The 144,179-nt window shown below is 38.2% G+C and overlaps 2 protein-coding genes, 1 long non-coding RNA gene and 1 pseudogene across 6 annotated transcripts; 1 reads left to right on the top strand and 3 right to left on the bottom strand.

The window, feature by feature from the left end:
- Window positions 1-4,799, bottom strand: part of LOC100031824 (deoxyhypusine synthase-like) — a 9,509-nt pseudogene extending 4,710 nt beyond the window's left edge.
- A 16,733-nt stretch (window positions 4,800-21,532) lies between these two features.
- Window positions 21,533-53,144, top strand: LOC100027666 (arylamine N-acetyltransferase 1-like). Of its 4 annotated transcripts, XM_056813301.1 has the most exons (3): window positions 21,533-24,471; window positions 27,445-27,642; window positions 28,125-53,144. In XM_056813301.1, exon 3 carries the CDS (start codon window positions 43,880-43,882, stop codon window positions 44,825-44,827), a length of 948 nt encoding a protein of 315 aa, XP_056669279.1. In that variant the 5' UTR covers window positions 21,533-24,471; window positions 27,445-27,642; window positions 28,125-43,879; the 3' UTR covers window positions 44,828-53,144. The 4 variants fall into 4 exon arrangements, with proteins under 4 accessions (XP_056669279.1, XP_056669278.1, XP_056669280.1 ...); XM_056813300.1 differs by having other exon boundaries at window positions 27,445-53,144; XM_056813302.1 differs by having other exon boundaries at window positions 24,001-24,535; window positions 27,445-29,405.
- On the bottom strand, window positions 52,864-64,364 carry MPHOSPH6 (M-phase phosphoprotein 6). The gene is made up of 5 exons (XM_001380959.5): window positions 64,194-64,364; window positions 59,918-60,030; window positions 59,495-59,585; window positions 54,051-54,145; window positions 52,864-53,614 (listed from the first exon to the last, which is right to left on the bottom strand). The coding sequence occupies exons 1-5, from the start codon at window positions 64,347-64,349 to the stop codon at window positions 53,482-53,484; spliced, it is 588 nt and encodes a 195-aa protein (XP_001380996.3). The 5' UTR covers window positions 64,350-64,364; the 3' UTR covers window positions 52,864-53,481.
- Window positions 64,365-121,513: 57,149 nt separating this feature from the next.
- On the bottom strand, window positions 121,514-123,617 carry LOC103099005 (uncharacterized). Its single transcript, XR_458729.2, has 2 exons — window positions 123,324-123,617; window positions 121,514-122,501 (listed from the first exon to the last, which is right to left on the bottom strand). It is a non-coding gene; the product is annotated as an uncharacterized LOC103099005 (long non-coding RNA).
- Between the last annotated feature and the right edge of the window lie 20,562 nt (window positions 123,618-144,179).

Here is a 144,179-nt window from a genome sequence, read left to right on the forward strand (position 1 = left end):
GTCATAATGAAGGAATGAAATAAACATTTATATAAAACAGTGCCAGACACTGTACCAAGTGATTTTAAAATATTAAATAATTTTATTCTCACAACAACCTTAAGAAGTATTCCCATTTTACCGCTGAGGAAATTTTGGCAGGTGGAAGGTAAGTGATTTGTCCAGGGTCACACAACTAATAAATGTCTGAGGTTGTTTTTGAACTCAGATCTTCCTTGTCTTCAGATCTGATACTGTATCCGTTGTGTTACCTCACTGAATAAGATCAGGACTATGTTCTCTTAGTGGAAGAGGGCACCTTTGCTTCATGGGCCTGCTGCTTTTTACTTATGTAATGACTATGTATATTTGTATATTATCTCTCTACTACACTATAGGCTCTATAAGGGCAGAAACCAACTCATATTTAAATTTTATATTTCCCCCTGGAAGAGCCTACCACTCTACATACAGTAGGTGTTTAAGAATTTTGTTGAATGAATCCTGTTTGATAATGGAAGAAAGTCGGTTCAATTTTAGAGACATACTTTCCAGGGTTTAGATATAAACTTAGAAATGATAATGGGAAAAAAGGAGAATGTCACCCTTTCTCCTGATTAGAATAAATTTTAATCAAAGGATAGTAGAGTTAAATCTGAAAAAAACTCTTGGAATTAGGTTTCCTAAAAACACCAGGATGTCCAAAATTTTTTTAAGTTAAAAAATGTATCATTAAAACTATCTTTTAAAAACTTTCCTATGAGGGTCTAAGAGAGAAACGTGACCATCAGTTCCTCTTTGCTGACTCTCAATCATGGAAACAATCTGGTCCAAACCCATTTAAAATGGAAATCCCTACTCTGGTCTTCTTGAAGGAAGCTCAGCCAGGTCTTCCCAGTGTTCCATAAAGAAATTAGTGCCTGGTCATATGGTCCTCATAAATGAGTCTCTACAGACCTCATTCTGTTCTGTTTAAACATTCTTGAAAATTGTCTGATCTGGAAGGGCCTGTTCAATCTGTTTTGAGACCCTTTCTCCACCTGGCTCCCTCTAGGGCTTCTGGATTCAAAGGTCTTGGAAAACCTGGGAGCAGAGCTGCTGGGCCCAGATTCATGCATAGAGACCTGGGAACTAGTGAGCACAGTGTTGGGGGAATGCCCCGGGCTTTGAGGAGGAATCTGGGTATTTAAGAATCTTAACCATCCTCGCTAGTACAACTTCCTCTCAGCTGGAGGAAGATAGAATGCTCAAAACTCTATTATAAAAATAACAAGCCAGATTTCTTTAGAGCTTAAGGATTTATAGAACACTTTCCCTACAACATTTTATAAGTGAGGAAATGAGGGTCTGATTTGTATTATGTCTCAAAGCCTGGGAGGCTTGTTGCTGGACACAGATAAATAATAAAAGCAAGAATGTGGGCCAGGAAGAAGATAGTAATTTTGCCCTCTTTGCTTAGCTTTCATGCTAGCTCATATTTATTTGCATAGCAAGACCCAAAGGATTTGGAGAAGGTGGGGAAGTGGAGTGGAAAACTACAGTGCTTTAGACCCAGACAATCCTTTTTAGTTTGCAGGAAGGTTGTTCCTAAAATGTTTGAGAGAGAATGCAGCCTGGCAGTCTGGAGCTCATGGGAGCTAAAGGGGACTTTCTGACCTTAACTCAAATACAGAACTGGTATCAGTGCAGATATTGACCCTGTAAGGACAATGAAATGAATGAAAAAACAACTCCCCGACTCTAAGTAGCTGGTTGACTATTATGTGCTCCAAAAAATGTTGGCCTTTGGTGGCAAAGATAGGAAGAATTGATAGATGCAATTATTTATATAGAGACAACAGTACAATGTCATCACCAGAAGACCTTGGGGTCCCCTATAACATCCGAATGAGCCATTTTCCCCGTGTGTCCTAGCCTCAAGTAGCCCTATCATGAATGCTTCTTTATACATGTGGCTTGGCCAGATATTCCCTATATTACTCTTTATGGATGATTTGTATGTGAATTTATTTTTTCTATTGATGATATATGTATTTGTGGGAAATACACTAGATTTGGTGAGAGGTGGGTGTGAGTATTGTAGTAAGTGAAGAAACTAACCTATTGCTATTTTCTTACTAAGCAACTTTATAAATGTCTTTGCTTTGAACTACTTTTGTCCTTAGGCTGACTAGCAAAAAAATGTTGGTGGGGGCTCCTGAGCTATATAATTTAGAGTGAATAACTCATAGAATATCTCAAATCTACAGCAGCTCTTCAAGGCTTTTCCATGAAGGAAGAATGATGCATAGAGGTTAAACAAGTTGCCCAAAGTCATATCTAACAATCAGTAGAGCCAAGATTTGAACCCAGGTCTTCTGACTCTAACTCAAATACTTATGCAACAGTCTCTATTATCTCTATGCAACAATTTTGTGTTTGTGAAACAGAAATGCAAGGAAGGTAGATTTAGAAAAGGTCTGTGGAAAAAGATATTGGTTATTTAATGCCCCTTCTTCCCTCCTGTTTAATCCTTCTTTCCCTGTCTCCCCCTTAGATTGGAACAAGGAAGTTGTAAGGCAAGGAAAGAGAAGGAAGATAGATTGACTGGCTACAGTGATGTAGGAAAATATATATCTGGCCTGGGGCAAGTGAAGTGACTTGTTCAAAATAAAGTAAGTTGGTGGTAGAATTAGGAGTAGAAAGTAGGCTGCCTGACCCAGTCTACAGAGGCAGTCTGGTATTGGGAAGGGGAGTGGGTATTGTGCTTAGAGGAAAGAAAGCCTGAGTTTAAATTCTTCCTCTAGTAGTTTCTAACCACATGACTGATTACTTAACATTCCAACCCTTTTCTTTACCTATAAAATGGGGACCTTAACCATGAGGCTCAAAGGAGAAAATGTACAGAATAAATATGTTCAACCCCCTTCAGTTCAGTCAATTACAAACCAAAGTTCTGGATCTTCTGGTGCAGTGAAGTTTCTTTGGCACTTCTCTGAACAGTTCATTTTTCTTGATTCAAGGAGCTAGCAAGCTTCTTTTCCTGAAAATTTTCTCAGAAAAAAATGTTGTCTTGGATTTTATGAAAATTATACAATTATTTTTCCTATTTGTTTCCATCTTATGGGAGTCTTATGACATTAAATTTTAGTATGATTGAGACTAGCCTTCAGGATTAAGGCCATCCTGTAGTGTGATAGCCTTCTGCCAAAGTTCTGTTTGCAGGAAAATAAGCAAAGGTAATCAGAGTGATACATAGCCCCTTTACCCTGGGAAATTCAAGGAAGTCTATTAATGGATAACATAAGGTGGCAGTTTCACTACACTATTTTTACAGTTTATTCGTTACATATTGTTTATTTAAACTTGAAGACTTTTGTCTCTTATAGTAAAGATAGCCTTTTTTATTGTATGTTTTTCCAGATTGCATACAGAAATGATTTTTAATATTTGTTTTCTGACATTTATTATCCAAATTCTCTCCATCCCTCCCTCTTGACTCTCTACCAGGTAGCAAGCAATATGTTATACATTTGCTATCATGTAATACGTTTTTCCATGTTTGAATGACAACCACTTAGAAAAGGCAGCCTTTTTTAGTGCTTGAAAATAGTAGAAGGTTCAACTGGCCTGCCTTTAAAATTAGGAACTTTGGGAGCAGCTGGTTTGCTCAGAGGATTGAGAGCAAGGTCTAGAGATGGGAGGTCCTAGGTTCAAATTTAGCTGTAGACACTTCCCAGCTGTGTGACTCTGGGCAAGTCACTTAACCCCCTGGCCTAGCCCTTACCATTCTTCTGCCTTGGAACCAATACATAGTATAGATTCCAAGACAGAAAGTAACAATTAAAAAAATAAATTAAAATAAAATAAATAAAATTAGGAACCTTATTCCAAAAGCAGCAGAAACTCACTAGAATAGTTGGCAGTAGTAGAATGCTCCTTGAATCAAGAAAAATGAACTGTTCAGAGAAGTGCCAAAGAAACTTCACTGCACCAGAAGATCCAGAACTTTGGTTTGTAATTGACTGAACTGAAGGGGGTTGAACCTATTTATTCTGAATGTAAACTCTTATGCCAAAGAGGACTGCCCCCAATTGACTTTTTGTCAGTGCCCCTAGCAAACATTGGTTTTGCTCTCTCTCTTCTGTTTCCCTCTTATCTCTAACTATTGTAGTTTTCTCTTAGAGGTGCAATATTGTATGCACCTTAGCTAGAAGATCTTTAGAGATATAAGCTGGTTCTGTTAAATGATTCATTGGGGAGATTAGTCTCCCAAAGAGACTAGGAGGGGGATCTTGAAAAGTGAATCAAACTTTCTTTGTCTATCAATCAGCAATTTTTAAGTTAATCAACCAAAATCTTAAATGTCCCTACTTAACACTAAGTAAGAGAATTTGCAAGTCACTTACTAAAGTGGATAACAACTCCAGAGGCCACTAACTACCACCTGGGCAGTGCAAAGTAAGTTGAAAGACTGAAATTGGTTCCCCTAAAGTGGAGGAAGGGACAGGAAGTGATGTGGAAAAAGGACTATAAAATGTCCTGAACTTCCTGTCCAAGGAGCTTCTCCTGGTGAGTTGGCATTTGGAAGTGGCTTGGACCTTGACTTTTGCTCTTGGACTGCTTCTTGGAGGACTGCTCCTGGATCTTCTCCTTTGGATTTCATCTTGGGTGAGTGAGCAGCTGGCTTTCCTTTTCTGGCTTCTGGAGAGATTAGTTCAGAGAGACCTTACTTTCCTGGGGGAGGCTGTGTTGGTGGAACCCTTGCATAAGCCACACTGGGTCCTCTGGCTGAGGGTTACTGAGCCCTCCTGGGGCTGAGTTGGATACCAGAGCAACATTTAGTATGATAAGCTAGACATTTTCTCTGCCCTCTTCTTACATTTCTCTACTTTCACTCTTTCCACCTCTTTGTAAATAAAAACTACTAAAAGTTATTTTGACTTGGGTTATAATATTTTAAATTGGTCACCATAATATTACTTTAGAATTATCATATCTAGTCAAACCCTAAATTTAATTTCTTACATAGCCACCATTACCACATTAAACCTCAAGATACTTTTGTAGACCTAACTGGCTTTTGGAAAGAAGGCTTCCGGGAAGTTAACAACAGAATGGTCATTTGAACCTAGAACTTTTGGTGGGTAAATCATATGATATTCTATTGTGCTATGGAGTTTTAAGGACTGTGAATTTTAGTTTTACTCCACCCTGCTTAGTCTTTAGAATTCTAGCAACCAGGAATGTATATACCCCCACGTAAGGATTGGGTATGGTAGAGGAAGGCCTATGCCTGGCATGTGCTAAGAAGTGACAAATCAGAAACAGCTGACTGACCCCCTGGGCTGTCCTAAGACAAACTTAAGCCAGCATTGGTACATGTAAGACACAGGAAGTGATGTCAAAAACTGCCTTTATATTTTGCATCACTTCCTGTGAGAGGGCCTTGGCAGACGAGGCCCTGGAACTCGACTCTGGAGGAGCTCAGCGTGAGTCCTCAGCCAACTTTCCTTTTAGACTGTCATGTGGTGAGTGATAAGGCTGACTCCCTTTCCCTTGGCTTCTGGAGAGGCTCCTTGGCTGAGGCCTCTGAACTCCTGCATGGCTCAGCCTGGGACAGAGCAGTTCAAGTCCCCTTTCCCTCTCTCTCTCTCTATCTCTCTCTCATTCTTAATTTTTTCCTTCTATTGTAAATAAACCACCATAAATTCCATTCTGACTTGAGGATTTCATTGGGGTTTAGAATTTAAATCTCTGGGGACCAACTAAAATTATATTCAGTCTCAACCCTAAAATTTACCCTTAACAGGACTTAGATAACACTAATTATCAAATTAAAGGTAAAGATGAGGCATCATGATATATCTCTTTTTGAACTTTGTGCTCCTACTCCTCTCTATTTGACTTTTCTTTGAAGATAAAGTGAATTAAAAAAAAAATTCCTCATCTTCCATCTTAGAATAAATACTATGTATTGGTTCCAAGGCAGAAGAATGGCAAGGCTAGTCAGTGGGGGCTAGGAAGTATCTGAGGTCAGATCTGAACTTAGGACTTTCTGGCTCTCATTCCACTGAACCACCCAGCTGCCCCCTTGAAGTACATTTTTACTAGCTTCTAGATCCTTTATTTAGAACCAGACCAGCTAGAAGCTATCATGCATAGAGTACTAGGCCTGAAGTCAAAAAGACTCATCTTCCTAAGTTCAAATCTGGCTTCTAACACATATTAGTTGTGTGACCCTCAACAAGACACTTAAATCTTTTTTTTTTTTTGCATCAGTTTCTTCATCTGTAAAATGAGCTGGAGAAAGAAATGACAACTCCAGGATCTTTGCCAAGAAATCTTCAAATAGAGTCATGAAAAGTTGAACACAACTAAAACCAAACAACAACATATTTAGAACCACAGAATTTCACAGCTAGAAAGATCTATAACCCAGAGTATTCTTTTGGATATTCTCTCCCCATTTAGTTTTTGAAACACTGCTCTCTTCTCATTCTTCTCCTACCCTATTAAACACTTTGCAAGTATGATTTGACAATAAGGAGGAGAGCACTAATTGGGGGGTGGATCAAGAAAAGCATATCTCTATCATCTGTCCCCTATGGCTCTACTTGGGTCTTCTTTCTTCCTTTTTCTGGTGATCTCATCTTTTCCCAAAGGGCTAGTTATCATCTCTAAGAAATGAGTCTCAAATCTTATATATATATATATATATATATATATATATATATATATATATATATATATATATATATATATATATCATGTATATATTTCCTGGGCTCCAGTCCCATACTATCAGCTACTTGTTGGATACCTTTGATTGCATAGCATGTAGACATCACAAATTCATTATGCCTAAAATGTAACTCATTAACTTCTCTACACTTGCCTCTTCTCTAGGCTTTTCTATTTTTGTTAAGTTACTACCACCTCCTAGTTCCCTTGGTTTTTAACTTAATAGTCATTCTTTATTCTTTTTCCCACCTTGAATTCAATCAAACAATGACTCAGAACAAGTATACCTCTCCCCTTGCATGGCTAAGTCCATTGTTCAGGCATTTATCACCTATTACCTGAAATATAACACTATCATCCAAACTGGCCTATTTGGCTCATGTCTCTCCTTTCTCTAATCTATTATTCCTTCATATAACTAAAAAAAATAATCTTCCTGAGGCACATGTATAACCTTGCTATTTTTCTGTTCCAAAATGTAGTTCAGTCCAGTTCAGTTGTCTAAGTTGCGTCCACCTCTTTGTGACACCATTTGGGGTTTTCTGGCAAAGATACTGGAGCAGTTTGCCACTGAGGCAAATTGGGTTGTGACTTCCCAGGGTCACACAGGTAGGAAGTATCTGAGGACAGATTTAAGCTTAGGAAAATGGGTCATTCTGACTCCAAGTCTAGCATTCTATCCACTGTGCCACTTAGCTGTCTCCCCAAAATCTTGAGTGGATCTATTTTGCCTTTAGGATAAAATTCGGACTTCTAAGTCTGAAATTGAAAGCTTTCTATAATCATTGTATGGCTTCAATTTGCCTTTCTAAATTCCTTGGACTAGACCACTCTTTTCTCACTCTATGGTCTAACCAAACTGGAAAACTATTCTATGAATTTGGCAACTATCATCCATCTCTGTGCCTTTGTACTATGTATGTTTGTATGTATGTATGTATATATATATATACATATATCTCCAAACAATGCCTTCTCTAGTATGGGGAGGGAAGAGAGAGAGGGAGATACCAGGGAACTCTAATGTAACAAATTAATAAATGTAGTGTAAAAAAATAAAGTGGAGGGACATTTAATAAAGAACTTTCTGTTTACAGATGATTGTGCACTCAACACAGTCTCTTAGTCTGATAAGCAACAGATCATGGATTACATCTCTTCTCCTTATGCTAATCTGATAATTAAAAGGAAGGAAACAGAGGTTCTCCACTAGCCAGAAACATACCATTCATTTGTGTGACAATTAGTTACAGTAAATGGAAAAATTTTGAATGCTGTGGATAAATTTACTTATCTTGGCAGTATAGTCAACAGGGATGTCCACAAGGATAATAAGTTTGATGGATGCATTGCTAAAGCTAACTCAGTGTTTAGGAGGCACTAAAGGAAAGTGTGGTGGAAGAAAATAGGTATTGGGCTGCCTGTCAAACTGAATGCCTACAGTTCCATTGTGCTGACATTGTCGTATGCCTGTGAAACCTGAACATGCTAGTACCATGCCAGTGTGAATTTTAAAAGTCTCCATCTTGGTCTAGCACCCAAAAATTGTGCACACCCACACTACACGGGCATGTGCTAGTCAATGACAAATCAGAAATAACTAACTGCCCACCTGGGCTGTCCTAAGCCAAGCTAGAGCCAACCATTGGCACTTGTGAGACACAGGAAGTGAGGTAGGGAATAGCCTCTGAAATTTGCTCACTTCCTTTGGAGAGAGCTAGAGGGAGTTCGTGTTAGAAGCTTGGACAGGGAGGGCGCCTGCAGACAGCTTTCCTTCAGATCGGTCACGTGAGTTAAGGACTGATTCTTTCCACTTTGGGCCTAAAACTCCCTCTGCCTTGGTCAGAGGTTGAGTAGCCCCTTTCCCTTTTCTCCTCTCTCCTTCTCTCCCTCTCCTTTCCCTACTCCCATTGTGATTAAACCTCCATAAACTCCATTTTGACTTGAGTGTTTCATTTTAGGAATTTCATAAGTAAATTCCTTGGCGGCCATTGTTCAATATTACAACAATCTTAAAAAGGTGAAATTTTCACCATTACACCAGAAAACTAAGTGGTTTCTTAGAAAGATTCTGAAATCACCTGTCAAGATTAGATACCAGATACTGAAGTCCTTTCTTGAGCTGAACTGCTAAGCTTTCAAACTCTATTTGGGAGAATGTAATTCTGATGAACTAGCACCGTTATTTGATTGCTGTGTCCATTTGCCCAAAAGTCTATTTCATGGAGAACTCACACAAAGCAAGAGCTCACACAGAGGTCAGAAGAAGCAACACAAGAATATTTTCAAGGTCTCTCTGAAGAACTTTAATATTGATTATGAGACATGGGCGATACTAGCACCAGACCATCATACATGGTGTGCCCTCATCAAAGAAGGCACTTTGAGCAAAGCAGAATTGCAAGTGCTCAAAAGAAACATGAGATGTCAGACCTGTGGGAAGGGAAAGACTTTAAAACCAAGCAAGACAGAAAGAGTCACAAAATGTAAAATAAACAATTTTGATTACATCGAGTTGTAAACCTCAAATTTCCTTAGACTTATAATTGTTGAAAATTTCACCATTGGGATATTTCATACTTGGAAAATTTCTTACTGATAGTCTATTGGAATGGGAACTCCATTGGCATGGGAGGTTCCTTCTCTTCCCTTCTTATGATTACTTTAGGACAGAAACCCTTTGCTGAACAATGGAAAGGACTTTGACCTATGCTTAAGCATAGAACAGGAATTTCTTTGAGTCTTGATTGATTTAGAATTGATACAATGGAGATACTTGGAATAAATCTCCACCCTATTCAGTCCTAATAGGATTGAGTAAGGGCTGCAGCCTAGATCAAAATTTAATTATTCCAATCTCTACCATACTCAAGTTAACAGGATTTAGAAAGGGCTGTAGCAAAGGAGTATAGATTTAATCATTGGAAAATATGACCTTCAACAGACATGTGCAAAAAGCCAGAAACCTCTGGGCGGTCCTGGGTTAAGCGAGAGCCTCCATTGACAGGGAAATTGATGAAGAGTGATTGGTAGATGTGAGGACTGAGGGGAGGCAACTTGGATGGTGTCCTTAAAGATAGGAGGGTCTGGAGACTCGGGGGGAGAGGATTGAGTTTTTGGTCGGTGTGGTTCGTGGGCTCTGAGGAAGCTTGCTCTGAAGGAAGCTGAAGGTGGGGGCCTCTGAGACTGTTTCTCCATTTTGGACACGTGAGTGAAAGGGACTGATCTCTTTTCTTTGCCCCAGCTATCTAAGGGCTTGGGCCTTTTGGCCCAGCCTAAACAGAAGGGGTATTTAAGCCCTATTCCCTTCTCTCCCCTTTCTCTCTCTATATATATCTCTAATTCCTTTCTTGCTCCTATTGTAATTAAACTCCAAAAAAAGGCTGACGGCTGACTTGAGTTTTTCATTTAGGAATTACATAGCTGATTCCTTGGCGACCTTAAATTAATATATATCAGTCTTTTAAAGTGATTCCCTTGTAACAGAGTTTAAAAGTTTTTGTACAAACAAAACCAATGTAACCAAAATAAGAAGGGAAGCAACAAACTGGGAAACAATCTTCATAACAAAAACCTCTGACAAAGGTCTAATTACTCAAATTTATAAAGACCTAAATCAATTGTATAAAAAATCAAGCCATTCTCCAATTGATAAATGGGCAAAGGACATGAACAGGCAGTTTTCAGCCAAAGAAATCAAAACTATTAATAGTCACATGAAAAAGTGCTCTAAATCTCTGATAATCAGAGAAATGCAAATCAAAACAACTCTGAGGTACCACCTCACACCTAGCAGATTGGCTAGCAAAGGAAAGTAATGAATGCTGGAGGGGATGTGGCAAAGTCCGGACATTAATTCATTGCTGGTGGAGTTGTGAATTGATCCAACCATTCTGGAGGGCAATTTGGAACTATGCCCAAAGGGCACTAAACGATTGTCTGCCCTTTGATCCAGCCATAGCACTGGTGGTTTGTACCTCAAAAAGATAATAAGGAAAAAGACATGTACAAAAATATTCATAGCTGAGCTCTTTGTGGTGGCAAAAAATTGGAAAATGAGGGGATGTCCTTCAATTGGGGAATGGCTGAATAAATTGTGTTGGTGATGGAATACTATTGTGCTCAAAGGAATAATAAAGTGGAGGAATTCCATGGGAACTGGAACAACCTCCAGGAAGTGATGCAGAGTGAGTCGAGCAGAACCAGGTTTTCCTGGTTCTTTATTATTATTTTTTATTATTTATTTATTAATTATATTATTTATTATTAGTTTTATTTATTTATTTATTTTATATTTTTATTATATATATTTTTTTATATAAAATATAAATATAAAAATATTATAATATTTATTATTATACACAGAAACTGACACACTGTGGTACAATCGAATGTAATGGACTTCTTCATTAGTGGCAATGCAATGACCCAGAACAACCTGGAGGAATCTATGAGAAAAACCACTATCCACATCCAGAGGAAACACCAAAGAAAAACAACTGCTTGAATATATGGATTGAAGGCATATTGTTTGGGATGTAGACTCTAAATGAACATCCTAATGGAAACAACAACATGGAAATGGGTTCTGATCAAGGACACATGTAATACCCAATGAAATTGCATGTTGGCTATGGGAAGAATGGGTAGAGGGGAAGGAGGGAAATAATGTGATTATTGTAACCTAGGAATAGTGTTCTAAATTGACTAAATAAACTTATTCAAATGGAAAAAAAGAAACATGAGATGCACAAATTTAGATATTTCCACCCCGAATATTTATATTGGCTATTTGTGCTCAACCTCTGGTAGAGCTTTCTGAAATAGTATTGCTCTGATTAGCCACAATTGGATACATTTTAATACAATAATTGGATAAATTTAAAATTCATGCTTTTATACTAATATGAGAATTCCATGGTAATGTTGTGATTGTTGACTTAAAGATATTATAACTAAAGGTAAAATGACCTTGAGTAGTCTTATTTACAAAGAGGTGGAAAGAGTGAAAGTGGAAAAATGTAAGAAGAAAGTAGAGAATTATCTAGCCTATCACCCTAAGTGCTGCTCCAGTGTGAGGCTCAGCTCTGGCAGGGCTTCACCATGTACCTTGTCCCCACATGGATTTTCTGGTAATTCTCAGCCAGAAGTCCGGTGGTGTCTACATCAAGGGTTCTACTAATGTAGTCTCCTCCAGGAAAGGAAGACCTCTCTGGAACCAATCTCTCCAGGAGCCAGGAAAGGAAGGCTAGCTACTCACCCACCCAAGGTGAAGTCTTCTAACACCAAAGTCCAAAGGAGAAGATCCAGGAGCAGTCCTCCAAGAAGCAGTCCAAGAGCCAAAGTCCCAGCTCAAAGTGAAGCTGAAGTCCAAAGTCAAAGATCCCTTGGACAGGAAGTTCAGAACTTTTTATAGACCTTTTCCCACATCACTTCCTGTCCCTTCTCCAGTTTACAGGAACCAATCATAGTCTTTCAATGTGCCTAGCACTGCCCAGGGGAAGTGTGGCCTCTGGAGTTGTCACCCACTTTAGCAAGTGACTTGCAAACACTCTTACTTAATGTTAAGTAGGGGTGCTTAAGTTTTTGATTGATTAACTTTAAAATTGCTGATTGATAGACAAAGAAAGTTTGATTCACTCTTTATGGTACATTGATCCTGATATTTTGGTTCTCTTTGAGTATGAAGGACAATAACCAGCCAAGTAATAGCTGACAATAGATATATATAACTGGATCTATTTCATTTTTTCAAAGCCAAACATTTATTGAATATAGTCATAAAAGCTACAATTAGGAGCAGCTGGTTGCTCAGTGGATTGAAAGCCAGGTCCAGAGACAGGAAGTTCTGGTCAAATCTAGCCTTAGACACTTCCTAGACCCAATATTGGTTCCAAGATGGAAGGTGAGGATTTTTTTAAAAAGCTACAATTCATCAAATTAAACTCAAACTTAATGGAACAATTCTTAAAATTAAGCACTAAATTTTACTTTAAAATAAGGCACAAAATGCCAATTTTAGGGGAGACAAAATCTGCCCACTATCTATACACCTGTCACTCCCTATGCCTGTCAGACCAAGAAGAATAAGTCTTATCCTCCTTCTGCCTAATATGCATATTCCCTCTTCTCTCCTCATGGTACTAATTCTAAAAGGATTTGGACTCATATTGGTAGGGGAATACTTTGATAAATCACTTATTTTGCCTCATTGTTCTCATTTCTAATCAATAAGTAAGAATTTGTTAAATTAACTCAGATATAAATATTCACTTATAACCACATTAAAAGAGAAAACCAAGCAGACAATTGCATGGGATGAGAAAAAAATAATAAATAAAAATGTGTTTGTTTATTTGGAGCAGAAATGTGAATGCAAAACAAAAGAAGCATTCTTACATCCATTCCTCAAAAGAGTACCCTATGATTCCCTTTATCTTTGTACACTCTAGAAAATCTTCAGGCTTCATTTTTCAAATTGGGAAAAACAAAGCAAATAATCTATAGCCTAGGGCACTCTTGCTGGACTGTCTACCTCATAACAGATACACAGTTATGATCTAGATGATTGTGTATCTGCTATATTTACTCTTTTTTGGTCACTATATACCCACAGATAGTATTTGCTTATTATTTTGTCAGTTTTATCTCTCATATAGCCTCTACATCTTGGCAGTTTTCACAAATGCTGGCTCAGTTTCTCCATGAGGCTTGGCTGGCAGCCTGCCATCACACCTGTCCATCATGTCTTCCCTTGCCATCCCCTCACTCCCAATCTCCTTCATATTGCTCAGTTTCCAATGCTTTCCTCCTTACAGCTCCATTATGACATTTCTCATGCTTCTGGCATGAGAGTCTCATGGGAATATGAAGTCTTAACCTGGCTACAATCAGTCAGATTCTACCTCATGGAAAATACCATTCCTATTCAAATTGAATGCTTGCTGCATTTAACATTACGGAATAGATACTTGTCTTTATCTAACCACTGTCACACTCAAAAATAGTTCTCTTCTTTTTTCTAGGCTAAACCTCTTTAGTTCCTTTGATCTATCTTCATAAGGTGAAAACTTGAAGCCCTTCACTATCCTTGCCACCTGAACTAGGATATTCACCAAATGATCCATATTCCTCTTAAACTATGGTGCCCAGAACTGAACTCAACACTTCAGAAGTGGAATTACTGGGAACTGGTACCTCTCTGTCCAAGATAATGCCTCATTTAATTTAGTCTAAAATTGAATTGCTTTTCATCAGGGCTCTCATATCACACTAACTAATGATTGGCACTAGGGCTAGTATTTCCAATAAGATTGAGCCCAATAGCTAACAGTTCATAGAATTATCAACTGCTAAAGCTAGAAAGGACTATAGAATCCACATAGTCCAACTCCTTCATATTATATGTGGGGATACCTGGGTCAAGGAGATAACAACAACAACATTAAATCCATTAAGAAGCCCAGAGGAACTGCTAGGTAGTTACAGCTCCTGTGTCTCATATATGTGCAGCAAAATTAGTTGAACGTCTCTGCCTTCTGTCATCATCATCCTATCCATCCTGAGCAAAGATCCTCTTTCTTGCTTGATCCACTACATCTTTTACCCAATATATATTAAAAGTGATTTTTTTTTATTTTTTGGTAATCCTTAGCCCCTCTTGGTAAAAACCTCATTCTAAGCTTTAGTTCTCTTGAAACTTCTTATGAGACTGTACCATGTTTTTGCTCTCATTCTCTTTTACATGTCCTTGTTTTCTATCTTTCATATATACCTGTTTATAATCTAAGATGGTCAATAAATTACCTGTGTTTCCACACTGGTCTCTTTGTACGAATGCCTTTTTCCCCTCCTCATCACAACTGTCCTTTGTCTTGAAAAATTTTCACTTTTGAGAACTAATTCTCTTTCCTGGGCAGATTTCCCATGTAGAATTTTGTTCTGTAGTACCCTATCTATCCCTTTTCTGAATCATTTGAATTTTTTTCCATCCAAATCTGGGGTATATGCCATACCATACTTACCATGCCATACCATCTTTCCCTACTACAGATTCTAAGATGGAAGTCATTACCCACTAAGATTCCAACTATTTCCAACTCCCAACAACTATTTCCCCCTTGTTGGCAAGAATTAGATTCAGAATAAAAAGTTCTCCTTATTGGTTACGTCACGCTTTGAAGAACAAAATTATCATTATAGCAAATTGAGAAATTTGTAGGTGCTCTGCATTTGGTATATAGAGAACTCTACCATATAAAGATATTGTTACTCAATGTTGTGGGGGAATATCCAGGAACTCCCTGGTTATTTCCAAGGTCTTGATGTAGTATGGGGAGTGGTCTTTCTCTATCTAACAGGGGCTATGTTACCAGTACCACTACACTATTTCCCAAACCTAAAAAATATAATCCAAGCTTTTCAGTACTACCATAGCCCCAGGACTGGGGGATACCCAAATGTAATACCACAATGAATACTGTTTAAGGCTTTAATGTGTATAGTTTGATTATTTTATTTACTATTATGGTTAAAAGTCTTGAGTTTTGTGAGCAAACTCCATTGAAATACAGTGAGTACTGAAATAAGGGTATTTTTCTATTAGGATGGGGACTGAACCATAAGAAATCTAACTGGATACATTCACAAGTATTAAATTCTTAAACTAACAAGAGAAGTGTTGCAACACACAAAAGAGGCAGAGGAAAGAAAAAGAAGTGTCTAACTCTTTCTACAAGCCACAGAGAACTCGGGGTTACCCCAGAGGATCCTCTGGTATAGGGTAGAATGGACAATCCCTGGGGATGAGTGTTGACTAACAGAGCTTAGGCGGTTTTACTAATCAGAATCAAGCAATTGGGTAGAAATATCCTCTGGTGGCTAAAGACATGACCCTGATATGGGTAGCCCTTTTTACTTAGTCCAGAGAGGAACAGACCATTCATAAGCTATTACATGTCTCAAGTATTCTTCATAAAACAACTTGATAAGTATAATATTAACTTGAGATTTACTGTCCAGCATAGGAAAACATTTTGCATTTTGATTCCTTATGATCACTGATGCATGGAGTCTCATGAGTCTTGGGGAAAAGGACCCAGGAAAGGTTGATGGGGTAAGAGCTAATTTCTTAGGAGCTTGCTTCTTGATACAAGCTCTATAGGTATAGTATTCTGGAAAATTAATGCTGGATCCTTTAGTTCACCTAGGATATGAATACCTGATCATCATATCTCACTATAGCAAAATATCATTTGGCCTTTTTGGGTGTGCTCATTCACTGTTGTTCCCAAAATGAGCAGCTTTGACCTGTGAACTTAAACTTTCTTATTTCTCTGGAACAACATTTAGCAGACATTCAGCCTGACTCTGGCTTTTTGGTGAGAGCAATCTGGTTTGGTTAGCCTCTATTTTAGTTGTGGTGACTCAGAACTACGGGGATCACCTGTGGATATGTGGGTCCAGTTTTCATTATCTCCTAATATTCTGTTCATATTTTTTGTTTCTCCTTCTCCGACCAGATCGATTCTGTTCTGAATAGCTGGGAGACTAGACCTGTTGCTTATTTAGCCATAGGGACAACAGTAGGAGATCATCATGTAGAATTCCACTCTAATGTAGGTCAACTTCGTGTGGTTCCCATGCGTTAGGCATTGCTCCTTTGATTGCTCTCTTTAAAGGAATCTCTACACTTTGCACAAAATTGAAATCTTCTTTCCCTCTGCTTGGGAAGTAATTCAGGACTTCACATAGATCTTCTTTGTGCTCTTATCACCACTAATTAGCTGTTTAGTGTTCACAAATATTTGAGCACTATAAGCTCAGAGGTTTCCGTCTTTAAGATCCATGGGCCATCAAAGGCATGCTCCAATGGAGGACTCTAGTAATTATTTATATTTCTCTGCATCAGCAATCTATTCCTAGAATAACACAACAAAAGAAAAAACAACAAACTTTAGCTAGAAAATCCTAAGCAAGGGTTTTCAACCTTTGCCATGTGTAACAAAGTTTTTTTTTTTAATTTTAGCATGTAGCTATGAACTTTATTACTAGAGATATAGTTATCCTAGCACACAGAAAGGAATCCTTCCAAAAACTTTAGGGGGAAAAAATCTAAGTTTTTACTTTGTCAAGATAAACAGAACAGAGCAAGAAATATTCCTGACAATAATGTTCTAAAAGCCTATTCCATAGCAATATTTTTCTACTGTTAGTAGGGCAGAGATTGGCACAATTATAATGATAGTTCACTCCCAGAAGATTAGTTTTTGGAGATATTATCACACTTTAATTTGATTCTACTATTACCAGGCAGGTGAATCTTACCTTAGGCAAATGTATACTAAATTAGATTAAAATATCCCCAGACTGCCTTAAAGGACTCCTTTGGCAAAATGAAGAATTCATGTATAATATAAATACTATTTTCACTAATTATTTCATCCATTTATTGTCTCTTGGTTGATCATTCATTCCAGCAGGTTCTGTGAAGAACACAAGAATTATTAGACACCAATCTTGCCTTTCAGAAGGTTATAGTTGACTTTGTGAGACAAAACATACAAACATATAATATGGAGGTCTCAAAGTGGCTTGTAGAGAGTCGAGAAGAGAATTCTTTAGAATCTCTAGAATCTTCTCCAAGGGAGACTTTAATTCCCATCAGGAGAGGAAGAAAGAGGTTGGGATCAGATGTTGGCTCCTCTGTTCTCCTTAGAGATGTTTACTGGGCTAGAATTCTTAAATGTTGTTAGTCCAGAGAAAGTAATTATAAGATCTCAAGCAGCACTCTTGACTGCTATTCATTAGTGAGGAAAGAGAGGCCCCAAGCTTTATATCCAAAGCTTGACTCCCTTTCCACCAAGATATCAGTTCCACAATGACACATTAACAAATACTAAAGAATCCATTTATCTAAGTAGATAGCAAAACAGAAATCAGGGAAGCTATACATATGTACTGATTGAAGGAATTCTCTCATTGGGATTGAAATATCTCAGCTCTAAAGTCTCAAATTAGCAAGATGTGGATAGTGCCATTTCCTCTCTCCCTAGCTTCTTCCCAGAGTCTTTCTCTCTCTTAGTCAACCTGAAGAAGATTGGCATTGTGGATCTTTATTCTTTAAGCAGAAGGAACCCATTTCTCTCCTCTCTCACTTTCAACAATCTTCCTACTTCTCATGTAGGCATAGGGCTGTGGGCACAAGTTTATATGTAAAATACTAGTTGGGATATAACTAACTTCTGAGTGATATAGGCGTTTATTATGTAAACCTTGGGTTTTCTTAGCTCAGGAAAGGATAGGATGCCATTTTGGTAGAGTTGAACTTGGTATCAAGATATCAGGGTAGGGGGGCAACTAAGTGGCTCAGTGGATAGAACTCTCAGCCTGGAAATGGGAGGTCCTGGGTTCAAATGTGGCCTCAGACACTTCCTAGCTCTGTTACCCTAGTCAGCTCACTTAACCCCCATTGCCTAGCTCTTTCTGTGCTTCTGCTTTGGAGCTAATAATCAGTGTCTATTGTAGTAAGAATCATCACTTCTCTTCTGGATTTACTTTAGACATTTCCTCTGGGATCTTGGCTCATTTACTGGACTCTGTTTTGTGATGTTCTGTTGGGGGAACTTAACTTATTTAGCCTAGATAAATTAGCCATTAGGATCATATTAAGGGAATTTAGGTTTGGAGATAAGATTAAGAACTCTTCCTTCTCCTTTGTTACCATTCTTCCTCTCCCATTCCCATCAATAAGCTTAAAATATTTAGATGATTCCTTCTTGTCTCTTTCCCTTAAACAATCCCATAATAACACTATTCTTTTTTTAAAACCTTACCTTCCATCTTAGAATCAGTACTATGTATTGATCAGTGTTAAATCTAAGACAGAAGGTAAAAGTTATTAAAAATAAAAAAATGTCAGGGGAGGAGAAAAGGGAATCAAAGTACACAAAATAAGAAAGATCATGTTGAGTATTTTCTCTTCCACTAGAATGTAAGCTCCTTGAGGTTAGAAACTCTTTCAATTTCCTCCTTTAAACTTTTAATTTCTCTCCTTAATGTCTGTATTAAGTCACTATTCTCCTCATCTTTCTTTTCATGGCCATTAAATACCTAAACTTCTACTTTATTCAATTCTTCAAGGTCCATATCAACACAATTTGGATAATTGGTCTTAAAATAATCTTTGACCACTTTACAACATGACATATATCAAAGGGATGTCAGACAAATAAGGTGACAGTCTGTGAAAAACTTGTAAAGTGGTCAGAGAAAAAATAAATCAAGCAGTGGCCATAGCCTCTTTGCAAAAAAATACACAAGTCAAACAACAATGTGTTACTTCTGTGGAAAAAGGGGTCATGTAATGTTAACTGTAGAAACTGGAACCAGTTCCCCAATAATACAAACTTTAGAAATAATGGGAATTCTAGGAATAACAACTTTAGAAATAATGACAATTATAGAAATAATGACAATAGAAATATATTTAGATATACTAATCCAAATAAGGCAATGGATTTTCATTGGGATTTTGTTTGAAATTTTCAGATTTTGTACTAGGCCTATCAGAACAAGCTCTCATTGTGGTTAATAACGCCTCTTTAGACAGGCATAATCTTGTGTAATCTTGCTCATTGTTGGTGTTCCATTTTGGGTCTTGAGGAGGCTAATGAGCTGCTCTCTTTCCCAGAGCCTGATTGACAAGAGAGACGATTTTATTTTTCTTTCTTACTGTCAAAAGAACTTGGAGCAAATTTTCAGTATCAATCCATCTGGGATCATATGTGTAAAAAATTGTTCACTAGTTTTTTAATAATCACAATTGTGTCATCCCCAAAAGAAGAGGTATTTTGCTTGAATCTCTCAATATCTTTGTGTGTGGGTGAATGGTGTAGGATACCTTAGTGAAATTGCATCTCTATTTTTATTAAAGATGGGTACTTCTTTTAAGGGGAATATGCCTGTAACTGAATTATCTTATTATGGTTTCTGCTTCTTGGTTTTGTGTTTGAGTTGCCACAGAGCAGGAATGGTTGGAGGTGGGGAAATAGGTTGAGTGGGAGGTGTTTGGGTATATGCAGAGATAGTTAGAACAGGATGAGTAGTTGAGGTGGTCTGAGTTTGAGCAGAAATGCATGGAGCAGGACTGGACAGAGACTGTGTAGGCTCTAATAATGAGAGAGTGTTGAGAGATAAATCTCTTCTTATTCTGAGGATTTCTCAAGCTTTTCTCAATGCTCATCTCCATGAGATCCCCCAGACTCTCCTCCAACTTCTTTTGAAGGTCATTCAATTTATTTTCTAGTTTTTTCTTTAGGGTTTTAAGGTCAATCAAACGATTATTCTGTTTCCTCCTGAGGAGAAATAGGCAAAATACCAAGCCCCTATTGCTATAAGTATGGCTAGGAACAGTGCTATATAAACCCACTGTGTAATATTTCATTGGACAATAAGCCATTTAAGATAGACAAGAAACAGCATCACAACTTGAATTTTATTACTCAGAATCATAGTTAATCTAATTGTTAATTTTATTTGCAATTCTACTTTCTGTCAGTAGATGGAGCTGTTTAACATAAAGGATCAACAGCTGTACCAGAATTAACTTCTAGGAAGTTGACTTAATGACAGTTTCAGTTAAAAAGTAAGGAAAATAATCAGAAGGTGTGGGTTCAAAGTCCCTTTGTGGTTGCCAATTAAAATGTAAGGGTTAAAAACAGGGTTTTGACAAAATAAGAGAGCAGCTTTTAATAACTTAAGTTTTAATGAGAATATAGTAGAGTTGTAAATTAATATTATCCCTTTAAGCCAGAGAAAAGAAAACTTCTAGCAGCTCACAACCTAATACTGCTATGTATTTTGTAAATACTAAAGTGCTATATAAGTATCAGTGAGGGTAATAACAAAGCCATTCATTCTATCCTTTCTAAATAGAGCTTAAAAATCTATTTAAGGGGAATGAAACTGCCTATAAAATTAAAAGAATTTCAAGAATCCTGAGTTGTAGTAAAGAGGGAACTTTTCCCTTCATGATCTTAACCCAGAAGACAATGTATATATAAAGAACTTCCAGCACATAGGGGCAACTCAGCCAGCCTGGGAAGGTCTGTTTCAAGTACTGTTAACCACTCCAACAGCTCTAAAATTTGGAGAAAAGACTGTGGATACATTGCTCCCATGTAAAACAAGTACTTTCCATTGAAACTGATTGACTGTATCCTGTCACATGCTTTGTAGATAAAATTACAGAGACAACTGGACAATATTTTCACTGACATTGAACTCTAGAATTTTAAAATAGAATATTTGATTTTTCCTTACACTTGAACCACATGATACCAGTATCTATCTATCTATCTATCTATCTATCTATCTATCTATCTATCTATTTTGATTTTGCAATTGAATGATTTTAGATATCCATTAGTCAATGGGTAAGTGAATAATTTATATTATAGAATTTGTATTTTGCTTTAAATATGTGTACTGGAATGTATTCCATTTAGAAATTGTTATTATTATTATACTTTCATAGGACTATAGAGAAAAGTTAAAATAAGTAAATGTTAAGTGTTATAAAGTGTTATAAGTGTTGGTCAACACCTTCCTCAGGGGGGATTGATTGTATCTTTTTTAATGTATTATCTGTTAAATTTAAATGGATATTTCCAGGTTCTTATTTTCCATAGAGTATAATTTTAATAAATTCTAAGTTTTAGGATTAAATTATTTTTAATAGTAATTTGTAATTATTTGTAATTGGGAATTGTTTTTTTGTTTTTTTTTTTTTGTAAAATCCAAGATTTGAAATCTTTTGAGAGTAATTTTAGGATTTGTTAACTCCCTGAATCAAGAAAAGTGAACTGTTTTAAGAAGATGCCATAAATAAAGAAACCTACACTGCATCAGAAGATCTAAAGTGAATTGTGGGAAGTATTGATTGAACTGAAGGGGGTTGAATGATTTAATGAATTTAAATTTCTTATGCCAAAGGGGAGCCTACTAGAAGATTTTTAGAAGTATAAGTTAGTTCAGTTTAACTGCTCCATTGGGAAGACTAGCCTCTCAATGGATCACAGGAGTGATTGTAAAAAGGAATCTTTTATTTGTTTTTTAATTTAACGGGGGACCTGGAGGTCTTCTTACCATAGAGATGTGTAGGGATTAACCAGCTCACAGTGACAGGAAGGAGAAACCATAGAGACAGGAAGGAGGAATCAAAGACATAGGAAGTAAGGTAGGAGAAGATTGGAGGTTGGTTGCTGGTGGTGTGGGTTGGCATTTAGTTGCTGGAATATAAAGGCATGCTGGAGTTTACTGAGAGGGTTTTGGCTTTAGCCTTTAGAGGGCTTTTTGCCTTTTGGGTTTTTGGCCTTTGGTTTGGTCTGTTAGGGTTTTTTTCTTTTCCTGGAACTTTTTGGAAGGTGGCTAGTCTTCATTCAAAGACCTAATTGGGGTTGGATTAAACACTGATTGGGTTGGTTTTGATTGGGCTGGATTGGATTGGGACTTTTTGGGGTGGTTGTTATTAGTGGTTATTATAGTTAGTTTTAGATAGTAATTATAGGCAGTTATAGGATAACTAGTATAGACATTAGGAAATTTCTTTCTCTACCTCTTTCCTATATTTTCCTCCTTTACTATATTCTTTACTATCTCTGTTTTAATTACACTAAATTGTTAATTCTTAAAAGCTGCTAGGAGTTTTCTTTTCTCTGGATTAAAAAGATAACATTAATTTAAAACTCTACTATATTCTCATTAAAACTTAATTTATTAAACGCTGCTCTCTTATTTTGTGAAAACCCCTATTTTAACCCAGTAATCAATATGATTGTGCTATACAGTATCTATTTTTCCTTATCAGGACCCTTTACAGTAACCATTCTGTAATTTCTAGTGGTGATGACCTAATCCTGAATTACCATCATAAACCTTTACATTTCTGATATTATTGAACTATTGTGATTGCCTTGAGGTCTTCCCAGACAACATGCAAATAGGATTGACTTATGATCATAGGGATCATAGGATATAGAACCAGAAGGGACCATAGAGATCATCTAGTTCAATTCTCTTATTTTATGGAGTAGAAAATTGAGACCCAAAAGGGAAAAGTAGCTTGTCTCATGGTCACACATGTGGTAGAAGTGCCTGGATTCAATCTAGGCTCCACTGGCTCAAAATCCAGTGATCCAGATACTTTGCCACTGTCCATAAAGAGACCAAAACATGTACTGGTAGCTAAAAATAATACCCCAAAATGGAATTAGGAAGCAAATTTTTATTCTTGCAGGTGATTATAGATCAATTATACTTTCCTGAGTCCTAAAGCCTCTCATAGAAACAAGTCACAGATGTTTAGTTTTGGGCTATACTGGCTATTGGGCAGTTAGGTGGCACACTGATTACAGTGCCAGCCGTTGAGACAGGATGTCCTGGGTTCAAATTTGACCTCAGAATCTTCCTAGCTGTGTGGGCAAGTCACTTAACCTCCATTGCCCAGCCTTTACCTCTTTTCTGCCTTGGAAACAATATTTAGTATCCATTCTAAGACTGAAGACAAGTGTTTTAAGGAAACCATTAGAAGGTCAGATAGAAGTTCTCTGCTGCTATATCCTCTTAGCTACTGGGACAGCAACTCTTCAGGATCTGAAATGCGGCTAAAAAGAAGTCCACATTTGAGAAAGGGTCCATCCTGGAGAAAACAAAGGTCTAGCTATGGTTGAGGTTGGTGGGGAGAGCAGTTTTCTTTTATTTCCCTGCCATTTCCAAGCCATTCTGCTTGCACTTTGGCCTTCTGTTAGCATTAGAATTCGTGTCTTTGTGGCTCTGAGCTCTGCCTGGCAAGCTTACTTCTAATCTAGCCTGGTCCAGGCTCCATACTTTTTGGCCACCACTTTACCCCTTACATGGTACTCTCTTCTCTTCTTTCCCACTTTTCACTTTCAACTTCCACTTATGTGTGGCCTTCTAATATCATGTAAACTCCTTGAGGGCAAGAATCATCTCCTTCCTTTAGCACAAGAGCTTAATATAATGCCTCGAGTATTATATAAGTGCTTATTTCACTTTTTACTTCACTCATTACTTCGTTGTTCAGTCCAGTTCAAGTCTTCCTGATTCAGGGGACCATACTTCCCCGGGGAAAGGACTGGGATCCTGTTTTCTGCCTTTGATAGGACAGAGGAGCCTGGGAACAGGTGCTCAGCATTATTCAAGTATATTAACTTGAAGAGAAATGTAAACTCAGAGTAGGGAGCGAAACACTAAAACTACAAGTCCCAGAAACCTCAGGGTGTGGGAGGAAACTGGCCCTAGAAATCAGACAGCCTGTCATCAATAAAGAACCAAGTGTACACTGTCACTTTGGTATATACTGTGACTTTGGGCGGAAGAGCAGAGAGGTGGTGCGTCTCAATATTTCGCGCCTCCGGAGATGGGTCTGAAAGAAAGTCACAGAAGATTTGTTCTTTCAGCCCCGTCAGCATTGGCTTGGCTTGTCCGGGGTGCGTGCTGGTCCTCCCTCCTTCTCAGCTGCTTTTAGTACAGGAACTGAGAGGTACCCATCCCCCAAGCCCACAGGAAGTTCCTCATTGCAGATAAGAGTGACCTTTTCACCAGCGCTCCCTGAAATTGTTACTTTTTCTTTAATTGGCTGGACTCTCCCAGAACCTTTCCGTTTTCCTGGGTGGAGAGTAGCGAGACTGAGATGACTCAGGAAAAGTGTTGCTACTCTATTAGGCTGAGTACGCTCCTGAGGTTCCGGTGAGTTTGTTTCCCAGGAATACTTTGGGAGGCGTCCCTCATATCTCTTTCCAGATCCCACCTGGTAATTTTCCTAGTTTGTTTGTAATTCAGAGTGCCATGTAAATCAGGGATTCGGGGATTCTTACCCTTCTCTCCCCCTTCTTCCCCCCCCCCCCCCCCCTTTTATGACCTGGACCTTCTTAGCAATCTGGTGAAGCCTATGGACCACCTTTCTCAGAATGTTCTTAAGTGCATAAAATAAAATACATAGGATCACAAGAGAAACCAATTATTTTGAAATACAGTTATACCTTTTTTTTTTTTAAAAAACGGTTCATGTGTTTTTGTGTAAATTAAGAACCTCGGTGATACTTGAGTTGTCTTTCTTGCTTTCTCCTCCCTCTTTTTCTTTCTCTTTTTTCCTTCCTTTCTCTCCCTCCTTTTTCCTCCCTCCCTCCTTCGTTCCTTCGTTCCTTCCTTCGTTCCTTCCTTCCTTCCTTCCTTCCTTCCTTCCTTCCTTCCTTCCTTCCTTCCTTCCTTCCTTCCTTCCTTCCTTCCTTCCTTCCTTCCTTCCTTAAAATAAATACTGTCTTATTGATTTTAAGGCAGAAGGGTGGTAAAGGCTAGGCAACAAGGTTAAGTGACTTGCTAGGGGTCTTATAATTAGGAATTGTCCAAGTTCATATTTGAACTCAGGATCAAGTTTCTAGGTCCAGCTCTCAATCCTCTGAGCCACCTAACTGCCCCTTAGAGTTGTATTTCCAACTGGTCTCTCAGGTATTACCTCTAGTCCAGGTGTTCTTAGCTTTTATTGTGTCATAGACCTTTTCAGTAGTTTAGCAAAGTTTATGGACCCCTTTTCAGGTTCATGTTTTGTTGCCTATATTCATATTTGAAGGAAATTCTAAATTTTAGTTAGAATTTAGTAAAAATAAATATATGTTTTTTTCACCCTAAGAAAGGTCTAGATCCTATGAAATCTATCAAATTTGTGATGTGGAAGAGTAGAAAGAGTGCTGGATTTAGACCAGCCCTTGATTTGAATCCCATACCTGGACCTGGGTTTGAATCCTGGCCCTGCCTCTGTGTGACCACTAGGACTCTACACAATTATTGATAAAATGAGAGTCCACTAAGGCTAGTTTCTAAATCTGTATTCATAGGGAGTTCCACACAATTATAACTTATTTGAGAAAAGGAATATTTTTATAAATAACTTTGTAATTACTTCAATACTTGACCATATTTGAGTTTATAGCCATGTTTGTGTCCTTTGCCAAAGGAAATTGAAGTCCTTCAATGCTTTAATCACCAGTATTTAGGAGTTGCTATGGCCAAAATAAAGTGTCAGTTTATTGCTAACCTTCTGGGATTGAGAGTTATTTTGATCCTTTCCCCATATGCAAATGCCAGATCAGTTTTTCTACCTTTCATGATTAAAATTGCTGAAAAGAGGGCAGCTAGGTGGTTCAGTAAATAGAAAGCCAGGCCTGGAGATGGGAAATCCTGGGTTCAAATGTGGTCTCAGATATTTCCTAGCTGTGTGATCCTAGGCAAGTCACTTAATCCCAGTTGCCTAGCCCTGACTGCTCTTCTGCTTTGGAATCAATACTTAGTATTAATTCTCAGAAGGTAAGGTTAAAACAAAACAAAACACCTAAGAAAAGCCATCTATACTTGTAACTATTTAAGCCTAATGTCTCTCTCCTGCTCACTCTCTCCCCTTGAAATCTGGCATCCTTCCTGAACTCTGTAGCACTGGCACCGTTAACTATCCCCATATCCAATGGGATCTTCTTTCATCCTTTTGCTTAACCTCTTTTGAATCATGGACCCCTTTGGCAATCTGATGAACAAAGTAATATTTTTAATACATAAAATAAAATCCATGTGGTTGCAAAGGAAACTGATTATATTGAAATAGTTATTCATATATTTTTCCTTTCCGAGTTCATGTGCCCTCTGAGATGTAGCCACAGACTTTTGGGGATTCCATGGATTCCTAGGTATAGGACCTTTATCTTAGAGACTAAACTCTTGATTCCCCTCTTTTTAATTGCTCCTTTTCTGTCTCCTTCACTAACCTCCCAAATTCTTCCCAGACCCTTAAGGTGATTATACCCCATGCTTCTATCCTTAGTCTTCTGTCTCAACACTTGGCAATCTCATTCATTTGCACAGTTTCATCTCCTACTTTTACAGAAATACCTACTAAAGCTACATCGTCTGGCCCTATCCTTGCTCTCAAGCTCCAGATCAGCATCTCCAGTTGTTTTTTGGTCCTCTATAGTTGGATGTCTCAATGATACTTCAAAGTCAAAATGCCAAAGCTAAGCCTGCTTTTCTTTCTGACTTCACCTTTTTGTTATGTCAGCAGCATATATCTACTCTCCCATGTTTGAAATCTTATTGACCGTTTTCTCTCTCCTTATCCTCTCATGTCTAGTCAGTTACCAGTTATGTAATTCTAGCAATTCTACCTTTTCAATGTCTCTTTTATCCATCATGTCAAATGAAGTCAACTAATATCTATTAAGCATCTACTTTGTGCCAGGTAATGTTTTAAGCCTTGGAAATATGAAGGCAAAAAACAAATCTGTCCTTGCTATTCAGGAGTTCAAAGTCTAATGGAAGACAACTTGAAGACAATTATGTAAAGATAAAATATATCACAAAGGGAAAGTAGTGGCATTAAAGGAAATAACAGATCTTATTATCACCCATTTAGGCTACTGCCATAACTAAAATTGTCCCCTCCTCTCTAATCCATTTTTCAAAGTGATGCCAAACTAATATTCCTCATGAATAAATCTGATTCTCTTGCTCCTTTGCTCAAAGACTATCAATAGTTACTTATTGTCTACTGAGTAAAGCTCAGATTTCTTAACCTGGCTATCAAAACATCCACCATCTGGTGCTACCTGTCTTATTTCATACATACTACTCTCCCAGTATTTTATTATTCAGTAAAGCTCTGCTGGTTTGTTACAGGGAATATGGACATTAGAGAATACTTTGCAAGGATCGGCTATAATCGTTCCAATGAGAAGCTGGATTTAGAGACATTGACTGAAGTGATGTGGCATCATGTTCAAGCAGTGCCCTTTGAGAACCTGGACATTCACTGTGGAATACCCATAGAACTAAACTTAGAGGCCACATATGACAAGATTGTGAGGAGGAAGAGAGGTGGGTGGTGTCTAGAAGGAAATCACCTTCTCTTTTGGGTCTTGACTACAATGGGGTATGAGACCATAATTTTAGGGGGAAATGTTTATAATTCCTTAAAAAGGCAGTATAGCACTATGGTTCATCTGCTCCTAAAAGTCACAATAGGTGAGAAAGCCTATATAGTGGATGGGGCATTTGGCCGTTCTCACCAAATATGGCAGCCAATGGAACTGGTTTCTGGAAAGGATCAACCTCAGATTCCTTGCATTTTTCGTTTAAAAGAAGAGAATGGAATCTGGTACTTGGATCAAATAAGACGGAAACAATTTATTCCAAACCCAGAATTTCATAACTCTGATCTCTTAGAAAAAAATGAATTTTGTCATATCTACTCTTTCACTCTTCAGTCACATACAATAGAAGAATTTATGTCTGCAAATACCTACCTTCAGAATTCCCCCCAGTCTGTGTTTACAAGTAAGTCTTTCTGTTCTCTGCAGACAGTAGATGGAGTTTATTGTTTAGTTGGCTGGACTCTTACTCACAGAAGATTCAATTACAAGGAAAACATGGATTTGGTGGAGTTTAAGATTCTGAAGGATGAAGATATTGAGAAGACCCTGAAGGACATATTCAATATTTCCCTCGACAAAAAGCTTGTCCCAAAGCACGGTGATAGATTTTTTACTGTTTAGTAAGAGAAAATACAGTAGCACTTGGGGTGATGAAACAGATGCAACTTGACAATGAAGTTTTCAAAACATTATTTTATTGATAAATTTTGTATATTTTGAGGTAAAAAAAATGCTTTACAACAACAACAACAAAACTTTCCTCACCTTGACTTCCACAAAGAATTTCTTCAAAACAGTTAAGCAAAATTGTGTATTATTAGAGTGTAACTGAAATTTCAGAGTATATTGGAAGTATATTGGAAAAGTCTTTAGACCCTGGAATGCCAAAGCCTTTAATGATTAATTCCTGAAATTTAGATGGGCTGGAGAATCATAGGATTTGGAAGTAAAAAAAAAATCTCACTGGCCAGCTAGTCTAATCCATATACAAAAGGAATCTCCATTAGGACATACTTGAGAAGTAGTTCAGTTCTCTTGAAGACCTCCAAATTCTTTACATATTTTAGTTATGAAACCTCTACTAAGAAACTATCTATAAATTTTCCCTCAAATTTTCTGCTCTCCTTCTAATTCTGACTATATTAGTTTTGTTTGTATAAAAACCTCTTAGTGTAATGTTACCCATTTTATGTCTCACAATGCTTTCTATCTCTCTTTATTCATAAACTCTTCTCCTATCTATAGATCTGATTGGTAATATATATATATAGTCCCTGATCTTCTAATATGCTTATGATATCTTTTATGTTAGGTCATGCATCCATTTTGATCTTATCTTGGTAAATGTTTTAAGATATTGGTCTATATCTACTTTCTACTAGACTGCTTTCTAATCTTCCCAACAATTTTTACCAAAGAGTGAATTCTTATCCCCAAAGCTTGGATCTTTACTTTTATCAAACACAAGGTTAATCTTTTATGAGTGTTTGTTGTATATTTGTTCTATTCTACTGATAAACTTTTCTTTTTCTTAAGCCAGTGTCAAATAGATTTGATAATTTCTACTTCATAATACAGTTTAAAATCTGATAGTGCTAGACCTCCTTTCTTTACATTTTTCCATTAATTTCTTTGATATTCTTGACTTTTTGTTCTTCCAAATGAATTTTATTATTTTAATTCAATAAAATAATTATGTCAAATTTAGAATGCCTATTTTCCAATAGACAAATGGTCAAAAGTTATGAACAGTTTTTGGACAGAGAAATCAAAGTGATATATAACCATATGAAAAATGCCCTAAATTGTTACTAGAGAAATGCAAATCAAAAAAAACTGAGATATCATCTTATACCTCTTAGATGGACTCAAATGATCAAAGGGCAAAATGACATGCTGGAGGGGATTTGGAAAAATGGGGACACTAATATACTGTGGGTGGAACTGATCTGAGCATTTTGTAGAGCAATGTGGAATTATTCCCCAAAAGTTGTAAAAATGTATATACTTTTTGATTCAGCAATACCACTATTAGGCTTGTTTCCTAAGGTAATCAGGGAAAAAGGAAAAGAACCTACATGTTCTAAAATATTTATAGCACCTCTCTATAGCAAAGAACCAGAAACTGAGGGAATGCCCATCAATTAGGGGATGATTAAACAAGTAGTGGTATCTGATTGTGATGGAATACTATATTATATACAGCTACAATTAATATTTGAAGAATGACTTGTAAATGTCCCTCTCCAGATAAAGAAATGATAAACAGAAACATGAAGGACATAATTTATATATAGATTTTTTTGTCAAATGATACCCTTGCTAGTGCAGGAAAGGGAAGGAGGGAGAGAGATACTTGGGACTTTTAATATAACCACAAAACAGAAATAAAAACAAATGAATTTTAATAAAGATGAAAAACCTTCCCTATGTTGACTTCCATAAAAGTTTCCTCAAAACAACTGAGCAAAACTACCTATTAGAGTGGCACTGAGGTATTAAAAACCTCATTACCAAAAGTACATTGGAAAAGTTTTTAGATCCAGGAATTTCAGAGTCTCTAATGATTAATTCCTAGACCTACATGAACTGATGTGCAGTTAAATGAGCTGAACAAGGAGAACATTATATATACAGAGACTGTAACATTGTGGGAAAATCAAATGTGATTGACTTTGCTAATAATGGCAATGAATGCGATGATCCAGGACAATCCTAAGGGACTTATGAGAAAGAATGCTAAAACTGTGGGAGTAGAAATCCAGAAGAAAACATGTGATTTCTCACTTGTTTATTTGGGTATATGATTTGGGGTTTAGGTTTTAAAGGCTTGCTCTTTTACAAAAATGAATAATATGGAAATGGGTTCGAGGGATAATATCTATGTATAACCCAGTGGAATTAACTCTGGGAGGGGAGAGGGATGAGGGGAGAGAGAAAACCTTAATAATGTAATCATGAAAAAATTTTAAAAATAATAAAATAAATGATGAATTCCTGAAATTTAGATGTGCAGGAGGATCACAGAATTTAGGAGTCAGAAAAAACTTCAGTGGCCAGCTAGCCTAACTCATACATAGAAGTAACCTTCATTATCTTCATTACAACATACCTGACAAGTAGTCTAAGTCAATGCTTGAAGACCTTGAAGGATGGAGAAACTACCACCTCTTGAGGCAGCTGATTCCATTTTTGGACAACTTGAATTGTTAGGAAGTTTTCCTCCCTATATCAACCCTGAATTTTCCTCTTTATGATGTCAATACATGACTCCTGGGAATTACCTTCTGGGACAAAATGGAACAAGTTTACACGACAGGCCTTCAAATACTTGAAGGCAGCTTTCATGTCCTCATAAATCTCTTCTCCAAGTCAAATGCCCATTTCCTTCAACTGACTCATATATCATGGACTCACATCCTGATTGTCATTTTTATTCTTTGACTTATCAGTGCCCTTTATATCCCAGTGCCCCAGAAATGAACATAATATTCCAGATGAAGTTTGATGAGATCAGAACACAATGGAACTATCACTTTTCTTTTCTTTCTTTTTTTTTAAACCCTTACGTTCCATCTTGGAATCAATACTATGTATTGGTTCCAAGGCAGAAGAGTGGTAAGGGCTAAGCAATGGGGGTTAAGTGACTTGCCCAGGGTCACAGAGCTGGGAAGTATCTGAGGCCAGATTTTTGAACCTAGGACCTCCAGTCTCTAGGCCTGGCTCTCAATCCACTGAGCTACCCAGCTGCCCCCTATCACTTTTCTTCTTGGATGCTCTTCCCTTCTTAATGCAATGAAAGGGTTTTTTTTGTTTTTGTTTTTGCTTTTTTGGCTGCCACATGACACTACTGACCCATATTGTGCTTGCAGCTCACTATGACTTTCAGATATTTTTTTTTCAGAACTATTCTCTATCCATGCCTCTCCCATCTTATGCTTGTGAAGTTACATAAGTGTATTAGTTACGTAATTACAGTAAAATTAGTTTTTAGTTTTATACAACATCACATAGTTTATTCTATACTAACTATAATTGTAGTTTATAGTAAACTAAAGTCAGTGCTGCTTTAATGAACTTATAACACATTACTAATGTGGACCTGTGAGGTATATATGCTTTAACGGGCAGAAGGACCAGCTGTGGGAGTCAGAAGGATTCAGGTTCAAGACCTACCTCTGACACTTATAAACTGTGCCATCATGGGCAAGGTTCTTAAAATTAACTTTATTAGGCTTTAAGTTATAGGCAGGTTGCTGATTTGCACAAGTGGAATGAGTTTCTATGAAGAAGTTTAATTGCACTAAAGAAATCATGCATTTAGACATATAGGAGCTATTAGATATGAGTGTAATTACATATTAATGTAAGAAGAAAGAAATTGTAGTCAAAATCTAATTTTTCTCAAATTAAAAAGTAAAAGCATGCAGATTTTGTGTAGTTTCAGCACATGATATCAAAGCAAAAATCAGCTATCCAGGGTAGGGAGAGGAGCCCAGAGGAAGTCCAAGCATACAGGAAGCAATCACTACATCTAGCCAGCAGGAAGCAGTCAAGTGACAGGAAAATGAGTAGAAGAGCTGAATAAAGGGTAATTAGGACCCCACCAAAGATTTATTTTGATGTCTGATTTGGCAGATTCTCCCATCCTGGAGAGGACTAAGATGAGGTCAGAGAAGTAGATTGTCTGTTGTTAGAGAATGTGCCCAGCTATGTAGAGATAAAAGCAGTCAATAAGTATTAAGTGCCTGCTAAGTGTCAGACGCTGGGGATACAAATTCAAGCAAAAAGACAGTCCCTGCCCTCAAGGGGCTTACATTCTACTGGAAGGAATCACATAAAAGGGAGATGAAAGGTGAAGTTGAGTGTGGAGACCTGTTGGGGGGGGCAGGGTCTTGGTGGAAGATGGTATTAGGATTAATTAAGCCATAGGGCTAATGAGGACCATTTGGAGTAATTGGGATCTTAGCAGGGTAAAGAATAGTGGGTAAAGTTTCTTTGAGGCCAGACAGAATCTTAGGAAGGCTGCCTGTTGGAATTCTGGATAGCAGGAGTCAATTGTTTTCCCAACTGTGGGGTCTTTGAGAGGTTTTTTTTGTTTGTTTTGTTTGTTTGTTTGTTTTTTTCTCTTTAGGAGAAGGCTCGTGTTTCTATTCCCTGGAACACTGAAAAACCCCGTGGCAAGTGAAAAAGGAGAATAAGTTAGAATTTCTGGAATAAGTTTGTGGGGGAAATCAACAGAAAAGAGAGGCAGTTTTTCCCTCTGTGTGGCAGCTCAATTGGCCAAGCCATTTTTGAGGCCTGCTAAGACTGAAAAGCCTAGCTAGGCCTGGAAGGGCTGGCAGTTGACAGAGATAGTGAATAACTGAACTGATTTAAAGCTGAAAGAGATCTAAAGAGACAGTAAACTTACTTATATAAGAAAGAGAGGCAATTTTTTCCCCTCTGTGTGACTACAGAGTGGGCAGGGCCTTTGAGGCCTACCAAAGGCCCAGAAGCCTGACTATGTATTTTTATAAAAATCCAAGATTTAAAATTTTTGTTCAAGAAAGATCTTCAAGGAAAGAAGCTTGCTAACTCCTAAAATCCAGAGAATGAACTGTTTGCAGAAAGATGCCTGAAAACCCTATAATACATCAAGAAGATCCAGAATGAACTTTGGGTGTAGTTGATTGAACATTTATTTTGAATATATACTCTTATGCCAAAAGGGGACTGCCCCCTAATTGGTTTTTGTCAATGCGCCCAGCAAAAACATTGGTTTTGCTTCCTCTCTTTCTTCTATTCCCCTCTTATCACTATTGTAGTTTCCTCTTAGAGGGTGAAATTTTGTATGCACCTATAGTTAGAAGAGGTACAAGATGATTATGTTAAGTGATCAGTTGGGGAGACTAGTCTCCCAATCATCATGGGGGGGAGGAATTGTGAATTTTAGATTTACTCCACCCTGCTTAGTCTTTAGAATTTTAGCAACCAGGAATGTATACACCCCCACTTAAGGATTAAGTGTGGGGGAGGAAGGTCTATGACCCTCATGTGCTAGCAAGTGACAAATCAGAAACAACTGACTGACCCCCTGGGCTGTCCAAAGCCAAGTTTAAGCCACCATTGGTACATGTAAGATACAGGAAGTGATGTAAGAACTACCTTTATATTTCATGTCACTTCCTGTGAGAGGGACCTTGGCAGTGGTACTTGACTTGGAGAAGCTTGAGTGTGAGACTGCTTCCCTTAGACAATCATGTGGTGAGTTATAAGGCCGACTCCCCTTTCCTTGGCTTTTTTTCTGGAGGCACCAGCCTCTGAGGAGGCCCCTCATCTTGGAAGAGGCCTTGTGGCTAGAAGCCAAGCTAGATTTAATCCTAGAGGGCCTCAACTCCTGCCTGTTATCTCTCTCCCTTTCTCTCTTTCTTTCTTTCTTTCTTTCTTTCTTTCTTTCTTTCTTTCTTTCTTTCTTTCTTTCTTTCTTTCTTTCTTTCTTTCTTTCTTTCTTTCTTTCTTTCTTTCTTTCTTTCTTTCTTTCTTTCTTTCTTTCTTTCTTTCTTTCTTTCTTTCTTTCTTTCTTTCTTTCTTTCTTAATATCTTCTCTCTATTATAAATAAATCACCAAAATTCCATTCTGACTTGAGCATTTCATTGGGATTTAGAATTTAAATCCCTGGGGACCAACTAAAAATATCTTTTCAGTCTCAACCCTAAATTCTAGCCTTTACAACTAGACCAAGAAAGTAGTGGGAATTGGAGAAGTGATCTGAAGGGATACAAGGAGGCAGTGAATAATAATAATTATAATTATAATAAAGAGGAGGCAGTGAATAATAACAACAACAATAATATGTATTATTATGGATATGGATAATTTTAGAATAGGTTATTTAGTATAGATTCTGGGGAATTAGTTCAGTGATAAGGAGTTGTAAGTTAGGCTCAGGGAAGCCTGAGCAAGAAGCAAGTTCTTGCAAACTACGGGGAAGTGGGTAAAAGCTTAGCTCCCCTTTAAGACTAGGGAATCAATCCTAATCTCACCTTTGGTTACTTTTCCTCAAACCTTTTTCAATATTTATTAGATAGAATGTTTTTTTTTACATCTGTCTCCAGCAGTTATCCATTGCACAGGCCCAAACAATTACATGGAGTTCCCCCACTTAACATTCCTATTTTAACATTCCTGGCTGTTCTTATTTGCAACATTCTTTTAGATAAATTACAATTTATGATGGTATTGAAATCTGGAAGGTCAGAGGCAGAGTCAGAAAAGGAATGAAGGTTGGCATGTCTTGGTCCCTCTGAAAAAGAGGCCCCAGGGGGAACTTACCATTGAGGAAATGATAGGAGCATGGTGGAGAGAGAATTCAGGGGGAGAAGGCCATAGAGAAAGACGGATATTACAAGGTGAGAAGGCCCCAGTCACAGAGGGAAGTTCCAAACAGAAAGAGGAGCAGACATGAAGGAATGAAGGTGGGGATAAAACTATCAAAGTGAGGTAGTCTTTGCCCTCCTGGATCTTATATTCTATTAGGGAGATCTAGCACATAGATGTGAAAGTGACCAAGCATGGGAGTTTAGGTCTCAGGTGTAATAAGGAAGGCTGGGATATGAACTGAATACAAATCCAGTGCCATTCTATCAAGAGGCCATTGAGAACAAGAAAGAAAATACAGGGAGCCTTTCTCCGACAGAGCCTTGATCTCAATCTAAGAAGAAACTAAGACCCAAAGGGAAGAGACTTTCCCTTGATCACATATGGGTTATGGCAAAGCCAAGATAAAAACCTGGGTATTCCAAGTCCCAGTGAACCATTTATTCCATTTTATCACAGGACCCTTGTGCTGTCCTGTTAGATCATCATATTTACTCACCTTATCTAGTCCTGTCATCTTAACATGTTAAAAAAAAAAAAAGCTCTGGGCTCCAGCATTGTTCTTTCCCTGCCCCAATTAAACAGTTCATGTGGGTCAAATTGACCTAACGCAAATGATACTGAGTTGTGAATAATTAATATCCTTGAGGGAGTAGTTATTTATAGAACTTTTTAATCCAGTGGCTCTTCAATTTGTACAAGGTGTTGAGCCCACATTCGGCACCTTAGGGCTTTCTTTCCATAACTACATGTGTTCTGATAGCTAATCCTGCTAAGAATTTCAGGGAGGCCATATTGCTCAATCATCCTATAAGCTCTCTCATCCATTTTGGCAGTGACTCAGTAATAACATTAGCTGACGTAAATTGGACTTTTAGTTGGGAGGCAGCATATGATACCGTAGGTCAGGGTTTGACATCTGCCTCAGGCTCTTATTAATTATATCTACTTCCTGGCCTTAAGTTTCCTAATCTAAAACATGGAGATAATATTAACACCTACATCACAGGATTGTTGTGAGAATCAAATGAGAGTATGTGTAAAGCCCTTTGCAAACCTTAAAGCACTATAAGTTAGCTATTAACAAAGGGCTTTAATTTTACCCCAAGTTTGCAATATTGATGACCCTCAATTCCTCACCATCCCTTAGCTCACACTTCCATTTTTTTGCCAAATACTCATACCCACTTATGCATCTCTCAAATTATTCCCCTTCTCTTGTCCCACCCAGTCCCTGCTCCAAGTTAGGCCCTCATCACCTCTTACTTGGATTTTTCTAATGTCTTCTAAATGGTTTTCCTCTTTAAATTTCTCCCCACTTCAGTCTATCCTACACATAACTGCCCAAGTGCTTTCCCCCAAGCACAGTGACCACACCACTCTTCTGTTTAATAACTCTGGTTACTCCTTATTACCTCTGGGGTAATCTTAGCAGTTTGGCATTTAAAGACCTTTAGAATTTGCTTCAAACCCTACCTCTGTCCCTCACTGTTCTATGTTTATTACATACTACCCCTTTTACCTAGAACTCCAGTCTAGACAAAGGGACTTCTCATCTTTAAGCATTTTCACTGGCTGTCCCCACACCTGGAATTCTCTTCCTCCTTACCTCCATTTCCTTGTCTCTCTTGTTTCTTCCATGTGCTAGCTAAAACTCTACCTTCTACAAGAAGCCTTTCTTAATCCTTCTTGATGCTTGTGCTTCCCTCTTTGTTTTATCTTCCATTGGTTCTAAATTTCTTTTGCTTTTACAAAATTATTTGCATGTTGTCTTTCCCATTAGGCTGTGAGCTTGAGAGGAAGGACTGCTCTTTGCCTTTCTTGTATCCCCAGCATGTGGCAGTGTCTGATACATAGTAGTAGGCATTTCAACACTTGTGGATTGATTCTGTCTCCTGTCTTCATGCACTCCCAGCTTCACCTTTGGCTTTTGGGATTTCTAAGACTCAGTTAAAGTGCTTCTTCCTACATGATGTGGCAGAGGCATGAAGAAAGAGAGAACTTCATGCTTGCAAAACAAAGCTGGGGACCTGATCTGCCAATCAAGGTGAAGATTCCAAATGGAATGTTCCCAGGAAAGTCAGTTGGGGCCTGGCCAGAGAAGAGGAAGGGAGAAACTTCTTTTCTGGGGTTTGTTTTGCAGTTGCCATTCCAAAATGAACTGGTACTCTGGGAGGTCCTGGCTCAAGTGTATGTGATCCTTATGGCTGTTCTTCAAACTCTAACCCAAATGAAGAAGATCTTTAGATTTGTTGTTGTTCCCCTTAAGGCAGATAAGATATTGGCTGTTGGTAACAACCTATATATAAAGCATGATTAAGGCTGTGTTTGAGCAAATAATTAAGGAAAAGGGGCTAGATCTGGTTGTGGGCAGGGACAATGAGCAAACAGAGAATGTACCTAAGGAAAATAGAGATGAAACTGAGAACAAGCCTGACTGTGACCCTGAAAAACTCTGTCCACTAAAAGAAGTCACCAAATTATCCATAATGCTGGGGTGCCACACTCCAAAGCCCATAGACAATTCTCAACACAGGAACTTGAATCCATAAAGCGACATTTCCCAAAATTTGTAGAGAATCCTTTCAAGTCTGAAAAGGAGTTGAAACGAGCTTTCAGGATCTTTGATCCTGATTTTGAAGATGTCCAGTTCCTACTATCAGAACTGTTCAGCCCCCATGAACAGAGACAATTCTTAGAAAAGACAAGTCTGATAGCAATTTAACTAGCTGGCCAACTGTGGAACAAAGGGCAGATATGGACTTTGCTAATCCTACTTGCATATCCTACCTAAGAAAATGCAGAAAGTACTTTCTACAAGCCATAAAACAATGCTGTTCAAAACCTACTGCATGGGATAAGTTTGACAAGATCATGTAGGATAAAGGGGAACATCCTGCTACATACATAGACCATCTGTCAGAGATGGCAGATTCAATCTTAGGTCTAGAAGCCGATAGCAAGGAATTTGCTAGCCACGTTTGTAGGCAATTTCTAAGGCGTTGCACTCCTAATTTGAACATTTTTTTCAAACACTATTTCCCCAAGTATGATTCAGTCTCTCTGATTGAATTGTGTGAGGCAGCATCTTACCTACATGAGAATAATTCAGAACAAGGTAAACACGTTCAGGACTTAAAAGAAAGTTGTAAATGACAGAGAATAATCTTAAACAAAAGGAGATTGATGAAATCAAAAGACTGAACACGGTGAGGACTTACACTACATCTAGTTACAGGAAACCTAGTTATAAGGTACAACCAGTGCAGAGAGAAACTAGGGAATGTTTCTTTTGTCACAGGAAAGGCCATTTGATTAGAAATTGTTTTTTAAAGAAGAAACATGAGATTAATAACAAGAACACACAAAATACACAAAGAAGTCTACTTGTTGTTCACATTGCAAATTAAAGCCCTCACAGCAAGCTCTGGACTTGCATGAAATGCAAAATGCAATTAACTCTGGAGCAAAACCCAAGTACTCTAATATTGTTAGGAAAGAGTTGTGAAGCCAGGCCCATAGGATATTTGGTGTGACTAATGGAGATAGAAGGAATAGTGAGAATGAGGCTGCAGTTGAAAATAGCAGAAAAAAGTTGGGAAATAGTGAAAATTCAGTGCAAGAAAGTGAATCTGTGAATGATAGTACATGCAATAAAGTAAGAGAAAGGCAGAGACAGATTAAGAGACAGAAATAGAAATAAAAGGAATTCTTTCAGACATTGCAAGTGAGATAAGAGACTTTGATAAAAACTGCATACTAACCATACAGGAAAGAAGTCTTAAGGAAATAAAATCATTCCTAGAGGACTTTTTTCCAGTGTAGAGTGAATAATGGAATTGAATTGTGCAAGAGGGGAAGAGTCACAAGAACTCAAGAAAAAGTGTGTGGCAGATACAGACACATAATTTCAATTCCCTAAGGTTACTGTTGCTAAAGATGACAATGCTTTAAAAACATTCACAGATGACCTCCCACCAAACTTAGTTAATTCTGTAAATAGCTTTATAGCACAGGTACCCATAGAAAATACATCTACTTTGAATCCAGAAGCTGAAACTTTCCATTCAGTAATGAGTGATATAGATAAGGAAAAATTAACTGAAAATGGAGCTGCCATTACTTTTGAAAACACTAGTCCCATTCAAAGTAGTAGAGGTGACATGACAGTTAAATTTGAATATAGGGATGGAATGGAATTCTTTCCAACTGGAAAAACTACCATGGATTCAAAAGGCAGGCTTAAAGCCAACATTCTAAGGGGCAGAGGGATATCTGGCCAAAGCAACATCTGTGATTTAGGTTCATATTCCACTGTAGTATGGAATACAATCTCAAGTGTAGACTTCATAGGGAATGAATCAAATCAAAATGAATTAACTGGGTTACATATACAACTGGCAGAGAGTAGTAAAGACATGGACACTGATTCAGTGGTTATGAACACCTTAGCTACAAATCCAGAAACATGTTTGTGCTGTGGGACAGATTGAAGGCACACATCCTACTAATGATGATGAAGGGGGAAATATAGATGTACCAAAATTATTCCCAGAAGAAAATAAAATAGAGGGACAGATTCCTATCTCTACACAGTCAAATGAGAATATAGATAAAAATAAACCTCAGACTAGTGGTAGAGTAGGATCTATGATTATTAACAGTATAGCAGATCTGCAAGAAGAAACTAACCCCATACCATCAAGCTTACCAATTCAAAATGAAATTCTAAAGCTTAATAATAATAAACAACCAGAAGCTGGTGACATAGGCTTAGATCAAAATGCAAAGCCAGAGTTACCAACATCTGACAAAAGTTTACATGGCATTGAGAAAAATCCAAAGAACATAATGATTGGATTCAGTGAGTCAGATTCAGATACTGAATCAGAAGGAATACCAGAAGGCATGATAATAATGAATGAAGATGATTTAGAACAAATGCCTTATCAATTTTATAAGCTTTATGAAGAGGTAGACAGATGAAGAAGGGGATGTGTGGGACACAAGTGAGAAGATTGAGTACCTGGAACCAGTGCAAACTAAATCTTACCAAGACTATGATGAGGAGTTATTCTTTGGGCACAGAACAAGTTGCATACTATTAGAAGAAATTTATGCAAGCTTAGGGGTTGATAATGAAGATGATTTTATAGAGATGTTGAATTACATGGCTTATACAGATACAGATTTTGAATGGGAAGGAGAATATTAAGGAACATATTAAAGAATTGGAGGAGAGATAAATACACAATTTCACTTCTATTCTGACTTCAAACACATGACAAGTACCATTCATGCTGTACCAGTGAAACCGAGATTTGTTGGAGTTCCATAGGAGTTCCATAGTTCCATATTACAAAGAACCTTATGTTAATGAAGATTAGTCTTGGGGTAGCATAGAAAATAAGTTATTCCAGCAAAAGAAGAACAAGTAATTCAACGACAAGAATGCTCCTAACCTTTGTGATAAAGAAATGAGAGAGAAGTTTTGCAGGACTTGTGAACCAAGATGCAAAACCCATGATTGCAATGGAATGTCCCCAGGAGGGGCAGTTGGGGGTTTGCTGGCCACACTCTGAGAGGAGAAACTGGGCTGGTGGTCTTTGTCTCTGACTGGGGGTCACACACTCTTTTTCCCTTCAGGTTCTTGCTGGTCACACTTGGGGGAGGAGAAACTTGGCTTTTGGACTTTGTCTCTCTGGCTTTGAGCAGTTGGAGTTGACCAGGGGGCTTTTTGGTCTCTTGGGTTTCTGACTGGGGGACACACATTTGCTCTCTGGAGTTTGAAGTTGGCTGAGAGACTTTTGTGAAGCTGACTTGGCTTTTGGACTCTGGTGGGGCTGACTTGGTTACTTGAAGTTCTCTGACTTTGGGCAGTTGAAAATGACAAGAAGGAGAAATCTAACTGAAGAAGAAGAAAGATCTTGAAAAGCCATTGTCCTCCATCTCCCTGTCTCAGAGTCACAGTATGTGACCGGACTACTTTCTCAATTTTACCTCAATTAGACTAGGGACTTCCTTATCCCCCTTACCTCAGTTTCCCATCCTGTTATCCCAATAAACCCCTTACCTGAGAAAGAAACTTAAGAGTATTTTATAACTCACTCAGGGGGGAGGGAAAATTGGGAGGAGAAGGGTGGCAGTTGGAGCAGGGAGGAGGGAGTTATAGATCAGCCATCGTTAGGGATTAATAGGCAGATTCCCCAGAGTAGTCCCCTGTATACCAGCATCCCTGTGTGTGGCAGCATCCCCCCAGCAGCATTTCTCTGTCCTCCATTACCAATAAGCATCCTCAGGTTCCCTCAGCAGTTTTAGGTTCCTGTAGCAGCCTCTCTAGATACAGCCAGATAGAGAACAGCAGCCATTGCTGCAATAATAACTGGTTCCCCCTTAGTTCATCCTCTCCAGTTCAACAAGTAACTAGTTTCCACTAAGCTTATTTCTTTATTACACCTTGTAGCATAAAACTTCCAACTTCATAACTAGCACAGACACAAACATCTAGAATGCTAGAGAAGCATAGATTCACATTGGTTGAATTTGTTATATTGGACTTTAACATCAAGTTGTAGTTGAGAACTGGAAAAAAAAAGTTACACATATTTTTCAACCTTCACCCTTAAAACATTCTCTACCAAGAGAAGGATGAGAGAGGGTACACCATGAAGATAATACTTCAGAGTTTCAGATACCTCACTAGACACAACAATGTGATCATGTCATCAGTGAAGATACATACAAATGACTTCAGAAAAAAGAAGAAAAAAAGTCCTAGTCATGAGCAGCAACACAAGTAGCCCAAGAAAAAATCAAAAACAGTCCTTGTGAATGAAAGTCTAATGATAACAGGAAAGCATCCCTGAAGTATATAGTACAGTTCCAGTAAGAAATGCAGCCAATAACACAGAAATAAAAACTATGCCTTTAAAGACTAGCAGCCATAGGAAAAAAGTCTTTATATAATTTTTATACAAAGTCTCTGCCAGACACAGTAACTGAACAGAAAGAAACAATGTTATTGCAAATGAATGCATAATTTTCTAAATTTTATCTCTAAGAAATAAGTAGAGTAACCATATAATGAATCTCCTTGTAAAGAGTCACATAGAAAAAGACTAGAAACAATGTCAAATCACTATTCTTAACAAAATCTTGAGAACTTATGCATATTGTTCACACCCACTCATGAAATACACATGTACAGCTTACTTGCATTCACGAAGATGTACATATGCAAATCTTACCCTCATGCATGAAGAGAACACATGTAAATCTTACTTTCAGACATGAAGAATGATAAGTTCTGACAAACATTCACAAAGATTCCATCTAACTTCCATGCATTTGTAAATTTCACTCTCACATACATGCACATGTAAAAACCTGACTTGCATACATGTTCATGTGTTCTGGGTTCCTGATTATTCCAGTGGATCCTGATTTGAAGAACACATCTTCAATCAAGACTGGAAGAGAAGACTGGCATGCTGACCAGACAGACAGACCAGAGAGGAAGACAAGAGTTCTACAAGCAGCATAAAAGGACATAGAAAGACTTTGTAACTTATGATCATGAAGATATGTAAGAGTGTATCAGACGTGTTAACATCATATATGCATACACATGCTACATGGAATTACACTTTAGGAAGATATCTCATGGAATGAGTAAGTATACAACATGCATGGTTACATGACAGGGGTATATGGGGTGCTCAGGGAGGGGTAGTATCTCTGGTATGGAGGGCTTGTCGTGCCCTCTTAGGGCAGCTTTCCAGCCTCTGACCCCCACCTGACACCCAGCTCTCACTTGTGGCTCCCAGTAGCTGCTAGCATGCGGCAGCGGCCACACCCCGGGCAATGGCTTCGACAGGCCGGCTAAACCTTGTGAGGGTAGCCATCGGGTCGTTGACCCCTGGTGAACCAGGGCTTTGCTCACCCAGCATGTGGAGACTGCTTCGGCTGAACAGACGGAAGAAACCAACAAGAAGGTTCAACGGCTGAGATGGCGATGCAGCAAAGCACTGTGGAGTGCTTAGGGCATGTTGGAGCACAAAAGACAACACGGCCATCCAATGCAGCTGAGGAAGTCTCCAGGTGTAACGACTTTTCGTGCCACTGGACCCAGGCTTCCAACGCCGAGAGAGTGGGACTGTCTCTGTGCATTGACTTTTCCACTTAAATCTCCTTCACGCACTAGTATCTTTGTGCACACTCATCTATCCTAACCCCGTCCACCCTCTTCAAGACCTGCAGCGATGGGGGAGTGGCAACGCAACAGGTGGAGGTGACCACTGGCAGTTGTAGTCACGATCCTGCATGTAGGCGGTCCATGGACCAGTGGTCGCTCGGCCCTGTAGGGCAGCAGGGACGTTTGGCAGCATCCTGGGCAACTGAGCAGCCCTCTCTAGGACAGCACTGCTCACTCTAATCAAGGGAGGGGACTAGAAAAGGAGTCCCAAATATTGCCTGCCCTACAAACACCCGGTCAGCACACCGCGGCTGGCAGGTCATCCCTTTAAGCGGTCGAAATCAAAAGAAACAAAATACAAAGAAACTCCTACCAGGAGCATGGAACATCAGGACATTACTTGACAGAGAGAATACCCCAAGACCTGAGAGAAGAACAGCTCTAATCGGTAAAGAACTGGCACGATATAACATCGACATCACAGCCCTAAGAGAAACACGCTTACCAGAAGAGGGATCACTCAGCGAACCCACCACTGGATACACCTTCTTCTGGAAAGGTAGAGCCACAAGTGAAGACAGAACCCACAGTGTTGGCCTGGCCATCAAGACCAACTTGCTCAAATAGATGCCAGACTTGCCTGTGGGCATCAGCAAGAGGCTCATGAAGATCCATTTACCTCTCAGCAAAGACTGGTATGCCACAATCATCAGTGCATATATCCCAACACTGACCAGCACAGAGGAGACCATCGAGCAGTTCTACGCTGACCTGAGTGCCGTCCTGCACTCAGTGCCCACAAATGACAAGCTGTTACTACTGAGAGACTCCAATGTCCGTGTTGGCCAGGACCATGAAAGATGGAAAGGAGTGCTCAGCAAACACGGCGTGGGCAAAATGAATAACAACGGCCTACTGCCACTCAGCAAATGCTCAGAGTTCGAACTCACCATCACGAACACTGTGTTCAGAATGGCAAACAAATATAAAACAACATGGATGCACCCACGATCAAAACAGTGGCATCTCATTGACTACATCATTGTACGCCGGCGAGACATCCAGGATATACAGATCACCAGAGCCATGAGAGGAGCTGAATGCTGGACAGACCACCGATTGGTTAGAGCGACTCTTCAAATGCGCATTGCACCTCGCCATCCAAAATGCACCCAGGCAGTTCGCGCATTTTACAACGTGAGTCATCTTAGAGATCCATCTTATTTGCAAACATTCCAGTCCTGCCTGGACGACAAGCTGTCTGCCAAGGGACCACTCACTGGAAGCTCAACCGAGAAATGGAACCAGTTCAGAGACGCAGTGAAGGAAACATCAAAGGCAGTCCTAGGCCCCAAACAACGCAACCACCAGGACTGGTTTGACGAGAACAACACTGCTATTGAAGACCTATTGAGCAAAAAGAACAAAGCCTTTATGGAGTGGCAAAATAACCCAAACTCTGCTCCTAAAAAGGACAGATTCAAGTCTCTCCAAGCCACGGCGCAGTGTGAGATCAGGAAGATGCAAGACCGATGGTGGGAAAAAAAAGGCAGAAGAAATCCAGCGTTTTGCTGATACAAAAAACTACAAACAATTTTTCAGTGCCCTCAAGACTGTCTATGGGCCATTAAAACCCACCACCACTCCCTTGCTATCCTCTGATGGTGACACTCTCATAAAAGATAAAAAAGGCATCAGCAACAGGTGGAAAGAACACTTCAGTCAGCTTCTCAACCAACCCTCTTCAGTCGACCAAAGCGCCCTTGACCAGATCCCCCAAAACCACACCATTGAACAACTTGACGTCCCTCCATCAATAGAGGAAGTCCAAAAAGCCATTAAACAAATGAGTGCAGGCAAGGCACCTGGTAAAGATGGGATCCCAACAAAGGTGTACAAGGCCTTAAATGGAAAGGCACTCCAGGCATTCCACATAGTGCTGACCAGCATATGAGAAGAGGAAGACATGCCCCCAGAACTCAGAGATGCCTCCATCATAGCTCTAAACAAGAACAAAAGCGCATGAGCAGCCTGTGACAACTACAGAGGCATCTCACTACTCTCCACTGCTGGAAAGATCCTCGCCCGTGTTATACTCAACAGACTCCTGTAATCTGTTTCAGAGCAGAACCTGCCTGAATCCCAATGTGGCTTCCGACCAGATCGCAGCACTATCGACATGGTCTTCACAGTGAGGCAAATGCAGGAAAAATGCCTTGAGCAGAACCTGAGTCTCTACATTGTCTTCATAGATCTGACAAAGGCGTTCGACACAGTGAACAGGGACGCATTGTGGGTGATCCTCAGCAAGCTCGGTTGCCCGCAAAATTCGTCAAACTGATCCAGCTCTTTCATGTCAACATGACAGGGGAAGTCCTATCTGGTGGAGAGACTTCTGATTGCTTCAACATCTCCAATGGCATGAAACAAGGCTGTGTCCTCGCTCTGGTACTATTCAACCTATACTTCACCCAAGTATTACGACATGCTGTGATGGATCTAGACCTGGGCCTTGTGAGATTTAAAATGGTTGAGGTCTTAAACTGTAGTGATTAAAATAGTGGAAGATATAAATTGTGATAGATATCAGAGAGGGTGAGTAAATTTGACCTCAGAAAATATGTTTCACTACAGTGTCTTGGTTTTAAATCAAATATAAGGTGGTCGCCAGGGAAATATTCCCAATTATTCAAATACCCAAGTCAACTGGGTTTTATAGAGATTTTTAATTAATAATATAATGAGGAATTAGAGAAAGAGAGAAAGAATAGGAAAGGAATAATTATGAAGGGCCTCAAGCCAATATGGCCTAGACCTGAGTCTTAAGAGAGAGAATCAGTCAGTCAGTCTTTTAACACTCACCACAAGGTCTGCCTAAACAAGGATTCTAGTGACACCAGGCCAGCTCCATTTCAGCTGACTTCACAAGAGAGCCTTCCGGCCAGAGACTGTTCCAAAGGGCCTTTCTCCAGAGCCTCTCTCAAGAGATTCTTCCCAAGCGATCCTCATCAGAGATCCTCCAAAAGGATTTCTCCAAAAGGATATCTCTCAAGAGATTCTGCTTTTTCTTATATAGGGGTTTTTCTCCCATGTCACCTCCCCTAAGTCCCTACATCTACCAATCACTGTAGACGCTTTCCAAAGGACTGCCCATCTAAATTCCTGCTAAGTCGACCAATCTCCTCAGTAAGTCTGAATCAGAAAAAATGCTGCTGTGTAGACCAAATCTCCTCAGTAAGTCTGAAGGAGAGAAAACACAGCTGAGTCAACTAATCTCATCAAGAGAAAACTTGCCTGACCCTTTTAGGTACCTAGCATCCCATTGTATCAATTCTAAAAACAGGTTTGGCTCAAAGAACTCCTTGCCCCACCATAAGCATGGATCCAAGTACATTCTTTGTTTAGCAAGGAGTTTTTTTCCCCTAAAGCAGTCTTAAGTACGGTTGGAGTAGAGGTCCTCCCATTTCTGATCCTGGCAAGTTCTCACATCAAAATGGGGAATGTTTCTCAGTAGGGAATTTGTTCCAATTAAGAATTCCCTGGGGACTTCCGGTTAAGATGGCGGCTTAGAGAAAGCTAAAGTTCAGATCTCCGGAAAACCCTTCCCGACCGATCTCAAACTATAAGCTCCTAAGGCGCCGAAATTCAAAACGATCAACAGCACAGACCCTGGGAACCCTCCTCCTGGACCTGGACCCGGATCAAAAGGTACAGCCCCCCTCAAAAGCCAGAACCCGAGATCACTCAGACCTAAGGGGTAGGAGCGCAGAGTCCAAGGCTCCGGGAAGCCGCAGCCCCGCCCGGCTCAGAGAGCAGGGTCCTCAGAACAACAACCCTCAGGGCCTTCTATCTGAGTCCCAGTGAAAGTCATTGCCCTCGGAGCTCCCACCACAGAGAGCAGGCTTGTCTGAAACAACAGCAACCCTCAGGGCGGGCAAGACAGCCTCACGGGCTGGATCCTGCTATCCAAGTCTCAGTGAAAGTCCCTGCCCTCGGAGCTTGGGGAAGCTGCAGCCCATCCCCCCGCAGGCCGAGGAAACAGCCTCACGGCCAGTGATTCTGAAGGCAACTTCCAGAAAGCAATGTGGTCCGACCCTTCCATTCCAGTTCCAGTGAGGCATATTCAGTTTAACCCAGGGAAAGCTCATAGAACCGACAATCTGCCCAGGACTAAAGTCTCTGAACACCAGACAGAGATAAGAAAAGCTAATCCTCCACATTCAGAGATGGCAAACTCCACAGAAGCCCCAAAATACCAAGAAAAATAAGAAGAAAGGGGCAACTTTGGACACATTCTATGGAGCCAAAATACAAAATACAGAGCAGATAGAAGAAGATATACAAGAAAATGCTCCAAAATCTTCCAAAGGAAATGGAAACTCTCCACAAACCCATGAAGAATTTGAATCAGAAATGACAAAAAGATGGAAGCCTTCTGGGAGGAAAAGTGGGAAATAATGCAAAAGAAATTCACGCATCTACAAAACCAGTTTGACCAAACTGTAAAAGAAAACCAGGCTTTAAAGCAAGAACTAATAAAGCAAAGCCAAAACACCAAGAAATTAGAAGAGAACATAAAATATCTCACCGACAAGGTGATAGATCTGGAAAATAGAGGGAGAAGAGATAATTTAAGAATAATTGGACTCCCAGAAAAGCCAGAAATAAACACCAAACTGGACATGGTGATACAAGATATAATCAAAGAAAATTGCCCAGAGATTCTAGAACAAGGGGGCAATATAGCCACTGACAGAGCTCACAGAACACCTTCTACACTAAACCCCCAAAAGACAACTCCCAGGAATGTAATTGCCAAATTCCAAAGCTCTCAAACAAAAGAAAAAATCCTACAGGAAGCCAGAAAAAGACAATTTAGATATAAAGGAATGCCAATCAGGGTCACACAAGACCTTGCAAGTTCTACTCTGAATGATCGTAAGGCATGGAACATGATCTTCAGAAAGGCAGGAGAGCTGGGTCTCCAACCAAGAATCAGCTACCCAGCAAAACTGACTATATACTTCCAATTAAGAATTCCCCGATGGGGAAATTTTTAACATTCACAAGTCTGAGAGATTTCAAGATTTAGAGCGTCTACATCAAATACTGACTGGATGGCTCACTATTCGACCTTCGCTGCCTGACTGCAAAAACGAAAACAGAGAGACTGATCCTGGAAACTCTCTTTGCAGATGACTGTGCTCTCATGGCCCACCAAGAAAATCATCTTCAAACCATTGTGAACAGGTTCTCCACCGCAACAAAACTGTTTGGCCTGACTATCAGCCTCAGCAAAAAAAAAAAAAAAGGTGGTGTTCCAACCTACACCAGGGAGGTCAACTAATCCACGGCACGCAGCTTTCTAATGTCAACCCTTTCAAGTACCTGGGCAGCACCATTGCCAATGACGGGTCCCTAGACCATGAGATTAATGCCAGGATCCAAAAGGCCAGCCAGGCACTCGGGCGGCTGCGCTCCAAAGTCCTCCAACACAGAGGTGTAAGCACTGCGACGAAGCTCAAAGTGTCTAACGCAGTGGTCCTCAGCTCGCTCCTGTACGGTTGCGAGACATGGACACTGTACCGGAAGCACATGAAGCAGTTGGAGCAATGCGCTCCCTCCGGTCAATCATGAGGATCCGATGGCAGGACTGAATCACCAATCAGGAAGTCCTCGACAGAGCCAACTCCACCAGCATCGAAGTCATGGTCCTCAAAACCCAGCTATGATGGTCTGGACATGTCATCCGCATGGACCCACAGCAAATACCAAAACAGGTATTCTATGGTGAACTGTCAGCTGGACTCAGGAAACAAGGTCGACCAAAGAAAAGATTCAAGGATCAGCTAAAGTCCAACTCGAAGTGGGCTGGCATTACACCAAAGCAACTAGAACTCGCTGCCTCTGACAGAACCAGCTGGCGAACCCACATTAACACCACCTTTGAAGATGAACGACGTCGACGTCTTGCTGCTGCGCATGAACTCCGACACGAGGCTACAACTGCACCTCCTGTAACAATTGGCGTCCCATGCCCCATGTGCCACAAACTCTGCACCTCAGTCTTTGGACTTCAAAGCCACATGAGGGTACATCAATAGATGATAATGCACAAAGACAATTGTCATTCTCGGTCACCGAGAGACTACCACTATACTATACTATACTAGTTACATGACAAAAGACATTGATACAAATTTCTGTGGAAAATTCAAAGATGTTTCTTTTCTGCATGAGTTTGCACAGAAATCTAGAATGATGTACATATGTAAATTTGTATAGATCCTGTGTACACATGTACATACTAATTGACTAACAAGCTAACTTTATTAGAGTAATTTATTAATATATTCTAATGACTAATATTAGTGACAGTTTAGCAAATTTGTTCATCTTAGGAAAGTAGAGACTGAAGTATAGAAGTAGATTGCATCATAATTGTAGGTTAGCATTTGTTAGTGATAGGAAATTTTACTTAGTGAATTTATAGATAATAGGAAATAGGACAATTATATATTCTGAATGTTAGTGATATTGTTGGAATGATTTGAAAACTCATTACAGGATTTGTTATGAAATAACTATGTCATGTAAATCACTTACCTAAACCATTTTCCTATACCATTCTTAGCTTAGCATCTAGGTAGATAGAATAGCTAAGATAAGTTAGGATTTTGTTATTTTGGGGGGGGTAAGAGAATATTTAAGATGGTATAGAGTTAAGAATAGATAGATAGAGTTACATTAAAGGTAAGTATCATTAAAAAATGCAAGTGCATTTTTTTAAAGAAGAAAAGGGGGGAAATGTGGAAGAGAATGTGAAGAAAGAAAGGACTTCATGCTTGCAAAACAAAGCTGGGGACCTGATCTTCCAATCAAGGTGAAGATTCCAAATGGAATGTTCCCAGGAAAGTCAGTTGGGGCCTGGACAGAGGAGAGGAAGGGAAAAACTTCTTCTCTGGGATTACTGACCAAGGGAAAAACTTCTTTTCTGGGGTTTTCTGACCAAGGGAGTGACCTGGGTGGCTCTGACAGAGTGGTGGAGAAGAAGCTGGGATTTCTAGCTTTGAACTATTTCTCTTGGTTTTGGAGAGAGACTTCCTTGGCTTCTGGCTGAAGTGGGAAGAAGCTGAGAACTGATCCCTGTTAGCTTCTGTCCCAGGCTGAAGGACCTTTGGGGGTAAGGGGACCTCTGGAATTAATCTGAGAAGAAATTAACTTTTGGTGGTGGTTTTGTGTAATTGGAAGAAAGATTTAACAGTTGATCTTCATCTCTATGACTATCTCTGAGTCACAGTTGTGACAGGACTGACATTTTCCATAATCTTCCTAATTCTCCTTATAGATTAGGGACACCCCTATCACTCTCATCTCAATTTCCATCTTGCCTCATCTTTCCCAATAAACCTCCTCACCTGAGAAAGAGAACAAGAGTATCTTCTCTAAATCTCACAGTTTACCTTTGAGTTATGTAGAATGGTGACTAAGAACAGGGGAGGGGAAAGGGAGGCAGAAGGGCATGGGTGGAAACTGGGAGGTGAAGGGAGGAGGGGGGTTGGAAATATCTTGATCCATTAGCCATCAGCAGTGATCAATAGGCAACCACAGAGTAATCCCTTTAGTAGCATCTCTCTATATCTCTATAGTCACAGTGAAGCCAGAGTATCCCAGTTATTGTAACCAGAAATAGTCTCCACAGATTATCTTTTTAATACAATGAACTCTTTCTAATGGTAGATGTTAGTTCTCTCTCATGAAGAGTCATCTTGTATATGTCTACATATGCATGTTTTCTCCCGATAGGATGCAAGCTCCTTGAGGACAGGGACTTTTACCTTGATCCTTGTATCTTCAGTGCTTAGTAATGGGTGTTTAATAAATGCCTGATTATTGCTTTTGAGGCTTACAACAATCCTGTGAAGTTGCTAATCTACAAGTAGTATTATTTTCATTTTGCAGATAAGGGCCTAGTTGTCTGCTGGAATTAGATCACAGATCCAGACAGATGAGGAATATAAGGCTCCAAAGGATTATAGAACTTGCCCAGAGTTACAGTACTGGAGGAAGTATACTAACCAAAGTTTTCTTAAGTGCAAATTCAGTGCTCTTGCTAGCATAGTATACACCTAATACATGAAAGCAATAAATATTGGAGAGCATGTGGAAAAACTGGGACACTAATGTTCTGTTGAAGTTGTAAAGCGATCAAGTCATTCTAGAGAGCAATTTGTAATGCCCAAAGGGCTATAAAACTGCATACCCTTTGATCCAGTAATATAACTACTAAGTCTGTATCTAAAAGAGATTTAAAAAAAAAGGTAAACAGACATATTTGTGCTAGTATATTTATAGTAATTCAATTTTGTGGTGGCAAAAAGTTGTAAATTAGGGGGATGTCCATTAATTGGGAATGACTGAACAAGTTACGGTATATGATTGTAATGGAATACTATTGTGTTATAAGAAATGGTGAACAAAAATATTTGAGAAAAACTTGGATTTACATGAACTGATGCAGAATGAAGTGAGCAGAACAAGAACATTGTATACATTAACAGCAATAAAACATGATGAACAACTGTGAATGACTTAGCTACTCTTAGCAACACAATGATCCAAGACCCCCAAAAGATTCATGAAGAAAAATGCTCTCCATCTTCAGAGAAAGAAATGATGGAATCTGAATACAAATCAAACCATACCATTTTTCCTTTCATTTTCTTCATAAAAATGCATCTTCTTCCACAACATGAATATGGAAATGTTTCTGATAATGCATGTATAACCTATATCAAATTGCTTACCATATTAGAGAGTAGGGAGGAGAGGGAGAGAAATTGGAACTACTAAAAATTGTTTTTACATGTAATTAGGGAAACAAATTACTGAAGACTTTTAAAAAAATGTTTGTTTGGAGGGACTTGCCAACATATGAGGCTGCTTTAGTTAAGCAACCTTGGCACTGTCTTTGAATGGCTATTCTTAAAGGATCTACCTCCCTGTGGTATCAGTTCTACTGAAAGGAAAACAAGATTAGGAATTCCAGCTCTAAGTAATCAAAAGCAATACCCTTGCTTCCTTTAAATGTTTCCTCAGGTGTAAAATGGGAATAACACCTGCACAATCTACCTCATAAAGTTATTGTGATGAAAAATATTTTTCAAATCACAATATAAATTTGAGTTATCACTTTATATCATGCTATGTTATTTATACTATTGCCACATTATATTGGAGAGCCTTTACATATATTATCTATTTTTTTCTCATAATGGCACTATTAAGGTAGGGAGTTACAAGGAATTATTTTAAATTCCTAATTTTATATTAATTACAAAATGAAATCTAACTGCCTAAATGTATAAATTCCTTCCCAAGTGTAAGTTCTTCTCTTTAAGCCGATCTCATTTTATTTTACATCACTTATATAGTTTATTATATTTTAAACTATACTGTTTTCATGTTTACATCTTATTTCCCCTATTAGACTAAAAATGACTTGAGGGCAAGAACTTTTGTCTTAATCATTTCTGTGTTCCCCTTGATCTAGTACAGTAGACTGTACAAAGTAGGGCTTATTTGCTGACTGAAAAAAACCAATAAGCACATGAAAGGAAAAAAAATTTATTTCAGGACATATTTTTCCATCTTAAGGGAGCTGCAAACATTTATCAGGACAAATATGCAGAATACCAGAAGCAGTAATCTCACCTGACAGCAAGTAAATATTTCACAGAATGGGAGTTATCACCATTCATGTTAACATTTCCATCCTGTCCAAATGTACACATAAATGAATTCCATATAAAAGACCTGTGCTATAAAACTTCCTTATTCTCAAATAGATTTATTGGCTTGTCTTAGTTAATATTTTTAAATAAAATGTAAACATACCCAGGGCAATTTAAACAGCACTGTCACTTTATATCCAACATTTTGAAATAAATGATCAGGCAAAGGAAACAATTATTCTCTCAACTCAAATGCCTTAGGAAACAATTGCCTATCTTTGTTATGTTTCACAAATCAAGGCTAAAGATCCCATGGTCAAAGACAACCCCTTAGCCAAGGATGTATAACATCCATCATATATCTGTTTTTGGAACAGCATGTTTCAAAAGTTACAAATTTCTTTACAAATAAGTATAATAATATTACTAATAACAAACCAATTCTAATTAGAAATAGTTTCAAAATATATCAAAGAACTTCCTGCATATTTTAGTCTAATCCTGAGGCTTTAAAAATGTCTTCTTAGCTTTAACTGGTCTTATGTTACCATTTTCATCTTCATCATACTGTGCTCGATCTCTCTTTTTAGCAAACTTCTTTCCAATCGTGCCCACCAAAGTTTCATATCTATAAAGAAATTATAATAGCAAATTCAGCTTCTATTATTAGCAGTGAGAATTATGAATTGTTAATAATCCAAAGTGATATTTATAACAAGCAATTATTGAGTGTAATCAAAACCACTGCTAGGGGAAAACTCAAAATGAGCAGTGGAGACTTGAAGTCAGCAGAACTGGGCAACCCAGGGCAAAATACGTGAAATTCAATGTCAGGAAATAACTATACTACTTTTTACATTTTCCTTCTAAACTAAAGAAATCATGAAGCACTAAGAGTACCCACCTAGGGTAAGCAACAATTTTAGGCTGGGATTAGAAAAGAATGCTCATTCCAATCATGTAACCTCTTGGTTCCCTTTCCCCCAGACAGAGAAGAGCAACTGACAGAAACACCAGTGTGTTTTCGGGGTATATTTGATATCCTTTCATAAAGCTTTGGTTACCTTCTGGCCATTTCTTCATCAGACACATCAGCCTCCATTGTTACATCTTCAACTTCTTCCTCTTTGTGTTTGGCATTCATTTGGACCATTAATTTCTTAAAAAGAAACAGAGCATTAGAGCCAATGCAGCTCTGGCTTTATATAGGACTGCTTCCTTCTGGTCAAAAAAAGGAAAGTGAGAAGAGCAGGGAAAATGCAGGAGAGAAATCAAGTTTCAAAATACTGTCCTTAACTTTTAAAGGATTAGAGTAAATGTCAACTTCTAGCCCTCTGGTAACTAAAAGTATTTAGAAAATAAAAGCAATTCAAAATAAGAATGAAGGTCCTACGTATGTCATACTACTAGAAAATAATAAATGTAGGCAAGGATTTTCTTATATTTTTAAGTTATCATATGACTCTCTTAGTCCTTTTCTTATCACCAGGAATCAAGAATAAAGCAAACTGCTAAATATCACAAAACAAAACTGAACCTACCTCAAAGGAAACATTTCCAAATTATAACTTTGACATCCATACAAAACTGTAATTGGGAGGTTAGTGGTTGCTTGAGATAGGCAAAAAGAAAAAAAAGAATACAAAGATTAGGGTTTGGGGTTTGATAGGTACGGTGACCAACTTCAACTGCACAAAGCTGGTTTAGGGCCAGTTCTGAAGATAATTGTATTTATGATTGTCAAAGCATATAAAACATGTGTGTATTGGGGGCTCTATAATTCCAAATGCAGTTAAGCAACTTAATCATGATCCAGATGTTCTGTGGTCTCAGCAAGAATTCTATGTGTGCAGAAGACATTTTTAATCTACATGCTATATATACTGTGCAACTAAGTCATAAAATTGCAAATCATTAAGAATTAGAAAGAACCTTAGAGATTATGTAGTCTAATCACCTGATTTTACTAAGCAGGACTGACTTAACAGAGATCAACAAATTTAAAGACACTTGCAGTTAATGGCATAGATGGGCTCCAGAATCCAGCTATGACCTTTAGGCCAATGCCTTTTCTTTTATACCAAGAAGCTTTTTAAAAACTTATAGTCTGTAGAATTGGGAAGAGAGCTTAGTGATCACATAAATGCCTCCGCCCCTCAATCATTGCTAATATGCTAAAAAAGAAGGGTGAAATTACTTACTCAAGCCTACAGAAATAATAAATAACTTAGCTAAAAGTAGCTAAAAGCTAAAAAAAACTTTAGCTAAAAGCTAAAAAATAATTTAGCTAAAAGTGAAACCTAGATTTTCAGACTACAAATCTGTAACTCTTGTCACTTTCATACATTATTTTTTTGTATAGTCCCAAGCTGCTGGGATCCCAGGGCTGGTTCTGGACTATTGCAGGTAAGCATCTAAGTCCAAGTGAAGATACTGTCCCATAGATGTTCTGCAAATCATTACTTTAAAAATATATGCATATAACTATTAATGAATTTACCTGAGATTGCCAAGGAGAGCACAGAAGTTTAGGTTTTATTTATAAAAAGTGCTTTCTACTTTGGTCACCTGTCTAATGCTGAGATAAGAAATGACTTCTTGCTGAAAGAATTTGGTCAAAAAGTTGTTTGAAAGATGTTCTACATAGGATTCTTTGGTTTGTATTGAATAAACAAATCACTATAGGCAGTCAATTTTTTTCTCTTCAATTCATGTGATATTATTCCCAGACTAGTTTTATTGAATACATTTTAAACTTTTGGACAATAATTATTATTTATTATTATAAACAAACTTTATAGAAATATTTATATAAAATAATAAATATTATAAACAAATAATAAAATATAACTATCTGGATAACTATTATTATAATTAAGCTATTCTTTTAACTATAAACCATGTTTATCACAATCATAAATTAAAATGCTATAAACCATTAATAATATTTTTTAAATTACAAAAAATGGATAATTAAAAGCATGGCATTGTTAAGTGTTGGGCTTGGTATCAGGAAGGTCTACATTCAGATCCCACCTCAAAGTAGTTGTTTTTCAGTGGTGAGTCACTCATGTTCTAAGTACCTCAAGGTACTTAGATATGATCTATGGTGTTAGAAGTTTCCTACATAGTTTCCTACATAGAAAACATCATTTTTGTATTACTATAAAACATGGTCTAGGTCTGTACATACTGCAAATATTATAATAAGGCCATTTGATTTATCATGCTTTTTCTGTTAACTGAATTTCAAGTTTTCTTAAAATCCACAAAATATATCTACTTAGAAACTCTTCAGACTCATACTCACAACACTTTACCTAAAAGAGGCCTTAGAGATTATTCATATCATGGATGAGAAAATTTAGGTCCAAAGAAGTTAAGTGATTTGATCAAAGTCATGTAGTTTTTAACAGAGTTTGTAAAAGAGCCGAGATGACCTGGTGACTCCCGATTTCTGGTTCAGCGGTCTTTCTGCTATACTTTTAGGCTAGTATTGTGTTTGACAATGGAAACTGAACCACAAAACAAATGTAGGTTGTACTGTGGTGTTTGTAGTACAGCAGAAAGGGCCAGAGTCAAGAAGACCTGAGTTCCAATACAGCTTCAGATAATTTTTAGCTGTGAACCCTGGGCAAATCATGTAGCATCTTTGATCTTAGATTTCAGTTGCTATTCCATTGTTGTTTCATCATATATCTTGTAGTGGCATGCATTTACAGATTCTGACAATATTTGTATTGTCAGAAATTGTATTGTATTGTGTACAGGAAAGGGAACTGAAGGGAACAAGCATTTCCTAACTTCCTACTGTGACCCAGGTACTATACTAATTGCTTTACAAATATTATCTTATTTAATCCTCACAACAGCCCTGAAAAGGCATCTTTGCAAAGATGCTACATGATTTGCCCAGGGTTCACAGCTATACAGTTGTAGATGAAACAACAATGGAATAGCAACTGAAATCTAACAACTTAGGATAGCCCTTCCTTTGCAATAAGCTTCTAATGAAAACTTACATTCTGTGAAACTCTCAAACCCCACTTTATATACCTCAATTAAAAACAGTAAAGTTTTTGAGATAAAAATGACCATAGAACCTTGAGTTGTTCATTTAGTCCAAATTCCTATCCAGATCCTGAAACTTCTTTGTTCTTTGCTGTTTTTTTCTTTCCGTTTTAAAATTCTCTTTTACCTAGGATATGTCTACTAAAACAAATAAATATAACATTTACACATGAAAATCACCGTAGTTTTCAAAAGCTTTGTGATGCAGAATTTAATGGATCTGTGAACTCACTGGTGTGGGTGGTCATTCTATCAGTACTGATTATAAGCCATCAATGCCTACTCCTCATGGACCATTGTCCATGTCCTTAATTATTTGCTCAAAGCATTCATAGTCTTACAATAATATTTTTAGTATTTCTTGGACATACCAATGGACAACATCCATTAAGGTAAATTCCACTTCTGTTACATGACAATCTTTGAAATAATATCAGAATTTACTCTCATTCCACCCCCCCCTTTAAAAACCAGAACTAATAAATCTCTTTTTAGCAACTCCAATTTAGTTTTTTTAGATTAAATAAGATGAAATAGAAGAGATTTTTGTATTAGAGCAACACAGAAATATCTTTTGTATTATTTATTCAGAAGTGCCCCCAAATGTTGTCAAGATGGCACATTAAAAACTCCTTAATCAGTCCCAAGTAGATTAGTCTTATTGTTACCCAGGACACAGGAATTCTCGGTGTCCTTACATTCTCAGAAAAGTACAAGCCCTGATATTCACCTGAAATTTTGCTGGAGGACTAACTGTTGCTCAGAACACAGAAACTTATCCCAATCTGCATTTGGGCTTACATGTACAGATCCTTTCATGTGTTTGAAATTGAGACACACACAGCAAGTGGTATCAGCTCACCAAGTCTTTAATGTATTTTTATGTAATCATGCTATTGATGGCAATTTTGATATGTTATGAGTAGGTATGGCCCAGAGCCATGACAAACCCTCAAGTTAAGTAGCTCAATAGCAGAATAAGGCATAGGATTGTAACAATGTATTTCAGTAAATAGAGCACAGGGTGAAAAGACCTGGGGTAGATTTGCTTAAGAGATTTCTTAGCTCTGTGATGATGGACAAGTGATTTTATATATCTGAACCTATTTTTCTCTCTTTGGAAATTGTTGATAATTCCAGAATTGTTATGAGGAACAAAAAGAATGTACATAAGATGCTTCATAGAATTTAAAATGTTCTGTAAAGATGAACTATTTATTTTATTGATACACCTACTTTGGCCGACTGCAAAGACCATGCCATCACTCTGAAAATGGATCCTTGCCCATTTGGGTAGTGATATTTCCTAACTCACCTTGGGAAGACACTTCCAGAAACTTTGAAGGAAAGTTCTGTTAATGGGGCTTTCTGCAGGTCTGGCCTCAAAGGCCTTACGGGGCTAGTTCAAGACTCCCAACAACCTAATCATAACCTCTAAATTTTTTGGTGCCTTCTATAGACATTTACACAAGTAAAACATTTCTTAGACATATCTGATCTACTTTCCTTGTCTCTCTTTTAGGGCTGTTAGGAATACAACCACCAATTTCCATCTGGCTAGGGTTTCTGTTTTAGGGGGCTCCTACCTTGAAGATGGTTTTTACCTATACCTGAATTTCTCTCTCACTCATCTTTTCTCTTTTCCACTCAGCTCCTTTCCTTCTTTTTAACATTCTTTTATTTTTTGCCATTAGTCTGTCAAATTATAAACTTCTTGAAGACATGGAAAGTGGCCTGCCCATGACAGGAGTACATAGTAGGCAATTAATGTCTGCTGAATTAAATGAAACCATTAAAGTTCCCAAACAAAAACAAATATTTACTGCATGTTTACCTTAGCACAAACCTAATTTTTGAAAATCCAAATGAACAAAAGAGATAAACTAGGTAATGATTGTTTAAAGCATGAGTACACAGAGCACTAAATCTGAGTTAGATAATCTGGCTTCAATTCTAGCTCTGGTAATTATAAATTGTGTGACTGTAAGCAACTTAGTACACCTCTGGCCTCACTTATCTGCAAAATAAAGGGATTGGCCAAATGACCTCTAATACTTTTTTGGCAATACCACTCCATGGATTGATAAAAGAATGTGTCATAAGACTGCCTTTAAATCCTATGCATGAGAATTAAAATTTAATTTACACAATAATTTAAAGGGAAAGTTGAGGTATGCAAAAGGGAGATATATCTGTAAAGACTAGTAAGAAAAAAAAAATTCAGAACAAATGGCACCATTTGAATCAAAATCCTGATATTCTTAAAGAAGACAAGGATTACAAAGTTCCAGCTTCAAATTACAATGAGCCTAGAAGCTGCCCTATGTACTCTAAGAATTGTTATCCTCCATTAAGGATACATTATTTTCTAAAAAACCACTACTGGTAGAAGTAATTAAATTAGAAAAATCTCAAATTTGGAATAACTATTAAATACCTCGATTTCTGGATTAAACCCTCTGAATGACATTCTTCCATACAAAAGATCTTCACAAAGCATAAAGCTCTGCTCCTCTATTATGAAACTCCTAAAGGGGGAAATATATTTATATGAATATCACGTCTTTATTATTTGCAATAAAGAACAGCAAACAAAAGCCGAAAATAAAATGCAAAACTACCCAATTTTAGGTTTTTATTAGACTCAAGGGAAAAGTCAGAGATGGCTTAACTAAAGAAAAAATCAAGTTTGAATATACTATCTTATAAATTTCCCCCTTGGCAAACAGCATCAAATTGAAGAAAGCAAAAGATTAGCAAATTTTCCTAGGCAGTTCATTTGCATTTAATTTACTTTCATTTACAGGACATTTCTTCTGGATAAAAGGGACATTATAGATGCAAATTCCAATAAACTTACTCTTTTTCCTTAAGTTCAGGTAAATCCAAGTACCAGTGTTCTTCACTGATTATTTTTTTTTCTTCCTCTTCTAGTTGTTTTTTAGTTTCTGCATCCAATCCTCTTTGCATGAACTAGATTAAAAACAATGTAATCAATCAAGTAATGAGCTAAAAATAGTTTTAAACTTTCACACTTTCATGGATCCATGATTTTATTCCCTTAGTTGGTATGGAAGGAAAGTCATCTTTGTGTGATCCTTGCTCTATTCTCCAAAATTGCTTGAGTCATTGCAAAAGCCTCCTACTTTAACTTCCTGCACCAAAGTGCTTCCCCATTCAGATCTATTCTCTGCTCAGATGCCAAAGAGATTTTCCTGAAAGAAGTCTGACCCTTGTCCCTCCCTGCCCCACCAATATACATGTATTCCATAAGCTCCAGTGCCTCCCTGTTACCTCTGGCATCAAATATAAAACCCTCTCTGGCATTTAGAGCCATTTACAATCTGATGCCTTTCCATATTTTGAGTCTTTTTACATCATACTCCTCTCCACAAACTGTATGTTCCAGTTACATTGGCCTACTTGCTATTCCTCACACCTGATATTCTATCTAATGTCTCCATTTGCACTGGTCGATGTGTGAATGCCTTCATTTTTCATCTTCAACTCCTAGGTTCTGTGAGATTGGAATTCCCCTCCCTTTGTTTTAATTTAATTTTAATTTAATCAGGGACTTCGTTGGTGATGAGCCTCATTCCATTAGAATGGCAATTAGGGTATTTAACTAAACTGCTCTCTACCTCTTTCCTACATTTCCCTTTCTTTACAATCACTATTTTGATGTAGTAATGCTACAAACAGCCTCATAATTTTAATTTTAATTATTACAATTTGGTTACCTTTTAATTATTATAGTTCTCTGGACTCCTTGAAGCCTCTACTCAAATCCCATCTTCTACAGGAAGACTTTCATAGCTCACTCACTCAGTTCCCCCTTTTCCTCTGAGAACTTTTCAGTTATGATGTAGATGTCTAATATATAGTTATTTGCATCTTGTCTCCCCCATTAGAATGTGAGTTCCTGGAGGACAAGGACCCTGGTTTTGACTTTCTTTTTATCTTTAGCACAGCACATAGAATAGACTTAATAAATATTTAATGACTGACTTAAAGAGAATTTGCAAAACAATCTGGAGTTCTTCCTCTGGGCTGTCCATCTCTTATTACTACATGACTGGTTCACCTATTTTCCAATCAGATATTTCCTATATAAGATTTCTTATTCCTTTTATGTAGAGTTCATTATTAGAAATACAAGAATACGTTGAAGAAATTACGGGTGTGGTTTCAGACCACCACAATAAAGTGAGTTGCAATAATTTTTTGGTTTTCCAGTGCATATAAAAGTTATGTTTGTACTATATTATAATCAATTAAGTGGGCAATAGTATTATGCCTGAAAAAAATCCCTCAATATAAATACATTAATTTAAAAATACTTTATTGCTAAAAATTGCTAACCATTATCTAAGCCTTCAATGAGTTGTAATCTTTTCGCTCTGGACAGTCTTGCCTCAGCGTTGATGGCTGCTGACTGAGCAGGGTCATTATTGCTGAAGGCTGAAGTGGGTGTGACAGCTTCTTAATATAAGATAACAATGAAGTTTGCTTCATTGATTGACTCTTCCTTTCATCTGAATACTTAGATGCCACTGTAGATTTATTAATTGGCCAAATTTCAATATTGTTGTCTCAGGGAATAGGGAGGCCCAAGGAGAGGGAGAGAAAAGGGGAACAGTCAAAACACACACATTTATTAAGTTTGCTATCTTATATGGGCATGGTTTGTGGTGATAGATGTGAGACAGGATGTGTGCACATGCAATTGGAAATGTGGCACTGACAAACTCAATTCAAAGCCATAAAGTTTTATTTTGTAAAAAAAAAAAAGTGTCTTTTAAGTACAATAAAGCAAAATGCAACAAAATAAGGCATGCCTGAATGCTCCATTTTAATTTAATTTGTATCTCTCCACTGCCATGTGTTACCTGCAACTCTGATTCCAAGGAGAAAATATTAAAAGATTTACAAATACAGGGTTTTTGGTGGGAGAAGACTGAGGTTAAAAGATGAGTACTGCAAAATATCTTAATTCAGTCCACTCTTCTGATTCAAGAATAGGTCCAATTCATAGTCTATATATGCACTGCCTGTGTCAAAAACAAGTACTGATGTCAACAGATTGTCATCTAATTATTCACATCATTGTCTGGACAGTAGGCACATGCCATTCATTTGCATTTTCCTAAAAAATTGATAGTCCCCACCTCTTTTGATTAATCAAGAGATTCTATTGCAATTGCATGTAAATGATAATGCAATTGGCATTGCAATCAGCATGTCACCTGTAAATGGAAGCACTAGAAAAAAATCTCATCATCTATAGGGAATCTCTTCTTCTCACTGGATCATGAGCAGTGTGCCTTCCATGACAATGATGATGATATTCTTAATTGTTCACCCCATTTTGGTGAGACTTTTTTCTTTTTTTATGCCTCATTTAATTATCAGAGGGTTACTGAATAATTAATTACCTTGTGACTGCAAATACCAGAAAAAAATTGTCTGATCTTAAAATATACAGGGGAGATTCTTAAATGAAAGACAGTCTTTGCAAAGTACAATCTAGTCTTTTCTACACATTTTGGTAAACTGAGTGGTTGCAGATGTGGATTGCTATAGAAAAATGTTATAAAAAAACTATTTTCTCACATTTTCATCAAAGCTATTATCAATATATTTGTTGATTGTGATCACTGATATGACAGACATGTACACTAAGTTAAATTTAGTTGACTTGAAAATAAATATAATACAATTTTAAACATTCAGTTCCATTTTATGGCCAGATAAAGGGAGAGAACAAAAAAAGGAAGATATAAGAACAGTTAAGAGACTCAAAGAGAGTGAGAAGAGACAAACAAAAAGGTCTAGGATTCTTTTTTTCTTCTTCTGGAACCTATAAAGGCTAGAAATTGTTCCTTAGATAAAATTAAAACTGCCATGGATTTCAAAGCTAAACTACTGCTTCAGTGCTGATCCTTAAATTTCTATTTTCAAAGTTAATTTTTCTCTCTTGAGTTTCCTGACCATTTCTAAACATCTTTGGAAAATCTTTAATAGCCAGGGTGCCCTGCAAGCACCTGAAAATTTAAATACAGAATGTATTTTCAACCCCCACCATTCTCTACTTACATTGATTTCTATTTTTTACTATGGCATCTCCATTTATAACAGTCATCAGACCTCACTATTCACTGATGATAACTTCTTATCATGGCTTTAGTCCCTAAATCACTCTACTTGTCCAATCTCTCATTACCACCTCCTACTCACACTGCCACTACCCTACTTCAGCATTCATTTTTTTGTCTGTATTCTTTTTTATTTTAAATTTCCTAACAGTTTTCTCCGTCTCAGATCTCTCCATCAATTAGGTCTGAACATTCATTCACTAATCTATTCCACAGTTCAGACACTGTCCTAGGTGCTAGGGATAAAAAAGTCAAAATGAAATTTCCTCCTGCTTAATCTCAGCTTCCAGGATTTTCTGACTTCTTTATCAAGTCCCAGCTAAAATCCCACCTTCAAAAGGAAGCCGATTTCCTTTGTTTTTAGTTCTTCCTCTGACGATTACTTCCAAAGTATTCTTTACATAGTGTTTGCACATAATTGTTTGAATGTTGTTTCCCCCAGTAGACAGTGAATTTTTTGAACGCAGGGGCTGCATTTTGCCTTTTTTTTTTTTTAAATCTCTAGGTCTTTGGCTCGGTGCCTGCTTAAACACACTCTTAGTAAATGTTTTACTGACTGGCTGACAGGGGGGGTGGGGGGGGGAAGGCCCCTGCCCTAAAGAAGCTTACATTCTCCTGGTGGAAAAAATAATTCTAGACGTGTAAGTAAATACGAAATTGTGTAGAGTCATTATAAAGTGACTTGGAGAACAGGGCCCTGAGGGCAGAGGAAATGTTCATTTCTAAAATTTCTCTCTGACCACGTCAGTCGTCAGTCTTCAGCTGAAAACATTCAAGGGCTTTTTTTTTTTTCCCCCGCTGACAGAATAAAGTCCAGCATTCTGAGTCTGGCATTCCACATCCATGGTCTGGTCCCAAGTTTCCTCTGCAGCCCCAGACTGCGGCCTCCGCGACGAGTCTCGGGGCCTCGCCTCTCTCCGCTCCTGAGTCCACAGTCTCCCTTGGGGACCCCGCATTATCTTCCGCCACGACGTCTCTTACCTTCATCCGCATCAGATTCTTGGACAGCTTCGGTTTAGACGTGGCCTCCATGGCTCCTCCACCAGTCTCCCCGAAAGTACACGGGAAAACTCCGAGAGGAATGTTGTCGCTTCTTACTACGTCACTTTCTCGCGCCGCTTGGGTGCGAAGCGTCATCTTCTCTCTCCAGCAGGAGAGGCGGGGGCGGGGTGGCTCAGGATTGACTAACCCGAGGCCTTTGCAGATTCCCTTGATGCGCCTGCGCAGATTGCGGGGTTGGAAGCGAGGTTCTAGCTGTGGGTCTTGGTACACTTGTATGCCTGTAGGGAATCGGTTTGAGTGCCTTATGCGAACGTGCAGCTGGGTTCCGTTGACACCTGGTTTATTTCCCACGCTAGTGTTAGCCCGGGCTTGGACCTTCCGCAGATTATCCTTCGCTCTATCACATCATTCTCCTGCCTGATTGCTAACCTGGGAGAAGATGGCAAGAATACCCCAGCTTTAAAGGGAAGGAGGAGGAAAACTACCAGCAATTACAAAGCTTAAGCTGGAAGGGTTTTAGAAAAGGCCATCTAGCCCAACCCCCTCAATTTAACAGATGGATAAATTGAGACCCAGAGAATTAGGTGATTTCTTGGACTCAGAGTCAGTATTTCATCCCAATTCTTTGATTTCAAAGCCACCATTTCAGAGAAGTGGCTTGCCCAGGGTAATAACTGTTTAGGATCTAGTCAAAGAACTTGGGTTTGTATCTTACATCTGCTACTTGTTATCTTTGTGACCTCCAGCAAGTTGTTCCAATTCTGGACCTCAGTTTCTTCATCTAAAAAAATGAGGTATTGGACTAAATGGTCCCTTCTAGTCATGGGTCTATGAACTTAAGATAGTAAAGACAGAACTCAAATCTTGGTTCTCTGATACTTCACCTGCTGCTTCCTCAAAGCATTTGTCAGCATGTTGGAGGAAACAAAAAATGGGTTCAAATCCTGCCTCTAATATTTATGACCTTTGTGAATTTGGGCAAGTTACTAAACTTCCTTCAGACTTAGTTTTCTTGAATATAAAATTTTGGATTAGTCTAGATGATCTCTAAGGTCCTATCCAACTCTATCATCTATGATCAGATTTAGAACTGTTAGGGGCTTTAGACATTAAATTCAACTCCTTACTTTTACAGAGAAGAAGGAAGACTTAGAGAGAAGTGACTTTGATCAAGATCATACAATTTGTAAATGATTCCAATCCAGGTTCTCTGACTCCAAAGTCATTGCTTTTTCTATTGATCAGTGCTCCTTAGGGCTAATGATTCCTCTATAGGTATGTCTACCTATTATGGGTACCGCAGGAAATATCACATTGGGTCAGATGCCACAGTTCATTTAGTAGCCCAGGGTTGGGGGCAATGCTATGTGAGAGGTTGATTTTCTCCATAAAGTCAGCTTTAAAAATCAGTTGTTGGGGTAGCTAGGTGACTTAGTGAAAAAAGTGCCAGGCTTGGAGTAAGGAGATCCTGGGTTCAAATATGACCTCAGATACTTCCTAGTTTTGTGACCCTGGGCAAGTCACTTAACCCCAATTGTCTAGCCCTCATTGCTTTTTTGTCTTAGAACCTAGGACCAATTCTAAGTCAGAAAGTAAGAATTAAAAAAAAAAAGTCAGTTATATGTCCCAAGCTTTCCTTACTACCTATTTTGGTGGTGGTGTTCATCACTTTTGAATTAATTTTTCCTCTTCTTATGCCACTTCTTGGTAAAATGACATCTTTTCAACTATCTCCCTTCCTGTTATTCTCCCCACCTCCTTCTATGTGCCTTTTCTGAGGTCTTCCTTCATTTCTTTCTCTCAACTAGATATAATATGGAAATGCAATGTAAATTTTAAGTGTTTGCTTTATAAGAACAAAAAGAAATTGTATGTATGAACAAGAAGAAATATAATAGCCTTATATTTCTTGTCAAACTGAAAGCTTTTTGTTTCCTCTGATACAAGGTAAAACAATTAAAAATTTTTTAGTTTTAGTTTTAGGGGTTTTTTATATATGGGTTAGTGGGCATCAATTTGAAAATGATCCTTACCCCCCTGCTATATAGATATTTAGACATTTAAAAAATTAATGCATTTCATTGTGCTATAAGTAGTTCATTAGGAAAGACAATGATTAATTTCATGAGTCTTACAATGAACTTGAAGAGATTATAGATGTAGATTTTTGTTGGAAAGGTGAGCTAGCTTTCATAGAAACAACTCTACCTTACACCTTTGCTGAAGGGATACAAGAAACTCCTCTGAGGAGTTCCTAGTTATTTTGGCTGCCTCCAAGAGGACTGGCAACTGAAAGACAAGGAAGATAGGCTCTTGTTGAAAGAGCTATCTACTCCCTGAGGTATATGAAAGTGAACTGTGAAACAACTTCCTCTTTATTTCTTTTCTTAGGCTTTATCTCCTTTAGCTTTCTAGACCAGGGTGCAACAGGGATAGTCATGAATTATTTTCTTCTACCATCCTAAGCAGAAAAAGAAGACACAGGAAGCACATGATGCTGGGCCTGTGTTTGGTTAAGTGAGTTTGAGAGACAAGTACCTGTGTCTCCAGGTCCTGGCTTCCTTCTCTTGACCTTATGTTTTCTTGAGCAAAGATCAGAGACTAGTAATCTTATGGAGACATTTCCAACCTTGGTGATTGTGTCATGGATATTTCTGAGTTTGAGATCTACTAAGTTCTTGAGTCTTCAAGACATCTAGAGTTCCTGAATTTGAGCCTTGGTGTTAGCTTCTTAGAGGGAAAAGATTTTAGAACCCAGTATAATTTTGGAGGAGGAAAAGAATAGTACTGTTGCTGGAAGAATAAAGGCACATTCTGTGGAAGAGAGAGAGAGATACTGAAGGAAATACAAGGACTGGTTTTTACAGTGAAATCTCATGCAAGAAGGAGATAGAACTTTGGCTGCCAATAGGGGATGGGAATGGAATCTCCAGCTAAGAAAAGCAGGTGAACAGTTGGGGATATGCCTCTTTTTCCTTCTGAACTGAGGGGGAAAGGAACAAATCTCACTGATCATATCCAGCTACAAATCCCTCGTTGAACTGAGGAGATCCAGACTTACCATCTGTCTGTATAATTGGTGGATAGAGACTTTTTCCCTTTGGGAAAGGCAATAGCCTATCCATCAGAAAATTTCCTTCAAAAGCTGTATCTCTGTCTCAGGAAAATACATCATCCTGACTACACAAAGATCTTAAGGTCTTCTGGGACTTAGACCCTAGACCTGAGTTTCAAACCCTTGAAGAAAATTTAGGAGGAAAATAGATTAGGGACTTCCTGTTACCCTCTTCCCTAACCTACTATACCAGATCTATCCCCAAATAAATAGATTTTTTAACTTACTGAGGAACCAGACATCTTCTTCAATGTACTAAGGGGATCATAGATAACAATCAGCTAAAGAAGTGAATAGTAACAGAGATTGAAGGGGATTTTCTCTTACCCTTCAGCTCTGGGCATAGATTAACTCCAACTTCTCTGAGACAGCTCTGCCTGGGAGGGAAGTGGTGTTTCTCTTTATCTGTTCCCTCCCTCTCAGTTACCTGTCAAACTTTGATTACTGATCCCCCACTAGTACAGTTTTGGCACCCCAGTTTCACAAAGAATCCATCTTAGCCAACTGCAAGGGGGTTGACAGTTGGAACCCCTGAACAAGGGTAGCCATCTTTGGGGTTCAGGTGAAGAGATCAATAAAAGGAAGAAACAATATGTGGCAGTTACTATTTTGGGTTTCTGTTATCATGATTCTGGATATATATTGGACTTACTATCTAATATATAACACTGTAACATCTGTAGTAATGGATACCATTGAGCTGATTTCAACTACCACCTCTTTCATGACTATCATACCTTTCAACAACTCAGTTGTGTGGCAAACAGTAACCCAAATATATGTTATCCTCTGTAAGATAAATTTAGTGTTTTGACTTGAAATCTGAATAATTGGTCGCCAGGGAAAGTTCCCAAATAATAAAATACCCAAATCATCTTAGAATTATGGTGATTTAATTAATATAGAGAGAAATAATTAAGAGAGAGAGAGAGAGAGAAAGAAAGAGAGAGAGAGAGAGAGAGAGAGAGAGAGAGAGAGAGAGAGAGAGAGAGAGAGAATTAATTTAAACTGCTCTGGCTTAGGCTGAGCCAGGCAGTAGTTAAAGGCCCTGGCCAAAGTGGCCTCCCTGAGCCTAAGGGTAAGGGAGTCAGTCTTATCACTCACCATGAGACCCGTCTCCAAGCTGGGTTCCAGCCTTCCACTAAACTCAATCTCCTGAACTGAGTTCAGAAATAATCTCTTGAACTGACTTTTAGCCTTCTTTTAAAGAGAATTTTCTCTTATGTCACCTCCCCTAAATTTTTGCATCTACCAATCACAGTAGACATTTTTTTCCAGGACTGCCCATTCTTAGTTCTCACCACTCTTTGGTTCTCACCTTCTCTGGTTAGATTATATCTTCTGAGGTACTTCACACTTCTTTGTTAAGCTCACCCTTTTGTGAGTTACTTGATCTTTTTGTGATTAATTTAACCTTTATAGATACTTAACACCTTTTTGTATTAGATCTAAAAATAGACCTAGCTTAAGGTTCTAGCTTCACTATAAGGTATGAGTTAAGTACCTTCATTGTTCAATTAGGAGTTTATAACTTTATCTTCCCCTAAAGCATGTCTGAGTAGGGTGAAGTAATTTTAAAAATTCACAATCCCCCCTGATGATCATTGGGAGACTAGTCTCCCCATTGATCATTTAACATAATCATCTTGTAGACCTAAAGCACTTCTAACTACAGATGTATACCACATTCAGTTTTCTAAGAGGAAATTATAATAGTTAGGAAGAAGTAGAAAAGAGAGAAATCAAAACCAATGTTTTGCTAGGCGCATTGACAAAAAGCCAAATTAGGGGCAATCCCCTTGGCATAAAAGTGTACATTTACAAATTAATGTGCAATCAAACTTCAGTTCAATCAACCACACCTAAAGTTCATTCTTGATCTTCTTGATGTAGTATAGGTTTTCTGGCATCTTTCTGTAACAGTTCATTCACTGGATTTAGGAGTTATCAAGCTTCTTTCCTTGAAGATCTTTCTACCTCATGGCAGCTCTTTAGACCTTGACCTATGTAAAGACCGTAATAAAAATAATCTTGCCTAAGAAACAAGCCCAAATCTTCCTTATTGATTTTTTTGACAATTATTTTTTTTTTAATGTGGTCAATTTCGAACATTATTCTCTGGTTACAAAAATCATTTTTTATTCCTTCCTCCCCTCCCCTTTCCCCTCCCTTTCCATAGCCGATGCACAATTCCACTGTTTTTACATGTGTCTTTGATCAGAATCCATTTCCTTATTGTTGGTATTTGCACTAGGATGTTCATTCAGAGTCTACATCCCCAATCGTATCCCCCTCAACCCATGCAATCAAGCAGTTGTTTTTTCTTTGGTGTTTTTACTCCCACAGTTTTTCCTCTGAATGTGGATAGTGGTCTTTCTCATAGATTGCTCTGGGGTGTTCAGGATCACTGCATTTCCACTAATGGAGAAGTCCATTACATTCGATTGTACCACAGTGTATCAGTCTCTGTGTACAATATTCTTCTTGCTCTGTTCCTTTCGCTCCACATCACTTCCTGGAGGTTGTTCCAGTTTCCATAGAATTCCTCCACTTTATTATTCCTTTGAGCACAATAGTATTCCATCACCAACATATACCACAATTAGTTCAGCCATTCTCCAATTGAAGAGCATCCCCTCATTTTCCAATTTTTTGCGACCACAAAGAGCGCAGCTATGAATATTCTTGTACAAATCTTCCTTATTGATAACAAACTAAAAGAATTAGTTAAACAGATCTGCAAGAAATATCTAAGAACAAAGATAAGGATAGTGAGTTGGGGACTGAAGATACACAAAAAAGAAAATGTTACAAAGAAAGACAAAATGGTCAGTAATACAGATAAGGCTAAAGATTCAATTGATGATACTGTAGTTGACAATTCTAAATCAGTTAACAAGACAGAGAACACCACAACATCATAAGTCACAGGGGCACACAAAATCATGCCTCTTCGTGAAGTGGCCAGGCTGACTGATAATTCTGAGGTATTACATACTAAAATACACAAATCCTTCACTATGCAAGACCTGGAATCTCTGAAGAAGAGATTACCAAAATTCATTTCTGAACTCCACAAATGTGTTAAGGAACTGAAGAGAGCATTATTTAAAGTGTATGAACCTGACTTTGAAGATGTAGAGTTAATTATGGGGGAAGTATTCAGTTCTCATGAACAGAGACAGTTTGTAGAGAAAACTAGACAACATGACAATCTGATGGACTGGCCTACTGCACAGGAGAGGGAAGATCTTGACTTTTGTAAGACCAGCAAATTGGGAAAGGAATAAAGGCACATTCTCAGCAGGATATAAGTTTTCTGCTAATACTCTATGACATTGTTGTGAGCCACTTAGAAAGTACAGGTAGAAGTGAATGGATAACATTTGTTTCAAAGTCCAACAAAATGACCTCACTTTGGAGATGGGGAGAGAGAGGCTTTTAATGGGATTCATGAGTGTTTTATAATTTTCTATTTATTCTTGAACTCCGGTGAATTTTTAGCATCTTGTGCATTTTTTTAGTTGTTGAAACAAAGGCTGTAATTTACCAGAAACTCATATTTATGGAAGTGTATCTGCATATAGGGAAACATAGATCTTAGGCATACCTAAACTTTAAACAGATTTCTTCAGGGTTTTATTTAAGGATGAGGACAATGAGCCCCCCCCCCAAAAAAAAAGAAAAGAAAAGAAACTGAGCTCTTAGAGATAGATCCTGAATCCATATGAACCCACTGCCCTTAGTGACAATTTTGTTTGGATCTAATCACTTCATAATAGCTTCTCTTTCCCTACCTTCAATAAAGCAAGATAATGAACATAAACATTAGTAAAACTCCCTGAGAGGGCCATTGGGATTCAGAACGTATTTTCCACTTAAGAGTGTACCTTATACTTAACATAGGAGTAAAATATGTTTTAACACCAGTCCACTAGAACCAGCATCAGTAAAGACCTGAATTCTTTTACCTTTAATGGTTCCTTCATTTACATTTTTTCCCATTTCATTTATTGTTCCTAGGATTCTCCTTTCTTTGTTCTTTATTAGTCTTTCCATGTTTTGGACCCTTTCCTCTTCCTCATCTGTTCTCCCTTTCCCAAACCATATCCTAGTTAGTTGTCAAGTGATATCTGATTTTACCTCAATCAGATCTCTTAAAAAAATTTAGATCATTTATTTTTAACAGTCATCTAAAAATATTTTGAGTTCTGAATTTTCTCCCTCCTTATTACACTTCCCTCTACCCATACATAGTAAAGATGTGATATTAATTATACATGTGAAATGCTGTAAAACATATTTCCATATTAGCAATATTGCAAAAAAAGGTAAAAGCATGAAAAATAAAGAAAGTGAAAAAATTGGGCTCCAATTTGCATAACTTTCATTTCTTTTCCTCATTTTTACTCATTTGAAGGTTTGTATGTGACTGCTTTGATCTCCCTGTCCCCTACTGATCTGTGCCTGGCTCTTCTTTGTCTCCATAAAAATTTTCTGTGGTTAGGTGTTTTTTTTGCTGTTTGCTCATTTTCCCAACCTTTTTATTTTTTTAACTTTTATTTTAAAGGAATGCTCTGTCGTCATGTTAGGGTGGCATGCTCTTAAACTTTATTTTTTCCTTGCTGCTACCTTCAGCTCTAGTTCTGGTTTTCTACAAGGTTCAGTTCCTCCAAGGTGGTATGACAGCCTGTGGGATGAGAGCTCTGAAAACTACTGTTTCAGTCTCTTCTAAGGACTTCTGATGGCTTGCAGGACTCAGAACACTGTGAGCTACTTTGCCAGGGGCTAGGGGTTTCACTGTAGGCTTAAATGGGCCAAGCACCATGGATTTAGGGCCTCATTACAGGTTTATGCCAGGGCTTGGGACTTTAAGGACTATATATGGGGTGCTTTGCCATTGGCATAGACAGGGTCCCAAGGTCTTGGAAGTTGGCTTTTGCCCCAGTTTGAAACCTGTAGCAGTAGGTGGCAGAGTGGGCAGCTTGCACTACTCTGTGTGCAATTTTATTTCTGGTTCCTCCTTATTCTATGATGCCTCCTTTCTTTCTTCCTTTCTGCCTACTTTCAAGTTGTTTTTTGTAGGAGAGTGACTTCACCCTGTCCCCTTATTGGTTTGTTTTGAGGCACTATTTTAAGATTGGGTGTGACAGGATTCTCAGAGTAGTTCCTGCTTTCCTTGGTACTAAGCCATCATCCTAGCTTTGCCTCCCTCTTTTCATATACTTGCACCATTGATCAGTTGGAGGAATGACTTGTATTTTTATAAATTTGTTTTGGTTCTTCATGTAATTGAGAAATAAGGCCTTTATCATAGAAACTTGGTATTACAATTTTCTCCCAATTTCCGGCTTTCCTTCTAATTTTGGCTGCGTTGTTTTTGCTTGTGAAAAACCTTTAAAATTTAATGTAATCAAAACTATCCATTTTATATCTCATAACATTCTCTATCTCTTATTGGTCATAAATTCTTCCCTTATCCATAGTTCTGACAGGTAAATCATTCTATGCTCCCCCAATCCACTTTTGATGTCACCCTTGATGTCTAAATCATGTACCAATTTTGACCTCATCTTAGTATATAGTGTGAAATGTTGATATATGCCTAGTTTTTGCCAAACTACTTTCTAGTTTCCCAACAATTTTTGCTAAAAATGAGATTTTGTTCTAAAAGCTTGGATCTTTGGGTTTATCAAACATAATGTGGCTATTGTCTTTATTATTGGATATTATTTATCTAATCTATTCACTGAATTTTTTTAGCCAGTACCATATTGTTTTGATACAATTTGAGATCTGGTACTTCTAGGCCACCTTTCTTTGTATTTTTTTTTATTGATTCCCTTCATTTTCTTGACCTTTTGTTTTACCAGATGCATTTTATTATTTTTTCCAGCTCTATAAAATAATTTTTGCATAGTTGGGTATGGCATTGAATAAATTAATTTAGGTAGAGTTATTTTTATTATATTAGCTCAGCTTACTCATGAGCTGTTGTTTCAATTTGTCTTTGTGTGAAAGGTATTTTGTGATTGTGCTCATAGTTTCTGGGTTTGTCTTGGCAGGGAAACTCCCAAGTATCTTATCTGCAGTTATTTTAAATGAAATTCTCTTTCTACCTCTTCCTGCTGGGTTTTGTTACTATTATATAGAAATGCTGATGATTTATGTGGATTTGTTTTATATCTGGAAACTTTGCTAAAGTTGCTAATTTTTTCAACTAGTTTTTTAGTTGGCTCTCTAGGATTCTTTAAATATAGCATCATACCATAGGCAAAGAATGATAATTTTTTTTCTCATTCAGCAAATTTCTTGATTCTTTTTCTTCCTCTCTAGTTAGGTAGATTCTAAGGTTCAGGCATTCATTTCTCAGATTGGCTTTTTGATACTACCAACAGCATAATCATGAATGTTATTTTATATATTAGACTTTTCTTTCTATCATTGTCTGGGATTATAAATCCAGTTGTGGGATCCCAAGGTCAAATGCAAAGAATTCAGTAATATGAAAATAGGTATTTAGACTTGAAAGTCTATCTGTTGTAAGAAAAAGCTTGGGGTAAAAACTGTGAAAGGATGGGGGAGGATGGAGAATGCAGCAAAAGTTAAATGCTATTTAGTCAACAAAGACCAATGTTAATTAGCCCCCTGAAGAACTGCCCTAGGGGCCTTTTCTGTAATTAGAGGCTCTGGCCTCAGCTAGAATCTCAATTTGGGTATGTGGAGGGCTAGAGCTGCAGACTTGAATTCTGCAGCTAAGAATACAGAGGATTTTAGGTATATGTTTCTTTTTAACCAAAATAAAACTTTCCAATATACAGTTTTCTTATCTAAAGGAAATCTATAGCCTACAATGCCAAAGTTTGTCCTTGTTTTCAGTATAATGTTATGCAAAAAAACCAAAACTTTTTATTCATTTTTTAAAATGTAATCTGCATTATTAACATTTTCTTTTTTTTTTTAATTTTAAACATTATTTTATTTGGTCATTTCCAAACATTATTCACTGGAAACAAAGATCATTTTCTTCCCCCCCCCCCCCACCTCTCCCATAGCCGAGGCACGATTCCACTGGTTATCACATGTGTTCTTGACTCCCTGTTGTTGGTATTTGCATTAGAGTGTTCATTTAGAGTCTCTCCTCAGTCATATTCCCTCAACCCCTGTAGTCAAGCAGTTGCTTTTCATCGGTGTTTTTATTCCCACAGTTTATCCTCTGCTTGTGGATAGTATTTTTTTAGATCCCTGCAGATTGTTCAGGGACATTGTATTGACACTAATGGAGAAGTCCATCACCTTTTATTGTACCACAGTGTATCAGTCTCTGTGTACAATGTTTTCCTGGTTCTGCTCCTTTCGCTCTGCATCACTTCCTGGAGGTTGTTCCAGTCTCCATGGAATTCCTCTACTTTATTATTCCGTTGAGCACAATAGTATTCCATCACCAACATATGCCACAATTTGTTCAGCCATTCCCCAGTTGATGGGCATCCCCTCATTTTTCCTAATTTTGGCCACCACAAAGAGTGCAGCTATGAATATTCTTGTACAAGTCTTTTTCCTTATTATCTCTTTGGGGTACAAACCCAGCAGTGCTATAGCTGGATCTATTCATTTTTTTAAGATGACATGTCAATTAATGGCATTACAGTTTTTAATATTCACTTTCTGCCTTTTTGCAACCCATGTTTTCTCCTCCCCAAGAAGGCAGGTAATATGATGTAGATTGTACATATATAATCATTTAATACATATTTCCTTGTTTGTCATGTTATTTAAAAAGACAATATATGCACTTAAAAATAAATAAAAAATACAAATAAAAAATAATGATGGGTAGTCATTGTAGATTAATCTCAAGTAATTGATAAATCTCAATGATATATAACCAATTCATTGCCATACTCAGATAACTGTTAGCTAATCCCACTTTGGTACTTAATCTCCCCTTAAAATAATCCCCACTATTTTAATGAAACAGTTTTACAAAGATCTCTTATAACCATCCAATTACCAACTCTAAAAAATGGTTTCCCAAGCCACACCCCTATAGAAATCTTTGTAGGACTTGACTCAAATATCTACCCATTGCTTTTTTTTTTTTTAATTAAACCCTTACCTTCCATCTTGGAATCAATACTGTGTATTGGCTCCAAGGCAGAAGAGTGGTAAGGGCTAGGCAATGGGGTCAAGTGACTTGCCCAGGGTCACACAGCTTAGAAGTGTCTGAGGCCAGTTTGAATTCAGGACCTCCCATCTCTAGGCCTGGCTCTCAATCCACTGAACTACCCGGTAGCCCCGGACCCATTGCTTTTTGAAACTGGACTTCTGAAATTTGGTTTCAGAGGGCCTGTGTTCAAATCTTAATTCTGCCATTTACTACTTGTATTATCTGAAGCAATCCATTAACCTTTTTGAGCCTCAGTTTCCTCATGTATAAAACCAGAGAATGGACTGGGTTGCCTATGATCCCTTCGTGCTCTAGATCTATGTATAAATTGCATTTCTCTTTACAGTGTTCCCAACTAGAAATGTTTTTGTCTCATAGCTTTTGTGAAGAACACAGTGTATTGACCTTCGTCTCCAGAAAAAGGGAATGAGTTTTGGAGAGCTCTTTACTCATCAGGATCAGCATCTACTACCTTTGAGGAAATATTAATTTATGAAAAGCTTACCATGTATTAGGCATACTTGGCACTGTCCCAAGTGCTAAGGATTCATGAAAAAGCAGTATCTGCTCTCTAGAAGTTTACATTTTCTTGGGGGAGATGAGCCCTAAATAACTAGGCGTATACAAGATGCAGACAGAGCAGATGGAAGGTGCATTAGAGGAAAAAGCTGGAGCATCCATGGGGAATGTATAAAGGCCACTAGTGGAAGGTCATATTTGGTCTGAATCTTGAAGAAAGCTGGGGATGGTGAGAGCCAGGAGTTAGTATGGAAAACATTAATGCACTTGGGACCACCAATGCAATGCCACAGAGTTAGGAGATGGAGTGTCATATGCAAGGAACTCTAGTTTATCTCATGTGTTTGGACCACAGAATACATAGAGAGAAGTAAATCATAAGAAGACTGGAAAGAGAGGAAAGGGCCATGATGTTAGAAGCTTTAAATGCCAGAGGACTTCATATTTGATTCTAGAGGGAATAGGAGTTTGTGTGTGTGTGTGTGTGTGTGTGGGTGTGTGTGGGTGTGTGCGTGTATGCTATAATCAGAGTTATAATTTAGGAATCTGCTGTGATAAAATATTGAACTTGGTGTCAAGAGTGTTTGGATAAACATTTTCTAACTGTGTCACCATGAGGGAGTCATCTGATTTCTCTGATCCTCAATTTCTTTATCTGGGGAGAATAATTCTTGTGTTATCTACTCCAGAAACTAGTGAGGAATATGCCTTTTAAATCCCAAGGTGCCAATTAGTCTTACCTCACAATGATTCAGGCTCCCTAGACTATGATTTTCATAAGAGATCCAGGCATTCTACTTTGAATTTTTTCCTCTTTGTTAATCTAGACCTCTGGATTGTTTCCTTGTAGATACTAGTAGTAAAAATTATTAGAAATCCTGTATAACCTTTAGAGAGGTTGGGAGGTCCTTCTTGCAATTCCACTCAGACTATATAGTTTGGGGTCCAAGAAGGCAAATAAATCCTCTTCTTGGGGACTAAGTAAATCATAGTCTGAGTGGGTTATAGATGTTTTTCTAGTGTGATAACTCGAGTTCCATGCCATGTTGATACTAAGTATTGTTTCCAAGGCAGAGGAGTGAAAAAGGCTAGGCAACTGGAATTAAGCTACTTTCCCAGGAGTCATACAGCTAGGAAGTATCTGAGATTAAATTTGAACCTAAGACTTCCCATCTCTAGGTCCGGCCCTCTGTTGAGTGAGCTACCTAGTTGCTGGATAAATTAGCTTTTATAAAAGGATGTTTACTTAAAATATATAGCAAGAACCAAGGTACAAAAATATCTCTCTAAATGGAAGTACACCTTCCCTACTGCACCTCAGTTCTTGAAGAAAATGGGCTTAAAATCAAAGTGATAGCTATAACAAGTTCACTTCCAAATGCCACATCAAAAATGGACAGAAATCCACTCCCTTGATTGTAGGACATGGTTTTCTGGTTTGATTCACTGCTGGGCTAGATGCTGGCTAGAGCTACTGGCAAATTCTTCCGGCTCATCAAGTCTTTCAGAGCTCATGGGCCATTCCATCCACAACCATCCTTTATCTGATACTAGGAAAGAATAGACTTAACTGGGATGAAACCAGCAGAAGCCCATAGCAATTCTTGACTCCTCTCTCATTACCAGATAAGAGAAAGAACTTTTGGCTGCTTAGTGCCTTATATGTGCCCATGCAGGGCTGGCTCAGTAGCCAGTGAAAAAGCCTTTTCTTTTCCATTCAGTAAGGAGAAGGGAAAATTGTCATAGAGGACCTTACTTTCTGAAGAGGAGAGCCAGGCTTCCTTCCTTGTGGTCATCCATTTCAGTGAGTTCCTTGAGATGCCATGAGGGCTGGGAGCAGGCAGAACCTTATGCTCATTGGCCAGGTCCCTGTTACACCTAAAGAAGCTTGTGTGTCCATTTCCAAGGTTATAAGGTAGGGAGTTTGTAGCATACGAGGCATCTTAGCATCTTGGAAGTATGATTGATATATTGATACTGTATCCTGTATATTCATTTACCAGACATATGGTCAGATCACTTGATGTTCATTGTATGGAAAGGGACAGTCCAAAGGACTAGCAAAGGACACGCAAATTCCTGGACTGGGAGTTGACAGTCAGAGTCTTGGCTATATTCATTTATAAAGCGGGGGTTGGATTAATCTCCTCCTCTGTGATTCCGTCATTGTCAATGCTACCAATGTAAAAACCTATATCATGTCACGTATAGATTAATCACCTCCCACTTGACATTCCTAAGGTCCCCAGTAAAGGCTGGGGAACATGTGGGAGCCTCCTCTTCCCTTCTCTTCTCTTACACCTCTTACTGTCACAGGGTTTGCTCTCCCTCTTGCCTCTTACAATCTTGATCTTGCTGTGGCCTATTATGTTCCTTGTGTCTGACTGACTTACGCAGCGCAGCTGCCCTGCACGTCTCCCATTAATCTCTTGGCCATGTGGCTCATGGGGGATGTCCCAGAGTTCTCAGGTATTGTTACCTTAATTTCAGCACATATAAAATCATGTTTTACATTTCTGGGTCTACTCCCCAGCTACAATTTGGAAAAGCTTTTTTTCTATCTCCTAACTTCTTTATTTCCATTGATGACACCACTATTCCATGAGACACTCATGCTCAAAACCTTAAGATTCATCTGTGATTCTTCTTCATCTCTCATATCCAAGTCTTCTTTATTTTTTCTATTTCATTGATAGGAATCAGAGATTCTTCAAGTAAGAAGAAGCCCAAGAGATCAAGAGAGTTCCCCTTTGGCAAATTCTTCTTGTATCAGAGAGTTAGAAAGATCAGGAAAGAGCCAGAAGCTGAGAGTGAAGCAAGATGGGCTCTGATGCTAAATGAAAACTGAAAAACTAAACACAAACCCCAGGGATAATTTGAATAGAGTTTTATATAAGTTAATTAAGTGAAGGAAAGGAATTAAGGGCTTCTCTTGGAGGCCCTGGTTAGGGATAAAAGGAAAAAGGCTAGGAATGATAACCATTCTAGAAAAAAAAGATACCTAATTATTTTTATATTTGCTTTAAAAATTGTCCTAAAAGTATTTTATATTTAAAAATATATTTTATTGACATTTTAATTTTATATTACTAGAATTTATTCCAGTATCTCTCCTCCTCTCCCCTCCTAGAGAACAATCCTATATAACATAATATTTTTAAATAAGATAAAAAGAGAGAAGGGACAAAAAACATTAAACCAATGAATATATAAAAGAGTATGAAAAAATATGCAATGTAGTATACTCACAGACTTCATACTTCTGCAAAGAAGTGTGTGTTTTGAAATATGTCTTCTCATAGCTCTTCTTTGGAGCCCAAAGGCATCATCTTTTAAAGTTTCATTCATTTGAAATGTTAATGAAAAGATATTTCTAATATGAAAAAAAAACTCTTCTTCCTTAGTTCAATCAAAGAAACCTGTGCCTTATGCTATTTTGCTCAAGACATATGACTGCCAGATTGGTGTTTACATTCCACTTTGCATCTGCTGCCTTACCTGGTTTCAATTCCATGGACCCCCCTCCTAGGATTAGCTCATCAGACTAGCACCATACTGCTAACACAAGCCTTGACTGACAGCATCTACCTCAACCTCCTCTCCCCTCTCATTGGAAGGCTGGAGGATGGAATATCAAACTCATCCCAAAGCCTTCCTTTAAAGAGGGAAGAAACTGGACTCTCAGCTCACTCCACTTGGCATTTTCTCCTCTACCTGATTTAAATTACACCAAATTAGATGCCCCCTCACTGTGTACCCTCTGCTCTTTTCCCCACCCCCAAAGTTCCCAGCTTCTTTTGGCATGTTCTCTCTCTTTAGATTGTAAGCTTCTTCAATGCAGGGACTGTCTTTCTTTTTATTAATTATTTCATCAGTGCCTAGCACAGGGCCTGGCACATAGTTAAGCTCTTAATAAATGTTTATTGGATTGGATTGAATTATAATCTCCTGAAAGGTAAATACATCTGGGAGCTAGGTCTCAAACATTACAGCTAAAGTAGTAACAGGTTTGTCAACGATATTCTCCAATTCAGCTGCCAACCTTCCTTCATCAAAACTAGCTGCTAACTGATTGCCGTCTCTAGGCAGACCAACCTAAGAACTTTAGGACCAATTGCCACCAATAGAACTAGCAAATCAGCAAGGCATGCTAAAAAAGAGATGGGCCACAGCAATGCTAAGCAAGTTAAAACACCATTAGCACTTTAAGAACCATTTTCCATCAGAATAAAATGGATGGAGATAGCCCAGGATTCAGCAATGCCAGTAGCCAGACCATTTACCCTATTTCAGCCCAGCTCTCATTGCCATCATCTAGAGAACCAACCCTTATAGAAAGAGGACTTAGTAACTGTTTGGTCAATCCGTGACTCCTTAGTAACTAGCACAGTTGAACACCAAGAGAAGAAGCTGCTTGTTGTCAAAGGTCTCCGTAGTATTAAATGGATATCATTTTGTCAGTGGAAAGTAACACAAGATAGGATGCATTATCATCTTCTTTGACCCTGCATCCTTGAGACTACGGAGTATTTGCAACCTCCTAAATGTGTTGTTTCTCCTTATAGAAATGTGAGCTACTTGAAAGCAGAGATTTGTGTAAATAGCACTTAGCACTGTGTTTTGTGAGCAGTAAGTATTTAATAAATGATTCATTCCCTTTTTCATGATCAAACGTTTTTACCTATTTGCCCCAACAGTGTTAGGAGCCACAGGAAAAAAGATGTGGAGAGTGCAGACAGGAGTCCTTGCAGCTTCCCAGCCAACTGAATCTTGTCACAAAGACTTAATTATCCCACTGATTAGTGGTGATTGAGCTACCCTTTCCCAGAAGAAGCTGACTGAATTGACGAAAGAAAAACCTTTGGGCTCCCTCTAGGTACAGGTTCAGAGATTATACAAACCTTTGTGTTTCCTGCTAAAGAACACACACACATAGAGAAGATACACAGAAACATGTTACAAATTGACTAATTCTTGGTTTCCTTGAAAGTAACTAGGCTAGAGGGCTTCTGCTTTTTGGATTTTCTATACAGCTGCAATAATCTCAATTAAAAGAGAAAAGGAAAAACATCACTATTCATTTGTTAACTGTAAAAATGCAATTCCAGCAGTAATTGCAATGGTTTGCAATTTCCCCAGGTCAATAAATGGCTCCCATAACTTTAATAAACATTGATGCTCTGGGCTTGTTTCAGTGTGATTGAATCTTTTATAGTATCAGCTGCTTGTGTTTCTAGGAACCAAGGTTTTTTTGGAAAGGCTACACCTGATTGATTAAATTGTCATGTTTAGAGTTAGTTGCTGAATGCTGTGATTTAAGGGGACAAGTTTTTGTTATAGACATTTAGCAATGAAATTTCTAAAGAGAGGCAGATATAACCTAAACTCCTTATTCTTATTTGGTCTTTAATCATTACCGAAGTCAACCAAACCTGGCAAACCTACAAATTTACTACTAAGATTGTCAATCCTTAGGAGGAAAAAGACATTACAAGTTGAGAATTTTTTCTTTTATCTTGTTCCCAGAGATTTCCTGTCCAAATATTATGCCCCATGTAGAATGATCTCCAAAATTCATTCTTCAGAATGCTGAAAAATCAAGATCCCTTTTGGTTTAGTTCAAATTAGGAATGAGTTCTCCAGATGCTGTTGTAATTAGATACTCCTTTGCTATTGATGTTGTTAACTGCAACCTTTATTTTCCCCTTTTCCTTTAGATTTCTATGTTCTGCTTGGTTGGGTTAGGTTCATGACTTAGTCCCTCCCTTGTCATCCCTGTTCATTATACCTTCCCACCTACTTCACAGGCTCAGAAGTCAGTTATACTTTTCACTCCCCATTTCTACCTCCAAGTCCTTTTGACATTCAATACCCAATCCTATTTTCTAAGTTCATGCCATCTGACTATATTATTATCTTTGCCGCAGTCATATACCAACCTCCAAATTGTTCTTTTTTTTTCTTAAACCCTTCCTTTCTTTCTTATTAACAACTCTAAGACAGAAAGGCAAGAGCAAATGGAATTAAGTGACTTACTCAGGGTCAAACAGCCAGGAAACATTTGAAGCCAGACTTGAACGTAGGTCCTCTGAACTCCAGGCCTGATTCTCTGTCACCGGTGTTACCTAGCTGTTCCCCCCTCACCCCCCTCCGTTTTAATCTTCTGCTCTTTTCATTGACCTCAGCATTGACTGCACAATATTTTTCATCTTAATCCTTCCTCTTTGACTACTTCAACATTTATGCTGAAAATCCTCTGGGCCCCCAGTTCATAAAACTTTAAAATTTTAATGACCTTTATATTCATAACCTGGTCATCTTCTTACCATGCTGCTAGGATCAGACACCATGACCTGGAGGATTCAATCCTTTTAGGTCCGGAATTTACTTGTCCTGCCCATTCCCTTCCAGTGCCTTACATAGCCACACACACACCACACACACACACACACACACACACACACACACACACACGTTTATACATATGGGGAAGTTGGGTGACACAGTAGATAGAATAATTGGCCTGGAGTTAGGAAGACTCATCTTCTTGAGTTTAAATTGGACCTTGACACTTAATAGCTGTATGACCCTGGGCAAGTCACTAACCCCCTTTGCCTCAATTTCCTTATCTTTAAAATGAGCTAGAGAAGGAAATTGTGAACCACACCAGTATCTTTGCCAAGAACCAACCCCCCCACCCCCAAGTTGTCACGAAGAGTTGGACATAATTGAAAAATGACTGATGTAATAGAGGGCAATACTAAGATATTTGTGGTAATAGGACAGGGATAGCAGGAAGCCAGCTAAGAGGCAAGGCTGGATCTTACACTCCTCCCTTACACTACTTCCTGTCCCTTCCCCAACTGAATCTAAGGGCTCTTCTCAAGCCTCAAGGGTTTCCCCAATAATCAATCCCACAATTTAGATCTTTTAACTACAGGGGTTTATTCTTGAAGAAGAGGTCAGAAGAGGGAATGGGGAAGAGGGAAATAGGTTTCCCTAATCTCCTATGATTTCCTATTGATTGAAGATTTTTCACAAGGTATTCAACTCAGGAAACAAATTTCTCTAAAGGGGGATGTTGACAGGAAAAAGGTTTGACTAAGTACCTTCTGAGCTAGGTTTCAAAAGTCCTCTCAGTACTCAGGTGAACAAACAATGACCAAGAGAGAAATTGGCTATCCTGCTTCCTTCCAACAGGAAGCAGAAATGAAGACAAGCTGCTGGGCTTCCCAACTGCCCCCAGTCCAGATTCTGTTGGAATCTTGTCTTGATCTGGTTGATTGGTGGTTCACCAAATTCCAATCTCGCTTTTTCTTGCAAATCCATCTTGTGTTGCTAATCTCTTCCTCACACTGAAGAACAACAAATTTCCTTGTCCCATACCTGCCTGATTCATCCATATTTTATTCCATCTTCTTCCTTGGGGGAAATAATAGATGAGAGGCACGCCTTAAGGAAAATCATATGGGACATTGGCATTTTAATGGACCAAAGAGTGAGATAAAAGTGATCCTAACTCTTATAAGAAGTCAGGTTCTTTAACACTGACCCTAGCCCAAACTGCATGCAGAACAGAGTATTCCAGTCCCTTGGAGCCCAGGAGCAATTCTTTAATGTTAGCTAATCATTCCCCCATTTATCTCCTTGCTTCCATTTTCTCCTCTCTGAAATTTCCTTCACACAGTTTCCAAAATAATCTTTCCAAGATGCAAGTCCAACCATGTTATTTCGTCACACAAACTGTCAGTGTCCTTATCTATCAGGCAAGATATCCACTTCTTAGATGGACATTAAAGTCCTTCAACAATTTGACTCTAATACCTTTTAAAAATTTACTACTCCTCACGAACTCAAAGCAATAAATAAGTCCAGTATTATGATCTTTCTTCTAATCTCATCCTGTCATCTCTGGCCTCCCTACAGTTGGACCAACCATCTCTCACCATTGGAATCCACTCCTTCTTCCCTTTTATTTGATGAAATACTTCTCTACAAGATTTACCCTACGTACCTGACCACCTCCTTCAGGAAGCATTCTTTGATCCTTTCCTCCTCAAATTTCCCATTGAATCTTGTCTGAATCTTTCTTTTGCCTCTATCTCATTCTACCTATTATATCACCCCTATTTTCATATATGGCATCCTATCACTATACTGGGTTAGTATAAACTTCTCAAAGGCAGGGACTGAGTCATTTTTCATTTTTGTATTCATTTTGTATTCTTAGTGCCAAACATATGGCACTGCACTATATCTGTAGAAATAGGTACACAATACATATATACACATAGTAGTAGTAGTCTCTCGGTAACCGAGGATGACTATTGTCTTTGTGCATTTTTGTGCACAAAGACACTTGTGCATGAAGATTTAAGTGGAAAAGTTGCTGCACAGAGACAGTCCCACTCTCTCGGCATTGGAAGCCTGGGTCCAGTGGCACGAAAAGTCATTATATCTGGAGACTTCCTCAGCTGCATTGAATGGCCGTGTTGTCCTTTGTGCTCCAACACGACCTAAGCACTCTACAGTGCTTTGCTGCGTCTCCCTCTCAGCCATTGAACCTTCTTGTTGGTTTCTTCCATCTGTTCCATGGAAATAGTCTTCACATGCTGGGTGAGCAAAGCCCTAGTTCACCAGGGATCGACGAACCGATGGCTACCCTCACATATTCTCTCTCTGGGTATGTATAGACACAAATTCACATACATACACACACATATATCTAGTTGTTGTTGTTGAGTTAAATTGAAATGAGTATCTTATTAAAGTAAGAAAATTCTAGCTATGATATTGTCATTGGAGTGTATTAGTTCTGACTTGGCCAATTGGTAAATTTTTAAGGAAAATTTAAAATTAGTAAATTTTTAGTGTGTACATTTATATCTCAGAAATATCCCAAGCACTACAAATCAGGGCTTAATTTAATGCTTAGTTAATTGTCTTGACTAAAAGAAGTGATACAAAAATATTAATAAAACAGATTAAGCTTTTTTAGAGAGAGGGTTATTACACATTTACCAGGAAACCCCTGCCTGATTGTCAATCAAAACCTTTTCCATCTGACCTCATACAACATTTTGTTTGTATATTCAATGGATTTTTTTTTTATCATTTTGAATTTTATACTCCAGTTATCTGTGCATCAGAATAGATGTTAAGCTCCATGAAGGCAGGGGCTCATTCATTTTTCTGCCTCCCACAGCAAGCAGCAGAGCATTCATCAGGTAGAAGGAACACTAAAGGTTTGTTGAATATGATTTTGATTTTGATTTTCTGACTGCTGCACATTTCTCTGTATGCCTAGCCTACTTGCCAAATGAAAAGCTCCCACACAGAGGAGTTCCCCTTAATTTGTCTACTCCACAGACATATTGCGGGAAATGGTAAATGGAAAGGAATGAGACCAACCAACACATTTGTTTGGGTTCTGTTTAAAGTGATTAAAGTAAACAAACTGTTCACTATAATAAAAATGAGAATCTAGGGAATCAACTCACTTGATTTATATGCAGTATGTTTTAATCCTACTCTACCTCCTCTACCTACCACCTGGAGTAATTCTGGGCTATCAAATTCTACTACTAATTATTGCAAAAGAGCTACATATGAACTCTAGTCTTACCATTTAACCTAATCAAGAGAGGTAGTGAGGTATAGTGACCATAGAAAAGCCTAAGAGTTAGGAAGACTTGGGTTCAAGTCCTTTCTCTGACATATATATTAATTGTTAGACCATGGGCTTTTTGTGACTATTCCACTTAATCTCTCACACCCCCTAATTATATTTTTAAAACTACAAATTATAGGTGTGTTATTAATTTACATTGGTAGAAGAAGTGTCCACATTGGGCATTACCTACAAAGCTGAAATCTTAAGTTTGAATCAAGAATTCTTAGCCCACCAACCCCTCTGGAAGTTTAGTGAAGCTTATGGACTTCTTTTCAGAATAATGATTTTATGTGCATAAAATAAATTATATAAAGTTATAAATAAAAACCACTTGTATTGAAATAGTTATCAAAATATTTAAAAAAAATAAACAAGTTCATGGAACCCAAGTTAAGAATGCCTGATCTAGGCTCCCTCCTGACTCTAAATCTAAGCAAAATGTAATTAGGATGGTAGTCCCCTTGGGAATCTAAATCCTAATATATTATAATGCATTCCCAAAGAAATTGGAAATTAATTTTGAAATTTGGATTTTCAATGCCACTACTTTCTTATTATTACAGGGTAATTGAAGGTTTATCCATCTTGCAAGAGGTGAAACCATATTCTTTCCTACCTTCTGCACAGAGTTGTTATGAGGATCAAATGAAACAACACATGCAAAGTACTTTGTAAACCACAAAATGCTATATAAATGTCAGCTATTATTATATATAAATGTCAGCTGTACAAGGAGGTTAGTTGTGTATGTGGTGTGAGAGTGAGTGGGGTGGGTGTAGGCAGAGGTTGGTTGAAAGTGGGTAGAACTATACCATTGGGAAACCCATGGTGTTTAAACCCAAGTTTGTCTCTTCTTGTGTCACTATGGTGTGTGTGTGTGTGTGTGTGTGTGTGTGTGTGTGTGTGTGTGTGTGTGTATGTGTGCATGCATGTGCACCTGTGTGTGTGTATTCAGGGATTTTTGTGTGGCCTCAAAATTGAGGTTTGTGCTTCTATAGAGGCAGCACCCAGTGTAAACCTGAAATAGAAAAATAAAGAGTAAGGTTGTAGATTTGTATAGTAGAAAAGAGACTGAATTTGGAGTCTCAGGATTGGCACTGCTACCTACTATATATTTTATGCCTTGCTTTTCTTACCTATAAAATGGACAATACTAGAAGATTGAGCAGATCCCTTCCAGCTCTACATCAAAGATCCTATAAAACTTTTAAAATTTTCTTCATTTTCCTTTGACAAGGAAGATTAACTTCAAAAAATTATTTATTTTTAGCATTCTTTAAACATTTTTTGAGTTCCAAATTGTCTTCCTCCCTCCTACCTCTCACCTCCTGAGAAGGCAGGAAATATGATAACAATTATAAATGTGAAATCATAAAAAATATATTTTCATCTTATTCATATCATGAAAAAAGCAAGAAAAATAAAGTGAGAAAACTACTTCAATTTGTACTTTGAGTTTATCAGTTCTTTCTCTGGAAGTAGATAGCATTTTTCATCACGAGTCCTTTGGAATTATCTTGGATATTGGAATTCTTTGGATATCTTGTTTTGATCTGAGTAACTAAGTCTTTCATAGTTGATCATAATTATATTATTGCTGTTTCTTTTAACAATAATCTTCTGGTTCTACTTACTCACTTTACTCTTCCTCAGTTCATATAGGCATTACCATATTTTTCTGAAACCCTCCATCTACTTCATGGCATTTCTTATAGCATGGTAATATTCCAGAACAATCATGCCCCACAACGTGTTCAGCCATTCCTCAATTGATGGGTATCCCCTCAATTTCCAATATTTTGCAATCACAAAAAGAGCTGATAAGTTTTTGTGTAAATTTGTCCTTTTCCTTTAAGAAAAGCATCCCTTTAAAAGCAGACTAAGCCAAATAGAAAAGGAGGTACAGAAGTTCAGTGAAGAAAATAAATTCTTAAAAATTATGACATATGAAATCATGCAAAGTGCAGTTAGTTAGCAGAATCAGGAGAATACTGTAGAGAGTCACAGCAATATTGTAAGGATGATCAACTGTGAAAGACTTAGCTAGTCTGATCAAGTAATGATCCAAGATAATTCTAAAGGGCCCATGATGTCAAATGCTATCTACCTCCAGAGAGAGAAAACTGATGAGTACTGAATGCATATCGAAGCATGCTTCTTTTTCTATCTTTAATTTTGTTTTTGTTTTCTTTTGCAATATGGCTTATATGGAAATATGTTTTGCATGAATTCACATGTATAATCAAAATCAAATTGCTTGTCTTCTCAAGGAAGGAAGGGGGGGTAGAAAAGAGGGGGAGAATTTATAACTCATTAAAATTTTAAATTATTAAAATTTTTATATGTAATTGGGAAATATTTAATGAAATAAGTAATTTTTTTAAAAAAAGGAGTTCTTTTTTCAGCAACTTTCTGAACCTCTTTTACTGAGTTATTAATTCTTCTTTCATAATTTTCTTGTATCATTTTCATTTTTTTTGCCAATTTTTTCTCTACCACCCTTATGTCTTTCTTTAACTCTTCTCAGAATTCTTGTTGGGCATATGTCCAATTAACATTTTTTTTTAACACAGGTTGTAGAGATTTTCACATTATCCTTTTCTACTGAGTTTGTCTTGGTTTTCCCTAACATAATATCATCACGTTCTTTTTTGCTATTTGCTTAATTTTCCAGCCTATTTCTTGACTTTGAACTCTGTGTTAAAGTTGGGATCTGCTTACCTGGAAATGGGGAGGCACAGTCCCAAACTTCAGGATTTTTCATGCTGCTATTTTCAGAACTAATTTTTGAGGTCTACAAGTTTTTGATGCATCTGAGATGGTGTGATGCAGGGAAAGGTGTGGTTATTGCTTTCTTTGTCTGTGCTCTAGTTTTTACCTAGGAAAAGTCTTTTCTCCCCTCCAGCCCCAAGTGATAGTGTTCCTCTTGGCCTTGGAATTATGACTGGGGTCCCTGATCCTTTGTGACTGACCACAAACACTCCTTTCCCTGGAACCGAGACTCACAAGTGTGTACAGGCAGTAGAGCTGCCAATCAGTGACAGCTACATGCAGTACCAGCAAAGTATCCTTTGTGATCTTTTTCTGACAAATTTTATGCCCGTTACTGATGCTGTGGTAAGAGTTCCCAGAAGCTGCTATTGCTGTGGCCACTATACAAGGCATGAAGCTGGTACTGTCACCATGTTGGTTTTGGGTCAGCTCCCAACTTGATATCACAAATCTCTCCCATAGAATTCCCATTTTGTCTTAGGCAGGAAAAATGTCTTTTTCTGATGTTTTGTTGACTCTGTTGCTCCAAAATTCGAGTTTAAGCATTATTTTAAAGGTGTTTAGAGGGAAATGTTGGGAGAGGTCATCTGGGTTGATGCTTCTAATTTGCTATTCTGACTCTATTCTTGAAAATGTATTTTTAAATTAAGCATAGGCTATCTCTAGGTTGTATCAGTAAAGCATATTCCCAATTTCCTATCTATAGAAAAAGGAATGCCCAATGGTGAGCACTGGGTACAATGAAGCTCAAGTAACTTCACTAATCTCCCTTATGTAAAAGTGAGTACTCCCTCTTCAATCTCTCATCCCTTTCTTTTTTACCTACTCTATATAATATATTCTAACTTTTATTATAATTATTTATGTACACCTCTTATCTCCCACTTGACTGTAAGGTCTTTAAAGGCAGGGTTTATGTTGTGAATTTTTGTGTTCCCAATGCTCAGCACGATGCTTGGCATATAATAGGCATTTTATAAATGTTTTTTGAAAACCGTATGAAATGCTAAAATTCCACGGTGTAGAAGAATTATGTTTCATCTTTCCAGGTGATCCAGATGGCTTAGTTCTATTACCTGTAGTGATTTTCTCTAAAGATTCACATAAGTCTCCTAAATCTGGAACTTTTTTTTATATATGGGTTTAGTTGCTGCCCATGTTTCAAGATCTGGGAGACTGTTTCATTTGATTTAATTTCAGCAAACACATATTAAGAATCTAAAATGTGCTAGGCACTGGGGATAAAAATATAATGTGCTATGTGTAAGGGGCAGGGCAGTTAGGTGGCAAAGTAGATTAGAATGCCAGGTCTGGAATCAGGAAGACCTGAGTTCAAATCTGGCCTCAAATAATACTTACTGGTTTTATGATCCTAGGCAAGTCACTTAATCTTGTTTGCTTCCTTTTCTTCCTTTGTAAAATAAACTGGAGAAGGAAGTGGCAAACCACTCCAGTATTTGCCAAGAACATCCCAAAATAGAGCCATAAAGAGTCAGACATTCCTAAAATTACAACAGTTGTTTGTGTGCATGCCATATAGTGCCTTCCACCTCTCACTTGACTGTATGGACACTTAATATTTACCATATTGACTCCTTTACTCCAATCAGATCTCAAAAGTGATAGGTAGGTCTAGATTCCTAAAGAGAGGCAGCTCTTTTGCAGAGATACTCAAATTCCCTCAGGGTTCTAGAGGTGGGTCCTCCCCACCCTTTTTTTTTCAAACCCTTTCCTTCCATCTTGGAATCAATACTGGGTATTGGTTCCAAGGCAGAAGAGTGGTAAGGGCTAGGCAATGGAGGTTAAGTGACTTACTCAGGGTCATACAGCTGGGAAGTGTCTGAGGACAGATTTGAACCTAGGACCTCCCATCTATAGAGCTGGCTCTCAATCCACTGAGCTACCCAGCTGTCCCCTAGAGGTAACCCTTTTGAGAAAGAATATGCTATCTCAAATCACCACATTAAGCTCTTGATCCCCCATCAATGCATTTCTATTCACAAAAACTTGTCATTTATGATAATGACATCACAATAATGACACAATAATGTCAGACATGATAATGAAAAATAATTCACTCTTAGGTATTAAATGTAATCATTTAATTATCAGCAAGACAAAAATAATGATAATATCCCAGATACTCATACAAAAGTAATGAAATAACACAATCAACAAGTAAAACTGAATCATGTTCTCCTACCCATGTACTCGGTGTGGGTTTGGATGAAGTAAATTTACAAGAACCTCTTGGAAAGCACACAAAACAGGAAAATTTATTTACTTAGGAGAGCTTATGACTATGGACTGTAGTTTTGCTATTCATTTTCCACAGTCTATTCTATAAGAGGAACATCTGTATAACATGCAGCTTTTTCCTAACTCTCTTCAGCTGGGCCAAAATTAATATAGCACTCAACTTATTTAATCTTAAAAGGAAATTTAGAAGTGTTGCCTCTGGATTTGGATAGCATTTTGGATTCCATTTTAAGCCAGATAACTGAAAAGATCTTCAAGCTGGCTATCTCTGGGAACTGCAGACTAGCCCAGCCAACATTTCATTCAGAAAGATCCTGCATTATTTAATCAGAATAGGACTTATCATAAATAGTTCAAATTGATTTTTAGGAAATAGCCAACTGGCCTTGTAACTCTTCTTATATAGCAAAATAATTATGTAGCAAAATAACTACAGTTTTGACCTGTCCATTTTTCCATTTTTCTTTCTCAAATCAGAGGGATAGCAAAGAAAAAGATATATTTTAGAGAGGATTCCCCTCTTTGGTCTAAAGAATACTAAGTAGTATCAGAAATTAATGCTTTTGTCCAAAAAGGTTGAACCTCTCTCTAACAAATCAGGAATTGTGTAGCTGAAGCCTTCTGATTGTTCCTGCATATACTGGTCTCTTCAGCCCCCCCCCCCCTTTTTTTTGCAACTCCCTACTGTCTTTTTATCTTCTGTCAAGTTTGACAATCTCTTCACCAGATGAGCCTCAGTCTCTCTCTCCAGTGGCTTAAACCAGAAATTCCTAGAGCCCTTTGATTTACTTTTCTTAACAATTCATGGAACTGTCCCTATTGTGAAGGCTATAGTTGGTCTCCAAACATTTATATAATTTCTCTACATTTCATATTGTTACTTTAAAATTATTTCTTCAGATTCATGTTTTCTTCTGGCTTTTAAATAAATAGAAATTATATATCTGTCCCTTTAATTCATCAATTAGTTTGTAGCTTTGTGGATTCAGAAAGATTTGAGTTAAAATTTAGCCTCAGACATATTAGCTACTTATCCTTTGCCTCAGTTTCTTCAATTGTAAAATGGGATTAATATTAATTTAAGATTGTAATAGTATATCCTGTTATATTATATATCACAATAATAACTCCCTACCTTATGGGGTTATTGTGAAGATAAAATGAGATAAGGTACTTAGCACACAGTTCCTGGGATGTAATAGGTACTATATGAATGAGTATTGTCTTTCTATGAAACACTTCACTTGTAAACGTCTCACATGCATCTTTCACAAGGGTTATTTAAGTCTTTCTATTTATATCATAGTTCACTTTATGTCTAAAACTGTTCAAATCCCATCTGAAATTTGTTTCTTTATAAATATATTTTGACAGTTTTATTAAAGCAAAGTTTTTTCTATTTAGGCATTACAATGTTCATCTATGACAGAGGCAATAACATCCATTGCTTACCAGTTGATATAACCATTTTTCTTTATATAAAAGTGTTTTTTTTTCCTTTCAATTTAAAACCATTTTAGGTGAAAAGAGTAGTACTTCAAAGGAGACAATACCTGTATCCCCAACAAGCTTACATTCTATAGGGATGAGAGGGTGACATTTTTCCACCTGTGTGACCTTGGGTGAAACACTTAACCTGTCTGGGCCTCCTTTTCTACAACTATTAAATGAAGAGATTAGACTACTGGCCTCTGAGGCCTCTTCCAGCAGCTAAGTATAATATAGTATAGAGTGTGATGGGCAAAGGAATGATCTGGCTAAGTTGCTCTATGGAAATGTGATGAAAGAGAGCATTTTAATCCTTGATAGTAGGAGAAAGTGGCCAGGAAAAATTTTATAAGGAGCTGATTCTTGAAGAATGAGAAAGATTCTGAAAGCTAGAGATGGAGAAGAAATAAATTCTTGGCATGAAGCAAGAGCCTCCACAAATGTTCTGATGGGGAAAAGGAACATTGTATTTGGGGAACAGATGAAAGTTCAGTTTGGTTAAAATGCAGTTAGTAAGAATTGTAAATTAAGCTAAAGATTTTGTATTTTATCCTAGAGGCAGTAAGAAAGTATTTGAATGGGAGAATGGTTGGGTCTATTCCTGAGTGAGAGAATGGTTGGGTCCTTCATGCAGGACAAGGGAAGGTATGGAGATCAGCTGGAAGACCAGCATAAGTCTAGTCAAGAGTTGATTCGAGGCAGCACGATACTCTGGAAAGAGCAGTGGCTTTTTAGCTGGAAGGTGTTGGTCCTAATCCCACCTTTGAGATCTAATAACTTCACGATCTTTTACAAATCATAAATTCCTTGAGTTTTAGTTTTCTCAACCATAAAATGAATGAGTTGGACTAGATGGTCTCTGAGGTCCCTTTCAGCACTAAATTTATAATTCTACGCTTCCTGAGGTTGAAAGGAGAAGATAAGATGTGACAGATGTTGTGAAGGTAGACTTCTCTCTGACAATTTGGCAAGCATGGGGCACAAGTTCAGTTTTGGTTCATTTTTTAGTTTTTTCTTTCCATGCCAAACTGTGTGTTATAGAAGTCAGAGTAATGGAGAGACTATTGTTTTATATGTGGCAAACTGCTAATCATGCCAACAGTTGTACTAACCTTTGTGAGATACTGATGGGGGCCATGGCATCCATTACATTTATTGAAGCCCTACTGTCAATTGTCATTAGAGTTAATAGAAACTATATTAGAAATATATGAGGAAAGAACACACAGGTTTAGCAAGTAACCTCACAGCTGTTCATTTGATGCAGAAGATGACCCCTTAACAAAAAAGGTTATTGAATGAAAAAAGAAATGATTCATGTCATAATATATTGAAGTAGCACATTACTTTTTAATATAGCAACTGCTAAATTTGCATGTTCATAATTTGCATAAACAATTGACCTCATTAGTAACTCATTAGATAAATTGAGCCCATAATCAATGCAAACCCATTACAAATGTACATCTGGATGTGAATGTGTTCCTGGAAATTCATTGAGATTCAGAGTCACTGCAAAATAAATGCCTGATTCTTCAGTAAAGGAAGGAAATATCCATTTATAGATATTCATAGATGATACAGTTTAGTATAATCAGTTTTGGTGATGATTTGTCCCTCGCTGACAAACATTTGCTTCATTTTAGGGAAAGATCAGTGTCTTCTATAATGCTGACATGTACGAAATGAAATAATTTATGTATTTTCCTTCTGTTCTGCATTCATTTGCTCATTTAGTGAATATTTTTGTTAAAGACCCACTGTGTGCAAGGCTCTAAGGGATACAGATCTCTCTATACTTTTGTGGAGGTAATTTCAATGAGGAAACTCCTACCAATGGAGATGAGGAACTCTTTTTCAATTTATAATTTTTGGAATGATTCTTGGGGCATGGACAATTTAAATGACTCATTTAGGATTGCACAATCAGTATATGACAGAATTAAGACTCTCAGGAGCATTTGGGTGGCTCAGTGGATTGAGAGCCAGGCCCAGAGATAGGAGGCCCTGGGTTCAAATCTGGCCTCAGGTACTTCCTAGCTGTGTGATCTTGGGCAAGTCACTTGACCCCCATTGCCTAGCCTTTACCACTCTTCTGCCTTGGAACCAACATACACAGTACTGATTTTAAAACAGAAAGTAAGGGTTTTAAAAAAAGGAAGCTTCTCTCTCTCTCTCTCTCTCTCTCTCTCTCTCTCTCTCTCTCTCTCTCTCTCTCTCTCTCTCTCTCTCTCTCTTTCTCTCTCTCTCTCTCTCCTTCTCTCAATTTTCCTCTCTCTGCCTTCTTCTCCTGCCTCCTCTACCCAAACACACACACGCACACACACACACACACACACACACACACACACACACGTGATAGAAATGAATAAATGAGATTTCGAGAAGATATTGAAAGCTCATAGAGTGTAAACAGATAACTTCAACCAGGAAGACTAAGTTGGGGGTGGTAAGGAATTAAGGAAGACTTCATGGAGTAGTTAGTATTTGAAGTCTACTCTTCATTTTATTAACTGACTAATCAGATTCAGTTTCTATTCATTATATTATGTCAAGTCCTACTTCTAACCTTATTAGTTTATGTGATGGGAGAACTCTAGCTGTGGTCTTTCTCTGTGTGCAATGAAGTCAATCCTATGCAGAAAAGCATCTAGTAAGACTAGACACAGACCTGATCAATCCTTAGGGCTCAACCCTGAAGGAGTCTGGGAATTTCCACTCTCTTTCAAACTGTAGGGTCTAGTCCTATATCAGAGATGGAGCAGGTAGAGGACCTCTTCCAACTGCTTCACCATTTACCCCTATGTAGCCGATATTCTGATCATCTAGCCCCATTGTCTTCCTGCCCTTCCTTCCTCCTTTCCTCATTCCATTCCCTTCCTCCTTCCTTCCTTCCTTCCTTCCTTCCTTCCTTCCTTCCTTCCTTCCTTCCTTCCTTCCTTCCTTCCTTCCTTCCTTCCTTCCTTCCTTCCTTCCTTCCATTGGCTTCAGAACGAAAGTAAAACTTATCTGGGATATCTGGTTTCTTCCTAACCTTGCCCTGCCAAAGTAGGAGCTTCAGAGAGAATCTAGTTAAATCTAGTAGATATTGCCCTGATCAAGGAATATTTCAGTGGAAAATGCCCTTTGTTTCTTGCAGAATTGCCAAGATCCTAAACTTTCAGCTATTAATCATTGTGTCCTTGAGCAGAAACATTCATAAGCATATAACACCAGATGCCTTTCAATGGACAAACAAAACTGTGACTAAACCTGATTTCTTTTTAGAAGATAAAAAAATGGTGTGAGTCTGAGTGAAAGTCAGCTTCCGCTGGAGCTGGAATGGTTAAGAAACTTCCCTGAAAAGGTGACTGATAACCTGAAATTAACAAGGACGATTTTGAGTGTAAGCTTGTTTGTTTGTTTTACGATTCAGAATTTTTGGTTCCCATACCAAAATGGCTAGGGACAATATCAGCATGAAGCATTGTGCCTTTTGAAATGAGGAACTTTGTTCCTAACTGGGAAGAGTTGATTGAGGCCTTGTGAAAAATATGAGCTCGAGTCACCTTGAATCAACTAATTAATCAAGAGGCATTAATGAATGCATAAAGAAAAGAGTGAAACAATATTTGTCTTTAAGTAGCCTAGAATCTAGCTGGCAGAGCCAAAAGATGTGTGTATATACATATAAATATCTATATATGTATTTATATATATTATATAGCTATTTTAGGCATGTGTACTATTTATTGGTCATCTATCCATTCATCTATCCATGCATCTATCTATCCATCTATCTGACTACTCATCTATCCATCTATCTATCTATCTATCTATCTTCCTCATCCTTTCCAAGGTACTCCTAGGAATATTTTCTATGGAGATATCGATATCTTTTCCTATAAATACACATACACACATATTTAACACAATGTTATATCATTATCTAATATAATGTATACACAATATATAATTTTATATATCTCATATGAGACATACTCTAGAGAAGATGAGTTCTATCTTTTTCTCTCTCACTCTTATTTTTTATTTTATTCAATATTTCCCAAAGACAAACTTTGCAATCATATTTGGCCTACATTTACTAGTGTTACCTTTGTGAGGCATGTATTTGGCATATCTGCTCTATACCTTAGGAATTCTATTCAATTGACCAAAGATTTGTTAAATGCCTACTACATTCAAGACACTATCATTTGTCCTTTATTTTGAAGAGGACTAATGACTTTGTGAGATAATGTCTTATCTTTAGTAGGAATTAAATTTAAGTGAGTGGGAGCTGTTCAGTCATCAGCCTAACTCTCTCTTCCAAAGTCATCAAAAAATAGTGGCAAAAAAAAAAAGTCAGGATGACTAGTGATGTCCTGAGATGCAGTGGATGGCCTTGGTGTCTCTGAAACCTGACCAAGCTCTAAGTTCCCCACAATGCCTATTTGGCCATTGGAACAAATTGTTCTTATTCATTCATTCCAGAAGGGGAAGTCTTCACATGCTTGAGGTAGATGTCACCCTAAGGTATAGCTATCAAAATATTTTTCCTGAAGGGCAAATGTGAGCATATAACTCGCTTGCTCAAGAATTTTCAGTGACTCCCTATTGCCTCCAAGATAAAATACAAACTTTTCAGCTTGGCATTAAAAAGAAAAAACAAGAACAACTCTAACAAGCTTTATTGATGCCTTTTGTTTGTTACACCACAGTAGTTTTCCAATATATAACTGTCATAACATCTGCCTTTGTAACAACAACAAAAACCAACCTAAATTGATCAAAACCAACTGAAACAATTTCTATCTATGTCTGTCAGAGTAGGCAACATTTTTCATCCACGGTATCTACCTTCTCTCCTGAGAAGGAGGGAGATGGGGTTTATCAATTATCCTCTGTAGTCACTGCACTGAATTCAATGGCCTTTCAGTATTATTTTCATTAGCATTATTATAGTTATTTTATAGATAATAAAGTCCTGTTTTCATCACTCTTCATCAGTTCATACCAGTCATCTCATATTTCTCTGTATTCTTTTTGTTTCTTGTGGTAGAAATAATATTCTACCCAATTGGCATAGCCACAATTTGTTTAGCCATTCTCCACTTGATGGGCACCAGCTTTGCTTTCACTTTATTACTACCACAAAAAAGTGCTGATATGGGGGGTAGCTCAGTGGATTGAGAGGCAGGCCTAGAGATGGGAGGTCCTAGGTTCAAATCTGGCCTCAGACACTTCCCAGCTTTGTGACCCTGGGCAAGTCACTTGACCCCCATTGCCTAGCCCTTACCACTCTTCTGCCTATTGACTCCAAGTCATAAGGTAAGGGTTTAAAAAAAAGTGCTGATATGAATATTTCTTTCTGTCTTTGACCTCATTTGGGTCTCTGCCAAGCAGTATGCTTGCTGGCTTAAAAGCTATGAACACTTTAGTCACTTCTCTCACATAATTTCAAATTGCTTTCCAGAATGGCTGGACCTACTTGCGTCAGTTGACAGTTAAATACTTTGACAATTTGACTCTAGCCTAACTTTCTAAACTTATTTTATATTGTTTCCCTTCACAGTTTCTATGTTCCAGTCAAACCTGCTATTTCCTGACCTAGTCATTCCCTTCTGCCACACAGTTTGTCTCTCATGCTTGGCAAGTTCTGTCTCTTTTCCTCCATCCAGAATGCTTAGGTGCCTTCAAGGTTTAACTCAGGTTCACCCCCTGCATGGGACTTTCCTGAATATAATATGTATCAATAATAATAGCTAACATTTATATATTTATATACATTAAGGGATCTGAAAGAGCATATTTTAGATGTCTGAAATCTCAGTGAAGTAGAAGAATAGAGCATTTGCTGTATAAGGGTTAGGGATATCATTAAGAGTTAAAGGAGAGGGAACAAATGGTTTGGAAAAGTTGCTTCACCAAATATCATTCCACTATGTCCTCATTACTACTCCAGTAGGTAATGTTATTATTATCCCCATTTTATAGATGAGGAAATTGAGGCAAACAAAAGTTGAGTGACTTGTTTAGAGTTGCACAGCTAGTAAGTATCTGAGGTTACACTTGAACTCAGGTCTATCCTAATTCCAGGCCCAATTCTCTATCTACTATACCACCTAATTGCCTCTCCCTCTTCCTTCCTTTAATTCTACATTTACTTATCTGTGTACTATTGTATCATTCAGCAGAAATTAAGTGCCTTGAGGATAAAAATTGTCTTCCTTCCTCCCTCCCTCCCTCACTTCCTTCCTTCCTCACTTCCTTCCTTCCTTCCTTCCTTCCTTCCTTCCTTCCTTCCTTCCTTCCTTCCTTCCTTCCTTCCTTCCTTCCTTCCTTCCTTCCTTCCTTTTTTCCTTCCTTCCTTCCTTCCTTCCTTCCTTCCCCAGGCTTTGCTCCAGTGCCTTAGAGTATATAGGATGTTCAGGGAGGACTAGCATTTGGATGTGAGGGCTTGATGAGCCTTTTCCAAGACTGCTCCTTGACCTCTGGTGTTCACTTTTCACCTGGCCATCATCTGTTGCTCTAAGAAGTTTCAGCCAGTTTGGGAAACAAACAAACAAACAAACAAATAAACAACAACAACAAGCAACTGTCTCAGCAGGCTGGCTAAAACCAGGTTGAGCGTGATTAACAATCCTCAGACCCATTAATGACTTAGGGTGACATCTACCTCAAGCATGTGAAGACTTCCCCTTCTGGAATGAATGAATAAGAACAATTTGTTCCAATGGCCAAATAGGCATTGTGGGGAACTTAGAGCTTGGTCAGGTTTCAGAGACACCAAGGCCATCCACTGCATCTCAGGTCATCACTAGTCATCCTGACTTTTTTTGCCACTATTTTTTGATGACTTTGGAAGAGAGAGTTAGGCTGATGACTGAACAGCTCCCACTCACTTAAATTTAATTCCTACTAAAGATAAGACATTATCTCACAAAGTCATTAGTCCTCTTCAAAATAAAGGACAAATGATAGTGTCTTGAATGTAGTAGGCATTTAACAAATCTTTGGTCAGTTGAATAGAATTCTCCATCTGTGAATTCTTAGTACTTCATAACTTTACCATCTGACTTTTCTGATCCTACTCCAGGGCTGTTTTGTGTTGCTGGAAAAATTTATGAAACTGAACTGATTTTACTCACTACAAATATATGGCATGTAACCTCTGCTGGGCTTTTGCTGTTCTCAGCAATCTTTCTATTCTACCCTTATTTGCTTCTTCTCTAACTCCTTGAAGCAACTTTTCTAAATCTTTTTTCCCCTCTCCTTTAACTCTTAATGACATCTCTAAACCCTACACTTATAGCAAATGATCTAATCTCCTACTTTATTGAGAAGAACTTCTAAAATAAGCTCTTTCAAATCCTTTCATGCATTCCAAAAGCCTTTCCAATATGATCACTACCTCTTTCTTTTACTCTATTCAGAAGAAAGATATCTCTGCCTAGTCATAGTAGGATCACATACTTTAGAATTGGAAGACATTTTGGAGATCATTTTACAGATATGGAAAATGAGGCTCAGAGAAATTAAATTACTTATTCAAAGTCACATATTTGATATATATTTGGGAGATAAAATCAGGTCTTTATTCTTTCTGCTTCTGTCCAATCTGTCAATCGATATAACCTGTCTTGGCACTCCTTCTTTTGTCTTGATCATACTCCCTCCAGCCTCTCTTGCCCCCATGAATCCTCTATCTTCACCACACCACTCTCTCTACTTATCCACAAGCATGTTCATCTCCTTAATTCTAAAAAAATTCTTCCCTTGTACCTTTATTCCTCTTTAGACACAATCCCATCTTTCCCTATTGCTAATTTTCTGAAAAAAAATGCCCTATATCTGATGCCTCTGCATCCTTAATATCTAATCTCTCCTCATATTTTTTATAATCTAGGCTTTTGCCCTACCACTGAATTAACACTGCTGATTTCTGTCTTCATTGATTAGATTCAATGGTCTTTTTTCCTCCTCCTTGACCTTTCTTCAGGTTTTGACACTGTTGGTCATATGACATTACTGGATAATCTTTCCTTCCTTGATTTCAGAGATGCTATAACTTCTGGTTCTCCTTAATCTGTGATTGGAATATTTCTTATTTATTGACTTCCCCTCTCCTCAATGTAGGTGCTCCCTATAGTTCTGGCCTCTATTTTCCCCTTATTTCTGACTCTCTTTTGGAAGTCTCATTCATTCCATTGCTTCAGTTATTGTCTCTTTACTTTTTAGGTCAAACATTAAAATATATATTTTGTTTTTGTATCACTTTCATTCATATATATATCATGTATATTTGTATATGCATATGCATATCTATTTCCTCTATCTACAGAGTGATTCCCTGTAGCAAAAAATAAGAAAGAAAAAAAAGCAGTTCAATCAATCACTCAACAAGCCTTTATTAAGCACTATGTATGAGACATTTTGATAATCACTGGGGAGACAAAGAAAATAAAAAACCAAAACAAATCAAATAAAAGAAAATCCATTGACTCTGCCATAGGAGCATTTTGAGGGAGGGTGCTGAGTAGACACTTAGCCTGTTTAGGGCTCTCCCTTGAGGTAGCAGGAGATATCTGCAGAGGATCAGGAGGCCTGTCTCATAGGAAACAGGACTTAGGACTTCAAGGTGACTCGGGTGTGGGAAAATCTTTGGGAGAATTATGAAATTTTTGGAAGCAAAGAGGTCCTAGTCAGATGGCCTAGATCCAGGGGTAGAGCTTCCTGGGAAGGCCTTGGGGCTAAAGCTGAGGCTGTCTACAAAACTAACATAATAGCTGAGTCTGAGAATATATGTAATTGTCTCCATCTATAGATTCCCACCTTTGCAAAGACAGGAGGGAGGTACATTTTTTTTTCATCTTATCTTCAGGACCAAATCTGGTCATTATAATTAGTTGGTAGTCACAATTTTTTTGCTTTATATTTCCATTGTTGTAGTTATTGTGAACATTATTTTTCTGATTCTATTTCAACCTTTCTCAGTTCTGATAGTCTTATTTCTCTGCATTCTTTACTTTATGGATATTTTAGATTTATTTATCTGAGTACTTCTTACATTCCTCCCTCCAGTAGATTTTATGCTCTCCCATTTCTCTGCATTCTTCATAAGCATCATTTCTTATGGTACAGTAATATCCTCTTATATTCATGTCAGACAATTTATTTAGCCATTCTCTAATTGATGGGTAGATACTCTGTTTCCAGTTCTTTGCTACTATAAAAACAGAGGATCTCTTCTGATGGGCCCATCACTTCTGATAGGCCCCATGTTTTCCCTTTTTCTTTTCCTTGTCTCTCCCACCCCTAACAACATATATGTAAAAACCCATTTTTTGGTTGTTCTTTGTGTTCAAAGCCCTTCAAAACTTGGTTGCTCCCTACTCTTTGTCTAGTTTTTACAACCCTTGGATTATATGGACTTTTGTCTTCCTGACAATTCTCACAGGTCAGTCAGTCAGACTCAGGCAATAATAAATATTTATTAAGTGCCTACCAAGATCCAGAAACTGTGCTAAACTTTGGAAATACAAAGAAAGACAAATACAGTCCCTGATCTCAAGGAACTCACTAGCCAGTAGGGAAGACAACATAAATACATCTATGTATAAACAAGATATGTTACAGAATACATTGGAAATAATCAACGTAGGGAGGGCACTGATACTATGAGAGTTTAGGAAAGGCTTCTTGTAGAAGGTGGGATTGTAGCTGAGACTTCAAGGAAACTAAGGAGAGAAAGCATTCCAGGAGGGGTTAGTTAGCAAACATGCACAGAGTTAGGAAATTGTGTCTTGTTTAAGGAAAAATAAGAACTCTGGTGTCACTGGATTGTTGAATAACAGGGTGAAGTGGGATAGGATGGGATGGGGTGGAGGGGCACTAAGGTATAAGAAATCTGGTAGGGTAGGGAGTAACCAAGTTTTGAAGGGCTTTGAACAACAAAAAAAAGATCCATATATTTGTTTTTGGAGGTGAGTAGGAGCCACTGGAATTTATTTTATAGGGGGCAGACTTCCCTAATCAGACCTACATTTTAGGAAGAGCAATTCTTTGTTTTCATACTTGACTGTGTGCACCTGCTTCCATCTTTTACACATACAGCTAAGATACATGCCAGGATCAGTCTAGTTGAGCCCTAATTCTCAACACCTTCTGCCTCTCCTTTTAACACTCTCATAGATTCATACTTGATGATGACTTGGAAAAAACTGAATCATTAAAAGTTCTATTGTGCATTGTGCTCAGGAAAGACAGTGAAACAACCACACTTTATAAAGATTTTCAGTATGAAAGACATTAAAGGGAAGCAAATATGCTTTTCTACCTGATTCCCATTTAACCAGGTGTTGGGATCTCTTGCTGAGACTAAAGGGACTTTGTAAGCCGGGCCAGGAGGTACTGAAAGTAAGAGGCCCTTCTCTGTGGTGATTTTAAGGTTGTTTAAGTCAGTTAGCAAGCATTTACAAAATGATGACATTTGTGCATTGTTAAGGAGTTTGGAGAGGGAGATAGAGCTAAGGGAAAGGTAGAAATTGAGCAACCTGCAAAGCCCCTACACTGGTCAGGACTGACGCCTCCAAAGTAGTCCAAAAATGGCCAGAGAAAACCTTTTTTTAATTAAAATTTTATTTTAAAAATATTTCCCCATGTTTCCACGATTCATTTTCTTTCTCTCTCCTCTTCTCTAACTCCTCCCAGAGCCAACAAAAAATTCTACTTTGTTGGAGAAATGCTATCATTTGATACCTATTTCCACATTATTTAATTTTACCATGGAGCAATCTTTTAAAGCTGAAATCCCAAATCACATACCCATGTAAACAAGTGATAAGTGATGTCATAAGTTTTTCTTTTGCATTTCTACTCTCATAGATTTTTGCAGAGAAAACTTTTAACCAGGGATGTCAAGCAGGAAGCCTCAGGGATAATGGTCCACATGATCTTGTAAAATCTGCTTTTAAGACTTGGTCACTGGCCCCACTAAACTCTTATTGAGACCTCTAGGAATTTTGAAGGCCATAAGTAAAGGATAAAGGAAGAAATTGTAAAGTCAGTCCAGTAAAGCCTAAAGCAAGGAGACTGACCTTTGGAGACCCATATGGACATGCCTTTATGCAAAGGCTAGAAAACAAGAGTAGGGTATAGACAAATTACTACTGAGTGACCAGAGAGGAACCTGGGGGACTCACAGGAATAATCTCAGGAGGGATTGGAGACAGGAGTGGAAGGATGATGTAGGACTCAGTAAGTTCACAGAAGGGATATTGTTGAGGGCTGTCAGGCTTACGTGCCTAGAACTAATTCTCTAAACCATCTATAATCTCCGCGCTCAAGAAAGGAGAGTCTACAAGTCCAACCCTTCCCAAGGCAAGCTGAACAGAAAAGGTTGGTGCAGAGACTATTAAAATACAGTCTTTCCTCTTAAAGCTTAGCAGTATACAGTATAATTCCAGGAGACACAGAAAGAAGCTCATCTCTTCCCTCATCCTTCCTTCATGGAAGTTTCATAGTGGGGAAGGGAGAGGATCATCAGGTAGAACAATCCTTAGTGGGTGGTCATAGTGGTGATGGGGGAGACCTATGAGAGAACATCAGGCAGCTAAGGATAAAGAACACCCATTATGGAATTGGAAGATGAAGTAGAAGGGTGGTCAGCTAGATGACACAGTGGACAGAGTACTACTGGACTTTATATCAGAATGGCTTGGTTTCAAATCTCACCTTAGACACTAGCTATGGGACCCTGGATAAGTCATTTACCATCAGTTTTCCCATCTGTAAAATGAGGATAATAATAACATTTATCTCCAGGATTGTTGTGAGGATAAAATTAGAGAATTGTAGATCTCCTTGGATATAAACATAAATGCTATAATATATAAATGCTAGCTGTTATTGTTTCTCTTATAGCTCTCAAGCAGTGCAATGTTGTTGGTGTGGTCAGAAAGACAAAGAGATGGAAATGACAAGATGGCTGTGGGTCTTCTCAAAGGGTCTGAGAGATGGAGAGGAAGATGGAATAATAAATTTACAAAGCTCCTTCCAAAGTTTTTCTTGTTTGACCCTCACAACATCCATCCCTGTTTAGTTGATAATGATAGATATTATTATCCCCATTTTATAGATTTGGAAACTGGGGCTCAATCAAATGGTATCATTTACCTGAGGTCCCAAATTGGGAACATCAACTAATAAATAGGATGATAGGGCACTGAGCTCCTCTGAGTCAGAAAGGAAGAATGAAGCCCAACATGTCTTAGCAAGCTGCGTGTGCAGCCAGAAGAAAGACAGCTGGGTTCCATGTGTCACATTATTTTTAATAATAAATTCATTTGTAGTTGCATAATGAAACTTTTGAACCAAACTTCTTTTCCAGAAGAATAATCCTTAACTGATATGAAATGCCTTGGTAGGATTTGGTCAGGTTTTAATTTTCGCTTGAATAAATAATGTAAGACATCAGGCAGAGTAAGATAAAAGTGAATCTCTATGCTTTCATCTCTCCATGATGGAAATAAAAACTACTTTAGTCTAAAACAAGTTTCCAATTAGTTTCTGTGAAATATAATTCTTTCCCTCTCCTTTCTGGATACCAAAACCACTTATTTTGATAGCTCATCTGGAGGGGATCTAAATGCTCTGGAATCAGGGTGGGGGCAATATTGAGGGACAGTCACATATAGGATGCTGCCCAAGGGGAAGATCACTGAAATTCAGTCATCAAACCAACTGGACTATGCTTTTTTCTGGATTAAAAAAATATAAAGTCAGAAGCCAAAGCTTGCTTGGTAGGGGCCTGGCTTCATGACCTTCTTGTTGTCATCAGAGTGTGCAGGCCTGGGCAATTCCTTACCATAGGCACTGAACTTCTAGGCCTGCAGTTCAGTTACACATCAACCTCTCTCCTTTTTGCTTTTCCAATTTTTTTTTTTTTTACTAACAGGGTAGGAAATAGGCAATAGAGAAAAGTAGGTTTTCATTAACTAAAAAAATAGAATCATAGAGGTAGGGGAATGGAAGAGATGTGAAATATTGCATACACTTTCTGCATTACTAGTTTTATCTGCCTGTTTTGCTTGCTAAAATGTGCCTCTCCTGAGGCGAGAGCAATTTGCTAAGTATATTATTGTAATATAAAAACAAAGCATCGGGTAACTACCATAGTACAGCTACCATGCTGGATCTGGAGTCAGGACGATCCAAGTTGAAATGTGGCCTCAGATATTTGCTAGATATGTGAACCTGGTAGAATCATTTAACTCGGCCTCTTCAGTTTCCTCATCTGTAAAATGGAGATAATAATAGCACCCACCACCTAAACTAGTTGTGAAGATTGAATGAGATAAAATTTGTAACATGTTTTGTAATCCTCAAAATGGCACACGAATGCTAGCAATAATAATTATAAAGCTTTTTTTTTTTTAAAGAAAAGAGAAGAAAATAAGATGCAATGGAAAGAGGTATCAGAGAGATTTCAGGGAGCTCCCAAGGTAGTTCCTGGGCCACCATGTACACAACTTAGAGCTTCTCTTCTTGGTGAAACTGTCTCTTCTCTAACCAAGCAACTTACGGGATCTGTGGCAATAAAAGCATAAGATACCACCATACCCTTTGGTCTCTTTAATGGCCACAACCCATAAACCCACCCATTTGGGTAACCCAAGGTATGTAATAGAGTGATGTGCCCAGAGCCACATGGTTAGATTTATGAAAAGTCTATCAATTTCCAGCCCATCCTCTATTTACAAAACTACATGAGCTCACATTTCCAGCAGAATTACCCAATGTTTTTCTTTTGGATGTGAAAAAGAAGTCAGAAGATGGTGTGTTTCTGATAAAGAAAAAAAAAAGCAGAGGGAATTCTGCCTAAGGCCACTTGTCACTTTTATGGACAAGAAAAAATCACTCCCAAACTTTGAGGTTCCAGTCTGTTGCCTAGCTACCAAACCTCCCTGTCCCTTCCTCATACACAATAGTCCAAGACAGATACTTAATCATAATTGATGATGGTGGTTAAAATGCAGGACTCATAGTGATCTGAGGGAGTTCTGTTCTATATACCAACACACTTTATTCTCCCCAGTGGCCATTTTGTGTATGGCTACTTGTTTTAGATGACATCTTTGTCTCTGGTCCACAGTGCTGCTCTCTCCTCTATACAAACACTTTTTCTTTTTTATATCTCTTCATTATTCTTCCTGTGGAAATGCCGTTAATGTTCTTATGGTTGATAGTCATGTAGCCGACTGAATAGACAGAGGCTGTCCCAGAGAGCTAGAGGATGGCTTTGAGAGGAAGATACTGGTCATAGCCCTTACTGTACGAGAAAGACTTAATGAAGGTTAGAAACATTCTCTCAGAAAGGAACCCTCTTGCTCATTGGCCTCATCCCTAGGAAAACACTAGGTCCTTCTTTTTTTCCTATTTAATTTGAATTTTTTTATTTTAATAGCAATTTCCACATGAGTTTTCTGAAGTTATATGATTCATATTGTCTCCCTTCCTTCTTCCCTCCCGCCCAGAGCTGACAAGCCATTCAATCTGGGCTATATATTTATTATCATGCAAAACATATTTCCATATTATTCATTTTTTCTAAGTGAATAATCTTATAAAACCCAAACCCCAAACATGTATACAAATAATAAAGTGATAAATCATGTTTTCATCTACATTCTTACTCCAACAGTTCTTTCTCTGGAAGTGGACAGCATTCTTTTTTCATAAGTCCCTCAGATTTGTCTTAGATCATTATATTGCTGTTATTAGCAAAGTCTATCATATTTCAGTTAGCGTTTATACTGTTCTCCTGGTTCTGCTTACTTCATGCTGCATCAGTTCATAGAGTCTTTTCAGCTCTTTCTGAAATGATCCTATTTATCATTCCTTATAGCACAATAGTATTCCATCACCATCATATACCACAATTTGTTCAGCCATTCCCCATTTGAAGGACATCCCTTTAGTTTCCAATTCTTTGCCACCACAAAAAGAGCGCAGCTATGAATATTTTTGTACAAACATCCTTTTCCATTTTTAAAATCACTTTGGGATACAGACCTAGCAGTAGTATTACTGGATCAAAAGGTATGCATTCCGGCACTGGGTCCTTGTATTTGCATATATATTCATTCCCATACAAATCTGTTGTTATATGTTATTTTGTGAGAGCAAATTTATTAAGCCAAAAAAATCAATGATCCCAAGAATCCTTGTCCAGTTTTATTTATCACTAGATCATCCCAAAGACCTTTTTGGTTCAGTGATTGGTCACCAGTCATTCCATGAGATACAACCTGTTAGCTAGGTTATTGTCTTCCTATCACTCCTTGCTATGTGAGTCACCTGTGAAAGCCTCTCCTATCTTCTGATTTCCAACCTTCTGGAGACTTACCCATAGGTCACTGCTCCCGAAGATAGGGTTTGCTCATCATTCTTTTCATTGCATATCAGGTCGTGGTAAATTTCTACTTTTTGTTGCATTGTAGACTAGCATTCTGACCAATAGATAATCATTGTCAAGTCTGTATACTTAAACATTTCTGCTTTGATGTTTAAAGGGTGCTGCTGGCCATTGAGCCACATTATACAGTTATGGCAGGAACTCATCCTGGAAGCTTTGCATCTTCATGTCTAGTTTCCATCAATGCCATTATCTTTTTTTTTAAACCCTTACCTTCTGTCTTGGAGTCAATACTGTGTATTGGCTCCAAGGCAGAAGAGTGGTAAGGGCTAGGCAATGGGGGTCAAGTGACTTGCCCAGGGTCACACAGCTGGGAAGTGTCTGAGGCCAGATTTGAACCTAGGACCTCCCATCTCTAGGCCTGACTCTCAATCCACTGAGCCACCCAGCTGCCCCCCAATGCCATTATCTTGCTGGAATTGGTGACTAAAGTATATGCATTCTATTACCGCTTCCATCTTCAAACCTTCTAACTAAACCTATAATATGCCATGTGGTCAGAACACTTCATGATCTTCATTATGTGTACCCATAAAGAGTCCCAGAATGTCAGAAATGGAAGCTACCTGAGAATTCATTGAACAAATTCCCAACTGAAGCTTGAATTCTCTCTATAGATTGCTTATTGGATAGATAAGTTAACAAATATGTTCAGAAACATGGGGGAAATGGGACAAGAGCTAAGGGAGGGAATATAATGTTGAAAACTTTAGAAAATAGATCCCTTGAGGAAAAAAAACAGAATATAGGTTTTGATTTTGGTTAGTTTAGAGAAATAAAAGCTTATGCAGGCCTTGTGTATATATAACATTTTTGGGATACCTGTTTGATGGGATTGAAGTGAATTCAGATAATAAATTCAACCAACTTCTCTCTTCTAATTTAATTGAATGCTTTTTAAATTGAACTGTCCTGTTTTTATGTAATGGAGATATTACAAGAACTTATCTTTATTAATTCCCTCAGCCACCCCAGTTATAAGTAGAGATTGACACCTCATCTTCCCCCATAAATGTTTTGTTCAAGATCTAAAACTTTGAAGTTCCTATGTCTAATCAGTCTTCTATCCTTCTATTTCTCCTTCAGTTCACTCATCCTAAATATATCCTTTGTAAATGAATTAAGTTACAAGCATTTATTAAGTGCCTCCTATATGCCTGGGGCTGAAGAAATAAATACAAAAAATAAAATGACCCCTATTCTCCAGGTGACTATAGAAATAGTCTACGGTGTATTTTCTCTTCCCTTGGCTTTTGGTGACATTATTTTCTCCTATTTCTCCTAAACTAAACTGCTTCTTCTCAGTTTTCTTTGCAGAATTCTCATTTATATGCTTATCTTTAACTTAGTATGTTCTTCCCCTCCCTTCTCCCCAAAGTTCTGGCCTTGACCCATTTCTCTTCACTTTCTTAAAAAAAAAGGAAAATATTACATTACATTTTACAATCAATGGCAAATGCTGGTTCCAGGGCAGAAGAATAGTAAAGGCTACAATTGGGTTAAGTGACTTGCTCAGGGTCACACAACTAGGAAGTGTCTAAGGCCAGATTCACACCTATGACCTCCTGTCTTCAGGCCTGGTTTTCTGTCTACCAGACACCTAATTGCTTCTTCTTTTCACTTTCTCTCAGCAAACTTTTTAGGTTATTATCTTCTTTACATAGATGGATTGAATTTAGTTCCAAGCTCATGGTCCTATGATTCCTTGATTTACTTTTACCACTCTGATCCCTCCCCTATTTTTATCCAAGTACCCATGTATGAAAATATTTAAGTATCTAATTACATAAGCAACTAATGACATAATTTCATAGGTACTTATGTCCCTAAGTATCTATGTACCTAAATCCTTAATTATCTAAGTACTTAATGTATATAAGTATTGATGTACCTAAGTACCAAAATGACTACCTAAATACCTATATCCCTTATTAACTAAGTAACTAATTACCTAATTTTAAAGTATCTAAATACCTAGAACCTAAGTATCTATATACCTGAGCACCTGTAAGTATCTAAGTCCTTAATTATCTAAATACCTTCTTGTCCATAGATCCTATTACCAAAGTGCTGATATATTTAGGTTTCAGTTTTCAATTTATTTCAAACCAAACCAATTCAATCCATTTAAAAATGGTTCTATCTGGCTCAAACCAGAGGCACCTAAATACTCAATCACTTAGATACCCGAGTGCTTAAGTATCTAATTATGTTCCTAGTTACCTAAGTAGTAAGTGCTTCTGTCCCCAAGTACTATCATGCCTGATTATCTAAGTGTCTATATATCTAAGTACCTAATTACCTAAATATCAAAATGCCCAAGTACTTGCCTAATTGCCTAAGTATCTGAGTGCCAATTACCTATTTACCAAAATGCTTGATTACCTGCAGACCTAATTATCAAAGTGCTTCTATAACTAAGTACATATTTTCAGTTTAGTGCAAACCAAACTGGTTCTCTCTGCTTCAAATGAATTCAAGCAGATTTAAACAGGCTTAATCAGATTCTGTCTAGTTCAAAGGTACTTAAATTGTTATCATGAACTCATACTTAATTACCTAAGGACCTAAGTGCCTATAAACTTAAGTATCTAACTATCTATGTAACTTCTTAAGAGTCTATGTACTTAAGGACCTAATTACCAGAGTATTTATATACTTAAGAGCCTATATTTAATATAGTTGAAACAAAACAGATTTCATCCAATTTGATGTAGTTAAAATTAGTTCAATATGCTTTAGTCCAGCTCAAACCAATTTAAACAGGCTTAGGTCAGTTTCAACGTATTTCTGTTTTGAAGTTAAATAGGAGGTAGGTAGTTAAATACCTAATTATCTAGGTATCCTTAAATGCTGAATAACCTAGCTGATTGCCCAAGTATCTAATTTCCTGAGTATCTTCAGTACCTAAATACCCATTACATTGGTACCTAATTAACTTATTATCTACCTAATTACCTATAAACCTAAGTACCTAATTACTTAAGTAACCATGTACTTAAATATGTAAGTAAATACTAATGCCTAAGAATTTGATCACCTAAACATTTAAGTACCTGAGTACCCAAGTAGCTCATGGTACCCAAGTAGCTCATGGTACCCAAGTAGCTAATTATCCTAGTACCCAAGTAGTAACTGACTGTGCCACACTTCCCTTCTCAAGACTCCCTATTGCTTCTAGATAAAAATGAAAAATTCTGAGACTGGCATTTAAAATACTGTATAATCCTTAGTTTCCTCTGAAGTTTAGCTCCAATAGGACTTCCTATGAGAAACCTTATATGATCCTCCTAAATGCTAGTGCTTCTGCTTTCTCAAATCATGTTCTCTTTAATTATATTTTTAAGATAAATATTTATTTATCTTTTTTTACTTATTGTGTCCTCAAGTAGAATGTTGTTTCTGTGGTATCCTCATAGGGATCAGTAGACATTTTCTTGTTTTGAATCAGAATACACAAATGATTTTAAGGATTATGATGATCCTATTAGTGCAAGAATAAGAAGAAATAATTAAATCTAGATGACAGCAATTTAGGTTAGACATTAGGAAGAATCTGATTATTGGCCATATTTTTATGCATATTTTCTGTGATGGGAGTTGTTGGAAGCTGGTTGAATAGGCATCATTTGTTGTGTCTTCTTTGTATGCTTTTTTGTATATTATTTATCTATGTGTATCTATGTCCCTCACAATAGAATGTAAGCTTCTTGAGGAGGAGACACTTTTGCTTCTATCTTTGTATCTCCAGCATATAATACAATGGCTGGGACATGGTAGATAGTTAATAAATGTTGGGTGATTGTTTATTGAATTTATGCCTATTAGGAAGAGCCATAACTAATACTGGGTGAATGTATTTTTAACCTGCATGTCAATATCTGAGGATGGTGCTTTTTCTTGGAAAGGGTATGTTTTCCCCTCATTGAATTCCTTTATCTCTGTATGAGATGAGTGATCCTTCATTGGCCTCTGCTACCATTCAAAACAACTAGGCACCTCTTCCCTCTGGATTCAATTGACTTGGTGCCATTTTTCTGGACTCTGATATTTTTCTGAACCACTTTCCTAGTATGAGTACACAAGTCAGACCATCCTTCCTCCATGACTTTTCATGGGGGTGTGGGGAGGAGTGGCTATTGAAAGTATTGCTAGTTATAACATGCTTTTAGGAACTTGATGTCTATGGAATCAGTACTTATGCAGCCAAAGCTGGGAAGGATGTATGTTCAATCCAGTGATAGATGAAGAAGACAGTAAATGAAATGTCTTTAGTAAATGGCCACAGGACTTCAGGCACTGAATGTGGGGAAATTACCACTTTTCTGATGATTTTAGGATGGGTCAATTAAAAGAGGGTCTCTCCCTGCTTTCAAATTCTCTGCCAATTATCTAATAGTTCTTGGAGGAGACAGCATTTCTCCACTCATTTTTGGAAAGGAAAATATTTGCTTAGCTGTGACACGATTGTGATTCTGGGTAAAAAGACTCAGTAGAATATTTGGAGTCAAGAATGGCCTGGGATTTATTTTTTAAGTGGCAATGAAAGGGGTACACAGTGAGGGTAAGAGAAAATAAGGTGAGGTAATGGGCTTTGAGGATTTCAAGATATGAAGATATTGGACCTGATCTATCATATAACCTGATTGAGGAAAAGAAGACAGAATTGGAAGGAACACAGAAAATGCCTGGGATAATGAGATTCTGAGAAAGGCGTTTCCAGCATCCTGTGGAACAGAAATCTAACACTGAAGTTCCAGTAGTGGCTGCGGATGTGAAGAGAAAGTAGGACTGTAGAATCACAAAATCACAAAATCTCCAAATTAAAAATCTCCATAGAAGGAATCTAATATAACTAAGAGCTAAATAAGAATTGTCTCCACGACAAACTTGTTAAGGGATTGTTTGAAGATCCTCAGGGAAGATCCAGTTTTGGATAATTCAATTGTTTAGTGATTTTTTCCTTTCCTGATATTGTTTCTCTTGGAATCCCATCCATTGCTCCCAGTGTTGCCCTCCAGGACCAAGTAAAAGTCTAGCCCCTCTTCCATGGGACAGTCCTTGAAATGCTTGAGGCAAATATGGTAGGGTTAGGCAACAGATTGGACAGACAGAAGTAGCAATGATGAATAAAATAATTATACTGCAGCTTTGGATATAGAATTGTTTCCAGGTGGCAAGAAAACTGGGTCATCCATGGCCAATTCTAATTTCCACTCTTATCATGAGTGGTGCCCAGAGCCACGGATTGATGAATTGTGGGATTGTTCACATTCATGGTCACAACGGATGAAAGACATGACTTCCCATTCTGTTTCTAATGTGCACAGACAAAGACTTAGGCCTGTTAAGCAATAAGAAAGTGGCTGATCTTCAAGAAATTCTTTCCCTTTTGCTAGGAGTAGGAAGAGATGTATCTATATATCCTGGATATAATGCAACTTTGCTCAGAAGCACTGAGCAGGACTGGGTGATCTCTTTGTGATTTTTCTAAGATCCATATATGTTTATTTTTTTTGAAAACCATTCTTTAAAACATTCCTAACTGCTTATTAGATTGTCTGACTGCTGTCCTGAGTGAAGTCAGAATTCTATAGTGCATTAAGATCCCACCTATCCCTTGGGTACAATACAACAAAAGAGAACAGCAGAGTCTAACATGAAATCAAACTAAAAATGGGGATTTGTTTCATCCTGAGCTGCATTCAGAATTTACTCCTCAAATGGCTCTGTGGCTTCTAGATGGAGAAAAAGCCAGTGTCAAAATTGGCATTTTTTTTGGTAGCAATTAAGTTTTCCATGTGTTTATCTCTGAAATGATGTAGTAACTGTCTTGGGGAAGGCATTCTCTGAATTGGTTAGTGAAGTTTTTCTTGAAGACAATTTAAGATGAAGGAGCTGTTTGTTTTTTTAACTTGATAAAGGGAATCTTTGATAGCTACCTCAGCCAGCTGTCAAAGCCAAGGGACACCTTTCTGCTCATTTACTGAGAAACCAGAAGATGCCACTGAGGCTACTTTTCCTTATAGAAGAGGAGGTGGCGGCTTTCTGACAGCAGATTAAAAGGCCACTGGAAGTGATTTCTATTTCATCTATCCTTTTATATCATTTAATGCTGGGGGCCATCAGTCCACAATGCTTTGACAGAGTCACATGTGGTAGCTGGGGAGATCACAGAGTGGTCCTTGGCAAGATGTGACTGCCCACTCTTTCCCCCTTGCATGACCTCTTGCATCAATGCCCCTTACCTATGAATTGACATGATTATTATTCTCCCTAGTCTCAAAAGAAATAATGCAAGAGTAAAACACCTGTACCCTAATTCTCCAAAATATCACCAAAAGATCAGACCCTCAAAACCAATCCCAAAAGACCATCATGGGTTAACTTTTACTTAGGTACATAATTCCCAGCAAAACTGCAAAAAAAAAAAAAAGCAGCTACAGGCCAACCCCAAAACTTTCTCATGAAGCCAGCACACAAATCAATCATATGGGCCCATACAATATGTACAGGCACAGTATAGTATAGTATAGTAGTAGTCTCTCGGTAACCAAGAATGACAATTGTCTTTGTGAGCTTTCATCTGTGATGTACCCTCATATGGCTTGAAGAGGGTGGGGATAGACGAGTGTGCACAAAAACACTTGTGCATGAAGGAGATTTAAGTGGAAAAGTCGGTGCACAGAGACAGTCCCACTCTCTTGGCGTTGGAAGCCTGGGTCCAGTGGCACGAAAAATTGTTACACCTGGAGACTTCCTCAGCTGCATGGGATGGCCGTGTTGTCTTTTGTGCTCCAACATGCCCTAAGCACTCCACAGTGCTTTGCTGCGTCACCCTCTCAGCTGCTGAACTTTCCTATTGGTTTCTTCCGTCTGTTTGGCTGAAGCAGTCTTCACATGCTGGGTGAGCAAAGCCCTGGTTCAACAGGGGTCTATGACCCAATGGCTACCCTCACAAGGTTTAGCCAGCCTGTCGAAGCCGTTGCCCAGGGTGTGGCCGCTGCTGCATGCTAGCAGCTACTGGGAGCCACAAGTGAGAGCTGGGTGTCAGGTGAGGGTCAGAGGCTGGAGAGCTGCCCTAGAAGGGCACAACAAGCCTTCCATACCAGAGATACTACTCCTCCCTGAGCACCCCATACACCCCTGTACAGGCACAGTACAGGTACACTAAGCTTCAATATGCCTCAGTGACTCAATTACACAAATCAGTAACTCAAACTCCCTAGTAAGCCACCTGTGACGAAATCATTTATCTGTTGTGCAACCTTTATTCTGTCTGTGATCACAATATAAAAATATAGAATGTTAATCAAGTGATTTGTTAAAAGTTAATGTATCACTTTTCCAATTATCTCTCTTTGATTTTGTATACCTGCATGCCAAGAATATGGATATAAAAATAAATCCTAAGCCTGGGAATGTCGGAGCAGCTATCAAATGCAAAGCAATCCCATGGCCATTATGATTAAGCTATCTTCCATTTGTTATTTATTTTATTTTATTTATTTTGACTGATTGTTCACCACCTTTTGGGAACCCTGGAGTCGCGAGTGGGGCTGGACCCTGACTGTGGCAATTTAATACTCCTCATGGTCATCTATTATTTCTTTTATTTTTCATTATATTAATGTGTGATATATTGATTGTATTTGTATTATATATCTTATCTCTCTACTAGACTAGAAATTGAAACAGCTGTTGGCCCAGTAGAGAGAGAATTGTTAAAAGAGTCAGGAAGACCCGGATTCAAATCTACCCTCAGGCACTTATTGTTGCGTGACCTTGGATGAGACATTTAGCCTCAGTTTTCTTGACTGATAATAATATTATCTACCTCTCAGGATTATTTTGAGGATCAAATGTTTAATGATACAAATATTTGTAAAGAAATGTTTAGTGTGATGGCTGAAATTTTGGTAGACCCTATACAAATGCTTATTTCCTTCCCCTTCCCTTCCTTCTAGAATGTCCAGGAAAAGAGGAACTGTATCTTATTCTTCCTTATGTAGCCCTGACTTAGCCATGTTGATAGCCAAGGCAGAAAGACTTGGGGGAAAGACCTGGCTCGTTGTATTGAGAGTGCTCAGATTCCTAAGTTTCACTACTTCTCTTTGGTAAAAGAACTTGTGGGTTGGAGAACTAACCAGTGGGAAGTGGGAATGAATAATTGAGGGGCCAAAAGGTGGCATACAATGCCATTCAGGTTTGGATGAGGCAGGTGGCACTCAAAGACTCTTCGCTAAGAACTGAGATTGAAGAAGAGTAGTGCACTCAAGAAAGCAAGTAATTGGACAATGAATATACTTCCTTTTTTACTTCTTTTCTCTTATTTCTTCATCCTGGAATTTTTGTTTGCACTAATAGATTCCTCCATATCTATTCCTCATCTTTCTTTGAAATATTGTCTCTGTTTTCTAATGTTTCTAACCAAAGATAAAAATGTTGGTCAATGTAACCTGAGTGTTGCTTATCATATTTTACTTAATATATATGTAGCTTGTGTGAAAAGCTAACTATTACTTCTCTCTCTCTCTCTCTCTCTCTCTCTCTCTCTCTCTCTCTCTCTCTCTCTCTCTCTCTCTCTCTCTCTCTCTCTCTCTCTCTCTCTCTCTCTCCCCCTCCCTCCCTCTGTGCTGGGACTGACTTGTTCATTTCATCTGTACTCACAGTGACAGACCTGGGATATTCAGAGGGGACAACTGCAATATAAAACTTATTCTTGAAGTCCTAGGAGAAACTTTGATATGGTGGATTATAAGTCTACAACTCATAGCTGTATTTCCTGAACCCCTACTGGAATGCCTCCCATTTAAAAAAATAAATAGGGATAAATGTAAAGTTCTGTGCTCAGCTTCAAAAGAAATACAAGGTGTATGTGTATGTGTGTGTGTGTGTGAGAGAGAGAGAGCGAGAGAGAGAGAGAGAGAGAGCAAGAGAGAGAGAGAGAGAGAGAGAGAGAGAGAGAGAGAGAGAGAGAGAGAGAGAGAGAGAGAGAGAGAGAGATGATAGAATTACAGAATTTTAAAGTTAGCAGGGACTTTACCCATAATGGTTATCTAGCTTCTGCTTGAAAATCTCCAGTGAAATGGAAACCCAGGGCATCCCTTTCCCACTTTAGGATAGTTTAATTGTTAGGAAGTTCCCCTTCACATCAAGCTCCCAACTGCCTTTGGCCATTTTCTCCATTGCTCTTGGTTCTGCTTTTTGAGGTCAAACAGAACAAGTCAAATACCTCTTCTGCATACCTTTTCAGACATTCAAAGATAGCTGTCACATTCCCTGGGAATCTTCTTTTCTCTAAGCTAAACATCACCAGTTACTGACATGATATCCAGGCTCTTCACCATCCTGGCTCTTTTTCTCTGTCAGTTCTCCAGCTTATTAATGTCTTTCTTACACTGACATAAGATTAAGGGGAGAAGTGTAGTGAGATAGCAGTTCATGTGAGAAAGAACTGGGGGAAAGATCTTTCAGTGGACTGCAAACTCTGTGTGAGTCAGTGTTGAGATAGCCAAAAAAGGTAGGGTGATCTTTGACTGCATTGAGAAAACATAGCATCCATAATGAAGGAGATGAGAGTTCTGTCCTCTGCCCTGGTCAGACCAGATCTAGAGTGCTACACTCAGTTCTGGGAATCAGGCAGCCTACTTTTAGCAGGCACAATGGTAAACTGACATTATTTAGGTAAGTCTGGGATGGCAAACCCAGAAAAATCTCCTTATCATGAAAGGACAGAAACAGTTTTGTAGTGAACTCAATTACCCCCATGGGGATTCTCTATAGAAAATGCTTAACTCTAGATTAGTTTTCTCATCTTTCTCAATATGTTCTTAGTTTCTTCCTCCCACCATCAATTGTTATGTCCTTAAGGAATAAAGATTTATGTCCTCTTGGCAACAGAAACTCTGTGTCTAAAATAGAACTCATAACCTTTCCTCCAAACCTGCTTTTTCTTCCAACTTCTTGTTTCTGACCCCATCCTACTTCCAGTTAACCAGTCTCATAACTTATAGGATCATAACCTTAGGAATGAAAGAGACCTCAGAGGACACAAAGACCCTTTTCCTCTCATTTTATGAATGAGGAAACTATGGCCAAGGGTCACAGAGGCAGAAAATGTCTGAGGTGGGATTTGAAGTCATATCCTCTAACTCCAGACTCAGTGATTTTTTTTTCCTACTGAACCACATTGCCTCTCAATTTCTCGTATCACTTACATGAAGTCATCTGCCAAGCTCTGCCCATTCTATTTAAACCATATCCCTCTATTTAAATCAGACTTTCTCTTTCCCCTGCTGTCACCCTAGATTAGGCCCTCATCGCTTGGTGCCTTGCCTGTTGTAATGGCCTTTGAATTGACATCCTTGCCTCTAGCTTCTTTTTGTTCAATCCATCTTTTACATGTTGCCAGACTAGTCTTTTGAGTGCATTGCTTTGATTCCCTCACCTCTCACTGCAGATACCTCCAGTGGCTCCCCATTGCCTCCAGAATAAAAATTACACACTTCTTAACCTGGAATTCAAGGCCCTCCACAATCTGGCTACAGCCTTCTTTTCTTCCTTATCTTTCTAATACTTTCCAAACCAGCCCATGTGCTTCTCCCTTCTCTTGTGTGATTTCTGGACATATCCCACCTCCATTTTCCTGGAATGGACTTCCTCCATTTCTGATCATTGAAATCTTATTGTTCCTTTGGTGCCTAGCTCGGCTGTCATCTCCCTTAGGAAGACTTCCCTGATTCTCCTTTGCTGGAAGTGAGCTCTTTCTTCCTCAAGTTCTCATGGCATTTTGTCTGGACCTCCCTTTGTATTTAGCTGTAATATGAATTAAAACATGATATTCAAGTGCATCTCTTATTCTTCCTACTAGCCTATTAGCTCCTTGAAGTAAAGACTGTGTTTTATTTCATATTTTGTATACCCGGTTGAAATGAATTAATAAATATTTGGTTAAACTAGAGCACATCCAGAAATAACAATAGCGGTATTTAGTTAGAACTTTAAGGTTAGTGAGATACATTACAAATATAATTACTTCCATTTGAGCTTTATAACAACCCTGAGAGTTAGCACCTGAAAGAAGGAAGAAAAGGCAGGCAGGCAGGCAGGCAGGCAGGCAGGCAGGAACGAAGGAACAAAGGAGAGAAGAAAGGAAGAAAAAAAGGAATGAAGGAAGAGAGTGAAGAAAGGAAGGAAGGAGGGAAAGAAGAAAATGAAGGAAATGAAGGAAAGGAAGAAAAGGAATGGTAAGAAGGAAAGAAGGGAAGGAAAGAAGGAAACAAGCATTTAATTGCTTTTAGCAATTAATTAAAAGCAATTTTAAAATTAGCAATTAAAATTAAATAAATAAAATTAAATTAAAAAAATAAAAAAATTAGCAATTAAAAAAGCAATTAATTGCTTAAAATCAATTAATATCAGACACTCTGCTGAACACTTAAACATTATCTCATTTGGTCCTCACAACAACCCTGGGAGACAGATATTCTTATTATTCCAACTTTAAAGTTAAGGAAATTTAGGGAGCCAGATGTTAAGTGACTTGCTCAGGGTCACATTAACTAGTAAGTGTCTGAGGTAAGAATCAAACTCATAACTTCCTGACTCCTGACCCAGTGCTCTATCCATTGTGCCTCCTCTAAAACCACTGTATAGAACCTTATATGCAACAGGCATTTAAAACAAATGTTTATTGACTTGAGGTAACTTGAGTTTATTGACTGTAGATATTTTGATATGCATTTTGCAGATGAAGAAACTTAAGTTTAGAGAATTTTAAGTGACTTGTCTGTGACTTTACAACTATCAATCGTTGGAAGCAAAATTAAAAATGAAGTCTCTACTGATGCCAAGTTTAGCTCTCTTTCCACTTTGTCGCATTCCCTTTTGGGAACCAAATCCTTTGAAGGCCTCTTGAAGGAAATAGGGATATTTAGTTAGTAGAAATGAGACTTTTTTTTGAGGGGATATGGTAGTTGTCTTTACCTAATTAAATTAGAAGAGTAATTAGTTTTGCCTTGCCTTGCCTCAAAAGGCAGAATTAGGAGGAATAGATGGAGGCAATATCAGAATTTGACTTAATAGAAGAAAAATTTCTAAGCATTAGAGCAGTCTGAAAATGGAAGTTTCCCTTGTTAGGTAGTGAGTTTCTTCCACTGAAGAAACAAAGAGGTTAGATACTAATGTCTTAGGAAAGAGGGAATTGTACTCAATGATCTTTGATGTCCCTTCAAGCTATAATTTTTAGTCTCTGCAATTTTTATAGCAATTAGAATTTTTATTCTAAATGTGTGGCTCAGGAGTAATGGTGAAATATTGGATTTGGAATCAGTGGGTCCAAATTCATAGTCTAACTCTATTGCCTGGCGAGTCAGTTTAATCTGTCAGCTAAAATCCCATCTTCTTTTCTTTTTTCAGAAATTTAACACTTAATAATGACATACTCTAAGAAAGTCAAAGCTATTAACAAATGGCCAGTAAATACCAAGATATTCATATCAAGATTCTTTGTGGTAGCCAAGAACCAAAATAAAACATGGCATATGAATATAATAGGATATTATATTATATTAATCAGTAAGAAATAGGAAACATGAGGAATTCAGAGAAACCTGGGAAGATTAATATGAATTGATACAGGATAAAACAAAAAGAACAAAGATAAAAATATACACAAAGACACCCTCAATAACAATATCACCAAAAGGAAGCTGAACATTAAGGAATGAAAAAATCATTGAAGGTCCTAAAGAAGAGATCATGAAACTTGTCTCCTCCTTCAAGATAGAGATATGCAATATCTAAGATAAAATATTATATATATTATCAAATGAGGTTTTTGTATCAGGTTTTTTTTTTTTTTGCTAGAATCATTTTTTCTTTGACACAAAAAAGGACTCAGTTTGGAAGATAGTAGAAAGTGACTGTGATATTAAACTACATTCATAATACACACACATATATAACATATATAAAATTATATGTATATAATTTTAAATTCTTACCTTTTGCCTTATATTGATTCTAAAGCAGGAGAGCAGTAAGGGCTAGACAATGGAGGTTAAGTGACTTGTCCAGGGTCACAAAGTATCTGAATCCAGATTTGAACCCAGGACCTGCTGTTTTGGGGTCTGGCTCTCTATCAACTGAGTCACTTAGCTACCTCCTATAAATATATTTTTAAAAAGGAAATTCAACATCTCTTGATGGGCAATGAGAAATCTCTTTAGTCCTCAACTTTGGGATTATATGTATTCTTTCTATGTTTAACTTCCTATGGCCCCTGAATAGCAGTCCTGAAACCCCTTTGAAACATGTAAGTTTTTCAGCTTGCTGGGCTACACTTTGGGAAATTCCATTTTTATGAGACAGAGAGAGAGAGAGAGAGAGAGAGAGAGACAGAGACAGAGAGAGAGACAGAGACAGAGAGAGAGAGAGAGAGAGAGAGAGAGAGAGAAAGAGAGAGAGAGAGAGAGAGAGAAAAAGAGAGAGAGAGGGAGGGGTAGAGAGAGGGAGGGGGAGAGAGAGAGAAACCTCATGTGTAACCAAAAAGGAAAGCATGCAAGTAGTCCAGGGAGGGCCTGCCACTATTGTGTGGGCATCCTTTTGAGTTCTCTTCCTGCTACCAGAAAACGGTTAATACATTTTGCTAATGTCTACCAGAAGGCTCTCTTGGGATCTTTGGGAAGAGTAATCTTCACATTTAGAAGTATTTTCTCATTATGGATAATGGGATGATGAGGTGAAAAACGATCTTGGCTACTTATGATTCTAAAAAGCCCTCAGACTGAGTAATCTGTGGTGAATTAGACATAATGGCAGCCAAGAAATAACTCACTTAGTACAAGGTCCACTTAGTTATTTAATCACTTTTACTGGTCTACGTCTCTTCTGTGAAAGATGTTAAAACGTCAGTAATCACAGGACATAAAGCATAGTCACTAGGTGACAAACTGAAGAACTTGGGGGAGGCAGAAGGAGCTTCAACCAGCAGGACATGATGCTCGTGTGTGAGGACATGCGGATGACAAGAGTCTGTGACTTGTTCCATTACCCAGTGGAAGTGGCCAGGGCTTGACAGTTGGAACTCTGACTGGCTTTCCCATTTACCAGAATGTATATTGTTGTCATGCGGTGGTCCCCGTGGTCTGACATATGTCAGAATGTCTCCTTCTAGATCTATGCCATGTTGAAAACAATTAGTGAATAATTGAAAGCAAGCATCATTACATGCAAAGAGAATGTGCTGCCTTGGGAAAGGGTGAGATCCACATTCCCAAATAGCTTCAAGAAGAAACTAGATGGCTAGTGGTTGGAAATGCTATAGGGGGAATTCCTGTTCAGGGATAGGTTGGATGAGATAGTCTGAGATGTCTCTTTCAGCTCTGAGATTCTGTGATTCTGCTTATAAAGGTTCAGAAAAGCCCCGAATCCAACAGTGAGCATCGCATATCACTGGGTGGAATGGGTTATATTATTTCTGAGAGTAAAAATGTACCCAATTGCGAATTTCAAACAGCATCAGCAGGCAATTTGACAGCTTGTCTGGGACTTTGACATGCTCCCACTGAGGTAACTGAACTTGGAAACCAAGTTTCCTTTTGTGTCTAGTAGATGGGTGACTTTAGGATGCCAAATAGGATTTAACCTATGTTATAGAGTCAAAGCGGGGAAGTAGTTCTCTCTATAACTGGAATGGAAAAGAATATGTAAGTAGTGGGAGGGCTGGTTGTCAAGATTTGGGGGTTGGGGTGGTGAGAGTGGGTTAATGCATCATAATTTTGTAATTCAGCAACAGCTTCCATATAAAATGACAGTTGGCAGCAACAATTCTGGAAGAGAATGAATAACATCATCATATGAGTAGAAAGAGTGCTGTATTTGGAGTCTAACACCCTTTGTTCAAAACCTGTCCCTGCCACTTACTCCTGTGAACCTGGGCAAGTCACTTAGCCTATCTTTGCCTCGGTTTCTTCATCTGTAAAATGAAGGAATTGGACCAGATGGTTTCTATAGACTTTTCCAGCTCTAAAACTATGATCTTCATGGTTTACATTTAATGCTTTGCATTTTCTTTGTCTTTTAATTGCCACAACAGCTCTAGGAAGTGGATTATGCAAGTATTATTAACTTCATTTTACAAAACAATAAATTCAGTCTCAAAGAGGTTAAATGATTTCCTCTAGGAACCAGGAGGTAAATCCTGGACTCAGACCTAGACCTCTTGAGTTCAAGTTCATGTCCTTCCATTATACTTCATGCATGTTAACATAAGAAATTATAACCTGGCATGAGGTGATGCTGAGATGACAGAATTCTCTTGACTTGAAGAGAATGATGAAAGAAGACAAATGAGGAATAAGGATTTCTATCACTGGAGAAGCCATGTGCTGGACCTCAAGTGCTCTAGCCATGGGAGGGGTCTGTTAGCATTCTTATCAAGTGAAGATCCTTCTCTGGACTCCCCCTTAGCCTATCCTGGTGTTACACACAGAGTCTACACAGAACTGATTTACCATTATGGATTAGGCTAACGATAGCAGTACACTACTAATAATAAGACAACCTCCTGACTGTAATCCAGATCTCTAGAAACAAACCACCAACCTGCTTTCTAGAGGGTCTTACTAAATATGGCTTGCATTGGTACTCACAACAAGGTTTCCTCTCTGCCCAGCCAGAATCCACGTGTCTCTCTGAGGTGGCATTCTGGCAAGTCTTCATTGGTTGGTGCTACTCACAAGTGAACCCAAGATGCTTATACTTCCAAGTTCAGAGAATCCAGGAGTCTGTTCTAGTCATGGCCCAGGAGTAAGCTGGATGCCTGGGGTCTCCTGCAGGTTTAATGGTTCTGGCAAAGGGTGTTTCCAAGTTACATCTATGTTCTGATTCATAAGCTTATGAAACTATCAAATCAAAGCTAACAGTATTAGCAGCTCTTTATCAGCTATCAGCCAGATTTGAAACACACACACATACACACACTCATGCCCATTGGTTGTATATTAAATCTGAGGGATGTACACATCATTAATAGTTTACTAAATCTGGGGGGCACGCAGGTCATGAGTTGTTTACCAAACCTGGAGGTGACATAAGAGCAAGGTTCCTAGAAAGTGGAGAAGAGTGATTGGAAAGATGTCATTGATTAACTGGCTCTTTCTCAATTCACCTAGCATACATTTGGTCCTCTTGTATCAGTTCTGTCCAGAGTCTGATCCTGTCTTGGCAAAATGATTAAATTGAGATTCTGAACTTACTGAGCTGAGTAAAAGATCTATATAATGATACAACCCTTATCCAACCATCAGAATAGCAGCTTAATCCTTTTAGTACAGAACCCAAGAAAGGAAGCTGGAAGTGAAATCAGGGGATTTAGGTTCAAATCCTGACTCAAACACTGATTAGTTATGTGATACTGGGGAAGTCATAAGTACTGGGCTATTTATCCGATACTTTGGAGCTGGTCACATTTCGTGGACTTTGTAAGCTTAAGGCAGATACAAAAGTAATTTCAAACAGGAGCCCATCTTTAACTTAGGGAGAATTTTTTACAATAGAAATATAACTCTACTGGCTGAAAGACCTGGGAACACTTTGGGGTCGCCCTTTTCCTCTAGTACCTTGCACATAACTAGATTCCGGGAACTTCCTTTTCACAATTCTTTCCTTCTCCCTGTGTGGGTAGCCAGTGGTTCCCCTTGCAAGCACACAGGTTCACAAGACTCAAGACATAAATACTTTTAAATGTATTTATAGATTACTAGAAACAGATAGAATTTGAATTGGAGTACTGCTGTGGAAGAACTCTAGCAAAGGAATAATATGGGCTTGCCCCTCTAGGTTGCTACCCCCCTCCATAATCCCTCCATCTATTGTAGAGCACTGCTCCTTTCATAGAATCTTCACCTCCTGCTCTCCTTAGCAGGTGCCATTGGTATTTAATCCTTCCACAATTCTCTTTTCTGAAGCTCTCTTCAGCTTTTGGGAGGTGGTGGTCATTTCTATCTATATTGATACCCATTTATTGACTTTTATAGTCCAGCTTTTAGAAACTTTCCTTTCTGAGGTTTGTCTCAGTTCTGAGTGGGTGTTTTTAGCATCACGGACCTCATTCATTGTCATCTAATCTGCTGCTTCTGGCAGCTCTTTTCAGTGCCAGCTGTTGGTAGTATTATCACTGGCCTATTCACCTTCTCCATTATGTTGTCATCTTTCTTAGCCACCACCAGATGGTGCTTATTCCCTATCTTATGGCATTCAGGCTTCTGACACTAGCCTGAATTTTATGTGTGTTTATATCTTATAATGGTACCTCTATTAATCCATAAGCCCTTTTATGTTCACCAGCCCCCACAGCACTATGCTATATGAGAAGCCTTTCAGAGCTATAGGCAAGGATGTGCTGGAGCCAGCTCAAACCTACTGAAGAAGCAAAAAAAATCCCTCCTGGTGTGTGTGTGTGTGTGTGTGTGTGTGTGTGTGTGTGTGTGTGTGTGTGTGTGAGAGAGAGAGAGAGAGAGAGAGAGAGAGAGAGAGAGAGAGAGAGAGAGAGAGCGAGAGAGAGAGAGAAAGTTGCTGTCACCCCCATAGTAACATTGAAGTTTATCATGCCCATAATACTTTCAGACTAGAATAACAGTTTGAGAGGTGTTCCAGCATGCTTTGGGAAGTATCTTAAATATCTATCATATAAATGAACAGTGCTGTAGTAACAAATCCCAGGAAGGACATTTTATGAAACATTCTTCTTATATATGCAATTTAGTTGAGTTTATTTTGGTTTTCTTATGTTTTTAGTAAGTAATAGGAGTAGAACAAAAAATCCCATGAATTAGTACTTCTCATGTAATTCAGCAAAATGACAAGTCTTCCAGGAACAAATAGTGAACAGCTACTGTAGGAGTACTCCCACATATCTAGGAAGGCTTGTCAATAGGCATTATCTTGAAGAAGAAAAGCAATTAAGTTAGAAAGAAATCCACTTAAAATTATGTATTTGTATTAAAAAGCAACATATTCACCTAATTGGCCACAACATGGACCCGAGGTGTTAAGAATTTGTTGTTACTGAATAATGTTTTATATTTCCTGTTCATATTTTTTCTTAAGAGATAGTGGGAATTTATTGCAACATTATATTTTTGAGTGTACAAGTGGATATTTATGACTTTCAGTTTTTTTTACTTTAAAAACAAAACAGTCAGTGAATTTCAAGGAAATTTCAAGGAAACAAAATAGCTTATTTTCTAAATCCATTGACCTTAAACCAAACCTGAACCTCAGAAATCTCCCAAGAGAATTTGAAACCAAGTCTGATCTGGACCAAGATTTTCTGTTTTGAATTCTGAGAAGAGAATGATGAATGAAACATACCAGTGTTTACTGATCCCTGTTGTTGTCTTGTTAGGAGATTTGTGAATTGAAGGACCAGAAAACTTGCAAGGCATTTGCTATAAAATGAGCTAGAGAAGGAAATGGCAAACTACTTCAGTATCTTTTTCAAGAAAATCCTAAATGGGGTTAGGAAGAGTTGGGCAAGAAGGAAATGACTGAATAAAAGTAGCAAGACATTGGCTAGGGAAGTTTAGAGGAATGGACAGAGTGGACTAGAGATGTGGGTTCACATCCTATCTTTGATACTTAATAGTGCTGTGATTATGGCACTTCAATATTCTGATTCTCATTCCTTATTCATGAAATTAGAATAATACCTGTAGCATCCACTCTAGAGAGTTTGGAAGATCAAATTAGATATTGGAGGTAAAACATTTCTGTAGTTTTCTGTGCTGCCATGACTAAAGTTCCTGCTCTTATTAGAAATGGATCAATAAATAAATGGTAAATATGCTAGATCCTGGAGATAAGCAGGACAAAATAAAATAGTCCCTCTCCTTGAGGAGCTCCATTGGTCTCAGAAGGTTCAAGCTACTTCTCTACAATAGGATGTCTTCTTCTCTTTTATTTTTTATTTTTAATATATTTTATTTGATCTTTTCCAAGCATTATTCGTTAAAGACATAGATCATTTTCTTTTCCTCCCCCGCACCCCCCATAGCCAACGCGTAAGTCCGCTGGGCATTAGATGTTTTCTTGATTTGAACCCATTGCTTTGTTGATAGTATTTGCATTAGAGTGTTCATTTAGAGTCTCTCCTCTGTCATGTCCCCTCAACCTCTGTATTCAGGCAGTTGCTTTTCCTCGGTGTTTCCACTCCCATAGTTTATCCTTTGCTTATGAATGGTGTTTTTTTCTCCTGGATCCCTGCAAATTGTTCAGGGACATTACACCACCATTTATGGAGAAGTCCATTACGTTCGATTATACCACAGTGTATTAGTCTCTGTGTACAATGTTCTCCTGGTTCTGCTCCTCTCGCTCTGCATCACTTCCTGGAGGTTGTTCCAGTCTCCATGGAACTCCTCCACTTTATTATTCCTTTTAGCACAATAGTATTCCATCACCAACATATACCACAGTTTGTTCAGCCATTCCCCAATTGATGGGCATCCCCTCGTTTTCCAGTTTTTGGCCACCACAAAGAGCGCAGCTATGAATATTTTTGTACAAGTCTTTTTGTCCATTATCTCTTTGGGGTACAGACCCAGCAGTGCTATGGCTGGGTCAAAGGGTAGATATTCTTTTGTCGCCCTTTGGGCATAGTCTTCTCTTTTACAGGATAGATAAGACAATCTAAGGACAACTGTCCTAGAACTGGACTAAAAAGAAATTAGTTCCAGTTCCTTTCTTAAAATGTCAGCATAGAGTGTTTGTCAGGGGCTGGGAAGCAGCCAACCTAGCTCTTGGTTGTCTTGGAAGGATTGCTTGATTGAAGGATAAGATTAGCTACAAGAATCTTTTGAAGAAGGTGCGGATGTTTATCTTGGAAGATATATAACTTAATGGGGGACAGGGAGCTTGATTACTATTTTTAAGTGTCTGAAAGGCATTAATATAAGAAGAATTAGACTTGTGCTTGACCCCAGGTACCAGAACTAGGAGCAACTGGTAGAAGTTGGAGAGCCTGGGTTTAGCTCATGATAGAATACAAACTTGAGAGCAAAGACTGTTTGATTTTCTTTTTGTCTATGTATTCCCAGTTTATTTAGCACATGCTTAATGTTGTTTGGTTGTTTTTCAGTCATATCTTCAAGACCTCTTTTGAGTTTTGTTTTTGCTTTTTGACAAATATGCTGAAGTGGTTAGATGAAGAACCAGGGTCCAGGGTCACATAGCTAGTTATTAAGTGTCTGAGACTGGACTTGAACCCAGTTCTTCTTGACTCCAGACCTAGTGCTCTGTCTACTTCACCCCATAGTTGCCCTCTAGCACATAGTAAATACTTAATGCCTGTTGACTTGCTTGCCTGAAAGCTAACAGGACTCAGGGGCTCAGATTTGGCTCATGTGGACTGGATTTGATATCAATGATTTTTGAAACATAACGCAGTGATCCAGCTCTTGGGAAATTCTGAATCCAACTTCTTTCATTTTGCCATTTCCATTTGTTGTTCTTTCTGCTAGTGTGACGATATATTTGTAAACATCAAAGTGTACATAGCAATGGAACATAGAGCAACTTGACTAATGACAGGAATAGAGCAGAAAAAAATCCTCCAAACATTAGAAATAGTTCTCTTTTCCATCGAGTTTTTCCTCTGAAGTTTCAGAATGATTCCTCATAATTCAACCTTGCCATAGTCTCAGGTTAGTCAAGGGTCTTTTGCCTCATTGTCCTCCTTCTGGTGATGCCTGGGGAGTAGTATGCAGCTCCCTGTTTCCTCCTTTCCCTTCTTCAAGTTGCCTTATGCTGTTCTCTTGGCTAGACAGTAGTTACTTGGCTGGACAGCTCCTCTCTTTCTCAGCACTGACTTGGCCAGAGTGGCTGTTTTAGCAGATCAACTTGGGTTATACTAATCGTTTAGACAAACAAGATGGAACGGAATAGCACCTTTTCTGGTATTGTTGTAAAACTGGCAACCCTGGTCCCCACTGAAGGCTAAGGATGTTACATTTCTTCCCTCTCCCAGGTTTTTTTGGTTCCCTTTGATGTTGTCTAGGCTCTCTACCAACAGCTCTAGCCCTCATTGATGGTGTTCCTTCAGTTCTTAGGTGGAACCCCTAGACCCCAGTCCCATTTAGTCACTAATAGTCAGTTTAACTTTTACAAAGATAGGTTTACTTCAGAAGTATAAAACAAACATACAAATTTACTCCCCAATAGAGGACTTAATCCCTCAATCCTTTCTCCCACCCAACACTTCAGTCTCTGGGAAAGGGAGAGTAATTGGGTTTGTAGCTTAGTTCAATTCCTAGAGAATACAGTCTCAAGTTCTAAGTGTTCCAAAGCCTCTTTTGGGCTCTGGTCCTTAGGCACACTGGTTTATCTGGGCTTTTTCATCAGGCTAACTGACTGGAATCCTGGCTCCAAAGTTGTTGGAACTTTGGGGGGAATTGTTGCCTGTACCTGAAATTGAGAAGGATGAGTACAACAGAACAGTAACAGACATATCTCAAGCCCATTTCTTGGAGCCAGGCTGTAAAAAGGAGTATTGGGGAAGGCGTCCACCCCCTCTCCCTTGGTTGAACTGTATGTGATCTTTAACCTCTGCATGAAGCAGGAAAAGAGCCCACCGACAAGAGAACAAGACAGTTAGAGTCCGGAAATATTTTTGTTTTTGATAAACCCCTTACTTTCCATCTTAGAATCAGTATTGTGTATTGGTTCCAAAGCAGAAAAGGAATACATTCTAGGAGATGGAGGTTAAGTGACTTGCCCAGGGCACACATTTGGAAAGTGTCTGAGGCCAGACTTGGACTCTCCTTTTCTGGGTCTGGCTCTCAATCCACTGAGCCAGCCAGCTGTCCCTTTATTTTGGAAGTTTTAAAGAAACAGCCTTTTCCAGTGATGCAGCCAGTTAAAGGAGGCTGACCTTGTGACTAGAATACTTGATCTAGAATCAGGAAGACTCATCTTCATGAGTTCAAATCCAGCCTCAGACATTTCCTAGCTGTGTGACTCTTGGCAAATCACTTATCCCTGTTTGCCTCATTCCTCCTCTGTAAAAATGATCTGGAAAAGGAAATAGCAAAAACTACTCCAGTTATTTCTGTCAAAAACAAAACAAAACAAAACAAAACAAATGGGGTCACAAAGAGTTAGGCATAGCTGAAAAATTGCTTTAAAACAATAATAATCCCATCCACATGGTAGGGGAATGTAGAAAAGCTGGTGCTTCCCTATTAGGTCATCTGGTTATGTTCTAAGGCTCCATTACACAACTAGATGGATCAGTGGTTAGAGCTCTGGGCCTGGCATCAGGAAGACCTGAATCAAATCCAGTCTTAGATACTTAGTAACTTACCTGTGTGACCCTAGGCAAGTCACATAACCTCTGTTTGTCTCAATTTCCTTCCCTGTAAAATCAAGTTAATAATAGCATCTGCCTCCAGGGGTTATTGTGAAGATAAAATCAGATATATTTTTAAAGGGCTATATAAACTTTATAGCACTGTCTATGTGCTAGTTATTATTATTATTATTACACAATATGACAAAGTAGGTAGAGGACTGGCTTCAGAGTCTGGGCGACTGGATTCAAGTCCTGCTCCTGTTGCACAGTGGCTTTGTGACTGCTTTAGACACTTTCTGAGTTCTACAGTTGCAGAGCAAGTGACCACTTCTATTGGAAGAAGTGTCTTCAATAGTAGTTCCACATACCCATGAAATACAAGGAATGTGTTAAAAAAATAAAAACCCCTCAAGCCAAAGAAAATTAAAAACAACAACAAATACATTCAAGATGTACAAAACAGAGTTCCATGAGAGGCTCCTTAGAAGGTAGAGGTCGCTGTGAACTAAGGTATTCAGAGAGACTTCTTGACAGAGTTGTCAGTGGAATTAGGCTTTAAAGACTGGTAGCAATACAATAGACTAGGACAGAGAGGAAGCCCATTGCAGGGGCACTATGGGGTGAGCATAGGCATGAGGGCAGTGAAGGGCAGCTTACGTGTTTTCAATCTCAAATCTTCCATCATAGAGTGCATGAGACTCAACTGCCAGCCTCCGTAGGCAACAGAAAGCCAATGAAGGGTTTTGAGTAGAGAAGAGACAAGATCAGCTTTTTTCAGAAGAAAGATAATTCATTTGGTAGAATGAAAGATGGATTGAAGGACAGAGAGAGGAGTTAGGAAGACCTGGTGCAAGGTTATGTAAAGGAGAATGACTTTAATGGGAGAGAGACTAGAGAGAAAGGGATAGAGGAGATAGATTTTGTGGAGATGGAATTGGCAGAATTCAAAAATTGGTTATAAGAATGGAGGAGAAAGGATAAGTCATTCAATCCACCAACAGGCATTTATTAAGCGCTTTTGGTTATTTAGTTGTGCCCAACTCTTTGTGATGACATTTTGAGTTTTGTTGTCAAAGGAACTGGAGTGGTTTTCCATTTCCTTCTCCAGCTTATTTTACATGTGAATAAGCTGAGGAAAACAGGGTAAAGTGATTTGCCCAGGGTCACACAGCTAGTAATGGTCTGAGTTCAGATTTGAACTCAAGACTTCAGGCTCATGGCTCTCTCCATTGAGCCATTCAGCTGCTCCAAACAAACTAAATGATTATCAGCACCCAGAACTGAGGTAGCCATTGTGGATATAGACAAAACAATCAATCTCTAATCCAAAATAATTTCTACATTTCATCAGATAACGGATTTAAAAAAAAGTGTAATCTTCCCAGTTCATATAGGGGAAAGAATACTGAGTTGGAATTAGAAGCTATGGGTTCAAATCCTTTCTCATTTTTATCCTTCTCTGAACTTTAGCAAATTCCTTAAACTCTCTGAGCCTCAGTTTCTTCATCTGCAAAAGGAAATGGTTGAAATAGATGACCTCAAAGAATTTCCTTGCTCAGAATCTGTGACCCTGTGAACACCTCTAGGACTTGCTTTACATTCTACTTACTGTCTCCCATGCAATTCAGCTCTTGCCTCACATCACAGACCTGAAAAGTTCTCTTTAAAAGTCATCTGTGACCTCCTTGTTATATTTTCCAAACTGATCCTGTTGGTACTGTCATTCAGTTTGACCTCCTGCCATGGGACCACCCTCGTCTATGACAGAACTCGCTTTCAGAAATTCACCTGAGCACACCTGTCTCTGCACTGGCCTGAGGAAACCAAGGCACCATCTCTCTGGATGGATGCCTGCTGTGTGATGTGCTTCTGGTCTCTGTTGCTCCACAAGCATGTTGTACAGTCTGTGCCACTCACCACAGGTGTTGTCCGAGGCTGTCACTGTCCTTCCCTGCCCAGTGCCCCCAGGACAGGAAGCCTTGGTGTGCTCTGGGCTTGCTCTCTCTGACTTTGACATTTCACTGCAGTTGGCAGAGACAACACCCTCAGACACCTGAAATCTGGGTCTAATTGGGAAGGCTGGTTCTCTGCAAATGTGGCAGCTGTCTGCATAGGAGTTGGGTTAACAGCAGATTCACAGCTGCAGCCCTGGCCTTTGATTCTGCCCTCTTATTATTCAGGGAGTGTTTCTGTCTGAGCAATAAAGAGAAAACAAATCCGATCCTGAGGGAAAGGGAAAATCCAGTCAGCTGATGGGAAATGGTTTGGGAAGGAGAATGGGAAAATGCCAAGTGGTGAGAAGAGCTAATAGAGGGTTGGGAAATTGGGGGGGGGACCACCAGGAAATTGTGGGGGGCATCTAGGTTTATTGAGACAAAGATTAATTCCTTGCTGCACAGGTTGCTAAAATCAGAGCACAGAGTGAAGACTGGACAGTGCTCCTAGATCCCTCTGCTATTTCTATCTTTGTCTGGGTACTGAGCGTTGGACTTAAATGCTGTCATGCTAAAATAGACAGATTGGCATAAAATCACCTCTAATATCAAGGTGGGCTTCAGGAAGTTACTGCCATGTATTTGAGATGATCAGTTCAACCTTGCAATAATCTGCTTAATTCCAGGCTTTGAAAGGGTTTCCTCTCCCTGGCTAATGACAAACTGGATGTAAGGATTAGACAGAAATGAGTTTTCCCAGTTTTGCTTGGGTAAGGAGACTGGCTTAGAGCTAAAGAGGAAATCTTTGATAAGGAGCTCATCTCATGAAAGCCAAGGGCCTGCTTTCAGGGCTTGTGTGATTAGACAGGGCTCCTGTCCTCAAGGAGATTACAACCCAAGAGCCTTTAATTACAACATATAATTTTAGTCTGCTTTGTTCAGTAACAGAACAAAAGGAAGGGTAGTGGTAAGATAGATGCTTTCCTTCTGGGAAATGAGTAGCTGAGGCTTATTCCATAAATAGACCAGTTAATTCTGTGTTTGTAAGCTTGACATTGAGATTGTCATGGAAAGAAGGATGGTTTTGGTGTCAGAGGACCTGGGTTTGAATCCTGGTACTAACACTATGACCCTAGGCAACTCATTTAACCTTTATGGACCTTATTTTCTTCTTTAAAATAAGGAAGTTGAACTAGAAGATCTATATGGCCCCTCTCAGCTTTCAAAACATCTAGGCAAAGATAATCTTTTTTTGGGGGGGGGGGAATCAAGCTTTTGATTTTATCAGTGCAGAGAGCTCCTAGTATGGAAATCTCCCTTCATCAACATAGTTTGACAATTCCTCTGTAACTTATAGGTTATAGAATCATAGATTTGGTGCTCAAAGGAACCTTAGAGCAGTGGTCTTCAAATGAATTTGAGCACACATACCTATTGGTAAAAACATTTTGGGGGGGGGCATGTATTTCCAATCTGCATATATTTTTGTTGTTCAATCATTCAGTTCTATGACCCCATTTGGGCTTTCCTTGGCAAAGATCTTAGAGTATTATTGGATTAGATTGCCATTTCCTTCTTTGGCTCATTTTATGGATGAGGAAACTGAGGCAAACAGGGTTAAATGATTTTCCCAGAGTCACATAGCTAGTAAGTGTCTGAGGCCAAATTTGAATTCAGGTCTTCTTAAATTTAGGCCCAGTATTATATCCACTGCCCTAATGTAACATTTGTGTATATAATATAATATATATTAGCTCCCCTAATGAGATATATTTAATTATGTATAAACTACATACATGTTTCAACTGTGCTAATAATGATTTCATTAGAAATTTTATGCCAAAAACAAATTTGAAATGAGTGAAATAAAGATGAAATAATATTTGATCCTAGAGTCAACTGAGAATCACTGGAATTTATTGAGTAAGAGAAGTGATATAGTGAGACTTGAGCAAATCATTTTGGCCATTGAGTGGATGATAAATTGGAGAGGGAAGGGTGACCAATTAGGAAGTTATCATAATAATCCAGGAAAGAGATGAAATGAGCCCAAACAAGAGGGATGACTGATCAGGGTATTTATTCACTGGTCACTGCCACCAAGTTCAGATATTACCTACCTGTGGCAGCCATAAAAACAATCTGAGGGACAGGGGATGGTTATTCTGCGTGAGGTTGGGGTAGATTTTCCTAATGGCACATGTGGAACAGTTACAAGCTGGTATCCAGTAAGAGTTAGGCTGTAACTGATTGATGCTACTCTAAGAAGGGGGGAGTCTGGGAGCCCACAAGTGGAGGGAGCAGAATAAGAGAGAATTGGGGATAAGCACAGCTATGTTTGGTTGTGTCTGAGACAGATCCTTTAATTGGCCAGCAGTCACAGGGGTCAGGTTCCCATCTTCTGATTGATTGACTCTTATCTCTTGGGGTTGGGAGCCATTGCTCCCTTGAGTCAAGGTATGACCCACACCTCAGCCTCTGCTTTGGAAACTTCTGTCTTTGAATAAATCTATCTGGTCCAGACCTCTCATTTTATAAAGAGAGGTCTGTAGAGGTTAGTTGACTTGCATAAGGCCATATAGGAAAAGGTGGGATTTCAACACATTTGATTCTAAATCCATCCCTTTTCCCACTGTACCATATTGCCTCTCAACTTAGAGTTGGAGAAATCACGTGGGGGCATTGAGAGATTAAATAATTTGCCCAGGATCATATGGTTAGCTTGTCTCAGAGGCAATAAGACTTGAATATAGGTCATTATTCTAAGCTTGGCCCTTTATCTACTCTTATCAGCTCTTTTGGATGAAACAGTCATCTCTATGTAGGTGACTACTAATATTCCCTCTCTAATTATGAGCATAGGATGATGAGAATAGTTCACATTTAGATGACACATTTCTCAGAATTCTTGTGAGTTGCTTAGTATTAGTGAAAAGAATACTGAACTTAATTAGGAGTTCTGGGAGTTCAACCTCTGTCAGTCATCTGCTGGGTGATGTTGGGTGTGTTACTTCCCCTTCTTTGGTTCTCAGTTTCCCCCTATGAAAAATGAAGAGATTGAAGATGATCTAAGGTCCCTAAGGTCTCTTCTATATCTGACATTCTATGAGTTTAGGAGTTTGTGGATCTTGGGGGATGAGGGAGAGGGAGGGGAGGTTTATGGGGCAATCAGATAGAATGACTAATAGCTGCTATTCTTCAGAAATTTAAAGGCTGGTACATAAAACCTCTTAAATGTGGCCTTGCAAACTCCCTCCAGTTGACTGTGCCCCGAGGTAATGAGCCAGGCTGAAATGTGCTCTCTGCCAAGTTAAGCCATGAGAAAAATGTCAAGTGGTTAGGGGATGGAGCTCAGGGAATTGTTAAATCTAAGATGCAATGTTTTCCATCAGAAAGACTGGTCTTGTTTAGGTCTCTGATCACAAAGAATTAGGGGAAGAGGTGGCTCTGAAAAATGGACTCTGAAGCTTTTTCCAGAGGTTTTTTTTTTTTTTTTGGTAAGAACTTGAGATAGTTCATTTATCCTGGGACAGCCTTCTTCCCCTCCCCCTGATCTGGTCACCATTGTTTTTGTATATTTATACTTTGTAGCTCTAAATTTATGCTAGACATATAGACACACACACAAACACACTAGTATGTGTGTGTTTATATGTACATAGGTAGATAATGCAGTAGATAGTTAGACCTAGAATCAGGAAGACCTGACATCTAATCCACTTTCAGACACTTATTAGCTCTCTGGCCTTTGGTAAGTTAATTAACCTCTTTTTTGCCTTCATTTCTTCAACTGTAAAATAGAGATAATAAAATTGTGAGATAAAAATGGAAATAATGATAGCACCAACTGCCAGGGCTGTTGTGAGAATCAATTGAGATAATATTTGTAAAGGGCTTAACACAGTATCTGTCGACATAGTAGGCACTATATAAATGCTAGCTGTCATCATCATCATCATCATCATCATCATCATCATCATCATCACTTGTTTCCCCATTAGAACAAAAGATTAATGTGAGAAGGGCTTGTTTCATTCTTTACATTTATATCTCCAGAGCTGAGATCAGTGGCTATTGCATAGTAGTTGCTTAATAAATATTTGTTGAGTGGCTGATTGAGGTCTCAGATATGTGTGTAGGAGCTAAAGATTTTATTATCTTTTGGGGGACATTCTTCCCTTCCTAATCAGAACAGTATAAATTTAGAACTGGAAGGAATCTCTAGATCATCTAGTACCAAATCCTCATTTTACAGATGAAAAAGACTGAGGACCAGAGAGACTGACTTTCCCAAAGTAGGGAGTAGCCAAGCTGGGATTGCTTTTTCTCTTGACTTTAAAACCAGGATAATTTCCAGTATACCACAATGTCTCCTGAAACTTAGCAAAGCCCTCAGTGAAATGAACTCTTTATTCTGCCTCAGCTATGAATTAGTCCAGTTATCACATCATTCTGTGGTTGGGTTCAATGGACATTACACACAATGCAAGATATGAAATATGAGTGTGAGCTCATAAACCTCCCTTATGAGCTCAGTAGCAGTTACAGGAAAGAGAGGAGAGCTGAGATTTCCCAGGAGGGTCCATGGTTTTCAATATGGAGTTGACCAAAGAAGAAGACAAATAAAAAGACTATTCTTTCCTTATTAATGACCTCAATAGATTAAATAAAGAAACTTATCAAAGGGCAGGAGGACACTTCAAAATCTATAGCATACTCAGACTCCAGAAAATATATTTTGAAACCCATTCATTGTAAGCAATGCTTACCAAAAACTCTAGTTAATTCATGGAATTTAGAACTAAAGGAGTCTTTGGAGTATCTAGACCTACCCCTTTATTTTAGAAATATGGAAATTGAGACTCAGAGGTCGTAAATGCTTTGTCCATATGTAGTAAGTGGCAGAAGTAGGATGTGAACTCAGGGCTTCAGACTCTAAGATTAGTATATTCCCCACCTTGCAATTTGTGAGAGAATTTCTAAAGTCTAGACTAATGGCAGTCCATGATCAGAAGCAATGATCAATATGATTGCCTGGTGGACCATGACTAGAGAACCAATGGAATTCTCCTCTTTATGGGCAGAGGATGTTACCACACCATAGGCACCACAGTAGTGATTAATGAAGAGGATAATCCTTTGCTCTTTTCATTTGTCCAATTCTATACAGGATTCTCTGATGGGTATGTAATCTGACTCTGGATATTTTCCCAGGAGAGGAAATACAGTTTTTCTAAACTCATGTGTGAGAAGAAAGGTAGTGAAAAAGCTACCCTGATCTCCTTCTAGCAAGGTGAGATGTGAGCTGGAAGGGACTGCTGAGCAGACTATTCAGTTCTTGACTATTTAGGTAAATTTATGATCTCATCTTCATCGATGGCAGTTTGCCACACTTCCTTGCCTGTCTATCCTGTGTCCATATCACAGAGATTCAACTCAACAAATGTTTTTAAAACTGCCAAATAATGAATATTGCACCATTATGAGTGCCATCATCCTGAAGCCACAATCTGCTGGAATTCTGAAGAAAATGAATAAAGTCATAGTGTGATGGTGCTATCCAGAGGTCAGAAGAGTATACTAAACACTGCCTGCCACCTTTCCTCTCATGTATTGAGCAAGATAAAACATCTCTTCTGGCTTCCTCTTCTCAGAAGCCTCAGGAAAATTAATAAAAAGTTACAAAATTAGGGAATAGTCAAGGGTGTATTTGGACATTTCCAGAATCTGAGCAGTAGCAGTATTATATAACCAAGTGGTTATATAAGCTACTGTGATTGGCACCAGAAATACAAAGACTAAAACAAAATTATCCCTAATCTCAAGGCACTCACATTCTACTGGGGGATACAATACATTGAAAATACACTCTGGGATAGGCGAACTGGCACAGTACCCAAAACCCTGGCTTGGAATCAGAATTCCAAATCAAATCTTGATTCTGCCAGTAAATATCTGTGTGATCATGATAGCCTCTTTGGATTTAAGTTTTTTCATGTCTAAAATGAAGGGGTTTCATTAGCCCTTAGTCTTGCACAGGTGAGTTCAAAGTGACTTGAGGTCTGTCACATGGAAGAAAGATTAAGCTTGTTTTCCTAAAGAAGGTGAAACCAAGAAAAGTGGTAGGATTTGAAGAGCTGCCATGAAGAGACTCTCTCTATAATGCTTGACCACAGAGGATAGAACCAAATGTAAAAGGTCAATTTTTCAGAGAAGCTAATTTAGGTTTGATGTTAGAAAAAACTTTGAGGGAGTGGTTTCCCCTCATTGAAGGTTTTCAAGCAGATCCAGGATAACCATATATTGAGTCTGAGTCTGAGCTGGGCTAAATGGCTTCTGAGATTCCTTTTAACTCTAAAATTCTGTAATTTTATAGTATAAATTTTCAGGCTATTACAGTATTCTATCAGAATTATCAAACTGGTCAAGTTCAATCCATGCATCAGGAACTTTATGGAGAAGTTGCTGCTGTAGCCTAAATCACCCTCTCCTCCTACTACCACTCTTTAAACTTTTCCTAGGGACTCCCATGTCTTACTCTTACTAGCAGGGTCTAACCTCCTATCATTTCTTCATCTTATAAAGCTTTGAGCCAGATGTGGAATCTATCTCAGTTCACAATGGTGTTAGTCTATCATTAATTCCTCTTATAATTTTGCCTTTCAGATCTTCCCATAATATGGTTCCTGTTGATTACACTAGAAATGGACTAACTTCGCTTAACCTTCTAGTTTTTATTTTTGCTCTCCTAGTGTCAAGCCTTTCCTGACAAATTATTTGAGGGTCCCTAGGGAAGGGCAAGGGAAATGGAGGAAAATAAGAGAGAACAAAGAGGGGGGATCAGGAGGACAGAGGCAGAACTAACTGAAAACTATAGCTTAGGAGATCCCACTGATGAGATGAGATAAAGATGATAATGATGATGTTTTAAAAAACTATTTTGCCAGTTACCCAGAGGACAATTACACACACACACACACACACACACATACGCACACACACACACACACACACACATGCACACACACATATTCTAGGATAGGCAGATCAGTACAGTACCAAAAACCCTGATTTTAGAATCTGAAGACTTGGGTTCAAATCTTGATTCTGCCAGTAAATATCTGTGTGATCATGATAACCTCTTTGGATCTAGGTTTCTTCATAGCTAAAATGAAGGAGTTGAATTAGGTGACCACCTTTAAGTCTGGGTACATAGATGAGTTCGAAGTGACATATTTTGAAATAGCATAGCAAATAATGGGATTATAAAAGATTCCTACCATAAACACAAGAGAAACTTCCATAATAGTAAGGGAAAGCATGCATGCAGAGGCTACAAATGCCCTAAGAACACATACACACACAGAGGTAACTTATAAGGAACACATGTGATCAGTGAACAGGTAAGAAGGCTACATTCCAGAATACAATTCTAGTACATGTACATAGGACATATGTGTGATGATAGCAACTCATACCTCTCATCTGGTGGGATGCCTGTGTCATCCATTGCTTCCTGGTGGTCATTTGTCTTTATTTTCTTCTAGGCATTAATTTTTCTTTTGAGGACATGATGCCTTTACTTTGTGCCAAATATCCACTGAACACCTCTGGTTGCCAAACTGCTCCTTGCTACCACTAACTCAGCTTCAGGTCATCAGGGACATCCAATCAATTCATCAGCAAACATTTATTAAATCCATGCTTTGTGTCAATAGTATGGTGTAGTAGACAGAGAATTGGCCGTGGCCCTAGCAAGACCTGAGTTCAAATCTTATCTCTGATATTCATTGATTGTCTGATTGAGGAAATCTCTTTTTGAGATTTTGAGATCAGAGCTCTTCTGTGCTTTGTTTGACTCTTTATAAGTTGCTGTCAGTGGTAGAGGAATTTTCTTGTTCATAGCTCTTTATATATATGAAATTATACTTTCCTTCACTATTCAATCCCTATCCTGATATGCCAAGCACTGTTCTAGGCACTAGGGGGATATAAAGAAAAAAATGAAATAGTGGCTCCCCTTAAGAAGTAAATATTTTATATGGAAATGGGTCTTGATCAATGGCACAAGTTAAACCCAGTGGAAATGCACATTAGATATGGGAAGGGGAGGGGAGAGGGGAGGGAAAGAACATGAGTCTTGTAACCATGGAAAAATATTCTAAATCATCTAATTAAATAAAATTAAAAAAAGAAGTATACATTTTACCAAGAGAAACAAGAACTACAGAGAGGTAAATAAAACATATGTAACTGGCTCTTTCTTCTCTTCTCATATACTAAGCTGGAGTGAATAGAAAGCTGCTACCCTGGCAAAAACAGGGTGATAGCTCTTTAGTCCATAGACCAGGCTATGAGCTGTCACATGTAAGGTAAGGGCAGCTGATAAAAGATTGAAATAATGCCTAAGGATAAGATGATTATTTTGATGTCTAGTTTTTAGTGCTTCTTGACAACTATCTGATTTAGGGTTATATCACCCCTCCCAGCCCTTCCCCTTGCCAACAGGACCTTTATAGACACTGTATGGCCAAGTAGACTTTGCTTTTCAAGTCCTCAGTGATTTATTTGCAAGCAGTATTGATCAAGAACAAGTGTAAAGAAGGCAAGTTCATTTTTGTGGTTGTTCAGTTGTTCAGCCATGTCCATCTCTTTGTGACCCCATAACCTATACTGTCCATAGAGTTTTCTTTGCAAAAATACTGGAGTGGCTTACCATTTCCTTCCCCAGATTAAGACAAACAGGGATTAACTAATTTGTCCAGGGTAACACAACTATAAATTCAAAGGTCAGATTTGTACTCAGGTCTTCATGTCTCCAGGCTCAGCATTCTCTCCACTGAACCTTATCTACTATTTTTCTTTATAATGACACTAAAAAGTACATAGTGCTAGTATTACTCTCCTCATTTTATAGGGTAAGGTAACCCAGGTTCTGTCTTAGAAGCAAATGTCTTGCTTGTACTTGTGTTGCTAATAGCTGAGACAGGATTTGAATTCAGTTTTTTATGACTTGGAGTCTAGTGCTCCATCTTCTATATCAGAGATGTCAAATATGCTGCTGGTAATCTGCATTTTGACCCATAGCACTTCTGAGTGCCATCATCACAAGATAAAACTATAAAACCCCTAACAAAATAAAAGAGCACATTAAGTCATAGATAATGTTAATATGTGGTTTTCTAAGGCCATTAGCCCACAAGGATACTTAGGTAAGATTTAATGGATCCTTTTTCTATTCTGAGTTTGACATCACTGAATTAAATGTTACCCCTTGTAATTGGGGAAAAGTAAAGACTCAAAATTAGCTTGGCTGTTCTCTGTTTTCCATAAGTGCTGGGTTTGGGGACTGTTCTAAGGATGAGCTGAAAGACGTGGAAGAAGAACAAAGAGAAAGTTTAAGGAAATTGCTGACAAGACTTCTTTGCGTTCAACTTTGGGATCATGAATCTTAGGATGAAATAATTTTAGAATTATAACTATTTTCAAGTCAGAGCATAAACATCCTCGGCCATCATTAGAGATATTGTAAAGGTGTATCATATAGAAGACCCATTAAGATACTGCCAGGCCAGGAGGGAAAGAATTATGAGACTGATGAAAAGATAGATTAAAACCCCCAGAGACTCTACTAGTGGGTGAGAATTCAAAATTGATGTGAGATTCTGAGCATAATTGCCTGGGTCACTCCCCTTGGTCACTAATCTATGTCCCCAGGCATGGCATTCATCTTATTAATGGAATAATTATATCTATTCCAGATGCCTTTTCAGTCCTATGGAAGTGTAACTGAAGCTTCAAAGTACAGAGGTTTTCTCCAAATGCTCTGCCCAATGGAAATTTGAAATGTTTCTCTCCCCATAAATTCTCTCCACCCTGTAGGTGAAACTTGACAACTAAAATCCCATTACACTGACCCCCCACAAGGCTATTGGATTATTTCGTAGTAATCAAATGTTATAATGAATCCATTGCTAGACAGTCCTTTCCCAGGCTGCTGGAAATGAAGCTGAGAGCCTCCCAGGAGTGAGTGAGTATAAGACAGAAGGAATTGGTGGAATTAAAACCAGGGATTTCTTCTTTAGTGTCCTTATTATGGAAGCAGAGGGTTCATGGTATTATTTTCCCTTTTCTTCCTTCTTTTTAGATTAAGCAGTCTTGGTTCCTTCAACTGATCTTCATAATGATTCCAGGATCCTTAGAGGTCATCGAGTTGAATCCCCTCATTTCACAGAAGATGCTGAAGCCTTTTCAGCACTCTAGGTGCCCTCCTCTGGATGCTTCCTAAATTTATCAATATCTTCTCTAAACTATGGTGCCCAGAACTTGCCATTATACTTCAGATGGAGAGTAGAGCATAAAAGAATAGGATTACTATCTCCCTAATACTGATTGTTATTCTATTTTTCATGCACTCTAGGATTTTGACTGTCATGGCAAATCATGCTCACTCTTGAAGGGAATAAACTCATATTGAATTTTCAGTCCATTAAATACCTCAGACAATCATCCCATTATAATCTTCCCTGGTCCAACTGCATCTGAAGCACTGTGTTCAATTCTGGGTACCAACTGCATTTAAAAGACAGGTCGTTGATAAACTGGAAGACTAGGATTTGGAGGGGGTCTGACATTGAAGTGACCCTGGGCAAGTCATTTAACCTCTCAGTGACCCAGGCAAGTCTCTAAGACTATAACTTATAGAATAGATGAAGCCATACATTGACAGAGGGGATTTCCACACTAGGATTTCCTTAAAACAATTGAAATTTAATCCAGTTCAAAACCAATGTAAACAAGAGCATATTTATGCTTGACTAAACTGGACCTCAGGTAATGGCTAGATAGCCCATTGCTAGATCCATTCTTTTTTTTTTAAACATTATTTTATTTGGTCATTTTCAAACATTATTCATTAGAAACAAAGATCACCTTTTTTTTCTTTCTCCCCCGCCCCCCACTCCCATCCCTCCCATTGGCGATGCATGATTCTTCTGGGTATCACATGCATCCTCAACCCGAGCCCCTTTCCATGCTATTGGTTTCTGTAGTAGGGTGTTCATTCAAAGTCTCTCCTCGATCATATCCCCTCCACCCCTGTAGTCAAGCTGTGGTCCTTCCTCAGTGTTTTAATTCCCACGATTTGTCCTTTGCTTGTGGGTAGTGTTTGTTTTTTCTTTCTCCTTGATCCCTGCATGTTGTTCAGGGACACTGCATTGAGACTAATGGAGAAGTCCATTACTTTAGATTGTACCACAGTGTATCAGTCTCTGTGTGCAATGTTTTCCTGGTTCTGCTCCTCTCACTCTGCATCACTTCCTGGAGGTTGTTCCAGTCTCCATGGAATTCCTCCACTTTATTATTCCTTTGAGCACAATAGTATTCCATCACCAACATATACCACAATTTGCTTAGCCATTCCCCAATCAAAGGGCATCCCCTCATTTCCCCATTTTTGGCCACCACAAAGAGCACAGCTATGAATATTCTTATACAAGTCTTTTTCCTTATTATCTCTTTGGGGTACAAACCCAGCAATGCTATGACTGGAATGAAAGGCAGACAGTCCTTTATTGCTCTTTGGGTATAGTTCCAAATTTCCCTCCAGAATGATTGGATCAATTCACAACTCCACCAGCAATGAATTAATGTCCCTACTTTGCCACATCCCCTCCAGTATTCATTACTTTCCTTTGCTGTCATGTTAGCCAATCTGCTAGGTGTGAGGTGATACCTCAAAGTTGTTTTGATTTGCATCTCCCTGATTAGAAGAGATTTAGAACACTTTTTCATGTGCTTATTAATAGTTTTGATTTCTTTGGCTGAAAACTGCCTATTCATGTCCCAAGAATGGCTTGTTTTTTTGTACAACTGATTTAGCTCTTTGTAAATTTGAGTAATTAAACCTTTGTCAGAGGTTTTTGTTATGAAGATTTTTTCCCAATTTGTTGCTTGCCTTCTAATTTTGGTTACATTGGTTTTGTTTGTACAAAACCTTTCTAATTTGATGTAATCAAAATTATTTATTTTACATTTTGCGACTCTTTCTATGTCTTGCTTGGTTTTAAAGTCCTTCCCTCCCCAAAGGTCTGACATGTATACTATTCTGTGTTTACCCAATTTACTTATGGTTTCCTTCTTTATGTTTAAGTCAGTCACCCATTTTGAATTTATCTTGGTGTAGGGTGTGAGGTGTTGATCCAGACCTAATCTCTTCCATGCTG

Source organism: Monodelphis domestica, chromosome 1 (genome assembly GCF_027887165.1).
Source record: "Monodelphis domestica isolate mMonDom1 chromosome 1, mMonDom1.pri, whole genome shotgun sequence".
Lineage (NCBI taxonomy): Eukaryota > Metazoa > Chordata > Mammalia > Didelphimorphia > Didelphidae > Monodelphis > Monodelphis domestica.

Coding starts and splice junctions, on each gene's coding strand:
- LOC100027666 (XM_056813300.1), top strand. CDS start 43,880: ATGCCAGACTTGCCTGTGGGCATCAGCAAGAGGCTCATGAAGATCCAT.
- MPHOSPH6 (XM_001380959.5), bottom strand. CDS start 64,349: ATGACGCTTCGCACCCAAGCGGCGCGAGAAAGTGACGTAGTAAGAAGC. Junction 60,031..64,193: donor AGAATCTGATGCGGATGAAG/GTAAGAGACGTC, acceptor TTTTTAATCTAG/TTCATGCAAAGAGGATTGGA. Junction 59,586..59,917: donor CCTGAACTTAAGGAAAAAGA/GTAAGTTTATTG, acceptor TTCCCCCTTTAG/GAGTTTCATAATAGAGGAGC.